General features: G+C 51.1%; 17 protein-coding genes across 42 annotated transcripts in view; 5 read left to right on the top strand and 12 right to left on the bottom strand.

Annotated features, from left to right (window-relative positions):
* Window positions 1–6826: 6826 nt before the first annotated feature.
* Window positions 6827–16427, bottom strand: EEF1G (eukaryotic translation elongation factor 1 gamma). Its single transcript, XM_081063308.1, has 10 exons — window positions 16254–16427; window positions 15037–15195; window positions 14293–14356; window positions 13996–14138; window positions 13322–13465; window positions 11970–12099; window positions 11382–11586; window positions 8036–8208; window positions 7826–7950; window positions 6827–7588 (listed from the first exon to the last, which is right to left on the bottom strand). Exons 1-10 carry the CDS (start codon window positions 16386–16388, stop codon window positions 7430–7432), a joined length of 1437 nt encoding a protein of 478 aa, XP_080919434.1. The 5' UTR covers window positions 16389–16427; the 3' UTR covers window positions 6827–7429.
* A 968-nt stretch (window positions 16428–17395) lies between these two features.
* Window positions 17396–28840, bottom strand: TUT1 (terminal uridylyl transferase 1, U6 snRNA-specific). The gene is made up of 9 exons (XM_081063710.1): window positions 28686–28840; window positions 27049–27239; window positions 21845–22160; window positions 21571–21671; window positions 20244–20707; window positions 19538–19647; window positions 19285–19395; window positions 19017–19109; window positions 17396–18610 (listed from the first exon to the last, which is right to left on the bottom strand). The coding sequence occupies exons 1-9, from the start codon at window positions 28765–28767 to the stop codon at window positions 17445–17447; spliced, it is 2634 nt and encodes an 877-aa protein (XP_080919836.1). The 5' UTR covers window positions 28768–28840; the 3' UTR covers window positions 17396–17444.
* A 1558-nt stretch (window positions 28841–30398) lies between these two features.
* Window positions 30399–39371, bottom strand: MTA2 (metastasis associated 1 family member 2). The gene is made up of 18 exons (XM_081064859.1): window positions 38436–39371; window positions 37677–37744; window positions 37203–37296; window positions 35502–35619; window positions 35306–35369; window positions 35000–35117; window positions 34609–34711; window positions 34320–34419; window positions 33962–34150; window positions 33783–33857; window positions 33611–33669; window positions 33338–33435; window positions 33075–33214; window positions 32542–32770; window positions 32260–32349; window positions 31672–31790; window positions 31423–31571; window positions 30399–31211 (listed from the first exon to the last, which is right to left on the bottom strand). Exons 1-18 carry the CDS (start codon window positions 38461–38463, stop codon window positions 31046–31048), a joined length of 2007 nt encoding a protein of 668 aa, XP_080920985.1. The 5' UTR covers window positions 38464–39371; the 3' UTR covers window positions 30399–31045.
* Window positions 39236–48631, bottom strand: EML3 (EMAP like 3). Of its 6 annotated transcripts, none has more exons than XM_081064856.1 (22): window positions 48257–48631; window positions 47276–47447; window positions 46928–47197; window positions 46721–46834; window positions 45621–45688; window positions 45330–45453; window positions 44939–45109; window positions 44679–44748; window positions 44483–44593; window positions 44141–44236; window positions 43629–43784; window positions 43338–43479; window positions 42750–42901; window positions 42541–42666; window positions 42328–42459; window positions 41815–41882; window positions 41203–41291; window positions 41034–41131; window positions 40816–40903; window positions 40158–40256; window positions 39753–39883; window positions 39236–39663 (listed from the first exon to the last, which is right to left on the bottom strand). In XM_081064856.1, exons 1-22 carry the CDS (start codon window positions 48276–48278, stop codon window positions 39460–39462), a joined length of 2703 nt encoding a protein of 900 aa, XP_080920982.1. In that variant the 5' UTR covers window positions 48279–48631; the 3' UTR covers window positions 39236–39459. The 6 variants fall into 6 exon arrangements, 5 of the variants coding, with proteins under 5 accessions (XP_080920982.1, XP_080920980.1, XP_080920981.1 ...); XM_081064854.1 differs by having other exon boundaries at window positions 46928–47194; window positions 48257–48592; XR_013994348.1 differs by having other exon boundaries at window positions 39523–39663; window positions 41034–41079; window positions 48257–48423.
* Window positions 48632–48678: 47 nt separating this feature from the next.
* ROM1 (retinal outer segment membrane protein 1) lies at window positions 48679–50878 on the top strand. Its single transcript, XM_081064860.1, has 3 exons — window positions 48679–49668; window positions 50003–50249; window positions 50355–50878. The coding sequence occupies exons 1-3, from the start codon at window positions 49079–49081 to the stop codon at window positions 50571–50573; spliced, it is 1056 nt and encodes a 351-aa protein (XP_080920986.1). The 5' UTR covers window positions 48679–49078; the 3' UTR covers window positions 50574–50878.
* A 145-nt stretch (window positions 50879–51023) lies between these two features.
* Window positions 51024–55502, bottom strand: B3GAT3 (beta-1,3-glucuronyltransferase 3). Its single transcript, XM_081063738.1, has 5 exons — window positions 55235–55502; window positions 53969–54143; window positions 52417–52777; window positions 51931–52221; window positions 51024–51521 (listed from the first exon to the last, which is right to left on the bottom strand). The coding sequence occupies exons 1-5, from the start codon at window positions 55314–55316 to the stop codon at window positions 51423–51425; spliced, it is 1008 nt and encodes a 335-aa protein (XP_080919864.1). The 5' UTR covers window positions 55317–55502; the 3' UTR covers window positions 51024–51422.
* A 2136-nt stretch (window positions 55503–57638) lies between these two features.
* Window positions 57639–72259, bottom strand: GANAB (glucosidase II alpha subunit). 7 transcript variants are annotated; one of them, XM_081065056.1, is made up of 25 exons: window positions 72141–72258; window positions 69409–69513; window positions 69152–69260; window positions 68780–68907; window positions 66175–66354; window positions 65680–65745; window positions 64801–64874; window positions 64543–64626; window positions 64359–64455; window positions 63920–64100; window positions 63199–63352; window positions 62767–63002; window positions 62561–62687; window positions 62371–62450; window positions 62006–62149; window positions 61807–61903; window positions 61398–61499; window positions 60978–61221; window positions 60052–60116; window positions 59790–59866; window positions 59607–59681; window positions 59326–59439; window positions 59090–59202; window positions 58837–58937; window positions 57639–58720 (listed from the first exon to the last, which is right to left on the bottom strand). In XM_081065056.1, exons 1-25 carry the CDS (start codon window positions 72176–72178, stop codon window positions 58608–58610), a joined length of 2904 nt encoding a protein of 967 aa, XP_080921182.1. In that variant the 5' UTR covers window positions 72179–72258; the 3' UTR covers window positions 57639–58607. The 7 variants fall into 7 exon arrangements, with proteins under 7 accessions (XP_080921182.1, XP_080921184.1, XP_080921181.1 ...); XM_081065058.1 differs by having other exon boundaries at window positions 57639–58717; XM_081065055.1 differs by having other exon boundaries at window positions 64543–64630; window positions 64805–64874.
* Window positions 72260–72437: 178 nt separating this feature from the next.
* On the bottom strand, window positions 72438–77035 carry INTS5 (integrator complex subunit 5). Of its 3 annotated transcripts, none has more exons than XM_081063107.1 (3): window positions 76909–77035; window positions 72872–75578; window positions 72438–72637 (listed from the first exon to the last, which is right to left on the bottom strand). In XM_081063107.1, exons 1-3 carry the CDS (start codon window positions 76986–76988, stop codon window positions 72599–72601), a joined length of 2826 nt encoding a protein of 941 aa, XP_080919233.1. In that variant the 5' UTR covers window positions 76989–77035; the 3' UTR covers window positions 72438–72598. The 3 variants fall into 3 exon arrangements, with proteins under 3 accessions (XP_080919233.1, XP_080919231.1, XP_080919232.1); XM_081063106.1 differs by having other exon boundaries at window positions 72480–72637; window positions 72886–75578; XM_081063105.1 differs by having other exon boundaries at window positions 72444–75578; window positions 76909–77003.
* Window positions 77036–80207: 3172 nt separating this feature from the next.
* On the bottom strand, window positions 80208–84738 carry LOC308504058 (uncharacterized protein C11orf98). The gene is made up of 4 exons (XM_081064064.1): window positions 83651–84738; window positions 83373–83497; window positions 81961–82058; window positions 80208–81864 (listed from the first exon to the last, which is right to left on the bottom strand). Exons 1-4 carry the CDS (start codon window positions 83687–83689, stop codon window positions 81755–81757), a joined length of 372 nt encoding a protein of 123 aa, XP_080920190.1. The 5' UTR covers window positions 83690–84738; the 3' UTR covers window positions 80208–81754.
* On the top strand, window positions 84360–86116 carry CSKMT (citrate synthase lysine methyltransferase). Its single transcript, XM_081064063.1, has 2 exons — window positions 84360–84485; window positions 84649–86116. Exons 1-2 carry the CDS (start codon window positions 84422–84424, stop codon window positions 85302–85304), a joined length of 720 nt encoding a protein of 239 aa, XP_080920189.1. The 5' UTR covers window positions 84360–84421; the 3' UTR covers window positions 85305–86116.
* Window positions 86117–88236: 2120 nt separating this feature from the next.
* UQCC3 (ubiquinol-cytochrome c reductase complex assembly factor 3) lies at window positions 88237–89635 on the top strand. 2 transcript variants are annotated; one of them, XR_013994116.1, is made up of 3 exons: window positions 88237–88406; window positions 88506–88762; window positions 89440–89635. XR_013994116.1 is itself a non-coding variant. In XM_081061586.1 (2 exons), the coding sequence occupies exons 1-2, from the start codon at window positions 88287–88289 to the stop codon at window positions 88653–88655; spliced, it is 270 nt and encodes an 89-aa protein (XP_080917712.1). In that variant the 5' UTR covers window positions 88237–88286; the 3' UTR covers window positions 88656–88796. The 2 variants fall into 2 exon arrangements, 1 of the variants encoding a protein (XP_080917712.1); XM_081061586.1 differs by lacking the exon at window positions 89440–89635 and having other exon boundaries at window positions 88506–88796.
* A 1057-nt stretch (window positions 89636–90692) lies between these two features.
* UBXN1 (UBX domain protein 1) lies at window positions 90693–94551 on the bottom strand. The gene is made up of 10 exons (XM_081061585.1): window positions 94490–94551; window positions 94302–94389; window positions 94109–94162; window positions 93917–94023; window positions 93765–93834; window positions 93322–93513; window positions 93181–93232; window positions 92923–93036; window positions 90999–91191; window positions 90693–90839 (listed from the first exon to the last, which is right to left on the bottom strand). The coding sequence occupies exons 2-10, from the start codon at window positions 94358–94360 to the stop codon at window positions 90790–90792; spliced, it is 891 nt and encodes a 296-aa protein (XP_080917711.1). The 5' UTR covers window positions 94361–94389; window positions 94490–94551; the 3' UTR covers window positions 90693–90789.
* A 2106-nt stretch (window positions 94552–96657) lies between these two features.
* Window positions 96658–99294, bottom strand: LRRN4CL (LRRN4 C-terminal like). Of its 2 annotated transcripts, none has more exons than XM_081064373.1 (2): window positions 98930–99294; window positions 96658–98471 (listed from the first exon to the last, which is right to left on the bottom strand). In XM_081064373.1, the coding sequence occupies exon 2, from the start codon at window positions 98464–98466 to the stop codon at window positions 97762–97764; it is 705 nt and encodes a 234-aa protein (XP_080920499.1). In that variant the 5' UTR covers window positions 98467–98471; window positions 98930–99294; the 3' UTR covers window positions 96658–97761. The 2 variants fall into 2 exon arrangements, with proteins under 2 accessions (XP_080920499.1, XP_080920500.1); XM_081064374.1 differs by having other exon boundaries at window positions 98992–99133.
* Window positions 99295–99791: 497 nt separating this feature from the next.
* BSCL2 (BSCL2 lipid droplet biogenesis associated, seipin) lies at window positions 99792–112185 on the bottom strand. Of its 9 annotated transcripts, none has more exons than XM_081064370.1 (13): window positions 111679–111961; window positions 111172–111250; window positions 109132–109331; window positions 107350–107666; window positions 106063–106144; window positions 102831–102974; window positions 101906–102040; window positions 101627–101724; window positions 100888–101029; window positions 100676–100742; window positions 100448–100519; window positions 100273–100353; window positions 99792–100134 (listed from the first exon to the last, which is right to left on the bottom strand). In XM_081064370.1, the coding sequence occupies exons 3-13, from the start codon at window positions 109213–109215 to the stop codon at window positions 99992–99994; spliced, it is 1365 nt and encodes a 454-aa protein (XP_080920496.1). In that variant the 5' UTR covers window positions 109216–109331; window positions 111172–111250; window positions 111679–111961; the 3' UTR covers window positions 99792–99991. The 9 variants fall into 9 exon arrangements, with proteins under 9 accessions (XP_080920496.1, XP_080920495.1, XP_080920498.1 ...); XM_081064369.1 differs by having other exon boundaries at window positions 100670–100742; window positions 111679–111715; XM_081064372.1 differs by having other exon boundaries at window positions 111568–111703.
* On the top strand, window positions 109797–110996 carry GNG3 (G protein subunit gamma 3). Its single transcript, XM_081064375.1, has 3 exons — window positions 109797–109935; window positions 110348–110447; window positions 110724–110996. The coding sequence occupies exons 2-3, from the start codon at window positions 110349–110351 to the stop codon at window positions 110850–110852; spliced, it is 228 nt and encodes a 75-aa protein (XP_080920501.1). The 5' UTR covers window positions 109797–109935; window position 110348; the 3' UTR covers window positions 110853–110996.
* Window positions 112186–116017: 3832 nt separating the features above from the next.
* On the bottom strand, window positions 116018–126067 carry HNRNPUL2 (heterogeneous nuclear ribonucleoprotein U like 2). The gene is made up of 14 exons (XM_081064363.1): window positions 125188–126067; window positions 123135–123270; window positions 122762–122838; window positions 122425–122564; window positions 122039–122129; window positions 121830–121942; window positions 121344–121607; window positions 120926–121048; window positions 120414–120542; window positions 119713–119881; window positions 118194–118394; window positions 117118–117191; window positions 116755–116862; window positions 116018–116635 (listed from the first exon to the last, which is right to left on the bottom strand). The coding sequence occupies exons 1-14, from the start codon at window positions 125723–125725 to the stop codon at window positions 116555–116557; spliced, it is 2244 nt and encodes a 747-aa protein (XP_080920489.1). The 5' UTR covers window positions 125726–126067; the 3' UTR covers window positions 116018–116554.
* Window positions 126068–126656: 589 nt separating this feature from the next.
* TTC9C (tetratricopeptide repeat domain 9C) overlaps window positions 126657–128303 on the top strand; it is a 7226-nt gene continuing 5579 nt past the window's right edge. Inside the window, exons 1-2 of one of the 3 annotated variants that reach the window (XM_081064362.1) lie at window positions 126657–126792; window positions 127401–127693. In XM_081064362.1, the coding sequence (XP_080920488.1) occupies window positions 126785–126792; window positions 127401–127693 (301 nt within the window). In that variant the 5' untranslated portion in view covers window positions 126657–126784. Of the gene's footprint in view, window positions 126793–127069; window positions 127694–128303 lie in introns of those variants that run through there. The other 2 variants (XM_081064361.1, XM_081064360.1) reach the window with 2 other exon arrangements.

Genomic DNA, 128303 nt, shown 5'->3' with positions numbered 1-128303 from the left:
AGAGCAGTAATTACTGTCCAGGTACTTCATTCAGGGGTACTGGGAGGGGAGTGGTCCTAGGGACTGGCTCCCGCCCCATTCTAGGATAGGATGTAGAGAAGGGGTAACCAAGACCCTTCCCCCTAAAAAACCAGATCGTGCCTGCTGGAACCAGAACTGGGGTTTCCTACCGTGTTTCCCCGAAAATAAGATCTAACCGGAAAATAAGCCCTAGCATGATTTTCCAGGAGGACATCCCCTGAACATAAGCCCTAATGCGTCTTTTGGAGCAAAATTTAATATAAGACCGGTCTTTTTTTCCAGGAACACAGCAGGTCAGCCTCCTCAGCCCAGGTGAAGGGAATATTTTCAACATTTTTTTTTAACTCAACAGTTTTCAATCATGTAATTGAAGACGCACACTTAGAAATTTCTGCCAACTCTTCTTCTGCCCACTGCTGCAACCCCCCTCCACCTCTCACCCCCCCAATGCTACCTGAATGGTGACTGCCTCTGACACTGCGGCAGGCATTTTCATGTGTTTCCTCATTTAACCCTCACACACTCTGGACGTGGTCTCAGAGAGGGTTAGTGATTTACCTAACGTCCTCAGAAGCAAGAGTCACAGCTCCCACTAGCATCTAAGCACCAGGGCAGGGATATCGTGTTTGCTGCTGTACGTCTCATGCCTAGAGCGGTGGCTGGCACATAGCAATCAAGAAGACTTCGTTGAATAAATGAACTACAGGTAAACTGGCCCCCAAACTGGACCTCTTCACAACAGCACCCTGCACCCCTCACTCTCAGCCCCCAGGGCGCAATTCTTGCCCTGTGGGCTCTCGTGCACCTGCACAAACATTGACAGTGTCCAACACCGGGCCAGGCGCCTCTGGTGCTGGTGGTGCTACTGGTGGTGCAGACAACAGAAAACTTGACAAGATGGAAGCCCTGCCCTCCGGGCGTTTATGTGTTCTCTGCCAGGTCATTTTCATGGCTACCTCCCCCGCCCCGACACACACACACACACACACACACACACACACACACTATTTTTTAGTTATAAGGAGTCCCTTTGGTCCCAACATTGCAAAGAAAACCTCTGTCAGGTTTCAGACTCTTCAGTCAAAATAAGGTCTACCCAGGGATCCGGGAGGACTTCAGCCTTCCGGCTGGCACTCACTCCCTCCCACTTGAGAGGCAAAGTCCCACCTCACAGGCCTCCAGACTCCCTGGCAAAGCCAGGTGAGTTCTAGGACTCGTCATCACTGGGATACCCCAGCTTCCTCAGAAGGGCTATTCCCTCGGGGGTTCCCTGATATGTATGTGTAGAGTGTGTGACAAACCTTAGACTTCTGTTGCCAGGCGACTGCCTCTGTTTTGTTCCTATTATGCCTGTTTCCATAACAACCACAAAGGGGCGCTCTGTGGGCAGGTCCCTTGCCAGGGGGATTCCCCGTCCCCTCCCTTCTCGCCACAGTCCCCTTCTCTGAAATCAGTGTATTACAGGGAAAGAAAGCCGCCAAGAGCTCCAAAAGTAATCACGGCTTTTAAACTTCGATCCCAGAACGGAAGTGAAGGGTGCTGTCTGCAGTCTCCTTGAAAGCAGACTTCCGCTCCACGAGGGCCCTTTGGCAGGGCAGCCTTCGGAGTGGAGAAATGACTGTTAGTTAGCCCTCCTTTGAGCCATGTGGGATCTGGGGTCGCCCAGACCCCACCTCCACCCCAGACACAAGCAGCCCAGGGATTAGCCTCCCTGCCAAACACATCAGGCCCCTCTCCATTCACTTCCATTGCTTCCTAATCTGTCATCTTTCCCAGCTCAACAGCAAACCAATCGGGTGGTTCTGGGATCAAAACATCATTTCCTAAGCAATTCTCAAACCCCAAACTCAAAATACGAAGCTGAGTAATATCTTCCTCCTCAAGCTCAATTCAAATCCCCGCCTGTATTTAGGTCTCGGGCTTCAAATAAGGAGTCCTGAATTACTCAGACCAGACAGCCGGGAGACTAGCAACCCCCCATTACACTCAGTCCTAATTGAAATCTTCAGGCCCAAGCAGAACCTAAGTTACAGCTGACTAGAGAACGAGAGACAAGACGCAGGGCTTTGAGTACAGACTCTGGGAGGAAAGAAGGCAAAGCAAGATGGTCAGGACGAGAGCAAGGGAACAGAAGTGGGCAGGGAGAGCACGGCTGGTGGCCACACCGGGCATGGTTGGATTCCCAGCGGCAGCGAGAGATGCCTTGCAGGCCTGTGAGTTGCCAGTGGGGACGCTGTGGGAGCAAGAAGATAATAAGAAAGGTGGACCCCAGGTTAAGGAAAAGAAGTGGCAAAAGCCTCTTGAAGAAGACTGTGAAGGAGGGAGGGAAGGAGCGACAAAAGAAGAGCTCAGAACTGAGTTGGGGATGGGGCGACGGAGTTGTAAACAGCAGCCGAGGGAGGGAGCTGGAATGAACGGAGCAGCCAACGCCCCGCCAGCTCCCTCCCCAGCAGGGCGTGGGGAGCAGCGAGGGAGGGGCCGAGAGAGGGGACGAGGGAGGGGAACACTAGCCTCCTCTCCCCATTTTTGGAATCCGCCTTTCTCTCATCCTTTCCAACTTCCTCTGCCTTTCCCCCAGGCCCCAGGGGGACAGGGAGACCAGCCCGGGTTTCCCTCCATCCTCTCTGCTTACACTTCCCAAGTCCAGTTTAAGGAGATGAGGCTGAGCTGGGAAGGAAGGGCCTAGGCTGCCCAGAGCCTGAGTCACCACATAGTTCAGGTTCCTGTCACTTGAAGCCCCGCCTCTTCTCCACCCTGTGCCCTCTGCTCGCCGCGGGACTTGGATCGTGCAGGCTGACCCTGCCCCAAGACTTGCTCCACTTCCACACCTCTTACCCCAGTCAGGCCTGCCGTCCTGGGCTGCTGGCAGCCTTCAGTGCCGCCCTCTCCCTGCCGCCGAAACCTACTGTACTTTGTCCATCATGCTCACACCCTCAGCTTTTCGAAGAAGCACCCTCCAGCTCTTCTTCAGAGCAGAGGTGACTCAGTGAATGGCTGCAAGAAATGTGCAGACTACCATGCGCCCTTGATAAGTCACTTCCCCTCTTTGGGCTCCAGTTTCCCTATGGGTAAAATAAAGGAGTTATTAATATTTGGGGTGTTCCCCTGTAATCCCTGTATGAGGGATATTCTGTGAGTCTGAGTCAAAGAGATGGAGAGTTACTATGGAGGAGAGTGGGATAAAAGGGGTGTGTTTGCTAACCCCTGTCCTACCAGCGGGAGAGGGTGGAGCAGGGCACAGACACTCCACCACAAGGCAGCCAACACCCTAGGCAACTCGGTGACTCAGGCCCCACATAGAGGCAGACTGGCAGGAAAGCACCCGTGGCCTCCCTGAGTCAGGCGAAATGCGGATCTCCCTGAAGAATGACTGGCCAGGGTCCCGCTATAACCAGCTCTCCCTCACACCTAGAAAGCGGCCAACCCCAGTGCAGCCCCCACTGCCTTTGATGGACGCCTTAAGCTCCTGGAACTGCCTCCCTGGTCTGCTCAGATGCCTGCAACCACTCCTACCTGCCGTTGGCAACCCCTCTGCCCTCAGCCCTCAACTCCATATCCCTCCCCACCCTCTACCGGCTCCCCCTGCCCTGCCATGTCCCCTTGCTTACCCCTTGGCTCTGCCCATTTCCACTATCCACCCCCTTCCTGGCAGAGCCAGCCAGAAGATTGCAAAAGGGCTGAGCCAGCGGGAGAGGCCCTCCCATGACAGCTGCTCCTGCTGCGGAGGGGAGGGGGCAGCTGGAAGTCGAAGGAGGCACATTCCTGGGGGATCTGATCAGAAATAGCCCCAAACCCTGACTGACCAGCTAGCCCCTGCTCTGTGCGCCCTGCCCAGAGTGTAAACAAGCTAAAGTCAGCAGGCTCCCTTTGAATCCGAAAAAATCAGGGAAACAAAGATGGGCAGGGCTACATGAGGGGAGGGGATGACAAGAATGAAAAAAACCCAGGAACATCTAAAGTCACCAACGATATCTTGGCCAACGAACCAGTCCCACCTGCTCAAGGAATTCTCCCTCCCTCTTCTGAGAGATTCAAGTCAATAGTGCTACTAGCCAGCAACCGCCATTATTCCGCCCTCCACCATCCCTGGGGTGCAGAGGCCCTGGGACACCCCAGTAATTCCACTGCAGTAAAACTACGGCCTCCTCCGGGAGCCGTGCCAGCCTGATTAGAGCAAACAGACAAGAGCAGGTGGCATAGTTTCTCTAACCTTTCGGGAGCGCCAATGTTTTAGCTCTGCAGCATTAGGAGAAGAATAGAGAAGAGGGTGGGTACCCTGGAATTACATTCAAACATACAGGACCAAAGCAAGTTGGGGAACTTACAGTGCCCTGTATGTATGGCCGGTGGGGCGAAGCCACAGCCACCCAATGAAACGCCTTTGATGTGTGGAAGGACAGACACTTCTGGGTTCTGAGGACAAAGAGTGCTGGTTGCCATGAAAACCACAGTATTAATTTCAGAAATGACTGGGTGGAGTCTCCGAAGCACTTCATTCCTCTCCCTTCAACATTCTAGACCCTTGCCCCACCTTTCAAAAGGGGAAGTGGCACATTGGGGGCATGTAGGCAGCTGGAGGAATGGGTCTGACCCAGTGAGAGCAGCAGCTGTCCAGCTCCAGCTCAAAACAGGGCATGAATAAAATAATTTTTTTTAAAAAAGGCAATCTAGTCTTTCTTGGAAGAATTTAAAAGGCTTTTGACTTTTTAATAAGTGACTTAAGCACAAGCGCCTACAAATAAATAGCTGCTTATAGCCAGTGTCTACTGGTTTATCTACAACCTAAAGCAGGTCTCAGCCCTTCCCATTCTCACTTCAGGCTCTGGAAAGCTTTTATCCGTACTCAAATGCACCTCTGAGCCCAAGTCCCTCTCCAGTCTCAACCTCCCTTTCTCGAGGCTTTGCCCAGTAAGTGGATAAAATAGCCTCCTCCTTCCTTCATCCTACCTAGTTCTCCACGCCCTCTTCTCCACACCCCCTTCCCTCCTCGCCCTGCGACCCCAGACCCTGCCGGCACGCGCTGCACCGTGGGCGCAGGGACGCCAGCTCTTGGTGGCTCGCGGGTAGCACGAGCCTCACTGGCACGTCTGGAAAATAGCCCAGCAACTAGAGACGTGTCCCCGCACGGGCTCTCACTGGCTGGGCAGGGCTGGAGCGCCCCCACCGTCACTGGGAGAAGCGAGGAAAGGCCCTGCTCCGGAGGTGCTGGGGGTGGGGGACCCACAGGGGACCGGGAGGGCTCAAGTCCGGAGCCAGCGGCGATGCGGTCTTAGGCTTCCCTGGGGCAGGGCGGGGACCGAACCAGTTCCAGATGTACTTCCCCTCTTTTTCGCCCACATGTGTTGCTAGAAAACTCCCACCGTTAACTTTTTTCTTGCCCATCTCGGCAGCAAGGAGGGCCCCATCTCACTCTCCCTTGGAAGCCAGCTGCGAGCCTTCCTGAGGCCACAACCCCTTCCCCTCGGGCCTCCCAGCCCACCTCCGGCTTGTGGGTACTGGCCCTCCCCCAAACGCGGCCTGGCCTCATCCAACGACCTGGCCAGGCCGCCCTCTTCTGCACCAAACCACTAGAGCTAGAGGCCCAGGAGGCAGGAGGTATGGATGAGTCACTCTTCCTGCAGACTCCGAGGGAGGCTAGGAGGCGGAGGTCCCAGCCCCCCAGGCCAGAGCTGGCCAGTCCACATGGGCTACGGGCCTGCTGCTGATCAAGCTTGCATTGGACCCGCAGAACCACCCCCATTTTCCTAAATGGGCCCCACTCCTGGGCCTCTCAGGCCTCAAATCTACTTGCACAACTTGGTCTCCCCCGCCTAAATCTTCAGCCACTGGGAAGATAAGGACCTCAGGAAGGTAGTGAAGATGAAGCAAGCAAAGGCACAGGGGGTGTGGCAGGAGCCGGAGGGGAGTCTGACAGGTTAGGTGAGGCCCCGGCAAGCAGCTCAGGGTGCAGGCAGCCAGCACCTCACACTTTCGGATCCTACCCACTAGGAGCCCAGGAGGCTCAGATGCGAGACAGGTAGCAAGTCTGGGTCCAACGCCAGAGGACTTGCCAGGAAGCAAACTCGGAGCAAGAAGCAACGCATCCTCACCCAGCTGGATTCCCAACAGCTTTCCTGTGCCCATTCGGTCACAGAACCCAACTGCAGTCAAGCTACCCAGCTAATTACAGCCAAGCTACCAACCCCTCCTACACCCTGAAAGATCACCTTCTTCCCCACCCAAGCCAGGAGCCGCCTCCCCCCCTGCCCCCTGCTTAGACTAAGGGGATGGGAGAAAAACACACATAAAACCCTAACCTGAACACCAAAGGCAAAGTCATGACTGTTGCTGCTAATGCCTCAAAAAGTCAATGGAACTAGGTTTCTAACTTCACCTGAGCTGTTTCATTTACAGGGAGATCTTCACTGTTCTTCAGAAAAGACAATCAGGGGCCAGCCTGGTGGCTCAGGTGGTTAGAGCGCCATGCTCCCAACTCTGAAGGCTGCCAGTTCGATTCCCACATGGGCAGTGGGCTCTCAACCACAAGGTTGCCAGCTAGATTCCTGGAGTCCCGCAAGGGATGATGGGCTGTGCCCCCTGCAACTAACAACGGCAACTGGACCTGGAGCTGAGCTGCACCCTCCACAACTAAGATTGAAAGGACAACTTGACGTGGAAAAAAGTACACACAGGAAGTACACACTGTTCCCCAATAAAGTTCTGTTCCCCTTCCCCAATAAAATCTTAAAAAAAAAAAAAAGGCAATCAGAGTAGGGGCAAAAATCTGTGAAAAGGGGAGAAAAATTAAGCTCAAAGGAGAAAAACTGGGTTTAACATCCTGTATTTACCACTGAAGAGTGTGTCATCACAGGAAAGGTACATACATCTCTGCCCCACTTCCTTGTTAGAAAGCAGGGATGCCCCAGAGATGATGTGCAGCCAGGCAGGGGCCAACGGTCGTGCCCAGAGAAGCCTGTGCCTTCCGATCCTTGGATGCAGCCACCTCCTCCCTCACAGGACATGAAGTCCCTCTGCAGACTGTGCATTACCATCATTGGCAAGTATTCTCTCCTTACTGGGGAAGGCCTGGCATCCAGTACCTAAGAATTAGGTAGTCACAAAGCCCCATGTCACCACACCCTAACTGCATCCAATCTTTCCCAGCTACAAGACAGCACAGTAGGAGACAGGGCAATCAAATCAAAACGAAGGCCAGGCCTCTCTCTGCTCTTCTGATTCCTCTCCTGCAAAGGGAGGTCCTGCAGACACAGCAAACACCCAGCTTCCACCATCGCCTATCTACACCCCTATGAAGGAGCTGTTACTCACAAAGGAGGAAGGACAAGAAAAGGTTCAATGTTCAGTTTCTTTAATGACCCCCATCTCCCTGAAGGGCGGGTGCAGGCAGCTAGGCGATGGCAAGAGATGTTCACTTGAAGATCTTGCCCTGATTGAAGGCTTTGCCCACATGCTGGAAGGCCCCCTCCCAGCAAAAGTACTCTCGAACCAACGTCTGGGTCTCCTCGCTGCTAGGATCCAGTTTCCGCCATGTATATGACTCATAGTCCACCTGCCAATCTGGACTCAGCTGAGGAGAAAAAGCCAGGTAAGAAGCACGTGGTCAGCTTATCAGACACTGTCCCACACCTGTTACTTCCAGCTCAGACACATGTCATCAGATCCCAGCACTCTGGGAACGCGACAGCTCCTTCCTGTACACATTCCTTAAACTCTCCTGAATGCTCTCAGCTCAGGAATCAAGGTGTGCTTCCTGTGTCCCTGCCCCACCCTAAAGAGATAGGCTCCTCCCCAACACCTTCCTCACCGGAAAGGCTAGGTCCTGGCCTCGGAAAACCCACACTCCAGAAATGGAGCTGCTATTGTTGGTTCCAAAGAGGATGACACTGGCGAAGGCATTCTTCCTCAGTTTGTCCAATCGCTGGAACATTCCTGAAGGGGCGAATGAGAAAATTCAGCCTTTGAGATCACATGACCTTGTGCTCCCTTCCTCTTCCCAGACCCACCCTGTTCTCACCAGTAATGAGGTTGCAACTCATGAAGGTCTGGGTGAGCTCTTCGGGGAAGCGGTACTCAGAGTACCACAGGGACCAGCCATCCTTATCAAAGTGCTCCCAAAAATACGGCAGCGCCACAGAGAGTGTGTCCTCGTTGGAGTACTTGCGCTTAAACTCATCCAACACAAAGGTACTGAATGGAGGAAAAGGCAAGGACATCAGTGTGAAGTTCCTACTGAGGCGTCAGACGGTTGCTAGGCTAAGAAAAGTGGGACTGGGGATTTGTTTCTTCGTGCCTTCCTGAACTATTTTTATTATTTGTGACCATAATTCCATCCCCCCCAGTGAACACGGGCTCTAAACAGCTCCTGAAAATGTACTGGTTTAAAGGAAGAGTCCCCGGACTGGCGGATGTGTACAAGCTTATGAGGGAGGGGAGCTGAAGGGTATGATCGAGGCCTAGGGCACTCCCGTCCTCCCCTCCCTACCCCCAGCCCATGAATGCACCGGGAGGGTGGGTCCCAAAGGGGACCTGAGGGAGACCTGCCCCAGGAAAGGCACGGCGAACTGCTGCCCCCTGGTGGAGACAGAGTGAGGACTCTTTTTTTTGGCTGGCTAGCCCCTCCCAGGGCTCTTTTCTGAGTCACACTCAGTTACTGACTCACCCCTCTTCCCCCATCACACAGGCCTCTTCCGGTGACACACACTATCATGACTGCAATGTAAGCAGGGAACGTTTTCAAAGGACCTCCACCCCAAAACTCACACCCATGTCCTTTAGTCACTCTGCCCAGAAACAAGTTCACTCACTGAAAAACCCTTGGGTTCTCGTTATCTTTAAAGTAATCTGACACACTGAGCCAAGAAAGCCAGCATCAATAGGAGGTCCCCCTCACCCCCAGCAGGGATTGTTTTTTTCTTTCTTTACATAAACACATGCTGCCTGAAGAAAATCACCCACAATGCTAGCAAACAAGACAACTAATTCATATTTTCATGAATTCCCCACTGGTGATTTTTCAAAGATGATACCGGTAGTCGTGTGCCTTACACAATTTGGTCATTTAATACTGTGACATGCTATGAGAATTCTTTTTGCAGATGCTTTAATGGCTATAAATCCAAAGTGCCATAAATCTGTTAAACCCCCTTACTGAATGTTTAAGTTGGTTCAATTATTCATTAGTACTACAAATGCCCAGAGTACCACTTACATACACTTCACTCATCCTTTACAACCCTAGAGTTAGGCTGTTACCCTCCCTCGCTTTACAGAAAAGGTTAAGTGGTGTGACCTGCCCAGTTATATTGTAGCAAAGCAGAGAATCTGTCCTTTAACCCTAGGCCCCAGGTTCCTTGCCAATCACCAGAGACCCCATCTAAGGAGCTTTAACACCCCAACCAACCATTGAGTGGGACTAGGGATTTGTTTCTTCAGACATTCCTGTACTACTTTTATTATTTGTGACCATAATTCCATTTTTTCCCAAGTGAACACGGGCTCTGAACAGCTCCTGAAACAAGTTAGCTGGAAGGATCAAAATTCACTCTGGACAAATGACTGTCCTGGTCTTTGAAGATCCTTTATGACATTAAAAACCCTGGGGAAATCATCTCAGTAGCCCAGGAGAGCTCCATGGTAATGCAACAAATAGGTATTAATAGACATCCTCAAAAGGCATTAATAAATGCCAAGTTTGTTCAAGATTTTAAGTTTTACTGCTTGATTTACTTTCCGCCCAGAGTATAGACCCAATATCCGAGTATGTGAAAATCTCTAGCTAATAATTAACATTGTCTATGTTACAACAGCATAGGTAAGTTGGGTTAGTTATCACAGCTTATTTACACACGCCAAAATCTTGCTCACTCTTGACCTGCCCGAGTTAGGTTCAAGGTAAATCACTTCAGTTCAGAAAGACATACATCTTTTAAGAGCAGCCTTCTTGATCTTGAGGAAAGCGCCTGGGAGAAACAGCTCTCAGCTATCCTCCAAGCTGTCCCCCAAAGGCGGAAAGAGCAGTAACATTCCATTAATGTGTTTGTAATTTACAACTTGAAGCACAAACTACTACAGCCATCACCAGTGCACATTCTGTAAACTGTGTCCCACACCAAAACCGTAACAAAACGCGAGGTCAAACACTAGCAGACTAGTGAAAGGATGGAAGAGTGGGTAAGAAACGTAGAGAAGAGGGAACAAAGTATAAAGTGACCACAGAAAAGACATTTCTCATATTGCTTAAAATTCTAATGAAATGACTTGGGGCAGTGACTGAAGAAAGGTTTGATGGCAAGAGTGTGGAGAGACTGTTTAATGCCATGACCACTGCTGGACCCTTGAGCTAAATCCAGTTAGATCCGGGCCAGTAAAGAAACTGCTTCTCCAAGTCCATCTGATGGAACTTTTATGCCCACAGCGCACTGGTTTGTGCTGGTTCTTGCCCCAGGCAGGAATGTACAGCATTTCCCTCTTATCTGGGGTGGGTCATGCCCTATAACCCTATCCATCTTGCACTGTCCTATATAAAATCCCTTAGCACCTGCCACGTGGCTTGGAGGACACCCATGTCATCTGCAGCAAGACTCGCCTGGTATGCAAGTTCCCTTAATAAACTTGGTGTAATCATGGAGATGTTGGCCTCCTTCTAAGGTGTCTTAGCCCTAGGAAATTTTACATGACATGGAGAACTGGGAAAGTACCAGGTGTCCCACTTTTTTCACACCAAAAATCTCCCTTTTACTGTACTTTGTTCCAAAAACTCCTACAATTACTGAAAGGAGGATACAGACAACCACCCCATCTATTTCCTTCTCCTTGAGGGGTTTAACTCCCCCAGTTGGGAAACACAAACCAGACAGGCACTTTCTAGCCATGGTCACCACCCTTTCTCTTAGTGAGCAATGGTGATAGTCTGATTCATCAGAACAGCAAAAAGATAATCAAATGACACTGACACTATGTCCTCTGATTCAGCAAAGCCAGCCCACACAGAGCAGACACAGGCTCTCTACACCGTCTCTCCACACCTTTTACAGTATTAGTTCTGAGGCATCGCAAATTTTAACGAGCAGGCTAGAGACCAATGTTCCTCCACACCCAATTCTGTGCCTATCTGATTTTTTTAGCTAGAAGGGGAGTTCCAATCTTCCCCATACTAGATGCATTTGGAACTTCCTTTCTACTTTCAAAACTTACCCAATTCTTGATAAATTCAGGAAGTTGCCTTATTTTCAACTAAAACATACCTTTAATTTTTTATGAACGACCCAAAATTCTGGGCCCTGGCTGTGAGGGGGATCACATAGGCAAGAACAGGCTTTTCTTGGGTCCCATGCCCCCTACCCTCCAGTATCCTTCCTTACCTCTTGGGCAGGTGAGCAAAGGGGTCTTTGGCCTTCGGCTCAGCAGCCAGCGCCTGCTCACATTCGTCCATCTCCTCCTCAGGAGCGGGAGCAGCTGCCTTTTTCTCCTCTTTCCGCTCAGCCTGGGGTTTCTGCTTCTCCTCCCGAGAGCCTTTCTCCTTCCGTGGGGTATCCTTTTTAGGCTGGCTCTCTGCAAATTTTTTAGCTGGTGCAGAGGAAGGGAGACAAGTCAAGGTTCCTGCCTCCTTCCACATCCCTCCAAAAGCAGGCAGCAAGCAGCGTACTAGAGGAAAACCGCTGGGTGCGGAGACAGCTACGGGATCTAGGCTCTCCGCTGTCACCAGCTCACTGAACATCCTAGAGCAAGAACACAACCCTCCCACCACGTAAGACTGCATCGTAACCTTATTAACACAAACATGTTGAGAGTACGTGCATACAACCGGGTTCACAAAATATTTGTTACTACGTGATAGCCTACATTCTGTGGGCTCACAGAACCCGAAAGCCAGACAGGAAACCCAGAGTTCAGATTGAGCAAACCAGCGCCAGACGCTGGCCGCATGGTCCTCTGCCTCCCTGACTTACCATCAAACTGGGCCATCTTCTCACAGAGTTTCACCTCCCCCAGGACAGCCCGGAACTGGCGCTGGTTAATGCAGGTGAGGAACCAGCGGTTGGTATTGGGGAAGGCCTGGCGGAAAGAAGGTTCCAGGACCTGCCAGGATGGAAACAAAGTGAGTAAAGGTAAAGATCCTGAGGAGTTTCAAGCCAGAGACCGACACACACTTGCTTCTTTCTACCCTGAGGCGCTCCTTCCTCTCCCCTACCCCCCAGCAGCTCTCTAGGGCACCATCTTACCCTGAACGGCTATTTCCCATTTACCTGCCTAATCCCTTTTTTGCCTTCCTAATCCCTAGTTCAGTCCAATTTAAAGAATACTTGGTCCCATTTTCCATTTACTACAAAGCTACTTAGTAGAATATTTATATGGTGCCTGACTCCTTTCACAAAGCCACTTCGAACCTACAGTTTCCAATCTTTTAAATTTCACGTGTTGATAAAATTTAAAAAGGGGGGGAGGGGTTGGGACCAACTGAGGGCTATCAATTACTCATTGTCAAATAACCAATTAAAACAATCTACATTAACAACTTCAGAAAGTAGAGAATATTCAACAGCAAATTTTTTTTTTCAGAATAACGGACAGTTCTTTAAATTAAACAGCTTCATGAAAAACTCATTTACCACTTTTTAGTTTGCCAAGATCAGAGGCAAAATAATCTTGTGGTGGAGAGGCCAGCAGCCAGTTTTGGAGTTCAACTTCTATTCCCTCACTGCATGCCCTTGGGTAGGTGACACTTCTCTTCACCCACTCAACAGGCTAAGATGACCCGTCAGGCCCTTGGCGTAGGGTCTGGGACAGCAGGGGCTTTTTCCTTGCTATCCTCACATCACTACTCCAGAGCAGCTTCAATTCATCAATCAGTGGTTTAGGAGGCAGCACATGTCATCTTTGACCCAATAACCTCAACAGGGATTACCAGTGTCCTGGTTTTACAGTTTACAGAGGGAAAAAATAGGGACTAAAGGAATTTACACACACCCCAACCCCTATCTACAAATAGTAAGTAACAAGGCCAAGAACAGAACGTACTTGTGCCTCCAAAAGCTCTCAATGCCAAATTTACCTGCCTTCATGATCGGGCTTCCCAAGAAATGTGGGGACAAACTGAATCTCTTAGCCCCCCCACAAACAACTAAGGGCAACAGAACATCACCACACTTCTCAGAAGACAAGCAGTCCCAGCCCTCAGTCCCGGGATTCCTAGACGGTCACCTCAGACTGCCTCATGTCCTGGTCCTCACAGCAGGACAGTCACCTGGAAGCCTTGGCACCTCGGTTCTCATCCCACCAACGTGATTCTTTATTAACTCACCTGTTTATAGAGCCACAGCAGGGTGCAGACAACTGTGATATCAGCCAGCGTCACACGTTCGCCCACCAGGAAAGTCCTCGTCTTCAAGTGAGCATCCAGCAGCCCCAGAATTCGTCTCACCTCCTCCTTCGCATTCTCTGTGGCCTATTGATTTATAATGATCAGCTGTATCAGCGAGGACCAAGCCCTTTCCCTCACCCCAAGAACAGAACTCAGGTAGCCATTTCATTTAACTGCGTCCCTGTTCATCCCCACCCTTTCAATGGAGTCAGATTCTAGGATTTTTCCAAACGAAGCTCCCAGTGTTCAATTTCTTCTTGGTGCAGTCTGCTCTCATTCTCCACTGTAATGATCGTAACCACGTGTCTTTGTATTTTAAAAGAAACCTCAGAGGTCATCTGGTCTAACCACTCCCTTACCATTTGGCATAACCTTCCTACAGCAGAGGCCTCTCCTCTGACCACCATTGACAGATACCACCTCCACTGGGTCTGACAAAGACTCAGACACCATCAACAGCCAGTTCTCCAAACTCATACCCCGAAGATTAGGTCCTTTGTTTCCCACATATTCTTGGCATCTCCTTTTCTCATCCTATTTTATTTCTTACTCCCTGACACTCTGCAGCTGATATCATCCCCACTCCTGGTTTCTCCCCAAGTTCCAAGGCTTACCTGCTTGTTGTGGTGCATGATGCCCAAGGTGGGGAACACCCAGGTACTGGCTGGGGGCACTATGTCGCTATCAGCAAAGCTCACCCACTGTACCACCTGTGCTGCTGCCTCTGGAGTACGTCCCCGAAGCTCTTCATTGCTCACTGCAGAGGCAGAACACAAAGGTCAGAACCTGGGGGTCGTGCCAACACCAATCCAATCCCTAAAAAGTCCTCCCCTTGTCCACTCCAGTTCACCCTCATCCTCTCGTTCACCCCTCACTTCCAGAACCTCCATGCCATATCTACTGCAAATTACCGTAGTAGGCAATGGCATTGCTCTCAAACACACAGAATCCATCATCGCCTTCAAATGCTGGAACCTGGGGACAAAGCAGTCAAAAGATCAATGAAATACACAGGAATTTCTCACTAGCCCATCCCAGGAACTGAACTGTTTTGGATAAAAACGTTTTTATATAAGGCTGATGATCCTTTCTAACGAAACTCCTGATACTATCTGAAACTCAGGAACCAAAAATATTTGAATTAACTTGGTATCCCTTACAATCTGAAGTCACGTAATAAACCCAAAACATTTAGCTGTTATTGGATATTTGGATAAAAGCCTTCAATCAAATAAGCAAAAGGTCAGCAACCAAGTCTTATATCTACATCTATAATACTCAAAATATCATGGTGCTCCCCACACTGCACTTGAGCTTCTACTCTCAGCCTGGTGATTTCCGTAAGACCCGCGGGGCAAGGATTCTGCTCATAGTTGATACTTGACATATTTGCACTGAAAACAGTCAACACTCATTCTCTCCCACAAATACAAAGTAAGCCTGTAATTTTTAAAAAATGTCATTGAATAGCTCTTTAGTATCTTCACTAATGGGAATCCGCAATTACCTCAAAATGTGTTTTATAAAAAGTCACTATAATGTGGGAAAAAATGGAAAGTTCCCTTTTAAAGATGGAGGCCATCTCAAAGTGATAGAATCTTAGGGCCACTTGGGTTCTCAGGACCAAAGACCCCTCCTCCCACTCCCCTACTCACCTTGCCGGCTGGAAATTTACGGAGAAATTCAGGGGTGCGGTTGGTTTGACCAAAGTGGAAGTGGGGTGGTGCGGAGAGCACGCGGACCTGAGCCCCGCTGTACTGAGCAGCAATAAGGGCTTTGAAGGCCCTCCAGTTTTCAGGGTATGTGTACAGCGTCTGTGCAAGAAAAGGGGGGGGACGTCAGTGTGAGTCGAAGGGTCCCAAGTCCTACATGTCACCTCTGGGATGACTTCCCTGAACAATCCCAATCTGTTCAACTGACTGGTTCACTCCCGCTGGTGAACCAAGTTCTCCAGAAGCTGTCGTGTGTAATGAGAGTCCTCCAAAACACCGAGAACAGAACTACACACCAACTGCTAAATAAAGCTTGTTGACAGATCTGACCTTCCCTAAGGACAGCTCTAGAAGCGTTCTCTTGCCCTCAAACGTATCTCCAAGAAATCCACCACTTCCAGCGCCGTCGGACTCCATCTGCGACGCGCAGCCCTGCCTTCGCAGAGCCCTTGTTTCATTCATTGCTGGTTCCCGGGTGCCCGTCTATTGCCGAGCGGCTCACCCCTCGCAGGCATCGGCCTTGTCTCCGAGACACGCACACCAAGGCACTTCCAAGTTCCCCTCGGAAGAGACGCGGGGACAGGGACACCGAATGGCATCTTCCCTCCCTAAAAAGCCTTTCTTCCCTTGTCACGCGTTTCATGCCTCCGGTCCTGTCCGGCAGTGAGGTCCCTGGTGTTGCCCACCTGGCCGGCGGGGTCCAGCTGGTCTGCCTGTCCAGTCCGGAGAGACCGCTCGCTCCCAAACCCCCCTGACCGGCGGCCCTTGGACCGTGGCCAGCCGTACCTGCCCACAAAGACCCTCCCCTTCACCGTCTCTGCTGTTGCCCCACAAAACGGTCGCAAAAGTTCTGTCAACCTGCCCGGACCCCATGTCTCCAGGTGGCAATGAACCCGAACCCCTTTCTCTGGCCCCAGACGGCCAGGATCCGGCATCTCTTTGCTCCTATAACCCAGACCCTTCCACCTCTTTGGCCTCCGACAGCCCCAGCCTCAGTTCCCCTCCGGGGCCTGGAAGCCCTGCTCTCCAACAGTGAGACACCTAGACCCCGAGTCAGCTCCCCACTCGGCTCCAGAACTCCTCTGACGCCGGCTGGTCCCACTCGGGGAGAGGATGGCGTCGGATATAGTGACCTGTGTGGCCTGAGCCGGCAAACTTACCCCAGCCGCCATGGTGATTCCGCAGAGAAAGGGGGTGGGGCTCTCAGTGCTGCCGCAAAGTAAGCCGTGAGGGAGAGAAGGGAGGGGGGCAGGAGAGAGCCGTGGAGAATAGCTGCCGGAAAGCGAGGACGGCATAGAAGGCACACGCACGACAGTTCGGGGTACCACGGCAGCTGAACTGGAAAGGGGGTGGGGCCTGCTGACTGGCGCGGAAAACGCTCGCGCCTGCGCACTGGGCCACTTGACGGGCCCGCCCCTCAGGTGTGGCCAATCCGAGTCCCACGTGTAAAGAGGCGCGGAGAAACTGAGAACTGGCTGGACCGCGCCCCCTGGGCAGCTACGTGGCACAGCTGCCATCCCTGCGCCGCGCTCGGTCCCGCGGGCAGCCGCCTCCGGCCTGCAGTATAAGTGAGGCCCGAGAGGCTTGATGGGAGGTCCTGCCAAGCCCCTAACATCATGACCGTGTGCCACGCCACGGTGTGGAGATGGCGGTGTGCCAAATTCCTTCTGACCGGCTCTGGTTTTCTAGAGAAGATGAATGTCTGATCGGAGCCCAAGTCTGAAACCCGCTGTTATAATAAATCCAGTTTTTCTCTCATTAAACCACCTTGCGTCTCCAGGATGCTGTTGTTTCCAGAAGGGCACTAGTCCGGGCCCGCAACAGGGGAGAGGCTAAGGGACAACAGCCATATCCCTTCCGCCTCCTGTCACTCTGGAGGGATTGACAATTTAAGACAAACTGATACGGGTTGCCATTTACCCATGTTCAGGTCTGAAAATCTTTTACCCAGTTTTAGAAGGGGATGAATTCTGTTAAGTGACAGACTGCGTGAAGGACCCTGAACTCAAATTTCAGGCTGTCACCATTCATAAATCTCGGCAGCAAGGTAGAGGAGGAGGCAGATTGGGTTCTTCTCACAGGCACTGTTCAATACCTGTACTCAGCATCACTCCCGAACTCTCCCAAGTGGGCTCCAGGCGCCAGACACACAGTCCTGGGCACTCCCCGCAAGTTGTGATAAACGGTAGGAAGGAAACAGGCTGAGCCCTATTTTGGGGTGGCTAGGGAAGACACCTCTGAGAAGGCTGCATGAAGGTCTGGGGACAGGAAGCACGAGGTGGAAGGAGCATTGTTACCAGGTGGAAATTAGAGGAAACTAGTGTTTATTAAACTAGCAGCTTTATTGCCCTTTAGGGCCCCTGTCTTGACTTGAGAAGATTTCGAAGTGCTTGAGGGAGGAAAACCTGTAAGAAATGATGGAGATCAGGAAACAGGCCTTGGGAATCCTGGAGTGGGGTCACAGTGAGAGTCTGGTCAGCCTGGGAAGCAGACGCCACAAAGGTCAGGAGCGGCTCAGTCTCTGGCCTCTGTTCAGCACTGCTCGGTCCTCTCAGTTCCTGGGTTACCCGAGCCTCAGTTGCCAGCCACTCTACTCCCGTGCCAGCACCACCTCTGCCTCCTTCCTTGGTTTGCTGCTGCAGGCGTCTCCGGGCACGCCGCCGCCCCTGCCACACTCGGTGCCACAAGGCACAGCGCCAGCTCACTGAGGAGAGTGATGCCCCCTTCCCTGTCTCATCCTGGGACCCTTCTCGGGCTGCCTCTGGTCCTTTGGGCCCCTGCTCGGCCAGCGCTGCATGGCCTGACTGCTCCTGTCCTCCAGTGGCGAGGTGCTGTCCAGCCATCAGGGAAGGCTCCGCTGGCTGCCCAGGGCTCTGCATGGCCCAGTCCTCCACTGACTCTCCAATCTCTATAACCATTTCTTCCACCCCATCTTCGCCATGCTCCCCCGTACATCCCTGCTGCTCCTCCTGCCTCTCCTCACAGCTTGTTTTCTGTCTGTCTAGTTTCAGTCTTTTGCTTGACCCTCCCTGTGGAGAATCTCCATTTCTACCTCCCTCTGACCGCAGTCTCTTGGTTCCCTGCTCTATACGGCACCCCAATGCTTCTCTGAACACCTGGACCAGGCCAGCAGTGAGCTGGGTAAAGGGAGCAGGGGGTAATGGGATGGGTGTTGCAGACAGCAGGGAACTAGGGGAGCTCGGCTGCAGAAGGGGGAGCAGCCCCCAGTCCCGACCCCGGGAGGAACGGTGCTGGTACTGGAGGCTTCTGCAGTAATTGGCTGCTACTCGGCAGCAGTTCTGTAACCGCCCGGCTACCCGGCTGGTTACATTGGCTGCCACATTGTGACTCAGGTCAAAGGGGTCCTGGAGATTCATGGGGCCGAGGCGCAGACCCTCCCAGAGATTAGAGGGCAGGCCCCCTGCCACAGGCAGTGCCCGACCCTCCCGCAGGGAGAGCAGTGAGCCACGAAGATCCCAACAAGAGACGCAGGAGAAGAACTGGGCTAGCAGGGAACCTGGAGAAGAAGACCAGGAAAAGGGGTTACTGAGACGCCAGAACTGAGACAGACCCTGAACCAGAGCCATTCCCTTAGCAGGACTTGCATTTTCCCTTCTAAGTGGCTCAGAACAGTGCCAGAAGCCAGGCTCCTCTGATCCCCATAAACATGAGGCCAAGCTCTCTCCCCGTGTCCCCAGCAACGTCATTTCCCAGATGCTACTCCTTCCCTTTGCTAGCAGTGTAACCTTGGGTAAGCCACTTAATTACTCTAAGGCATGGTTTCTTCACATATGAAATGGCAATAACAACACTAGCTGTCCCCCAAGGCTACTGTGAGAACCATGCCTGGCACACAATAACTGTGTTACCTCCTGTTGCGATCAACATTATTTATTAGTCCTCTGTGGGCTCCCCAAACTCACTCAGGGGCTCCTGATTGGTGCTGGGCTCCAGTCTCAAGGCATCCCTGGGGAAACTACAGTCCCAGCCATCAACCTCCACCTGTTCACCCTCACCTGTGAAAGTGAAAAAGGTGAGGGTCAGCCTGGAAGCAGGAAGACTGAGGGAAAGGAGGGTAAGGGATGGAAATGAGGGGGATAGCGGAGATCTCATTCCCAGGGTAACTCAGTATGAGTAAGATGAAGAAGAGATGAAGCTAATGAGATAGAGGGTGGACGCCGGCTACTGTACCTGCTTTCTGGGTGAGTTGGGACACAGTGGGCAACACAGGAGGGTCCCTGGTCTGAAGGAAATAGATCACGAGCAAGGTCAGGGCGTAGTTATTGAGAAGGGGGCCACTCCCTGCGTAAATAATCAATAATTCCAGTTAGATTAGAGGTGCTGCCGATCCCCTCCTTGGCAGTTTTTCTCAATCCTGGTTCCTGTATTTGCGTCCCTTCTTTGCCCGACACCAACTCAGCCCCAGCTCTGTCCTGACTCTCACCTGCTAGCCCTCGACCCTGAGCCCAGCAGCGAAGGGTGTACACGAGGGGCCGTACTCGCTCATCCAGCTCAGAGCAGAGACTCAGGAAGCGGGAGTTATGCAGGGCCAGCCTGGGACAAAGAGGAGACGAGGATGTTAGGGCTCAGGAACGCTCTGAACCCATCACCCACAGCTCCCAGTCCAGACTGTAACGGGGGCCAGAGAGGGTTTCCTAAGTGTTTGCTGACACAGTGGTCTTGTGAGAGGCTGTACAAAGAACACGACATCCTATATGCCCGTCTCGGACATTCAGAGCGTGTTATTATTAATATAAGCCTGCTCAGAGCCTTTACTATGCAAAGAAAAAAAGACAGGAAGGGAGGGAGAAGGAGAGGAAAGGAGAAAGAGAGGGAAAAAGGAAAAGAGAAAGAGGAAGTGGGGGAGAAGGAGGGAAGGGAGAAACCTATTTGTGTTTAACTTAGTATTTCCCAAACTTACTTAACCATGGAACTCTTTTCTAAATCCCTTAAAAATAGTATCCTAAAAAGGATACTTTCCATTGACATGGAAGACAGGCAGGAGATGAGTGGCAGAAAGAGGGATGGGTCCAAACAAGGATAATCTTGAGGCTTGGCAGGTGCAGGTGCTCCCCCACCAGGGCTCCCTCCTCAGCCACCCCCAGAACGCTCAGCTTGCCTTCCCCAACCACCCCCTTAAACAACGGTACCGGTTACTGAGGGAGATGTCACCGTGAAGACCGGAAGGCCGATGGCAGAACTTGACCACAGGGCATCGGGCAGAGGGCACAGTTTGAACTCGGTACACTCCAGGGACACAGCCACGAAGAATGGATCCCACCAACTCTAGCATGGCTCCCTGCTCTGTTTTCTCCCCCTTCAGAGCCTCTGCTAGCTCCAGAGCTTTCCCCAGGTCCCCCTCTCCCCGGTCCTCCTGCAGTGGTGAGGCTGGAGGCAGGGACTGGGGAGAAGCAAGGGTCTCAGAGGCCAGAGCTGAGTCGGGAGTGTGGGGTGCCTGGGACGAGGAAGGGATTTCAAAGTCCAGGGCTTCTGAGTCTTGAGGAGAATCTGGAGGGTGAGAGTCTGGAGGGGAGGCAGAGGTGCAGGCTTGAGGGTCCAGTGGGGACGCAAGGGCCGAGTCCAAGGATGGGGACTCTGGAGCCTTTGGGGCTGGCTGTGGATGGAAAAGAACTGAGTGAATGCCTCTCCTGCTGCCCCCTAACTGGAAACAGTCTCGTCCCCAAGATATACCTATGACCTACTACTTATTATGTGCCAGGCCCTATTCTAAGGGCTTTACACACATTAACTCATTTAATCCTCACAATATTTTTTTTAATTAAAAATACGTTTTTAAAGCCATAAAATAAACAGTGTGTATTCTATAAAAATGTCATTGTCATGAAAGACAAAAAAAGGCAGAGGAACTATTTTAGATGAAAGAAAACTAAAGAGACAACACAATAGTCTACTGTCAGGGCAGCTGACAAAATTGGAGTAGAGACTGGATTAAAGTCTTGTAATGTTTTACACTTCTACCAGTGTAACATTTCCTCAACTTGATAACGGTACTGTGGTAACCCACTAGAATATTACCTTGGTTCTTAGGTAATACACACTGGGATGTTAAGGGGCAAAGGCGTGACGTATGCAACCTACTCTCAAATGATTCAGGAAACATAAATTGTGTGTCTAATGTACAGGATCTGTACATTAGACGTTAGAAAACCCATAAGCAAAAACATAACCCCCAAATTACCTTATTGTATGTCTTGTTATATATTTTTTTTTATCCAAAATAAGATATTATCCATGCCATTCTGAAATCTGTTTTTTTTCCTGTTACAAATGCCATCTATCTCGTGCCAATTCATTTCCGTCCTACCTTATCCACATCCACATTCACATCTCTCCAATTACAATAACCCTTTCAGGCCGGTCCTATTATCCCCATTTAACAGGTGAGAGGGAAGGTGCTCACCCAGAGTCACATGACCATTCCTACTGACTGTTCCCAGCTGCTCCCTCTTCACTCACCTGGAGCTCTTCCAAGTCACCCAGATCCAGGAAGAGGTCAAGATCACAGCCATGGACGTCAAAGCTGTTTATGGAAGAGCCAAAAGGATGGATCACACAGCCTGGGTGCCGAGCAGAGAATAAAGGTCAGGAGACATTGGGGGGGCTAAGGGGTGGAAGAACATAACAGGGCACAAAGATGAAAGAGCAACCAAATAAACACCTCTAGCTGAGGGAGGACAGGAGGGCAAGGAAGAACAGGGTGGGCTCAGTCACAGTGAGGAAGGTGGCTCACCGGGAAAGAACTCTGTGAAGACCTCCTGCATCAGGGCCATGACGAGGCTCCGAAGCTGCCGCTCAGCCTCAGACAGCTCCCTCAGCCCCACCAGCTTCACCATCTGCGCTCCCACGTCTGGGGCCTCAGCGAGTGCTGTGGCCAGCTGCTGACTGTCAAGGGCCGCTCCTTTGGGGGATTTGGAGGCTGGGCTCTGGAACTCTTTCTGCTCCCGTGGTCGGACGCGCAGGCGATGTCCTCCCAGGCTGTGCTGCGGCTGTGACAGGACAGCTTCCCGGGCACCCACGTCTCCCATCTCCACGATGGCAAACACTCCCTGGCAAACCACAACGGGCAGAGATGATGGTTTTGCAACCACGACTCCAAACACATGGTCTGACAGTGGGCGAGAATTCTGACAGGGGGACTACCGTATGAACTGGGAACACTCGCTTGCTGTTTCTGTAACAACAGGGAACCTCACTTGCATCGCACATACACTACTGTCACCCCAGGCGGCCTCTGAAAATCACATTTTACCTACTTCGTTGTCCGCTACTCCTCCCAATGACATGACTTTACTGGTTATACCCATCCCCTAACTTTTCCTGCTTTAGACTCTTTTAAAATGTATTAAGAATCCATGTAATGAACACTGTGCTAGGTGTAAATATAAACACATAAACCCTACCTCAACAAACTTACCACCTAGGAACAACAGCAAAATGATAACCATGCTGCTATGATATGGCTGAGTTCAACGATATTCAATGGAATAAACATATATATATGTATGCGTGTATGCATATATATACATATATATGTATATATAAATGTATGTATATATCCTTTTTTTTTTTTTTTTTTAAAGCTAAACTGTTAGCAGGAGTAGGAAAACTATGACTGCGTTAGGGCCAAAACCTACATCTTCTGTATTCTCTTCAGTGGCAAAGCTAGAGCCTCCTCCTGCTTATAAAAAGGTACCCTTTACAGAAATCACAGTGTGATGGTAGCATAAAGACAGACATGCTGATGAAGGAAATGTAATTGAGACTCCAGAAATAAATCCGTGTGTCTATGGTCACCTGAGTGTCAACAAGGGTGTAGAGACCATTTAATGATAAGAATAGTCTTCTCAACACATGGTGCTGGGACAAGTGGATAGCCACATGCAAAACACTGATGGTGGACCCCTACCTCACACCATACACAAAAATTAACCAGGGGGACAGCCTCACCAGCACACAGGCCTGAATCATGGATGGGGAATGACTGATATGAATATGCAGTTTCTTTGTAGGGTGATGAAAACACTCTAGAATTAGACAGTAGAAACGGTTGCAGAGCCTTGTTAATACAATAATTGCCCCTTACCCGAGATTACACTTTCCAAGGCTTGTTACCTGCAGTCTGAACATACTAAATGAAAAATTCAAGAAATAAACAATTTATAAGTTTTCAATTTCATGCCATTCTGAGTAGCACGATGAAATCTCATTCTGTGCCACCTGCCCCACTCTGTCCCACCCACGATGTAAATCCTCCCTTTGTCCACACAGCCACACTATATATGCTACCGTCCTGTTAGTCACTTAGTAACCATCTCAAGTTATCAGACTCGTGGCTATCAGTGCTTGTGTTCAAGTAACCCTTATTCTACTTAAAAATGCCATATTGATATAACTTTTATTACAGTATACAGAGGGTACCAAAAAAATGTATACACATTTTTAAAAAGGAAAAAACTATATTAAAATTACACTGATGGGGCTGGCCCGGTGGCTCAGGCAGTTAGAGCTCCATGCTCCTAACTCCAAAGGCTGCCGGTTCGATTCCCACATGGGCCAGTGGGCTCTCAACCACAAGGTTGCCAAGGTCCTCGAGTCCCTCAAGGGATGGTGGGCTGCGCCCCCTGCAACTAAGATTGAACATGGCACCTTGAGCTGAGCTGCTGCTGAGCTTCCGGATGGCTCAGTTGGTTGGAGCGCGTCCTCTCAACCACAGGTGGCTGGTTCGACTCCTGCAAGTGATGGTGGGCTGCGCCCCTTGCAACTAGCAATGGCAACTGGACCTGGAGCTGAGCTGCGCCCTCCACAACTAAGACTGAAAGGACAACTTGAAGCTGTACGGCACCCTCCACAGCTAAGATTGAAGGGACAACAACTTGACTTGGAAAAAAGTCCTGGAAGTACACACTGTTCCCCAATAAAGTCCTGTTCCCCTTCCCCAATAAAATCTTTAAAAAAAGAAAAAAAATTACACTGATAGTAACCACTTTGAGCATCTCTTGTAATTGCAGAAGTCAAAAGTGACTTGAATTCATCTTTTGTTATCACTATATATTATTACAATTTTAATATAGTTTTTTCCTCTTAAAATGTTTTTCCTTTCTTAAAACATTTTTTAGCACCCTCTGTATTATAACTGTTCTATTTTATTATTAATCACTGTTGTTAATCTCTTACTGTGCCTAATTTGTAAATTAAACTTTACCCCAGGTATGTATGTACAGGAAAGACATAGTATAGTTGACCCTTGAGCAACGCGGGTTTTAAATAAGCAGGGGTTATTTTCCATTGACCTGCGCAGTACAAATGACCATCGCAGTTCAAACCCATGCTGTTCAAGGGTCAACTGTATATACAGGGTTTGGTACTATCTGCCGTTTCAAGCATGCACTGGGGGGTCTTGGAACGTTTCCCCCACAAATAAGGGGAGAATACTGTACATGAACAACCAATGAATTGTATACTTTAAAAGGGTGAATTTTATGCTGCCTAAGTCATATCTCAAGTGAAAATAAAAGCAGGGGGGAGTGCCCTCCCTACCCTCACTTCCACCCTTATGCAAAAGATAGCAAAGAACCAAAGTGAAACCAAGGCGAAAAGCAGCCACTTGGACCTGCCCAGACTAATTTTCTGACTCTGAGAAATCACACAGCTCACCACACTGTGGTTCAACACCAAGTCTGCAACCAAAGCCCCAGCTAGAAACTAGGTGTCTCTTAGCCTATCCTTGTCTTTGTGCACATATTTCCCTCTAGAACCCCATAGAAGGCGTCAGGGATGGCAGAATTAGCAGATTCAGAAGCCTGTGTCCTAGCTATTTTTCTCCTTTCAATACCAGCTACAGCTACCACTTCCCAAGGGCTTATTTTAAACCAAGTAGTTCACATAAACAATTGCTAAATTTCATAAGACTCCTATAAGACATGTATTATTGTTCCCATTTTACAAATTAAGAAACTAAAACTCAGAGAAGTAATTTGTGACTGCCTCCCAAGCAGGGGCTCAAACCCCAAATATCCAAGTTCCCAGTGATGATCTCCCTCAAGGAAATGCTGTGGAGATTAAATGAGATATTGTATATAAAATAGCATGGGGCTGGCCCGGTGGCTCAGGTGGTTGGAGCGCAGTGGTCCTAACAAGGTCGCTGGTTTGATTCCCACAGGGGCCAGTGAGCTGCACCCTCTATAGCTAACATTATGAACAATGGCTCTCCCTGGAGCTGGGCTGCCGTAAGCCGTGAGCAGGTGGAGGTCGATGTGGGCTGCAGTGGACTGCCGGGCTGCTGTGCTGCTCTGTGCTGCCAGGAGCGGCCGGTGGCCAGCTTGAGTGGCCGGCAGCCAGTGTGAGCAGCTGGCAGCCTGCTGTGATCACCGGACCAACGACCAGCAACCAACTGCCTCAGCCAGGGGGAGAGCAAGGCTCATAACACCAGCATGGGGCAGGGAGCTGTGTCTTACACAACTAGACTGAGAAACAACAGCTTGAACCAGAATGGGGGGGCGGGGAGGTAGAAGGAGGGAAGGAAAAAAGTTAGCACATGATGGTACATAATAACTGCTCAATAAAAATTTTAGTAATTATTGTTATAATAATTAGAAGCCTCGGAAACTTGAGATTTAAATTCAGGAAAAGATCATACTTTCTAATTGAAATAAATATGAACAAAAATGAGGACATTGAGCTTTCTAAAGAAGTAACCTAGGGCAGACACTGTCAGCTGCCCACTCCATATACATTGTCCCTTTCTTCCTCACTGACAGAATTCTGATTTTGTTCAGAAGGGCAAAGCGCCCAGCTAAAATAATTTCATTTCCCAGGCTTGACTGTAATTAGGTGCAATCATGTGATAGAGTTCTGGCCAATGAGAATTCTACTGAAGAGGTCTCTGGGAAAGGTTATTTTCCTGGGAAATAAAAGAAAACAGGGGTGGGATGGTGGTCAGACTCAGCTGGCACTAGCCTTTCACACTCTGCCCTTCAACCTGCCCCTTCTTCTTAGATGAAGAGATGGAAACAGCATTATCACACCTATGAAGTTGAGAGCCACATGCCAATAATAACAGAGCAGGAAAACAGCAAAACCCTGGACTGCCCAGGTCTGGATGTCTTGTTATAAGAGAACAATTGAACCGCTTTTGTTTAAGCCATCATGGGTTAATGAAATCCCTGAGAGAAACAGACCCCTCCCCATTCTAAAAGAAGGCTTGGAAGGCTAAGGAGATTTGGGATCACCTAATCCATGCCTACACAACCAGACTGCAGCCTCAGAACAACAGTATGGTCACAGAACACAATACTGCGGCAGTGAACTTTTTTCAAGGACTAAAGAGACAATGACAAAAGGTCTGCATGGAAACAAGACAAAAAGGACCACAAAGAACACGCTTGTTTGCCCAGCACTGTCCAGAGGATAGGGTGTTCTGACCAGGTAACCTCAGTACCTCTCAGTATAAGTTAATAAACTGCTAGCTGGTTTACCAACCAGTCTCTTGTAGGGTTAGGATGGGTCTCCGAATGGTGTGGTTGTAAAGCACCCACTTCACTGCAATTACTCATTTAACTGTTTCCTTTCTCCACTCATTTAATTGTCTAGACTGTAAGTTTTGTGCGAGCAGGGATCACATCTATCATATTCGCGACTCAGAATGCAGCTCTAGTGCAAAGTTAGCAGTTAATAAGTATTTGGCAAATAAAAGATTGAATGAATAAATGAATGACCAACAAGTTCCCCAATGAATAACACTGGTGAACTGAGAAAATTCAAGTTGGGGAGGGGGAGTTGCTCACAAAGCTGGACTAGTCCAAATAATGTAATGTTCACCACGGACAAGCAACATTAGGAACCAGCGAAAAGAGACTCCTGGTTTCTCCCTTTCTCGTATCTTTTGGTATGTGGCACACCTGACTCGTTCTTTATTCTCAGAGCCGTTCACTGTACCTTGTCCTTATCCATGACGACACTGGCCACAGGTCCAAATGCCTGGAAGTACTCAGAGAGCTGAGTAGAATCTACATTCCGGGGAAAGCCACTGACAAACACACTTCGAAGTCCCTGGGCCTTCCGGGCAGCTCGTAGTTGTACCAGGTGCCGGTGTTTCCGGCCTCCCAGGTGGGCATCTAGGCTGGGTCCTGCAAAGACAAAAGTGAAACAAAAACATCCAAACCACTCTTCATGTACCTGTCCCCTGACTTTGTTCTCTGCATACCTAAATCCTACTGATCCTTCCAAGACATAGAAAGTGTGACCTTTAAATAAACAAAGTCCTGGCTCCTTTCACCTTCCTCTCTTGCCCACTGTCTACAAGTACAGTGCATTCTAAGTGGTTCCCAGGAAGACTGACTACACTACAAGTATTTCTTAAATCATCTGTATCAAATATATGATGATAGAAGGGGAACTGACTCTGGGTGGTGAACACACAACGTGCTATGTACATGATGAATTGCGGAATTGTACACCTGAAACCTATGTAACTTTACTAACAATTGTCACCCCAATAAACTGTAATTAAAAAAAAAAACATAAGAAAATATTAGAAATAAAATTGGACACATATTTGGGGAAGAAAAGGGAAAAAAAATCTGTAAGTGCTAGGTAAAAGAATACCTGAAAATTGTAACAAAATTAACAGGTAACTTACCCAAGTCATACAGGAGTATAGAACTAAACATATCAGGACTCTAGACTATTTCCCCTGGATCATCCCTGAGTATGGTATAAAGATTACAAGTGCAAGGTCTGAAGCCACACTGCCCAAGTTCAAATGCCAGCTCTGTCAAACTGTGTAAGACCTTCCGCGACTCACTAACCTCTCTGTACATCAGTTTCTTCAGCTATAAAATCAAGATAATAATAGTACATAACAAATAGGTATTATTCATACACAGCACTTGGCAGAGTCCGGTACATGGTGAATGTGGGAGCAGTGGAGCTGTCATTATTATTTTTGTTACATTTTGAGTTAGCTGCTGGATGTCACCAATGCACATGTGGGGCCAGGGAGGACTATCCTGGGCTTCTGGCTGGTCCTATCGAACAAACAGCGGTAGTGCCATTCACACAGGAAAAGAAGAACGGAAGAGCCTGTTTAGAAAATGTGATTCAAAGGTGTAATGTGGGGTTTTACTGAACCCCTTGCGCTGTCATACAAGGACCGTATCAACTTTTCCAAACCCACCTTCCCAGTCATGCACGCCATGCTACTTCACCCATCCATCCCTGCCTTTGGGTAGGTCCTCTGTAGGACTTCCTGACTTAATTACTACCTTCTCTGTGACCCCACGGCTCCCCAAACATATTTAGGGCATTGAAATTGTCTCTCCATCTCCCCAGCCTCGAGCCTAGCAGAATACCGGGCACAAAGGGGATGTCCAATAGACGACGGTTGAAGAGGGAATAAAATAACGAAACTTTCGTCGTGGAGATTTCGGAAACTTGGAACTGGCGGAGTGAAAACGGAGGTGAGTGACTCTCGCAAGCCGTCTGACAAAAACGATGACCTGTTACCTTAACTTTCGCTAGGACCCAAAGACGCAAGTCCACAACCACCCACCCCCTCACTAGCCACCGCTTACGGTTGGCTGTAGTGATGTGGCAGAGGCAGCAGCGGAAAGCCCCACGCGGCAGCGATTCGACATCCGAATCCAACGCCGCCATCGCAGCTCCCCGGTTCCAACCAAATGCACCCACTTCTGCCACCACCGGAACTCTTCCAAGTCGCAACGCGCTCGGGAGCAACTTCCGCCAGCCCAACAGGAAATGACGTAGACCTGCTAAGTGAGGGCACACTCCTCCGGAAACCACGTTCCTTCGACTCAGTTCCGTTTCCAACTCGTGTTGAGGCTCTGTGGGCTTTAGGAAAAGCCGCCCATCTATGATGCTCATCTGCATGCGGTAAGCCAATTGGTGTGCTGAGCTGTGCAGACGCTCATTGGCTCAAAGAATCGTGAATATGCATAAGAGCAGCCACAATGGCCAGGGCCGGGTTGACAGCCGGCCGTTTCGTCCCTGGTGGTGTTGGGCAGGTTGTGCCCAACTTCAAGGGGCGGCAGACACCTGCGCGGCTGTATCCTCAACCCCATGTGTACCTGGCGTATAAATGTGGATGACCAGCCTCCACGAAGCCCAGAGTTGTTCCTGGACTTCCAACCTCCTCAGGGCTTAATTTCTCCCCCTGCCCTCCGTCCTCCCCACAAACAGCTGTTCTGCGACGGCTTCCCAACCCTGGTTGAGGAGCTCTGTCCCCACAGGTCACCTTCCAAGGGGGCACAGCCAGATCGCTACGGTCCAGGTGAGCCAGGCTTTCCTTCTGCGATAGTGGGTTGCATGGAGTGCACTCATGAGGCGCCAGGACCACTTCAAAAAATGCAACAGAAACTACTATGGTGGCAACGGAGTAAAGACACTGGAGGGGAAAAGTGCTGCTTTCCCCCAGACTGGTATAGTGGTCGGTTCATCGCGACAGTACAGGTGTAAGCTCATGATGGGGAGACTAAGGGCGCTGGGGAGGCCCTCGGAACAGGTACCATGAGACAGAGAGGACTGTCAGATGGGCTAAGCAGCTTTTGCTGTGGTTATCAGCTCACAGCCATGGGTTCTGGAAAGAGCCACGGATTTGAGGCAGACTTCTCAAGGTCTGTAACCTTGAGCAAGTCGCAACTGCTGAGGCTGTTCCCCATCTCTAAAGGAAGTGTCCAAGGAGAACATGATAGACTTGTCCTAAGATGCTTCTGTTGGGCCCAGCTCGGCTGTCTAATCTGTCTCCCAAACATAAACAGGCAGGAACAGTGCTAGAGAGGGCCTTGATATTCAAGCAGTTGCTGAGGCTGGCCTTGGGGATCCATGAAGCAGCACTCTGTGCAAATACACCAAAGTTAGGTGGTAAGATAAGCGGGGCTATGTCTTGTCCTGGCCTCCAACGACTCCCAGAATTCCTTGAGTAAAAGGGGGGCATAAGACTTGGGAAATAGAGGAAGCATCTACACACACACACACACACACAACTGCTATGGAGGCGTGCCCTCCAGAGCACCAGCTCATCCCAACTGCTTTGAATGAATCTGGGCCAAGATGGTACTCAGCACCACAAGAGCTGGGGAACAGTTTGGGCCCCACAAGAAAGCTTGCTGGAGCAGGCAGCCTGTCCAGGCTGCATATCTCATGAAGCTGTTCCCAGAGCAAGCCCCATCTGTACTTTCTTTATTGTCCTTTGTCCTTTTATTTTCCCAATCGAAGACACCCCTCCCCCACACACACCCACAGCAGAGAACAGCCAAACCAGGAGGAGCTGAAGAAAACAGCTTTTTATTTGTTACTATAAGAACCAATTACAGAATCCGAGGTTAAAAAAACGGACAAAAGATCTTTATTTCTGAGAATTGGCGTACAAAAGGCGGAGGGGATATGGGGAGGGAAGGAAAGAGCGAGCATAGGCTGGGGTTGATGCCAGCTTAGGGGCCTCAAACTCCTTAGTTTCCTAAGGACACCCAGGAAGAGAACCCCCAATTAGGAAAAAAAAAAAAGACATAGCAGTCATGGCAGTGCACACCCCCCTCCCCCAACCAGGTACCACCACCTGATGTTTACTCTTCCCCTCCCCCATCCCCTTTCACAAAGGGAGGCAAAATTTTTAAAAAATTAAAAAACCCTCCCCCTAAAACTGTCCAAGACAACTGTGGGTCCTACCCACCAAAAGAGGCTAGGTTCCCACAATGGGCTAAGTTCCTGCAGTCGGCCTTCCATCACCAGGCTTGGAAAAGCATGGGAAGGGGACAAGCCTTGAAGTGGTAACACCAGAGGGCGCCCAACCCCTCCAAAGACAAACACTTGCTCCCTCCCTCACTCTTCAGTCCCTTTGATACTAGAGGGAAGGGAACTTGGGTGCCCTGGGCATCCACTCTCTAGTTTTCAGCCCACCTCCCTTCCCCATAGATGCTCAATCCTCCAGGACAATGGGCTCATTGGTGCTGGCAGGATGTGAGGGTGCAGGTAGAGGGACTGGAGGCCGCACTGCAATCAGAGGTGGCTTCACCTTCAGGGGCAAGTTGGGCCTGCGGGCAGCCCGCCGCATTTCCAGGTGGGTCAGAGCTTTCCGCAGGGCCCTGGCCAGGAAGAGAAGAAGGAAATCAAGCAGGCTAAGCTCCTCAAGGTGAAACCCCACATTCCACACTGCAGTTCTTCTGGCCCAATCTTTTCTGGCATCCCCACCCTACACCCAGTCTTCCTGGATCTGGTCTTGCTCAACTACTCCTATTTCCCATACCCACCAATCTGCGCTGTCAACCTCAGCGCCTCCCATGATGGGCTCCCTACCTGGTATCTTTTGTGGCCACAAACACAACTGGATTGGGGGCATCAGCTGGGTTTAGTTTCTGTCGCTTGGCTGCTGGCTGTGAGCCTGAGCGAATCCCTGAGGCCAGAGGCCTTCCATTGGCAGAAAAGGGGACCCCTGCCCCTGCCATCTGGAAAAGGGTGGGACAACACGAGACGGCACTCTCAGACTCCTATCAGAAATGAAAGCCCACCCAACTCCACTTGGCCCACTCCAGTCTGTCAACTCACAGTCTCATAGGCCCGTTTCACCATAATGCCCCCCAGTCCCCGGTTCTGGGTCAGCTGATTTCTGTTGATTGGTGTCTTGGTACCCCGAGGTGTTTTTGGTTTCAGAGGTGCCTGGGCCACTGCCAGGAAACAAAAGAGAAGTTAGAGAACTTTCACACTTTCTTTTCTCTATGCAGTTTTTCTGGGCATCCCCAAACGTAGTGCTGAGGGAAGAGGAATGACAAGCAATTACCAATACAGTTTACCCTTGAACAATGCAGGGGGGGGGGGGTACTGACCCCCCACACAGCACACAGTTGAAAATCCAAGTATAGTTTTTGAATCCACAAAAACTTAAAACAGTATTTCAAAAACCACACAGGAATGTGATCTTGTCAAATTAGTATTGTCATACTGGATAGCTTCTGAGAAAACATTATTAACCTACAAAAGTACCATTTGTTAGGCTAAATCTCTTAGGGCTGAATGGAAAAGAAAAAAGCAGGGGAGAGATTTTGATCCTAAAAGGACTGAGAGATTGATAGCACCCTAACTGGTTCCCCATCCCATACCCACCCTGTACCCACCATCTGGTCCCCCATCCCATACCCAGATCTTTGACGATAGTTGCCAGTGGCAGCCGCACCAGAGGGTGAATCTTCAGTGGAGTCTTGGCAGCCTTAGGAAGTCGAATGGAGCCTGGAGAACAAAGATGAAAGCTCTTCAAGGGGCTTCACTGTTCAGGCCTCTTCTGGGGCCAGGAGCCATGTCTAATTTCTTAACAAACCCCTGTGGCCTACTATCCCTACTGTATTAACATCCAGAGGGAACACTGGTCTCCCGCCAGTCCAACCCCGACCCTGCCACTAGCCCCAGCACTCCTGCACTTACACTCTGCCTTGATGGCATTGGCATTGATAGGGGCATAGGGTCGTCGGGCAGCCCTCCTCGGCTGTAACAGGTCCCTACACATGCGTCTGGCTAGACGGGTCAGCTTCGTGGTCTGGAGCAGGAATGTTTGCCTGTTCTTAGCCAGCAGCTTGGCCCGGTTGGCGCTGGTTGTATAGGGGGAGAGACTTTGGGCTTCAGGTCTGGACAAATGACCCCTTGAGTGTGGCTCCTGGAAGGACACGGGAAAAGGGGGAAACATAGAGGGACACTGAGGCTCCCTTCTTTCTTCCATTCTCTGCAGAGGGCAATTTTCCCGACTGATCTCTTTACTGCCATCCCTACCTACCTGATTCCCAAACTACAATCCAACACTCCCAACACCCCCAACACACACACACACACACACACACACACACACACACACACACACACACCTTCACGATACATGCAGTTGGGTATTCAGGTCTTTACCTAAAGCTCACAGTCAATATGGTCAATACTGCTCTCCCCTTCCTGCCCCCATCAGTCCTTACTGTTGTGCCCCGAGCAGCCCCCTCAAGCTGGGTTGGGGTCTTCAATCCCCCGTACTTCTTCCAGTAGATCCAACAGGAAGCACAGAGGCGACACTGCATGTTGGGTGGGCCCCAGGCGTACCACTGGGCAGACTGTGTGGCTATAAGAGCACCGAGAGGAATGCGAGGTCAGGGGAAAACATACCATTTGAGCCCCTCGGGTTCACAAGCCAGAGCAGACTTCTCACCCACCCCCAACATCCCTATCCCTCCCTGGAACTCACTGTGGCAGCTCTCGCAAGTCAGGCCCTTCTGGAATCCAGCTCCATTCATGCCAGGTTTTGAGCCCACAGAGATGATCTGGTTAGGATTTGGTTTGGTGCTGAGAGGGGCAGGAAGGAGAAGAAAAGGACAGAATTCAGGAAAAAGAATCCATTTCCACTCTTTTCTATAATAATTTGACCCTGTCTCCTGCCCATCCCTAATCACTGAGGAAAAAGCGCACGTTGGAGAAAGAAAAGGAAAACATGCCAGGCTCCCCTACCCATCACACTTACTAGGTGGGGATGTAGACCTGTTTCAGTTTGCTATCTGCTTCAGCAGCTTTCAATCTCTTCTGCAGGCAAAAAAAGAGAAGGATCAGAGCATCTTAGCAGGAGGAGGTCATCCACTTCAAAGGCAGAGGTGAGGAGGTGGCCTCTGGTCCAGCCTCCCCGGCCCAACCCGTACCTGCTGAATATAGCGGTCTGTGGTTTTCCACATGTAATAAAACTGGACTATGCTCGCCAGTGACTTCCAGGGTAGCTAAGGGGGACAGAGGGTAGAAGGAAGAGCTAGCATCTGGCCCCAGGCCCTGGTTCCCCCACCGGTCATCTCTTCCATCTCTCCTCCTAGCCCCATCCACTTACAAAGTCCTGGCGAATATCATTGAAATCCTTCCCGTACTTTTCCAGGGCCTCCTCAAACAGCATGGCCTCCGAGGCAGACCATTCCTCCATCTCATCGCGACATAGCACTGGCCCCCCCTGGGGCACCAGCGTGGACATGGCCTTCGCCAGGTCATAGCCGTTTCTTTGCAATGTATCCATTGCGTGAAACTACAGGGAAAGTGGGGAACTGCTGATGACCCGAAACCCTCAGCACGCTTCCCTGCGTTTACTCTCTAAATGCACCCACTTGCTCAGACACACCCTCCTCTCCTGTCCCCAGGCTCTGCAGATCCCCACAAAGCCCAGCCTGCCCGACTACCCACCAACTTCTGCTCACCAGGGTGATATCTCGGGAGGCAGCGGCTGCACTCATGTGCAGGCTTGGCTGCCGAATGGAACTGCTACAATCTAGGGCTCTCGCAAAGGTCCCCACCGCTCTAGGAGAAAAGTTAAGAAGTCAGGACGGCAAGAGGAAAGTGCAAGTGGGCTGAGGGAATAAGCCAGATGAGAAAAAAGGAAAACACCCATGGCCAACAACAAAAAAATAATGCCCACCGCTAAGAACAGGACTCAGAAGTATGTCCACACCTCCCCCAGCCCATCTTCCCCAACCACCCACCCCTCACCGGGCCACCACGAGAAACTGATCAATCTGCCGGTCTGTGAGAGGGTTGTCTGGATCCCAGACTTTCATTTCCATCTTCTGCTGGTTCCGGTTATCAGATTCTCCTGGGGCGATGGCGTCATGGGGAGAGGGAAAGGAGAATAACAGGTGTCTTGACGTTCGCCACAGCACCTTGTTCCTCATCTCCTGAGTGGATTCTATCAGCCACCTCAACTCTCAGGCTTCTCTTCCCAACTGTGCCCACTTGCCCCTTCCAGGTTCCTGAGGTCTCATTTTGTCAGGGTCACAGCATAGAGCCACGCAGACTGCACTGCACGACGCCAGCGCACACGACTCACAGAGACTACGATGTCAGGTAACCCCGGAGCCACACGGCCTGTGCCACTGCTTACCATCTGCCAGGCGATCTGGGATCTCAGCTTGGTATTTGCAACCAACTCGGATCTCCCCCTGATCAGCTAGAAGTGTCTTCTGTACAGGGTCAAACACCAGTGAGTAAAAAAAGCAGTCCTGGAGACGGGAAGAGAGGAGGTAAGCAGGGCAGCAGTCCTCACAGGCAGGCACGGGGCAGTGGGGTACACCCCGCGTTCCCAAGACAGGCAGTCTGTCAACCTGCACCTCATCGCACTCCCCCTTTCCTCTCGCCTTTCGGGACAATGCCCACTCCCCTCCCTTTTCTCCCAACACCTCTGGCTCACCTCCTTTTCCAGGTACTGGCTCAAGATATCAGTCTCATTCAAGAGGGTCACACTGCATTTTCCCCTACAGGAGAGGGATCAGAAGACCCTGGGTGAGCTCCTCATGCCCTCTCCACAGCATCCGCAGTACACTACCTCTCGTCTCCATCTTCAAAATAAGGGCCTGCTGACCACAGTGGCCGCAATTGTCCCATACCGTATGTGGGTGGCGGGTAACGACTCAAACTGCCGAGAAAGGAAAAGCTCCCGGTGCTTCAGTTGATGTCGCTGCTGCTCCGACACCCCTGGCTGCTTTGATTCCTCTTCAAACTCCCCTGAGAGGTTCAGGAGGAAGAAACCAAGTGAGAAACTAATCCAGAAAGAAGCCACCTCAGATACTCTAGCCCAAAGAGAATACTTCCTGTCTCAGCTGTTTCTCCCAGGCACCTGCCTTCCATACCCTCATCCCCTCCGCTTTCACGCTTGGCCCTCGGCCCCATCAGAGATGCTCCCAATTCTCCAGCACTAATGTTCTTAGGAAGAGCTGCTGAGAATATGAAGAATGCCACAGAAATCCATCCCAAACCCAAGTGCCAATGCTCAGACACCATTCATAAAGCACAAATCTGTCCACACCAGCCCAGCAAGAATATCACACTTGTTTCTTTCTTGCTAAACCAGCCTGAGATCCAGAAACTCAGAAAGATGAAAAACACATCACACAAAGTTGTGTTTACCAGTTCCTCTTTTCAGAGTTCAGGAGACTCTGCTCTTAAACATCACAGGCAACCCTAACTATCCCTCACTTTCTGTTTGGCTAATAATAGTTTGTGGGGCTTTCAAGGACAGCACCTATCAAGCCAGTGCCAATACCTTCCTCCCCAAGTAAGTGCAACTTGTCCTGAAACCTTGGTGGAAAGAGTTAACCTGGCTGGGCACCAACCAAAGTGGGAAGGGGCAAAAGAGCCACAGGCCCAGGCTCATTGGTGCATTGTTCCCAACCTCAGGGGGGGCGGGGGGAGGCCAGCAGGCTCCACCCCTCGCCTGTGTGCTCCGGAAACCCTGTGCTAAGAGGAGGGGGACCACACCTCCCACACCCCCCCACACCCCTTCTGATTGGACAAGGCCAAGGTCAGCCCCTGCCAGATGGGCCTGGAAACCCCAAAGGGCCAGAGAACTCGGTAGGCCCGGCTCCTCCTTAACCCCTTCATGCCCAAAACAGCCAGGAAGAAGGAAAATAATTTAGGAAGGAGGAAGAAGGGGAAAGTCAAAGCAGGAAAGGAAAAGGACACTAAAGAAAACTGAAGGAGATATATTTTTTGAAAGAACATGAAAGCATAAAGAGAAGGAAGACAGGGCAACAGGAAAAAAGAAAGACATAAAATGGAGTAGAGGGGAAAACAGGAGAGGTGAAAAAGAGGAAGAAGTGCAAGGAAACTTTCCTCACTTCCTATTCTGTCCCTTCAATGTAGTCTCACCACCTGGTGATCACAAAATAAGCCTGCTTCCCTGTTATGCAGGCTTCTAAGTACAATCTCATCTTCTTCACCGTGACCTTTGGCCATGACCCATTGTCCCAACAGACCCAAAACTGTCCCTCAAGGGTCCTGCTTCTCTAAAGCTCCTCCTCATGCCCTATTTAAATACTATCATCTCTTTACCCACACCATTCACCTATACACACTTACACACAAGCCATATTCTGGCTCTCCTTATCGTGGTCTCTTCATGCTGCTTCCATCCAACCGTTAAAAACAGGCCTCCCTCCACAGCACAGGCATTTCCCACCCCCAAACTCACACCCCTACCTTGGGCATGCAACCAGGAGAAACACCTGCAGGGACATGCCCAGGCCTCAGATCGTGGGGAAGGGGAGGAAGGGGAACCGAGGGTAGGGTGGGGGTACAAAGACACTCACTGGCATTACTATCGGCCAGGCTGTTGAGGCTACCAGAAATATCCCTTCGCCGGAAAAGGCACACAACCTTTGCCTCCACATTTCCATTTGCAGTCTGGGGAGGGGAGGGGAAATGGCAGTGAAAACTGGTCATTTGAAAATAAAAACGCACAAAGAAGAGACTAACAACAGTAAGTTTCTAAGGGATGTAGAAAACACCCAGAAATTAGGAATGAGGCTTACATTGAAGGACAGACTTCCACATCTCTTTCTTTAGCCCACAAGAGATGGAACACGAAAGTTCCCACCCACTAAGCTCTAATAGCCAGCCTTTCCCGAATACGTTGAATGAATGAATGAATTAATGAATATGAATAGGACCTTAGGATAGGTTTCTCTCCCCCCCCCCTCCCCTTCCACCTGAAGTTAGAGACCTAAGAAGAAAGAGATCACTTTGGGGAAGGGGGGTTGGGGGGTGGATTCTGTCCCACTCACCTTGTTGAGCTCCTCAATCCGTCTAACCAGGTAAGGATTGCTGGAGGAGTTCTCAAAATAGACGTAATCTGTAGGAGGGGGTGAGGAAGAACCGAAAAAATCAGGAGAAGACGGGAGAGCCAAAGGGCTAGGGTAGGAGGATGCCAAGGCGGGCCTGGGGGGGCCACACGTAGGTAAGGGTCCAGGTGGAGAGGCCGCTGAAATGTGGAAGTGGAGAGACCAAGACAGCAAGGGAAGCCCCCTACCCCTGGCCACCCGGTTTTAAAATCAGATCCTTCATTGAAAAGTGAGCCTTAAAGAAACCAGAAGCAGGGGGTTCCCCCGCAGTACCAACTCAGCGATGGGGTTGCACCGAGGCTCAGCGAAGGGAGCAATTATTGTTCCCTCCAGCGCAAGGCCCCCCCCTTGTGAACCGAGGCGCACAATACCGCCTGGGGAGAGGACACCTCCCGGAGGCTCCCCAGCAAGGGGCAAAGCGGTCGCCCGGGGCCTCCGCGCCCCTGGCCGGCCTGTCAGCGCCTTTGGAAGCACTTGCCCAAGCCCCGCGCCGCGACCCGGGGGACCGCAGACACAACGCTGACAGCGCCGTCGGGGCTGCCCCCAGCCGCCCCGCGAGCCTGGGCGCCGGGTCGCGTCGCCGTCCCCGCTCCCCGGCTCCCCGTGCCCCCGGTTCCGGTTCCGGTCCACTCTCGGAACCACGCCGCCGGGGGCCGAGGCTCTGTAGCCCAGGGCCCCGCAGCCCCCGCGCCCAGGACTCACCTCCCACCCGGTACATGTTGGCCGCCATGGCCGTTCCCGCCGCCGCCTCCGGCCGCACAAAGGGGTCCGGGAGGCTCGGGGGGGGGGGGTAAGGCTCGGTTCGAGACGAAGCCCGGAGCGCGGGGCTGGCGCTTCGCGGAAGTCTCGGTCAAACCCGCGCAGCCGGCACCTCCGCCGCCTCAGCCGTCGCGGTTCATCCCGGTCAGCGCTGTCGCCGCCGCTGCTACTGCCTCACACCGGGGACGCCGAGGCCGGCGCCGGTCCGCTCGGCTCCTTCCGGAACGAGCTCGGCTCCCGCCGGCCCAGGGCCAGGCTCCGGAGTCTCCCGCCCTCGCAGAGCCCCACCGGACTTCGGGCTCTGCCGGGCGCGGGGAAGGCTGGCCCTGCCCGCTTCGGGGCTCGCCTCCTTCCGGAACCCCTTCGGTCGATCGGGAGAACAAGGCCCGGCGCTCGACTCGGGTCGGGGAGCGAGACCCCACAGCTCGGCCACTTCCGGAAGCAGTTCGGCTCCCTCCGGCCAACCGGGCCCCGCGCTCGGTTATTTCCGTTGCAGCTCCGCCCCTCCTCCGACGCCGAGAGGAGTTGGGCTTAACTCTCTCCTCGCGGGAGCCACGCCGCTCCTCCTGCGGCCCCGAAAGACTCGCCTGCCTGCGCTTCGCGGGTTATTTGCAAGTGGCTTTGCCTGTCATTTGCATGAATGGTCTACGCTCCCTAACCCTTTCCGCGCTTCTCTTTTCCTTAATCCCCACCCCCACAGCGCCCCGGAGGCGCCCAGCCGCGCCCCACAAAAGGACTGGGAGGCGACTTTGCTTTTGGTTTATTGCCCCTCAGCAGGCTGCGGGAATCAGGGTCCAGGCTGGGGCAGCCCGGCCCAGCCAGCGGGTCTATACAGTGTGTGCAGGGCTGCCGTTGTCCCCTCCAGGGAAATGCGCGATCGGGAATGTCTCCAAGTCGAAGAAAGGGTCGGCTCCTGGTCCAGGGTGTCGGGTGGGGCGGGGCCCCGCCGCGGGACTGGTGGGCCCGGTCAGACGTCCAGAGAGGAGGCGGGGGACAGGGAGGGGGTTCGAGAGGGCGTAACAAGCGCCGACCCCGCGCCCCCGGCGCCCAGCACTCGCCACTGAAAGATGCTGGCGTCTTTGCCACCCAGCGAGATGAGGTGCGAGTCGTCGTGAGTGAATCGAACGCTGGTCACGTGGCTCCCGTGGCCGCCGTACACAAGGCTTGGCGCCTGGGTTGGGGGAAAGGTCGAGCTGCGGGAGCTGCGCAGCCCCGGGCCCTGCTCGCCCGCCCAGCCCCGGAGGCCCCGGGAGGCCTCACCTTGGCGCGCGCGCACGGATACTGGAAGAGGTGCACTTTGCAGAAGTCGTCTGCCACAGCCACCACGCGCTCGTTGTGGGAGCGGCACAGGGAGTTGATGTCGGTGCCATCCGAGCCGTCCGGCCACACGCCTAGCACAGTGGCTGGCCTCAGCCCGGCCTCCTCCCCGCCTCCACCCACAGCCCAGAGCTGTACCGTTTCTGGCGCTCCGGCAGCAGCGGCCACCCACCGGCCGCGTTCCTGGCAATCCTTCCCGAGGGAGGGCCCGAGGGGCCTCCTGGACTGGATCTGCCAGTATCATGATGCCCACCCCTCCACACACGCCCAGCGTTCCGAGCCCGGGGAGGCTCCACCTGCCCCCCCCATCCCTCCTGCAGGGTTCCACAACCTTGCGTCCCTGCTCACCATAAACATGGAAGCCCAGCACGCAGGTGTACGTGGCCCACTCCCGATCTCGGCTCTCATAGCGATTCCTCAGCAGCTTGCAGCCTCCAGCCACATCCCCTGGTGAGACGGAGCCCACCGAGCTCAGCCCTCACCCTGCCCCCAGTGGGGAAGATGCCATGCCGTGAAGGCCAGATTGGAAAGACTGGCATGAGGCAGTGGCATGTGATCTAGTCCCCGTAGTAGTAGCCCTCAGCCCAGGCAAAACCCAGCCCCGTTTGCTTCCTGAGTTCTTGCTGAAGTTCTCCTAACAGCTTCTCATCAGTTATTCCTCCCTAGATAAGGCAATCCCTCCACACCTGCCCTGAGAAACTTTTTCAAAACAGTCTTTTCTCAGTGCATTTTTCAACTCCCTCAAATCCTTGTGGGAACAAGAAAAACATGGTGTAAAACAGTGTGTGTGGCTTTTTTTCAAATCACATTTTCCTATATGTAAAATTCTGACTCCAACCCCATCTCCACCTCCCCATCTAAAAGCTCCTCTGCCTGGAGCTCCCTACATAGGCTCCTTCATCCCCTCCCAACCAGGAGGAACACACACACACACACACACACACACGCACACAAATAGAACCCACCCCAATTACCTTCTCCCCATGCCCACTCTATTGCCACTCACAGTAAAGGATCTCATAGTCCCCAGAATTAGACATGATGAAGTTCCCATCCTTGGACCAGTCAAGGTGAGTGATAAAGCTGGAGTGACCCTGGAGCAAAGGTTAAGAGGCTAAAAATGGAGCTCCCATTTCCCATCCCCGGATCTCCCTTAATGCACTGGACCCTTTGAGGAGTTTACTTGCTATGGCAATGTCCCACCCTCCACCCCAGTTTCCTCACCACACAGCGGCCAAAGCGGCTGGACTTGGCACCATCACTGGAAACGCTATAGATGTAGATCATGTTGTCATGGGAACCGATGGCCAGGTACAACCCATCTACAAAGACAGTCACTCAGACAGGAAAGGGCCAGGGAACTATCTGGGTCCGGGGTGGTGATGGCTCCCACCTGGGCTGTACCGGACCACTGAGAGCTGCTCATTGCCATCGGTGAAGTCAGACACGATCTCTCTGGTCTCTGTGTCTAAAACCAACCACCTGGAAGGGAGGGGAGCGGGAAGCAGGTGTCCTGGGCAGCATGGGGCCTGGCAAGTTGGGAGAGCCTCAGACACAACCCCAGAAAGGCTATGAGGTAGACAAAGAGGTAGCCACTGCATTGAAATGCTGGGAAATGAGAAGAGGCTAAGGGCAGATAAAAGCTGAAGGGTTTCTGAGAAAGGAATACAGGGCTGGACTACGTGAGCCTTATGGAGTCCGTAAGCCTGTCACTTCCCTGTGTTAGTCTCCCCACGCCCCTCCCATCCCTGCTGCTTCTCTATCCTGAGCTGCCACTTCCTCCACTCCCCAGCTTGGAGGGGAAAGTGGTTAGGGAAGGTGTGATGACAGTGGACACAGGAGAGCAGGGGGGCCCAGGTTGCAGGAAGAAGCAGTGAGGAACAGGAAGGTGCATTTGGGGCTCCTGAGCAGGTAGTGATAACTCTCCTTCACACCCCCTCCCATTACCACAAACCCTTCCCATACCTCCTGCTTTCCCCTCCCAGGAGTCCTGACTCCCTCTCACCTCCCAGTGTTCAGTCCTACAGCCACAACTGCCCCACTGGGGTGGAAGTCAGCACAGAGACCAGTCTCCTGCGAGAGGAGAGAAGGTGAATTCAAGAAGATGCCTTTCTAGTGAGGGAACCAAGATAGACACCTTGATAGGTGTCTTGATAGGGTCAAAGCCTCCTCCTCCCAAGGAGGAGACGGGAGGAGAGGGACAGTAGACCTGGGGTGGAGGCAGGGTGTCACTGGAGCCCAAACGGCGGGTGATACTCAAACATTTAACAGCCAGAACTGAGGCCCCCAGCTAAGCCGGAGCTAAACCATCAGTTGCTGGATCAAGGGAAGGTCTGGGGCGTGGTGGGCATGGGAGGCATCGGCATGGAAGAATGAACATTTTAGTAGCGTACAGCCATATACCAGTATAACTGGCTGCCCCTGGGGAGCAGAATGAAAGGGGATATTGAGGAAAGAGTGGTGGCCACAGGAGTCATGGAGGATGTGGCACTGGGGGTCCAGGGACACAGGGCTCTACCTTGAGGTCAATACTCCAGGCCAGCGCGTGGCCCTCCCCATCCCACAGGCAGAGCTGCCGGTCATGGCCGCAAGTAAGGAAGCGGTTCTGGAAGGGATGTGTGCACAGTCCCCAGAGCTCGTCCGTGTGGCCCTGCAGCAGAGCATATGTTGTCACCTCTGCCCTGCCCCAACAGCTCTTCCCGCCTCCTCCCTAAGCCCATGGCCCCCCAACCTGGATCACAGGGGAGAATCCCTGGGCCAGATCTCCCCTCAGCAATGCATTCTTCGTGGTTCCCACCAGCAGCTCAGAGCCCAGCCCCTCAGCAATGGCCCGCACAGCCCCAAAGAGTTCAGGAATCTAGAGCGGTGGCAGAAAGTCAGGGGCCCACTGGCCCTTCGTTGTCCCCCTCCCTCCCTCCCTCAACCCAGTCCAGGCCTCACCTCAGTCTCCTGGAGAGCCACCAACCCAGGCCCCCACTGTACCAGCCGGCGGTCCCGCCCACCACCACTCAGCACGGTCCCATCCCGCCGGAGACACAGGGCGAAAATGGAACCTTCGTGAGCATGGGCCTGGGCCACAATCCCGTAGGTCTCTGTTGGCAAAGTCCTGAGTGGGTTAGGCTCTTGGGGTGCAGGGAAGTGGGGAACGGGAGCGGTCTAGTCTGTCATAATAAAGTAATAACTGCCAGCATCTCAGTGCCTACTGAATACCATCTCTGATCCCTGGCTATTATTCTCCCTAGTTTACAGACTGGACAACCGAGACTCAAAGAAGTGAGATAACTTCCTAAAGGACAGACAACTAGTGGCAACACTGGGCTTTGAACACAGAATCTGGCCGACACCAAAACCTCAGCCCTTTACCCCTTGCCATGCTACTCCCTACCCCTCTAGACTGGCCCCCCAGGGGGCCCTACTGGGGGGGCACAGAGAACTATCAACTCACAGCAAAAAAAAACCGGACAATCCTCTGTTCCCACAGACCCTCTGGGGTACTAGACTTCCCAGATGCCACCCACAGCCACATACCTTTGGCCCCACCCCTGCCTGGGGTCTTGCAATCTGAGAGGCTCCGCCCCCAGGTGAGAATGTTCCCCTCTGAGTCCCCAGTGAGAATGTCTCCATCAGGAAGGAACACAAAGCAAGGGATAAACTTGGGTTTCTTGTATTTCTAGGAGAGAGGCAAGCAGAGAGCAGAGGGACGAGCAAAGACCAAAAGTCACGCGACAGTTGGGAGTTGGGTAGCATTAGGGTCCTCAGACCAATACTTCCATCTCCACTCTGCCCTCCCTGACCACCCTGCACACATCCACACCTCACCCCAAAGACACCCTGTTTCCGGGTGAGGGCCCCGTTCCCAGGAACCCCTGCTCCACCACTCCAGTTCCAGAAGTGGACATGGGATTTCCCGCTGGTGACAATGCAGCTGCTGTCACGAGGGCTGAAGCCAACAGCCAGGACGGAGTCATTTGTGCTCTGAAGGGAAGATACTAGATTCAGCCACCCAAGCCCTGAGCACCTCACTCTACTTGACTTTCTTGGTTTGCATCCTGACAGCTGGTCTACAGAAGTCCAGAAACCCCTTCCTTCCAGACCCCGATCCCCTAAGAGCACTACTCGCAGTCCCTCCTGCTGAGTCACCCCAGTGCCTCATACATTGCCTCCTGTGAGGTGAGAACTTTGTGTAGTCCCCATTTCAGCCTCGAGAAGCTGGGAGGCTGGTCCCAGGTGACCCAGAAAGGAAGTAAATGTGTGGCTAAGGCTGCACTCTCTGCGTCCCAGTACTCCCACCTCTCCACCCTTGGTGCCCTGCGGCCTCCTGGGCTCCTCACCTTAATCTCAGCCAGCTTGGTGCCCCGGCTGCAGTCCCACACAGACAGCATGTGTTCATTTGAATCATCCACCACACAAAGAAAAGCACCCTGATCCTAAGGATGGGGGCACATATCGCGAGAGCTGAGTGTGGCCTAGAGGTCTAGGGATTCCAGGTCATGAGGCAAGGGGCGCCATCAGAGGTTGGGAGGGCAGGAGAAGTGGACACATGTCCCTTTCTCAGGAGAACTGGCTGGGCACGGATCAGGAAGGCCAGACCTTCTGAAGCTTCCTAACGATGTACAAGAAGGGGGTTCTCAGACAAGGAAGATGGGGGTCTAGAGGCTTTGGGGCCAGCTTACCGCAACGGAAAAGGCCAGGGCCCCCACACCCCGCTCGAAGGCCCCCAGTCCAATCTCCTGCAGCTTCAGCAGCGTCTCTGAGTCCCAGACATGAACCACAGGCTGCAGAGGCTGGAGTGGGAGAAGGGGTCAGGGGCACAAAGGGAAGCTGGGCTGGAATTTCACCCTGTCCGCCTGAGTTTGATTTTGGCCTTACCTTTCCATCCTTATCCACTCCAGCCGTCTGTCCTGAGGCTACACGAACACCATCAGGGTGAACGGCCAGGCTAAGTGGAGGAGAGCACACTCTAGGGAAGGGGGTCAGTCTCTCAAGACCACCCAGGACACCTTTTCTATGCCTGCAGAGCAGCAAGGCAGCTCCTCGATCTGCTCCTCCACACCCACCCAGGCCCTCTTCCTGCCAAGCCCCCAGCCCCTTGCCTAGAGCTGCCCACTCCCAGGCCCCAGGACCCTCACCATCGAACGCAGTCCGTGTGCCCCCGGTAATGTCTCTGGCCGCCACCTCCAGGACCCCCTGGGCCTCCCCCAGGCCGGTACAGCACCACCACACAGGCAATAAAGTAGACTACCTCCCCAGAACGCAGCACAAACAGATTAGAGCGGGAGTCCCGACCCCTGTACCCATAACTGGAATGGGGATCACGGTCAAGGAAAGGGTCATATCAAGGGCAGGATGAAGAAGAGGGGAGCAGAGCAGAGCTTTTGGCTGGCAGTGCCATTGGCAGAGGATGGTAGGGGAGGATTCAGGTCTCCTTGTCCCCACAGACCCAGGAGCAAACCATAAAGGGGGGGGGCAGTTCCCAAGATGGGAAAGATGGTTCCCATGGGCCTGGATGGGGCAGGATACACCCAGTCAAGGCTGAGGGTCTCCGGGGGTGGGCCGCTGGGCAGCTCCTCAAGGCTGCGGATGCCAGATGGGATGTACATTGTAATTGGGCGGCCGCGAAGGAACATCTTCACTGAGATGCCTTCTACAGAGAAAAGGGGGGGTGTCAACACCACCCTGAAGCCTCCCTCCAAGAAAGCCAGAGCAGAACTCTACCCACCACACCTCACAGGTACCCCAAAGTAGCTCCTGGGGCTGTAGCCCAAATCCTAACTCTGTCATCCAAATTCTTTCAGATGCTTCTGTACTTACCCAAATTGTAATTGCTCCTCCGAGATCCAGGACCCCCGGGGCTGGAGAGCGGGTCTTTCCCCCAACGGCTGTTGGGAAAAGAAAAAAAGCATAGGGATTAGGGTCAGGTCCCAAGATACAAATGAGCGGCACGGAAAGGAGGTTACTCCAGAGACCACAGTCCCTCTGCAGGCTTTAGTTTGCATTCTGGGCAGTTAGCTCCATTTAAGAAATGAGAAGCTTGAGACTCAAGGGCCTGGGGCACACGGCACATGGCCATAAAGCTTGTAAAAGGCAGTGCGGGACGACAGGGAGAAGCCCTTTCCTCCAGACCACCAGGGTCCTGGCTATGGACTTTTTCATTTCCCCATCTACAAAATGGGACCAAAGTGAATCTGGAATGTACACCAGCCCTGACTTTCAGGGATCTTGAAGGTAAGAAAGTCCTTATCTCTCAAGAGAAAAGTGACAGAACAATTCCAGAGATCACTGTCATTAGATAATAATGTGATAATATCTCTTTGGAGAACAAAAGAGAGACCAAGGATAGGGCTAGAATGAATGCTCAGGTGTCCTGGGACCTGGGCACACTCTGACACAACTATGCTCAACCGCTAGGATGTCCCCTTGCTCTCGAGAAATACAGCCTGGTAGACTGGTGGTGGTGGTGGAGAGGGGGGTTGTGCTGACATTCTGAGGACAGTCAGTCACCCAGGAAAATCATGAGAGCTTTTGGAAAAGTCTCTGGAATCTTGGGAGGTATGTTGTGATATGGTGGAAAGGGTAGGGAAACTGGAGTCAGGAAGAGTTGGGTTCAAATCCTGGCTCTAGCTGTGTGACCCCAGGCAAACAACTTACCCTCTCTGAGCCTGCTTCCTCACCTGGACAGTGAACAGCATGAGACCACCTACCCCCCAAGGATGTCGTGGGGACTGAATGAGATGGAGGAGGTCGAGAGTTTAGCACAGTGCCGGGTACACAGCAGGCGCCCCAGGAGTGCTTGTTCCTTTCTTCCTGTTGGGCGACGAGGTCCCCCCACCCCGCCCAGGGAAGCGAGTGAGGGATGAGGAAAGTCAAGAGCCTGAGCCTGGGGTGGGGCAAGTTGGGGGAGCCTCGCCCACCTCTCTGTGCTCCCTGACCGCAATAACAGGTTGGCCGAGGAAGCTGCCTTCCGGGAGAGTTTCTGTCGAGGCCTCTCTGAGGGGGATGAGGAGGAGGAAGAATTTCTCCGTGCCCTGATAGGAGCATAAGGAGCAGATGGAGGTCATTCCCTCTAATCATGCTCCCCAGTCCTCCACCCCTCCCAGCCCGTGCCACAGGACACTCACGTGTCAGCGCGCTGGGGGGCATGCACAAGCCTGAGGACCCCTGGGGAGCCAGTGCCCCCAGGGGAGCCAGTGCCACTGCTGCTGCTGCCCCCTCCTTCAGACTGGGTCCCACTAGGTTCTTCACTGCCCCCCTGCGGGTCTGGGGGCCCGTTGCTCAGGCCAGGGGGTCCAGGGGACGGCTCCATTTCCACCTCTGTCTCTGTTTGGGTGCCTCGGCTCACCAAGGAGAGGGTGCATGTGGGTGGAAGTCCTGGAGCGGCTGCAGGGCTGCTGGGGAGGCAGTGAATCAACCTGATGCCCCTAGAGGCCTCAGGAAGGATGAAGATGGGGGCATGACAACATGCATACCTGTCCCTTGTAGGAGCTGGCATGCCAGAGTCCTGCAGGGAGGTGGGGGGTGCCTGCAACCGCAGAAGGCGAAGGGCTTCTGCGAGGGCGGCCTTTACCAGCTCCATCTCCTTCTCCTGCACCTGAAGCCGCTGATTCAGGGACTGCAGGGCCTCGTGAGCAGGGCCCTTGCCTGGGAAAGGGACAAGAAACACTCAGAATGTACCACCACCTAGGGAAATGGTTGAGGGGATTCTGTCTCCCCGCAGCTTCGCATTTGCCAATAGGACTGCCCCCTGCGAGCAGCACCAGGCTTGGAGGCTGGCCCAGAGGGGAGGCGACGGGTGGTACAGGATCAAGGGCCTCCTTCTGGCAGGGCAAGCGAGGAAGCTGGCCAAGCTCCCTTCCTGCTGCCATCCCAGCCTCCGCAAAGACAGGGTGTACCATGGAGTACCAGGGGGAAAATATGGAGTACTGCCCAGGAACGTGGGAACCACAGTGGGAGGCGCAGTCCTGGTGAGGGACCACAGGGCCCCTACCCCCAGCTGCAGGGAAGGCAGAGAAACTGAGAAGGTGGCACCAGCAGAGCAGGGGGACACAAGAGTACAGTCATTATGAGGACTCAGAGAACCAGGTGAAGAAATCTAGAATGACAGGAAAGGGCATCAGTAGAGGCAGTCATAGTGAAGGTCTCCGGGTAACAGTGGGGGTCAAAAGTAAAAAGACCCGAAATACCAGCGGAAGGGGCGCAGAGTAACGTAGGGGGCAGGGAAACATCGAGGGGCCCGGAGTAACCTCGGGGGGAGGATGACATTGGGGAAGTCCAAAATGACAGTAGGAGGACAGTAGGAACGACCTGAGAACAGTGGAGGATGCTCAGAGCCCCTGGGGCCGAGGAGCACGCGGGGACGCCAACAGACGGCCGTCGGGCACTCGCAGCGCTTGACCTACGGGCCGAGCGCTGCGGGAAGGGGCACGCCGCCCGCCCCGCCCCGTACTCACCGGGCCCCCCGGCCCCGTCCATCCGGCGCCCCGGCTTGCTCCGAGCGGCGGCGACGGAGGAGGCGTCTAAGCCGTGGGAGCCATGGCCAGGGAGACGGGAAGGGGAAGCACCCCGGGGCGCGGGCGCAAGGGTGCCGTGCCGCCCCCCGGGGGCGCTGTCGGACTCGGGGAAGGGGCCTGGAGGGGGCGCTGTGGGGGCGGGGGACGCAGGCTCCGGGGCCCGCCGGGGTCTCTGGTTCTCCCGGGGCAGCTCTTGGCTCCCGGGGGTGGGGTGGTGGGGCGGTCCGGGGCCCCAGAGCCGCTGCACAAACAGGCGCCGGACGCGGAGCCGCCAGGAAGCGCGGGAGGGGGGGCGGGACGAGGGGGGGGCCGGGCAGCCTGGTAACCCCTCCCTGTCCGGGCCTCACCGCTCAATACGGGGCGGGGCCAACCCGATGACCCCTTGGCCCCCGCCGGGCCTCCGCCCTCCGGGCCCTTCCCGGCTCCCCGCCCCCGGACTCCCAGGGGACGCCAGAGGGAGCGGGGACCTGAGGTCTCCGCCCTCCAGCCCCTAGCCCCTCGGGGCAAAGCCGAACAGCTCCTTCCCTCTTCCGGGAGGGGCCCGGGGGCGGGGCTTTTCCTAAGGGGCAAGGCCAAGGCATCCAGAATTGGGGCGGGTAGGTGACAGGGTGGCCGGTTATTAAGGCTGAGGGTGGGAGGATTCCCAGGGTATTGGGGTCAGGGTGGCATTAGCCCAGCTCAAGCCTGGCGGGGCTGACTCGGCGTCCTGCCCCTGCCAACCCTCCCCTGATAGCTCTGCTCTCTCGTGAGCAGAGATGGGAGATGGCTCTTGTGCTGCCCCTGGCGCTGCCCCTTCAGCCCCGCATCCGTCTGGCTCAGGGGCTCTGGCTCCTCTCCTGGCTACTGGCGGTGGCCAGTAGCCTCACCCTCCTCTGTAGCGGGCACCTCCTGGTCCAGCTTTGGCACCTTGGCACTTTCTTGGCTCCCTCCTGCCAGTTCACTGCCCTGCCCCAGGTTGCCCTGGCAGTGGGGACGGTGGCTCTGGGCACAGGTCTGGTGGGTGCAGGAGCCAGCAGGGCAAGTTTAGATGCAGCTCAATACCCTCCCTGGCGAAGGGTCCTGGGCCCACTGCTGGTGGCCAGCACTGCTGGAGGTGGGGGGCTCCTGGTCCTCGCTCTGGGGCTAGCCCTGGTTTTACCTGGGAGTCTGGACACTGGGCTGGAGGAGGGCCTGGGGGCTGCCATGGCTCACTACAAGGACACAGAGGTGCCCGGACACTGTCATGCCAAACAGCTGTTGGATGAGCTGCAGCTGAGGCACCACTGCTGCGGACGCCATGGGTACAAGGATTGGTTTGGGATCCAGTGGGTCAGCAGCCGTTACCTGGATCCCGGTGACCAGGACGTGGTTGAGTGAGTGACTTGCTTCTCTCCTCCTTCTCCTCTTCCTACTCCCTTGAAACCCCACCTCACCCAGACAGGCAATAAATGGAGCATAGTGATTGAGAGAATGGGTTAACAGCTCTGCCATTAGTTACCTATGTGACCCAGGGCCTGTTACCAAACTGCTCTGGGCCCATTTCCTCATCTGTAGAATGGAGATAACAATAGCACTTATTTTACAGAGTTGCTGTGAAGACAAATGAATTATACACACCTGGCACATAGTAAACCAATCAATAAATGTCTTACTCTTATCAGGCCTCTATCTCCAGACACCCTGACACCCCTGCCCCTCCCTTTGCAGCCGGATCCAGAGCAATGTGGAAGGCCTATATCTGATTGATGGGGTCCCTTTCTCCTGCTGCAACCCCCACTCACCCAGGCCTTGCCTGCAAAGCCGGCTCTCAGACCCTCATGCCCACCTCCTCTTCGATCCCCGGCAGCCCAACCTAAACCTCTGGGCCCAAGGATGCCACGGGGTGCTGCTGGGGCACCTGCAGGAGTTGGCGAGCACACTGGGCAGCATGCTGGTTGTCACCATCCTGCTGCAGGTGAGTCAGCAAGGTGAAGTCTCCCTCCATCTGGGCCTCCTCACTGCCGCCAACCCTGGGGCCCCTGGAACCTCACTGACCTCTTTCCCCTGGATTTCCCCACAGACTCTGGTGCTTCTGGGCCTGCGGTACCTGCAAACTGCGCTGGAGGGGCTTGGAGGAGTCATCGATGGGGAAGGAGAGACCCAGGGATATCTCTTACCTGGTGGGCTCAGAGACATGCTGAAGACAGCATGGCTACAGGGAGGGGTTGACCACAGGCCAGCACCTGAGGAGGGCCCTCCAGAAGAGGCACCTCCTAAGGAGGGTCTACCTGAGGCCTAGTGGCCTGGAGCTTGGGGTGGGGAGGACGGAGGGGCGGGGGGGGGGGGCCGCGGACAAGACTGGAAACCTCACAACTTACCAACGCCTCACGTGGAAGGGAAAGGGGGTCCTTGGGATTAGAGGGGCTAAGGATAGTCAGTGAGCTGGACTGGGCACGAGAAAAAAACAGGGGGCCCAGGTCCTAGCCCTTGTGGCCAGAACCACCCAGGAACAGAAAAACACAGGGGAAAGTGATGGGAAAGTGACATAGGAAGGACTGGAGACTGCTTCTGGTGCAGACTCAATAAAGCTTTTGGACTGAAGCCACTGATTTGTCTCTTCAAGGGGGGTGGGGGCCCTGGGAGAAAACCGATTTCTGTCTAGGAGAGAAGCTAGGACTCCAAGGTTTTGGATCTGGCAAGGACCAAAATGCAACAACCAGACTTGGAAATGAAGGAAATCAGAGTCCTTCCAGGTTGAAATGTTTTATTCTGGAGGTAGGAGGGGGGCAGCATGCTCAGGTGGGGAGGGTCCAGCCCAGCTCCCCCAGGCCCCCAGTGCATGCCCAGCCCCAATAAGTTACCCAGTTACTCAGCCGCCCTCCCTCCTTAGTCAGTCTGTCCTGCTCCGCCCCAAACAAGGCCGACCTGGCTCAATACAAGGGCCGCTTGTCCCCCACAGCCTACGGGCAGTGCCACATGGCAGGCTGGGGGAGGGGAAAAGCAGCCGGGCCACACCCGGGGCTGAAGGGGCAGAGGGGCCGCCCATGGCTCTGAGGAGTCAGGACTTGGAAAAACGGCGTCCTGGGCAGGCCAGGGGCCCAGTCCCACAGGTCTGTGCCTGATGACTTGTGGTCGGGTGGGGCATCTGTCACACCTCTACGGCTGGATCTGAGCCTCGGCCCTGCCGCTGTAGCTGCTCCTCCTGCTTCATCTTGGGTTTCTCTGTCCGCGTGTGCCACACCAGAACCTGTCCCGGGAGTGCTACCATTAGAGTCGGGCCCAGGTGTAGCCAGACCTCCGGAACCCGCTGTGTAGACCAGATTCTCCAACTCCCTCTGTATACAGAGTGTTGGCTGCAAAGTGAAGGGCAGGGCCAGGGGAGGCCTCAGTGACTATAAAATGGGGCCTTATCCCTTATGCTCTCCATGCCACACGGGTGCCTAGGACTCTGGGAGACAGTGGCGCGGCAGACCACTCTTCTTCCCTGGCTCCCAGCTTCCCCTTCAGTAGAGTAAGCAAGGTTGCATCTGAGTTCTGCAGGGTCCCTCCTGGTTCAAACACCCATCCATCCTTTGATCCTCCTCCCCAGGGCCTCACTCCACTTCTCCTATCACCTGTCCACCCCAGAGCTATGTGACCCAGCTCCATCCCCTTACCCGAGTGCAGTTGGCAGCCCGTGGCTCCAGGTCCTTGGGATCCACGAGGTGGCTCAAGAGACTGCTCTCCAGGTGGCCCCGGGGAGCAGTTGCGTCAAACTGCGCATTGGGCTTAGCCAACAGCAAAGGCAGGGCAACCGCAAATCCCGCCATATCCATTGGGAAGGGCCTGTTGGGCTCCCACGCCGTGTGGAAGCCCACAACCCGGCCATCCTGTACCCGAGGGCCCTCGAATCGCAGGCCGCCCACCAGCCCCACGGGCCACACTGAGACACCGCGGGTCCAGCGCATCTAACAGAGGTCAGGAGACAAGAAACAGACAGGGGGTGGACCAGGGGAAAGGGAGAAGCAGGAAGGACCACTTGGGTCACTCTACCCCACTGCTCCTCCCTCTTCACCCAACAGCCTAGAGCAACACTGGTAACCAAGGCAACAGAAGAAGCTGGCCCCACTGGCTCTCTTTCCCAACCCCATTCCAGTGCTCACCTCCTCAAAGAGTTCCCGGCTGTAAGTGTTGTCATCATCAGCAAAGTACACGACTCCCCTGGTTCCTGGGGTGGGTGGGTCCTTCTGTCCTGCCACGGCACCCCCTCCATTCCGGAGCCAGTCCAGGGCCCTGTTCCGCTGCTCTACACCACGGGGTCGAACCCAGCCTGGCTCACCCTCCCGAAGCCGCTGGGCCTTGGGGGTGAGAACCGCCAGATGTGTGAAAAGGAGGCCAGAGGCAGCCAGCAGCCCCGAGACCAAGGGGGTGGGGCCCTCAGCATCCTCCACCAGCAGCCAATGCAGCCGGGGCACCAGGCTCAGGGTCTGGGACAGCCGCACCAGTTCCGCCTTCTGCACCAGCCTGTGGGGTAAGATGCAGCAGGAGCAAGAGGGGTAGGCACCATCTGTCCATTCTCCCGCCAGGAGACATAGCTTCTCCTTCTAGGGCCACTTCTAGCATCCCCCACGGCTTTTCCCCAACCAATACTCCAACTCCCCTTCTTGCCTGTCAACTTCACACTGACACCCACCTGCCCTGTTCTTGTAGTCCACGTCTGTTACCCACCTCAGCCCCAGGGCTGTGGGAGACTAAAAGTGAAGCGCAGACTTTGGAATCAGATCTGGGTTTGAATGCCACATTTGTAACTTATTAGCTACGACATCTGGGGGAAATGGTTCACTCTCCCCAAGCCTCAGTTTCGTTGGCAGTAAAATGGAAATAACAGCAATGTTGTTTTAAAGATTAAGTAAGATAATGACTTTCTAAAAAAACCCCGAGGACCAAGTTCTCTTCCTCCTGTGCTTGGGTTTCCAGGTAGAGGAATTTAGAGGAGCCCCTTGACTCATTCCTCTCAGGGGAGGAAGGTTTACCTGAGTTTAGACAAAGCACTACTAGGAAGGGGTGGCCCAGTCTCTTCTAGTCCTCTTTATCCTTCAGATTGGCCTGCCTGCACAGGCTTGGTGGTGTGTGTGTGTGGAGGGGTCGGGGTCTTGAGCTGCCTCCTCTTGGATGGCTCAGTCCTCTGATTTCAGGGAGCTGTTAGCAGGCCCTTTGGCTGCATTTCGAAAACCACCTTCCCCAGTTAGTTTGAATCAATAATAAGGCTACATTTTTTTTTTTTTAAGTAAAGTACAGCACCTGGTAAGAGTAAACACACTGTAAATTATAGCTAGTGTAACTATTTCTAGACCTGGGATGACTAGGGCCAAGCCCTTTTCTACTTCAATTTAGTCAGGAGTTCCTAAACTTTCTCACCAAAGGATCCCTAAGGACAGAGAGTGAACTCATTGGCAAGTTCCACATTTTTTTGAAACTTTATTGTTCTCTCTTAAAATGTCTCGGGGATATTCTACTTCATAGTACACCCCTGTCTATTTCACTAGAAAGTAACCATTTTCCCACAAATCCTTGAGTAAAGATGTGGTTCATTTATCCTGTCACTTGGCATGCTCTAGTTTGAGGGGCATCTGGTGACCCAGTGCCTCCCCAAAGTCCTCGTCAACCCCAACCTCTTGGTCCGTGCAGGCCTCTTGGGTGCACCAGAGCCCATACCTGGCATAAGTGGGGGTAACAACATAGATAGTAGGCAGGGCCTCAGGTTCAGGGGGCTGGGCAGGGGCAGGGGGTGGGCGACGGAGATCAGCTTGGAGCTGGGAAATCCTCAGATCCTTCTGCCGGAGCTGCTCTGCTGCTGCCCGCAGGGGAGGGAGGCAGTCACATGGCTGGCCTGGACACAGGAAGCAGGAATGGGGCAGAGAACCACAGCACACATGAGTGTCCCAAAGGGCCATAATCTTCTTACAACACCTCTCTAAAACACCTCCGGTGGTGGGGAACTCACCACCTCAATTAGCAGCCCCTCTCCAACTTTAATAAATTCCATCTGTTACAATTTTCATTTGGATATTGAGCTGATTATCTGCCTCCATCCTTTCTACCTACTGGTCCTAATTTTGCCTTTTGGAGCCATAAAGAACAAGTCGAGCTCCTAAAACAGGACAGTCCTTCAAACACCTGAGGATCATGCAGTGACCCTGTCTGGAAGTCCCTGCCTAAGAGGCGGAGTTCAATCTGTTTCCTTGGTTGTGTGACCAAAGACTCATTAAATTCATCGGTTCCATTACTGGATAAATATTTATTGAATGCTCCTCGTGGGAGGCACTGCCTTAGGTGCTGGGGATGTTTCAGGGAACAAAGCAGACATGGTCCCTGCCCTCATGGAGCTTTCACTTTATGGAGGAGGCAGACACTAAGCAAAGTAAGCAAAGAAACTACAAATTGTGATAAGGGCCATGAAGGAAGCAAATAGGATAGAGAATAAAAGAGAATCCAGAAAAAGAAGTTACTCTAGCTAAGGCAGTCAGGGAAGGCCTCTCTGAGACTGTGACATCTGAGCTGAGAGCTGAAGGATGAGAAAGAGGCAGCCGGGAAAGAGCTGGAAGGAAGGCACCGCAGACAGAGGAAACAGGTTAAAAGCTTGAGGGAGCAATGAACGTGCGGTTTTCGAGACGCTGTCTTGAAGCCAGTGTGGCCGGAGCAGAGCGAGCGAGAGGGTTAGGAAATGGGGGTGGAGAGGCAGCCGGCGGCAGGAGCATGCGGGGCCCTGCATGCTCTGGGAAGGAGTCTGGGCTTCATCCGAGGGGCGGCGGGCAGCCGCGGTGCGATCTAGCAAGGGGAGTGCGCCCGGCGGCCGCAGAGCGCTGTCAGAGGGCCGAGTCGGATGAATGGTGTCTGCGCGGGGGTTCATCCCCAGGGCGGGATGCACGGCGGCGGGCGCCCGAGGGCTGGCCCGCCGGACCCCCGCCCCGCTCCGCTCACCGAGCTGCACCAGCGCGTAGAGGAGGCCGGCGATCGACACCAGGAAGTAGGCGAGAAACACGTTCTTCAGCTTCAGCTTCATGGCCGTGCCGCCGCCGGCGTCGGGGCAGGCGGGGTCGGACCGGGGCTAAGGGTCCCCGCCCCCCGCCCGCCTGCAGGCCCCGCCCCCGAAGCGGCCCCGCCCCGTGCCCCGCCTTCCTCAAGCTCCTCTCGGCCCCAGCTCCCAGGAGCTGCGGCTGGCGGCACCCATCGGGGTCCACTTCCGGTCAGTCTGCAAACGTCCCCCCCCCCATTAGTTTCCGGTCCCATCTCCCAGTTCTGGGAACCACGGGAGTGGGTGACGTCATATCCGGCGTGTCAAACGCGCGTGGCCCGCAGTCGGAAGCCGAGTAGGAGCACGTGGAGCAATTTTGAGAACTTCCCTTTGAACTGTAGTCCTTGTGCCGATTTCCTCCTCACATTCATTCATTCATCCGTCAGTCACAGCACCCAGTAACAGTTGCTCAATAAATACTTAATGAATGAATGAAATCGAGGGCCTATCACGTGCCAGGCCTGTGCTTTAGGTCTGTCTCTTAAACTTCTAATCCTGAGACAGTCGGTATTGTCCCCATTTTATAGATAAGGTTGACAGTTATGTAATTGCCATTGTGCAATTTTCTATATCTATTCTAGATAACTGACTCCAGGATCTGTACTGTTTCCTCTGACCTGAATTTCTCAGATAACAATGGGGGTGTGTGCTGGGTGGGTTGCCAAGTCATTGGGCTATGTCCCATTGAAAATACTCCCTGAGCTGAGGAAGTCCCATGAACACATCCCCTAACTCCTGAGGGGAAGTAGTTTTGCCACCCCAAAATATGCCTTTTTGGCACATTATTTTAAGCTGATTAAAGAAATGACTCAAGAAGAGCCTTTTACCTCCCCTTTACCTGCCTAAAGGAATTCAGAGAGGAAAACCTGCTTAAAGGGAATGATTGCCTTAGCATCACAAGAACTAAGTGTGGCAGACGGAGAACTCTAACCAAGACTCTTGCTCTGTGTTCCATTGTTTCTGGGTGGCCAGGCAAGAATTTGTTTACCAAATGCTTGCTTTCTCATCTACCTGTGAATTGCCTACTTTCCCTTTGGAGTCTCAGATCCCGACTCCCTCTCCTTAGTCCAGAATAGCATATAAACAAACCCTAACTGCTTGATTTGTCTGTCCTCAGGTCCCATATTCTTAAGAAACTCCCTATGTACATGTAATAAATTTGGTTATTTTCTCCTAGTAATCTCATGTCAATTTGATTATTAGACCAGCCAGAGAACTTAGGCTTAAAAGGAAAATTATTTTTCCTCTCCCACATTTCTCATTAGGTACAAGTCATCCTGGGCAGTCATCTTCTCTGAAACCTTTCGAAAAATCTAGTTTCTGGTAAAATAACCTCTCAGATCTGTCGTCAGTCTACAAAAGGGAGAAAACTATTTCCTGTCACTAAAACAGTGGGAAATTTTTAAAAATACTGCGAGCTAAAGAGAAGTAGCCTTTAGTGTGAAAACATCTGACTACGTAGCTATTTGTGTTTCTATTCAAAAGGGACCCTATCAGCTCTGGTCAGCACTATTAACTAAGCCTACTAAAATCTTGTCATCGTAAGCAACGACCAAACCTGTAGAGAATTTCAGAGTGAGCCAAACTGAGGACATAGCGCATACTGTGGAGCAAGACCTCAAATGCTCCAGATAAGGGCAGTTTTGCATCCCACTAAAAGCAAAAGAGAAGACACCAAGGAAGGTGCACGAAATCCACTGGTGGTAGATTTGACGCAGGAGAAAGCATAGTGGGGAAATCTCTAGGATTGGATAAAAGGCAAAATGGAGACACACTGGTGGGAACAGAATAGTTAAATTAACGTTTACAGCACAGACAATGAGGGGTTCTGTGGTCTCGTGCTCTGGTAGTCTTGTGCTCTGGAGCCTGTGGTTGGGCCTTTAGGGGAAGGAAAATAAAATGATTGACATTTCAAAGGTATGTTATCTTAGATGCACAAGAACGATGGACAGAGCTCACTTAAAGATTGACCTCTGCTAAGGAAGCTATAGGCCTGGGATGTGACTACTCGCTATGACCTGCCCAGTCAGGAATTTATGATCAGACCATCCTGTGGATTACTTTTGGCCACTGAGCTTGTCAGGCCTGCCACGTGGTCCCCGAGCTCGCCAAGTTTATTGCATAGCCCCTTTGTTCACAATCTGACGATTTTGTGGGGCTCCTCTATAAAAATACTGGTATCTAGCAAACTGAGGAAGGCTTGCACTTGCTCATTTTGCTGAATGGACAAGGCTTATGCTGAGGCTAGATGAAAATGTCAGACCCTCAGTCTTCTAAGCGTCTGTGATTCAGGCCAGAACTAGAGACATGGACAGTTATTTATGGTTTCTCTCTTTATTGTTTCTCCTTTTATCAAAACCTGTCACAGCTGGGGGCCAAGAGGAAGTAAAAAAAAAATTCTCACAAATATGCTCCCGCATCCCCAGTGAGTCCTCCCCACCCCCACCCAGAGCTTCAGGCCAACCCTGGGCACACATGATCATCTCCCCCCACCCTCAGCCTTCCCCCAGTAATAAATACAGGTGACCGTGATTCAATGAAACCACAATTGATTTCTCCATTTTAAATGCCCCTCAAGGGGACAAAAAGGGGGCAAAAGAAATTTAATGCCCACCCCCTCTTAAAGAGTGGAAACTTCTTTCCCCTAAGGGACAGGGGAGGTAGAACTGCCCCTGTCAGAACTGCAGCAGCTCTAGAAGGAATCGGAGAGAGGAAAGGTTGGGAAGAGAGGGAAGGGGAAGTTCTCTGCAACCTCACTCCTTTGATCCATTCATCCCTTATCAGGTAAAGGGTGGTCCCAGCCTATCAGTGGGGCATAAACAGGGGAGGGCTGACAGAGCCAAGAGGAAGAAATAAGAGGGAAAGCAGTTTGGTGAGGTGGGAAGGGGAAGGAGAAAAGGAGCCCTAAAGCTCACCTCCCTTATCTTCTTCCAAGAAATGGCATCAACACTCGAGAGGCATGAATGGACAGGGTCTGGAGGATTCAGGACCCAAAGAAGAAAGGAAAGACAAGGGAAAGCAAGGGCGCTGTGGTCCCCAGGTCTTCACAGGTAATGTGCTCCAGACAGAGCAACAGTGTTGGGCGATGAAGGGAGATTTGGTGTCAATGGGTGGGAGAGGTCAGATCACAATAGGAATTCAGAGCCCAGGGACAGCCCTCTCATCCTGCCCAGATGTTGGCAGAATCTGGGTCTTAGGGGGGACGGTCAACTTCAAGGCAGAAGAAAAGAGTAACTCTTGTCACCACCGCACCCGTCCCACCCGGCAGCGTCCCTTGGGTTATCGCAGGTGAATACTCCAGTCGGATGCCACGTTGACGCCAGGCTTGCGCAGGACCAACACGGAAGTCTCAGGGTCATGCTGGAAGGACAGGCGGCTTTCAGGAGATCCTGCTGGAGGAAGAAAGAGTGCCACAGTCAGAGCAGTAACAGCTCCTTTCCTACAGGCAAGGGGTCCCAACCGTGCCCCTGCTTCCCCCCTTTCCTCACCCTGGAGGCAGGTCACTCACCGTCTGTCTGGAGTACTACGGCAGCTGGCTTTCCGGCCCCTATTATCACCACCCGCTCAATCCACACTGGTGTCTCAAAGTGGCCTTTGGGGTCTGCTGAGCTGCAGGGAGCAACAATGGATGCCCATCAGAGAGAAAGGTGTTGGAGCAGGAGGAGGAGACCCAGGGCAAGGTCATGAGGCAGTGAGCTGTGAGCATCGCCAAGGCCCAGCCGCCTCCTGAGGCTGCCAAGGCGGAACGGACACCTCATTACCTGGAGACAAGGGTGTTGCCAGAGAAGGAGAATCGACGCAGTAGGAACTCATGACGAGTCTGATAGTTGAATGTGTGCCCATCATCTAGAAAGAGCTCTCCTTGGGCTGTACCCTGGGGAGGAAGTGGAATCGGGGAGAGCCTGAGCCCAAGAGGAAGTGAGGGGCCCATCCCCAGGGGACTGAATCCTAGGAAGGGAGGCAGATGGCTGAGGAGGCTCTCTGCCTATGCTCTCACCTGGGGGCTGAGTGCAACGAAAAGAGTGATGGGGTCATCCTTCATACAGTCTGAAGAACGCCGCACTCGCATCCATCGAGGTACGATTGTCCCTCCACGCTGGAACACAGGGATCTAGGGCAAGAGCAGCGCTGGCATGAAGTCACCCTGTTGTCCGGCCTCGGTCCTGCAGCATCCTTTGCTCTTGCCCGTCTGCAGTACTGCACCTCAAAGCACACACTCTCTCCCCTTCTGGAAACCTACAGGCAGAAGGAGCTGGCAGCCGGGCCAGGCATACTCACACTGCTCAGAGTTACAGGCAGGTACAGGGTCTGGGGACCATGATGCTTCTGGTAACTCTGAACGTCATACCACACCTGTGGGCGGCAGGAGATACACTCGGTCACTCCCAGCACAGCGGCCCCTCCCCATTTATCCCTTTCGGCCTCCACCATCATTCCCCACCACGCCCTTCCTTAACTCACCTCCCCTTGGCCAGGCAGATAGACCTGCACACCATGAGCCCCTAAGTCTGAAACAGGGTGCACCAGCAACGCATCCCCTAAAACACACCAGAATCAACTCTCAACTGAGGCAATCAGTTCCCAGAGGGGGCACGGAAGCGCCTGCCTCCTTGCACCACCAGCCTCCCTCGCTCCTCCCTCCCTGGGCATCCACACAGTCTCCCATAGTGCTTACTTCTCAGCCCTAACCCCGCCCACCACCAGCTGTCCCCCCATTTCTCACCAAGCAGGAACTGATCATCTATACTGAAGGTGGTCACATCCTGAGGATAATGCACCCACAGGGGCCTAGGAAGGACGCAAGACAAGAAAGGAAGACACTCCCTCAGGAACTGGGGATGAGCACGGCGCAGGGGGAAGACCCAGGCGCTTACAGCCAGTGGGGCGGGCTTCAGGCCTCAGCTGGCCAGGCATCTCACTCCCTAACCCATCTCCCTGCCTCCCCCTGCCCTGTCCCCTCCGCAAACTGTTCTGCACAGCAGCTTTCCAGTGGCCACTTGGTTATCCTGGCCTGAAAGGCCCTCCAGGATCAGGTCGGATTTTCCTCTCCCACCTCATCTACCTCTCCCTCTGGATTCTTACTCCTGAAATGGAGTAGGAAAAACACACTGGTGTTTTCTACTCCTAGAACACACCAAACTCATTTCCACTTTAGAAGTTTTCCACTTGGAGTCTCCTCTGTTTGGAACATTCTTCCTCTAGATCACAAAAATCTCTTACTCATCAGTTAGGCCTCATCTCACATGGCCTTCTTCTCAAAAAGGCCGTTTGTGGAACCTAATTCCATTACCCTCTCCTATTTCTTCAAAGAGCTTATCATTACGGGCAATTTTCTTATTTATATATTTGTTTACATGTCTGTCTGTCTGTCTTCCTCTCAAGAATGTACATTCCACAAGGGTAAGACGCTTGTCTGCCTTGTTTCGGGATCTGGGAATAGTGATGAATGATGCCTGGCATGTCATAAGCACCCAATTATGTCCACTGCTATTCGTCCTTGTTAGTCTCTGCTTACTTTTGACCTTGAAATCAGATTTTCCTCCTTCCAAGGCCCTGGGGAGTGAAGACAGAGGCCCAGGAACAGAGCTCAGTCCCTACTGTCCCCAGGCACCTCAGCCCATACGACACAGACCCAGCTGATTAGCTCACCTCATGACGGGCATCCCTGCACGATGAGCCTGATAGAAGAGGGTGTACCAGAAAGGCAGCAGAGAATACCGCTGGCCCAAGGCATCTCGGATTAAGTCGTGGTACTGAGATGGTAACAGCCACGGCTCTCGCCGCCCCGTGTCCAAGTGGGCGTGTGCCCGGAAGAATGGCTGGTAGGCACCCATCTGGTACCAGCGCACAAGCAGTTCAGGATCTGGATTCTTGAAGAAGCCGCCCACATCCGCTGGGAGAGGACATGGAGGAAGCAGGTTGGAAAAGAGGGGGAAAGACAGCCGCTGCCTAGGAGCTCCCCAAACCCTCACGCTGGACTCTCAGCTCCCTGTTCACACCCAGGTCCTGTGCCCTCTGCCTTGCCCCTCTCCCACCAAACCGAGGACCCCAAATTCTTCCCCCTCTCACCCCCACAGAAGGAAAGTCCCACCAGCCCCAAGCTGAGACACATAGGGATAGAGATCTTCAGATGGTCCCATTCGGCAGTGTTGTCCCCTGTCCACACAGCTCCTGAGGAAGACAAGAGGGAGGGAGCTTGCAAACAGTGACGGCTCAGCATTTTACATAGCTGACCTCCCTGACCTGCCACATCTGCTCTGGGGCCCCCAGGGTCCTGCAGAAGACGGCAGAGTTCACTAGAGCACTTGAACGGACCTCCCACTCCCTGGACCCCCTTCAAGTGCAGAGCCCGGAGGATATAGCGTGCAGCTCCCACAGGATGGCTGTGTGGGCAGATTTCTCGGAGAACCAGGTCTAGGCCCACGGCTCCTCCCATCAGGCCCTCACACCTGCTCCGGCTCTATTCTCCAAATCTTACCAAAGCGCTGGGAACCAGCAAAGAAAGCCCTGCTCAGGACAAATGGGCGTTCCACACCCCCGGAGCGTAGCACCAGCCCATCAGCAGTCGCCATGTGCTGAGTGGAGACAGCAGAGAGGAAGGGCAGTGAGGAGCAAAAGCCAGCTGTCACCTATTGCAGGTTCCCCAGCCCTCAGTCCCTCCTCTCTCAGCCCCTTACCACGTAGAAGCCATAAATGTTATGCACGTCTCGATGCTCCCAGCCCCCGTAATGCTGGGCGTCCTTGAGCATGGTGACCTCAGGACCATTGAAAACAGATGGTTCATTCATGTCATTCCAGACATAGAGGTTGGGAGCTGAGCCCTGAGGACACAAGGCACAAATGGGGACAGAAGGACAAAGGGGAGAAAAAAGACAGTGTCAGAGCAAAGAGCTCCTAGGAATCCAGAAAGATGCATTTCTCAGGGATCATCAAGCCTCCCTGATATATTTACAGGCAACCAACCATAGCCAGGTTAACAAGCAGAGGATTCAAGGAGGCAGGGTGGGAAAGACAGACGCAAGCCGGGAGAGGCCTACTATACCTCGTAATTGTCAAAGTTGAACATGTTAGCCCACCAGGCCCTCGTTGCAGGATTGGTGAAGTCAGGGTAACCAGCTGCGCCTAGGAGAAGTTAAGGGTGGCTATCAACCCTCAAGGGGCAAAATGGCCACCATTCTACCTCCTTCATCTCCCAATAATCTCTGTCTCAATTCTGGGCCTGCACCACCTACCTGGCCAGCACCAGCCCTCGTAGTCAGAGCCATCCCGGGTTTTAACATACAGACCCTGGTTCTGCAACTCTTCATGGATGCGGTAGCTAGAGTCCACCTTGATGTGGGGATCCACAATGGTGACCAGCTGGGAGAGAGGAACACGGGTGGTCAGAGCTCCCCAGGGCTACTATGTCAGAGACCAACCGTGGCTGCAGTCCTCTTACCTTCCGCCTCTTGGAGGCCAAGTGCTCAAGCATGGTGAGGGGCTGGGGGAAACGGCTGGGGTCCCAGGTGAAGTACCGCTTGCCATCCGCATGCTCAATGTCCAGCCAGATGACATCACAGGGCAGGTTGTGATCATCGAAGCCCTGATTGACTTCCAGCACATCAGCCTCATCCCGGTAGTTCCAGCGGCTCTGGTGGTAGCCGAGGGAGAAGAGCGGGGGCAATGCCTGGGTCCCTGCAGGTTCAGTGAGGGACAGGGGTCACTGTGGGACCAGGCCAACCTGGGGCCAGTGGGGACACCCAGAAATTGAGGGAGGCTTGTCAACTAGAGAGGCTAAAGGACACAGGACTTCTGAAAATGCAGTTACCCTCTCAAGAAGTTAAAGGGCGGAAAAGGAGGCTGCTGGCTGACAGCACGGGGCTGCCAGTACCTGTGAGACTGGCATACTGCCGGAAGACATCCGAGACGGAGGGCCCAAGCAGCAGGAAGACATCGATGATGCCGCTCTCCGACATCCAGCGGACATCTGTCTGTGGGGTCTCCCCAGAGCCCTGCAGGTAGTCGAGCATCTTCCCAAACAGGGTCTGTAGAGGGGACCAGAGAGAAGTCCAACACACGCCCTCTCATGCCCCAACCCCAAGACACAGCAGCAAGGTTCTCCTCAAAATCTTCACAAGGCTGGCTCCTAACGAGTCACTTCGGGCTAAGATTAAGATACCTCCTCAGTGAGGCTTTCATGGACCCCACCATTTAGCAGTACTGCCCCCGTACACACCACGTGACTGCGGCATGTTTCTCAGCACTTACCACCACTGAACTCATCTTGCTGTCTTTGCTATCTGCTTAATGCCTTCCTGAGAGTGGGGCCCTCTCCTACCTCAATGACCACTACATCCCCAGCACCCAGAAAAGTATCTAGTACAGGATACAAACTCAGTAACAAATACACTGACAATAAATGCAAAAAGGGCACTACCTTCCCCAGTGTGTGTCTTCTGGAAGTGACTGGGGAACTCACGGCTGCTCCCAAGGCCCTGGCCCCTTCTCTCGGCCAAGCCCAAATAGGCCATCTTCAACGCTCATGGCCCAGCACACCCGCCTCCAGGCCTGAGGACTCCCTCCCTTCCTGCTCCCTGCGCCTGTGCTCTCACCTTCCCCGCCGTGTTGGAGGATATGTCAACCCAAGTCTCTGCAGCATTGAGCCAGAAGATGCCCAGGTCCCGATGAGGACTATGTGCCAGGAGCACAGGCACAGACCCGTACAGGGCCATCGGGTTGTACAGCTCGTACTGGAACACATCCAAATTGTAGAGGCGATACGGCTCTCCACCCCTGTGGACAGACAGACAGACTGGCCCAGGCCCTGACACACACAACCCCCTCCCATAGACACAGGTGAGGGGGAAGAATTGACCCTCCTGCCCTTTTTCAAGGAAAAATTAAAAAAAAAGAATTTTCCAATCGCCAAAGGTGATCTGGGCACAGGAAGTGACCCATGCTTGTCCGTGCACATCTGCATGCACATCTCCCCACAGCCCTGACTTCCGACCCCTCTCTCCCCCTATACCCTGAGGTCACCATGGAACTCACTCGGTGACCTTCAGCCTCAGGCTGTCTGCATGCTCAGGGATCCCATACACATGCTCCATGCCTGGCAGAGAGAAGTCCAAACCCACAGACGTGGGGCCTGGAAGGAAAGCAAAAGATGAGTTCCAGAGCTTCTACCTGGCGAGGACTCCCTGCGCCCCTGCCCACGGCTCTCCCAGTCCCTTACCATATGGCTTGCTGTCAGAGTGAGTTTTGAATGTCTCCTCCCAGGCTCCTGGCTCATCTTTCTCTGCCTTCCCCTGGGTCTCTTCTGGCTGTGAGGAGGAAAGCAGACGAATACCCAATCACACACCACTTTTCTCTCTTCCCCCACCCATTTTCTAAATCCCATCCCTGATTGCAAGACTAAGCTCAAGTTTCTCGTGGGCCTTTCCCCTCCAACCTCCCAGCCAGCCCTGTGCTCCAACCACCCACCTCCACCGACTTGCCTTGTCACCATCCCCAGGAGCTTCCTTGGGCTGGGCCCCATCGCCCTCAGCTGGGTCTTTTGATCCTTGCCTGGAAGGTAGGAGAGCTGTCTGCTCCAATCCAGAGGGGGCAGGGACGAGGGGCTAGTGGAAGGAGGGGTGAGGGAATAGAGAGCCAAGGGTCCAAAGGAACGAAGGCATTGGAGGAAGGGACTGAATGTTAAAGCTTGGAGAGGGACCCCCAGAAAACAGATAAGTGTGCAAAGGACGAGGAGAGAAATGAGAAAGGGAAATGAGGAGTCAATGCTACCAGGAGGTGCCTTCCACACACAGGCCCAAATCATCAGCCTCTGCCGGCATTCCAAAAGACAGGCAGGTTCAAGGGCCTGGGTTCGGAAGCCAGTCCTGGCTCTGCTGCCTCCACGGAGAGACTCTGGCCCCATCTGCCCTCACTGGGCCTCAGCCTCTTAGCCAGACACGAGGGTTTTGCAAAGGCAAGTGGGTCATACCATGAACAAGCCTCTACAGATATACGCAGAGACTCAAACAGAGGTTGTGCCAAAGAATGCTTTCAAGGGAGGCTGGCAAACAGCTCTGCCCAGAGCTTCAGTGCACCCCAGCTGAGAGCCAGGAACCCCAGCAACAAGCAGCATCTCTCCACCGCTCGGCAAAGCCAGCTCCCTACATTCCTTAAGTACTTCCAACACATCATCTTCCTTCTCCCAGGGGACTCCCAGTCAGGAGAATAGGGAACAGGGACCAGATACCACATAGCTGGAGAAAGAGGTGATGAAGGGCAGGGCATGAAAGGGTCTGGGGCACCTTCCCCTGGGGGCCAGAGTGAAGGGTGGGTAAGGGAAGAGGAACGCATACAGTACCAGTGGCCATGGATTTACCTAGAGAAAAGGTTCTTGATCTTATCCCAAATGCTACCGAGCGTGAGACTAACTTTATCCGAGAAACTAGGGCAGGAGGAGATGGGTAGGGAAGGGGAAAAGGAGGCACAAAACCAACACAAAAACAGAAACATAAAAGTGAGTTTCAGTCGACAAACTTCCAGAGATGGGGCGGGGGGGAGGAAGAAAATAAATCTGGGAAATGTGATGGCGTGAGAAGGGGAAGAGGGAAAGGCACACCCAGGCAGGCCTCTCAGAGGAGGTGCACAGTGTACAGCTCAGGGACAAAAGTGACTGCCTCCTGGTCTGTAGAGGAAACGAAGACAACTGCAATCCAGCCTGCTTCCTACCCTCCCTGACAGTTTCTCCCAGCCCTCAGCCCCTACCTCGCTGTCCTGCCACTCTGTCTTCTCCCAGGAACCCAGTGCCAGACCCCATAACACACCTAAGGCTCTTTCACACTAGGTGGCCTTCAGTCCCGACCCCTGTACTCACGAGACCCTGGGGGCCCTCTGGTGCTCAAAAGCTAAGAGTCCTCGGGCATTGACACTGAGCAGAAGGCTGCGGTCTTCCAGCAGGTCAAGGCGGAATGGCCGTGCTGTCAAGATGATTTTATAGGGTCCTTCAGCCACGGTTAGCTCCACGCTGTTGTCGTCATGGCCAGAGACAGAAAGTCTGGGAAAGAGATCAAAAGAGATGTAAGGAAGTGCAAAGGAACAAGAGTGTAGCTGCAACACTTCACAAGGCGGCGGACTGGCAAAGAGCTATAGGCAGTGTGGTAACAGTGCAGAGATAGACAAACCCACCAAAGGAACCAAATAAAGAGCCTGGAAAGAGACCCAAGAATACTTAGAACACTGGTAGCACGGCAGCTCAGTGAGGTCAGGAGGACTAAGGGGGATTACTCAATAATGGAGATGAAAACCAGATTTCCTGCGTGGGAAATAATGTTATCATATTCCTACCTCATAACAGATACAAGTATCAACTCCAGGCAGATTATGACTGGAGGTAGATTAGGATTACTTAAACGTAATTTAGAAAATGCTAACAGCAAAAGATAAAAGACTGATACATCTGACAACACTAACATTCAGAACTTCTATTTATAAAAAGACAAGAAAAGTCTGAGAAACTATCCCAGGTTAGAAGAGCCTAAGGAGATACGACAACTAAATATAATATGGTATCCAAGATGGGATCCTGGAACAGAAAAATGGGCATTAGGTAAAAGCTCAGGAAATCTGAATAAAATATGGACTTTAGTTAGTTAGTACCAACTCGTTAGACATGACAAATGTACCACACTAATGTTAACAATCAGGGAAAACAGGAATGGAGAGTACACAGGAACTCATAACATTCTTACAACTTTCCTATGAGTCTAGAACTATTCTAAAATTAAAAAAATTTTTTTTTCAAGGTACCTTTAAGAAAATAAAATGAGGGGGTAGTTGGATGGCTCAGTTGGTTAGAGCGTGAGCTCTTAACAAGGTTGCCAGTTCGATTCCCACATGGGCCAGTGAACTAACTGCGCCGTCCACAACTACACTGAAAACAACAGTTTGAGCTCGGAGCTGAGCCACCAGTGGGCAATAGGTTGGCTCAGGCGTTAGAGGGCGGTGCTCATGACACCAAGGTCACTGGTTTGAGTCCCATGTGGACCAGTGAGCTGTGCCCTCCACTACTAGATTGAAAAACGACTTGACATCTTAGAAAAACACACTGTTCCCCAATATTCCCCAATAAAAAATAAATAAAATAAAAATAAAATAAAATGATAAGCTACAACCTGGGAAAGATAGCTTAAGTAAATATAAATGATAAAAATTGAATTAATATCAACACTAACGAATTTCTACAAATCAATAAGGACAAAAAACATAAAAGAAAAATAATCACAGGTGGCAATTACCATTTCACAGACCAGTGAGCCAGAATGACTGATAAACATATGAAGAGACGCTCAATCTCAATAAACTGGGAAAGACAACCAAGCCAAGACCACCACATGGTATCATTCTATACCCATTCTACTGACAAAAATTAAGTCCAACAGCACCAAGGGATGGGGAGGGTATGGATCGATGGGGTCTGTCATATACCACAGGTGGAAGTGTAAACTGGTAAGCCACTTTGGCATTATCTTGGGAAGTGGATCATTTCCCTATTCTAGCTCCTCTCCTAGCTATATGCCAAACAGAAACTCCTGCACAGGGACACAGGACACATGGACAAGAACATTCATGCCAACACTATGTATAGTAAAACACTGGAAACAACCCAAATGTCCATCAACAGAAATGGAAAAATAAGTTGGGATATAGTCATACAACATTATACAGCAGCAAAAATGAACTGGAGCCACGTGCAACAGAGTTAAATGAAGTTAGGTGAAAAAAGGAAATCCCAGAGGACATTCATTAATATACTATCCCTAGAAAGTTCAAAAAGGAACAAAACCACATCATTTATTGCTTAGGCACATATATACAAGTATGTACACGTGTTCATGTACATACACACACAATGCAACTGCAAAAACAAAAAGCCAAGGGGATGATCAAGTTCAGAGTAATGATCATCGCTGGGGTACAGGACAGTGACAAGTAGAGGGAAGTAGAGGGTTTCAAAGGTGGAGGATTTATGTTATTTTCTAAATTCAACACTTACTAGCCATGCATGGAACAATGGTGACAGTGAGTCATGACCTAAGAATTTGAGTAATCTTATTCCGAATATCTGAGGAAAAAGAAAAGAACTGAGACAGGGAGAAGGAAATAGAAGGGAAGGGAGGAAGGAACAACAGAGACACTGTATTTCTCGAGGGCAAGATCTGTGCCTTGTTCATTTCCTCTTATATCGCTAGCACCTAGCTCGGGACCTGAAGAGGAAGCGGTATCTGCTGAATGAATGAAGATTAAAAGGTGAAAGAGAAAATAAGTGAAACAGAGAAGAGAGAGAGAAAGGTTGAGGACAGTGGCAAGGAGCTAGTCAGCTATTATCCCAATGTGGGAAAGAAAGTCAGCTGTCAAATAAAAAATCATCCGGAAGGAAAAAGGGTCTATGGAAACGGATCGGTTTCCCTGGAAACATTTACCGAGCTGTGGGGGGATCCGCCACCAACACGTCTGGCACGCGGTATCGCGGCCTCCGGGGCTCCAGTTCATCAATCCTGATCCGAGTCATGTTCTTTTGAAGCCCTTGGAGCTCCAGCACCAGCAACACCTGTAGGGCAGAGGTTTGGATCTGGAGAAAGGAGAGGACTCCACCATGGGTTGCCCGCTAAACCCACTCCCTCCTGCGGGGTCTCTTCCTGCTAGCCCTCTGCCTAAAGGACCTGAGATCTGAATTCCTCACAAAGTACAAGTCCCAAGATTAGCCTAGGACAAGATGTTGGCTATAGGTTCCCCTTCCCGAACTGCCCCTTAGCCATTCCCCACACACACACCGGACTCTTTTCTCCCCTGACCTTGGTGACCTCGTTGACCAGATGGATTGTGACAGCATCCGGACCAAGCTGCAGAGAGTCCAGCAAGGCTCGGTATGGAGAAAGGCCTGGCCGTATGCTTCGCTGCCGCCTGCCAAGTGAAACGGTTAAGAACGTGGGAGGGCACTCAATGTCCACAGGTCCCCCTATCACCTGAAGTATCCCCAGGCTACCCTGTCTGCCATAAACACTTCCCACGTTACCCTATTTTCCATCTCACGCTACTAGAAATATCATACTTGCAGAAGGAACTCTCTTCACAGGTCTTAAAGTTGCTTCTATCCACAGCAAGGGAAATTCCCAGGCAGATCCCTAAACAAGCCAGTACCAAACCTGTCCAAGACCTAAGGAGAAAAAGAACAAAGAGGGGACAATCAGCATGGGTTCAGAAAGGGCCCCACCTTCAGAGGTAAAGTCCACAACCCCAAACGAGCTCAGAAAAGAGGGAAGAAAGACGGAGTCCCATTAAACAGAAAAGAAGGCAGAGTGGGCATGGGGTTAAGTGTCAGGCCTGAGGAATTGGCTCACTTATACCTTTTCTTTAAAAAGGCAGGGGAAGCGGACAAAAGATCTTTGGCCTTCAGAGACCCTGGAATTGACTCTGGTTACATCAGCATCTCAGAGGAAAGGAGCAGTAACAGCCAGCCCCAGGGGAAGTGGTGGTACCACGTATATGGAACAGGGAGACAAAAAAGGCATTTCCATGGCCAAGGCACTGGGTGGCGTTCCAGTGGAAAAGATGTACCCTCAGCACGCCTGCTGGTCACAGTTCCTGCGGTCCTAACACCCCTAGCACCCCAAGCATCCTGATCCTCTGATCTCCACTCCTGTATCTTCAAAATAAGTCACCACTATCACTGCCTAAGTCTGAAAGAATAACAATAGCTAACTTGTACTGAATCCTACTGTTCTCTCAGGGGCCTAGCTAACTGCTTTCTATCCCTAGTTTTCAACTCTGCCTGCAGTTTTTAAGCGTCAACAACCAGACCGCGGTGATTCTGATCTAACTGGTCTGAAGAGAAGCCTGGGCATCAGAATTTTTAAAAAGCTCCCTAAACAACTCCCATGGGCAACCACTGTTCAGAATCACTTCTTTCTACACACTACCTCTTTTCCTTTGATTTTCTCGGTGAATGTAGGGTTGAGGTTTTTCCCAGATGGGAAAATAGAGGCATAAAAAGTTCAATAATTCATCCAAGATTGAACAGCTAGTTAAGGGGTGAAATTGGGATTGAATTCAGCTCTGACTTTGTGGTCCATGTACTTTACGATGCACAATACAGCGCACTACCCACCGGCAGGGCCTGCCCCAAGGTTAACACAAACTCTTACTTCCCCAAGGTAGTATCAAATGACAGACAAGGGACTTAATAGGCTTGTTTAGTTAGTTTGAAGAATATATTCATCCATTCTGCATATATCCTAAATAGGGGTTCTCAAACTTTAGTGTCTGTTAAGAATCACCTATAGTGCTTATTAAATGAAGGTTCCCGAAACCCGGGAATCTGCATTTTAAACATGTTCTCCCAGTGACTGATGCAGGTAGTCCAAGAGCTTCCGAACAGAGGAGAAAAATACAAACAGAAACACAGGCTTCTTCTAAGCATTAAAGCTTTGCCACCTGCTAATAGGGAAACTAAAGAGTAGGGCCTATTATTACATACTGTCTCCAGCATTAGTCTCAGTACCTGCTTGAAAGCTAAAGAGCAAGACAATGACCAGAAAGATCACAGAACACAGTAGGCGCTCTGGTTCCAGAAGAATGTGTGAAGCCAGCCGGACCAGGCAGAAAGCTGAGGAAAACACCGGGCCTCGCGGTTTAATAGGCCAAGAAGAAATAAGCAGTAGCAAAACAAGCAGAAGAAATACTACCAGAAAATTCAACAGCCAGGCCTGCGGCCCAGGCCCTGAGCAGTGACTGCAGCAGGCACCCTGCCCCATTGAACCCCGGTGCACCTGCCCAAAGCAGCAGTAACCAGAAGTACAGTGGGTTAAATACGCTCTGGAGTCCTATTTGCACAATCTGTAAAATGGGTTTGGAAAGATGTCAACGGGGATAGGATTTCCAGAAGATCTTTCAGATGTGACCTGTTGGAAGGCCCTAGGAACTCAGGACCTAGGAACTGAATGCCCCTGAGCAAGAGATGGTCCAAAAGTCAAAATCAGGAATGAGCCACGGGGCAAGCGGCACCCGTTTATTGTTTCGGATCACAGGCTTCCAGAGAGTTGGGTTTACGACCCACGCTTTTTTCATCGCTGCACGCCTCTCCCACCCTAGTACATCCGTTAGATCCTGGTAAACGCTTTGTGGCGCTGGTGATTGTTTCGAACCGTTTTTTCGGGACTATAACCTCGAGAGCGCAGACCAAACCGTTCTATTACATGTCGTGTTTGAGCAACATCATCCAGCCAGACTGTGAACTTACTGGATCCTGCCCCAGCGGTGCCCAGTGAGCGTGAACACCGAACAAGCCAGGGCTGGTATCCGCGTGAAGAAGACAAGGGCAGGGCAGGGTTCGGGGCTCTGGGGGGAGGGCAGGAAGGGACTGCCGCCGCGCTGCTTCCAGCCCGGCTGAGGGGCCGCAGGGCAGCAGGATGCATTCCCGGAGGCCGGGCCGCGTCTCGTCCCCCGCCCCGATGGCCCCGCGCACTGCAGGAAGGAGGCGGCAGCGTTAACGGCCGCGAGCTGCCAGGGGAGGGCGGCGGCTGAGAGCGGCCGAGGCCAACGAGAGCGCACAGCTGCGGCCTTCCTGACCGCCGGAGCGGGGAGCACCAGAAGCATGGGCCCCCAACGCCGTGCGGATCTACCGCGAGCAGGCTGGGGGCGCTTGAGGCCGCCTCCAGAGAGACAAAAGGTGCTCGCGAGGCCAGGGGATGGCAGAGTCTCAGGAGGACATACAAGAATAGGAAATATAGGGCTTGGGGGGCCTGGGGGCGTCCCGGGCGCGCCCCCGGGTTCCGGGCTCCTCACCGCCTCCTACGCGCCGCCACTGCCGCTACCGCCGCCATCTTGTGCCGGGTTTGCTCCTTGACCCGGAGCCTCCCTTCCCCCCGCGCGCGTTGAGCCACGTATATTAGCGCCCGCCCCTTCCGCCTTTCGGATTGGCCCGACCCGAGAACGGTCGGGCGGCTGTCCCATTGGCGGAGCGCGCACTCTAAAAGCTCGCAAGGGGCGTGGCTGAAGGGAGGGGGCGGGACCGTCCAGAGCCAGGAGCTGTCCTACTTTACCAGCTCTAAGCATCAGACAGAGGCACTGGACTCTGTTTTTCTCAAATCGGCAAATTTTATTTAGAAAAGAAAAGGTGGGGGAAGAAAAAAGTGACAGCGCTCCTTACGCCAAGGTCTTAGAAGAGAAACCTTCATCTTTCTGCAGCACCTTAGCGCCGTCTCACTGCTCAAACTCCCTCAGCTTCTGGAGCATGGAAAAGGCTATGTCCCCTGCCGAAGTAGAGTGGATGGCGAAGGTGCCTGGAAACGGCCAGAGAAAAGGCCCAGGCGGTCAATGTTGCGGTGGAGGACACTGTGCAGCACAGCTAGGTGGGGTCCACCCTCACCCCCACCCTCCCTGGAGAAGTCCCGGATGAAGCGGCCCCGCTCTGACTGGAAGATGAACTTCTGGGGCAAGGGCCCATGCTCCCGGAGAAAGCCCCAGACACTGAGCAGCAGCAGACGCACTTCAAAAGGTGCCAGTTGGCTAAATACCTCGTGCATATTACCCAGGGCTGGTGGCAGGAGGCTTCCCTCAGCCATGACAGCTACCAGGGTGCAGGATGCCTCCAGGTGCCAGGGGGAGTGGGCTGTATCGGGGTGGCGAGAGGCTTCCCAATGGCCCAAGAGGGCGGCCAGCAGCCCGCGCAGCAGCACGGAGCAGTAGCACAGGGCTGGGGGAGCAGCTGCTACCAGCTTTAAAAGCTCAAAGAGCAGGGGCTGTTCCCGGAAGCGCCGGCCAATGCGGAGATCCCGCTCCACGGTGGCCCTGGCGTGCTCCTCAGGGGGCCAGGCTAGCTCAGCACCAGCTGCATCAGGACACACACTTTCCACCAAGGTCACTGCCACTGCTTTGGCTGCCTCCGGGCTCAGGGTGGGAGCCCCCCAGCAGCCCCCACATTCAGTGTCCCCAGGGGCACTGCAGCAGTGCACCAGGAGGCTGAGCAGGCTCTGGGTGTTATAGATCACTTCCTGCTGATTCCGTGACTGGACAAACTTGGGTGGCTTTAGGCCACGGCCGATGACTCCAGCGTGGAAAACAGACCAAATCCCTCCAGGACCTGGTACAGCTGCAGTGTGCCGCCGGTTTGTGTCCAACAGGGAGGCAGAAGCCAAAGAAGCTGAGACAGCTGAAAGAGTCTCATTGTCCCCATCCACTTCCCCTCCGAACAGTTCTGTGTTGCCGCGATGTAAGGCCCCCTCCACTAGCAGCTGCAAGACAGCCTTAAGCCCAGCAGGGGAGGTGTGAGAGAGCCGGGTAAGAAGCTGGGAGGCTGAAGCCACACCTGGGGGGCCATGCAGCCTCAGAGAGGCAAAGAAGCGATGCACTCCAGCTCTGACAAGTCCCAGGAGTTGGGAGGGGGACAGCGCTTCTGGAGGAAAGGGACAAATGGCCAGGAGGGAGGCAGCAGCTTCAGCTACTTCCTCCTCAGGATGTAGCAGGAGAGGAGCCAGGTCAGACAGATGGGCTGAGGCAGACTCCCCAAAACGGGCCCCTAAGGCTGCAGGACCCTCCTCACCCTGCTGTTCCCACCCCACTAGCAGTGCCAAGTTGCGCAGGAACCGCGCCGTGAAGGGAGCCTGCAAAGTCCCTGCATGCACCCGAGCCAGGCAGCTTCGGAAGGCCAGGGGCAGGAGGCCAGAGAGACTGACGACCAGCCCTGCATATAACTGAGTGGCCAAACTCAACTCTTCAGGGCTTCGGGCTCGGCTCAGGAGGTGGCCCAAGGCCTCAGGTCCACAGCTAGGCCGGGTATAGACAGAGAGCAGGCCCAGGAGCTGGTGTTGCCAGAGAAAGCGCTTCCGTTCCAATCGTAATGTCTCTCCACACAGCTCTCCAACATGGTTTCTTAGCGCATCTAGAAAGGGCACAGGGCGGAGGGGTGGAGGTGGGCCCAGCACACCTTCCCCAGGAGACCCTCCCCGGTGATGAACTAGTTTTTGCAGGTGTAGCAGCAGCAGCTGGATCAGCCGGTCACAGGACTCACGCACAGTGTCTGGCACAGCCAGGCCCTGGGTGGTAATGACTGAGGCAGGCATGGCTGTGTCCACCAGGAACTGCAACAGGCGGTAGGCACCTGCCCCAGAGGCCTGGCTCACCAGGTGCACAGCCAGGTTCAGCATGTTGTCCAGCTCTTCTCGGGGAAATCCCTGCAGGTGTTGCTGCAGCTGGCTCAGCACAACTGGGGGCTTAAGGCAATCCACCAGCTCTCCAGAGACTGTGCCCAGCAAAGCTGGTGACATGACTGCCAGCTGCAGGAGAAAGGGAACTGTGGCCTGAAGGGAGGGGTCCCCACTCCGGCCCCCAGTGCCCCCTGCCAGGCTATCATGGAACATTCGCAGGAGCTCCCGTCGGATGCTGTCTCCGTGGCGGGAGGCCAAGTGCCCTAGGATGCCAACAACTGAGGCAATCTTGGGCACCCGCTTCTCCCCAGGGATAGCAGGAGATCCAGGAAAAGGGTCTGTAGAAGGGGTTTGAGAAGAGCTGCCACCACTGCCACCAGCTCCACCTCCAGCCCCACCGTGAACACAGAAGTCCTTAAGGCCACAGGAGAGAACTCGGGAGATGATGGTGCCAGGAAAAGAGGAGCCAATATGGGCCACAACCCAGTCAAAGTGTGGGGAATGCTGGACAGAGGTATCCAGCAAGGCATCCACGCAGGCATCTGGGCAACTACCAATGAGAGCCGAGAGGCACTGAACATAGATGTCCATTAATGTGCGCGTGGCTGGACAGCCCATCCACAGCTGCAGCAATTCGTTGAGAGAGCCAGTGACATGGGGCACACGCTGGTGCTGGCCTGAGTATGTGCTGCTGAGTTGCCCCATGAGGTCAATGGACCATGCACTAATCACAGGTGCCCAGGCCTTTGGGTTGGCCCGGGTGAACTCAGATAGCACCTGCTGCACTTCCTGCACCACATCCTCTAGACCAGGTCCCCCAGTAGGGACATGGGAGGGTGGGGGTGGACGGAGATGAGGTGGGCCAGCCACAGGGCTTTCATCCAGGGCAGCCAGGTGGGCCCGGACACTCTCATCAAAGACGCCTCGCAAGTGGTCAAGCACGGCAGCCCGAGCAGGTGGCAAAGAGCGGAGCAGGAGAAGACCACAGCGAGCATGTTCCCGGGCTGAGAGTTGGTGGCCCAGAATGGGGTCGACGCCACTTAGAAAAGCCTTGATTTCCTGGGACAGCTCCTGAGCACTATAAGGAAACAAGAGAAGCAGACTTAGCATGCTGGGAGATGTTGGGCAAGTTACATTCCCTTCCCTCCATGAAGTTGTTTCTTTTTTTATGTAAAATAAGGCTAACTATATCTCCCCTTATGAGATAATGTTCATAAAACACTTAAGCACTGTATCTATTTCACACTACTCAGTCAATTAAATGCTATCTATTTTTCTTTCAATAATAATATCAATAGTAGGTAACTCTTAGAATGTGTCAGGTGCTGTTCTAAATACTTGGTATGTATTATTTCAACCCAGCCCAATAAGGTAAGTACTATTATGATCCCATTTTACAGATATGGAAACCAAAGTTAAGCAATTAGACTATAAGCTCCAAGAGGGTAACCATTCTGTTAAAATTTTAACACTGAATTCCCTTCGATGGATGTGCATGGTATATGGGAAGTACTCAACAAATTTCTGTTGAATTGACTGAGTATATTGTGTTCATATAACATCTGCTTTAAAAATATCTTACTAACTTTACTGCACTCCCCACCAGAACACAAGCACCCTGAATTTTACCCTTAATGGAAAGAAAATCTTAAGGTCAAACTTGCCCCTTACTAAGGGCTCTCCCTCCTAATATCTGCAAGCATCCTAACCACCCACCGCTTGGATTCCCTATCAACGACAGCCACCTTTCCAGCACCATCAATGTGCCTAGGAATCAGGGTGTTCCAGGGCACAGACAAGGCAATGCCTTTCAACCCTTCTCCTCCCAAAACATATGGGTTCAGTGTTAGAGGTTTAGAAGCTCCTTCCTCTTGTTGATTGCCCTTTCTGCCAAAGAAAACAGTATCCTCTGGGGGCTGACAGGCTTCTGACTGTGCCCTTCCTCTCTGGTTCCTCAAAATAAATAAATAAACAAATAAATATCACCCTAACGTGAGCGGAGTGTCTCCGTTGGAAGGCCAGGAAAAGGCTAGAAGGAAGCACTCTGTAGGTTTCTAGGCCTGGGTGCTCCGAGCGTCTCCCTGAAGTCAGGAGACCCCGGGTTCCCTCGGGGCTAAAAGGGGCAGGGTTCCCAAGAATTCTGGTATCCCCAACTCCTGGAGAGCAAGGCCAGGATCCGGGTCACCTGGGCGTTGGGGTTTAAGGGGAGGCAGTACCGAGATCTTTGGAGTGAGGGCACTGGAGCCCAGAGTTTTGGTGAGGCAGTCCCCGAGTTCTGGGAAGACCCAACCAGGAATCTCCGAGAACCCTGACGCGAGTTCTCGAGGTAGGACCTGGGTTTCTGCCGAGACGGCTGGGGATCGGCGCGGGGCCGCGCGGTGGGGGAAGATGCCAGGGGCTCTGACTACCTGAGCGGCGCGGGACCGTGGGTGGCCGGGGCAGGCCCGGGAGGCCCTGGGGCCCCGGGAGGGTCGCACAACGCGGACATCCCGGAGCCCTTAGCCCGAGCCCGAGGCGGGAGCGGCGGAGCGCAGGCAGCGCATGCGCACTGACGGGAAACCTGAAAGGAACCAGCGACGAGGCCTCTCAAGAAAACCAATCCGGCGTGTTCCGCGACTCTCATACATTGGTTCCGCACAGTGCCTACGGTGCCAAGGTCCCAGAGCCAGTCTGCGAAGATCACAACGGGAAGTAAACCCGCCCTCAATGCAGCCTCTTTTTTTTTTTTCCCCCCCAAAGGGCCATCGATACACAGACTAAGGCTAGCTGCTGCCATTCACAGTTGGCTTTACTCATTTCTACTACAGCCCCAAATACAAAATGTTCAACTTCACAAGTTGTTTTTTAAAAAATGAAGCATTGGGAAACATCTTAGTCAGGAAACAGTGACAGTGTAGAACATTTTAATCAAGAAACAGTGACAGTTGAAGGAGAGAAGGGGAGGGAAGGGCGGAAAAGAGACGGAAAGAAAGAAGAGACAATTCGTAAGAGAAGGTGAAGAGGATAGAGAGGAGGGAGAGGAAGTCCAGGTATCTTCCCAGTCCTAGGTTGGCACTACAATCCTTTTCTCAGTCTCCGTTGTTTAGGCTTTGCTGTCTCCCTAGCCTCCTAGCGCAGGGACTTTTGTACCTCACATCCCCATGGCTGCAGAACGAAGCTTGAAAACTCTGCGAGGAGTTAGGACACGTCATCAAGAGTCCCCACTCCGGCCAGTCTACCTAAATTCCAGCTATTTCACTTGCTGACTGGGTACTTAACCTCTCCATGCCTGTTTCCTCTTCTGTAAATGAGGATGATAATAGTACAACTACCTCACAGTGTTGTGAAAATTGAAACCGGGTGGGTAGTACGTGTGTTCGTTGTATAGCACTTAGTGCCTGCGATTGTAAGCAAGCACTTAATAAGCATTTGGTATTTTTTATTATATTTGTTGAATAAACTCCAGAAAATAAGCTCTTTGGAAATAAGGATTTTTGCCTATTTTGTTAAAGGCTATCTTCATCATCTACAGCAGTGTCTGCTTGGCACTTAGTGGGTTCTTAATAAGTAGCCAGTTGAATAAATGAAAAGGAAAGTAGGTTCTGGGGCCTGTATTAACCAGAGGGCTTACTGCTCTCAGTGGAAGTGTGAGTTAAAATCACACCAGATGGTAGGTCCTAAAGATACTTTTTTTTCTTTTTCTTTTTCCTATTTCATAAAAACAGGTCTTTGTTGATGAAGAATTTTATTTTTGTTGTAACTGGACCTAAACATACTTTTGAAGTGATTGTATTTTGAAAGCCAAATGACTAATTATTCTTCATTTGTTCTTCAATTTCAGAAGTTCAAACACTCACAAAGTGTATGTGCTACCTACCAGCAAGAACTGTTTTAAGATAGTAAATATAAGGCAATTTCTGCCTCAAACTTGAACCCAACACTTCTCTTCTCTGGGCCTCAACTTTTGATCTGTAAAAGGAGGCTTTTGAACCACATAAGTTTTTCCAGCTATAAGACTACTGTGTGGTCCTTGCTCTTGAGGATTTCATAATCTGAAGGTGCTCATTTTGGGGCTGGACAGATGTGGATTCACACCTGCTGTTTATTAGCAATGAAACCCTGAGCAAGTGACCCAGCTGTTTGGAGCCCCCCCCCCCCCCCCCGCTTTATTAACCTATTATATAAAATGAGCATGATGTCTCATATCTTACAGACTTTGTGCAAAAACCACTTGAGGTCATTTATGTAAAAGACTAACTATAATGCCAGATTGAGAAACTCTTCATAGCAAGTTCCTTCCCGCCTTGGGCACAGGGAGAAAATTGGCCATACTAAGATGTTGAAAATGTCTTTCCTTCTCTCTCCTTTTCCCTCCCCTCCTCTCCTTACTGTATTTGAATAGTTTGATTTCAAAGTATTTTTCCTGTGTTCAAAACGGCATAATCCTGTTTCCCTGGGAAAATGGCCGATTCCAAATTTGAGGCCAGAGAAAGTAGTAGGTGAGCCTGGAACATCTCATTGTGCCAGAAAGCAAGAAAGTGCTCAAATACTGACAGTGTTGTGTGAAAAGGACAGAGACCATCTTGAAGAGGCTCCTACAGGCCAAATTAGGCATGATTTTGAGCATGAAAAAATGATAGAAATGGATTATAACATGTTGAAAAACAATCTAAATCCCGTGATATTTTTTTTAAAAGGAAGGGGTTTTCTTGACAGAAAGTCAAATGAATAATATGAATGAACAATAGAATTAGAAAAATCATCGTTTTGCAGCAGCAACTAATTCAGGATGCTAAAACCATTGAATGAAAGATCATTGGGGAATAGGGTATTCATACAATCTTGACTATCACTCCATAGATTACTTATTAACTACAAAGGGAAAGCCTTAATAGTGGAGAAATATGACAGACACCCACTTAACCAAGTTTCTACCCATTAGAATCATCAATGAAACAAACTGATATTACATATGGTTGACGCATGAAAGTGGGGATTAGGTATGTTGACCGTCCCCCCACAGTCAGAAATCCTCATATAACTTTGGACTCCCCCAAAACTTAACTACTACTAGCCTACTGTTGACCAGAAGTCTCACCAACATAAACAGTCAATTAATACATATTTTGCATGTTACATGCATTATATACTGTATTCTTACAATGAAGTAAGCTTGAGAGAAGAAAATGTTAAGGAAACCATAAGGAGGGGCGGCCAGATGGCTCGGTTGGTTAGAGCAGGAGCTGTGAACAACAGGGTTGCCGGTTCAATTCCCACATAGGATGGTGGGCTGCACCCCCTGCATCTCAAGATTAAAAACAGCAACTGGGCTTGGAGTTGAGCTGCGCCCTCCACCACTAGATTGAAGGACAACGATGTGGAGCTGATGGGCCCTGGAGAAACACACTGTTCCCCAATATTCCCCAATAAAATTTATTTTAAAAAATAAGAAAAAGGGCCGGCCGGGTGGCGCAGGTGGTTAGAGCTCTATGCTCCTAACTCCGAAGGCTGCCGGTTCGATTCCCACATGGGTCAGTGGGCTCTCAAAAACAAAAACAACAACAACTCTTTGGGCCGGCCCGGTGGCTCAGGCAGTTAGAGCTCCATGCTCCTAACTCCGAAGGCTGCCGGTTCGATTCCCACATGGGCCAGTGGGCTCTCAAAAAAATAAAAATAAAAAAAAAAATAAGGAAAATACATTTACAGTATTTACTGAAAAGAATCTGCGTTTAAGTCGACTTGTATAGTTCGACCCTGTGTTGTTCAAGGGTCCACTGTACTTCCTGATGTAATAAAATGGGATATCAACAAAATCATGTGTGTAGAATTTAACCCCCCAAAATGCTTAACCTAAACCCAATTATGAAGAAACATATGGGAACACTCAAACCGAAGTTGTGGGATATTCTTAAATAAACAAAATTGGGCTGGACTCTTCAAAATATTGTTATCTGAGACAAAGTAGGCTACTGTTCTCAATTGAAGGAGACTAAAGAAACATGACAATGAAATGTAATATACAATCCTTGGTTGGCCTCTGGATTAAGGGGGTAAATAGCTATAAAGAACAGTACTGGAACTGAGGAAATTTGAATATAAAAGACTGAATATTAGCTATTTCACCAATGTTAAAAGTCTTAGGTGCGATAATAGTATTTTTGCTATATAGAAGAATGTCCTGGGCCAGCCTGATGGCTCAGGTGGTTGGAGTGTGGTGCTAATGCCTAGGTCGCAGATTCCATTCCTACATGGGCCAGTGAGCTGCGCCCTCTACAGCTAAGATTGTGAACAACAGCTCTCCCTGGAGCTGGGCTGCTGTGAGCAGCTATAGGTTGGCTTGAGCTGCTGCCAGCTGCTGTGTACTGCCATGGGCTAACCTTGAGTGTCATGAGGGACCTACTGCCTCAGCCAGAGGGAGCGCAAGGCTCATAATACCAACATGTGCCAGGGAGCTGTATCATACACAACGAGACTGAGCAACAATGGCTTGAACTGCGGGGGGGAGGTGGAAGAAGGGGGGTAAATAATGTCCTTTGGGATGAAATTTCTGCATTTCATTTTTTTTAAAACTTTTTTTTTTTTTTTAAGATTTTAATGGGGAAGGGGAACAGGACTTTATTGGGGAACAGTGTGTACTCCCAGGACTGTTTTCCAAGTCAAGTTGCTGTCCTTTCAGTCTTAGTTGTGGAGGGTGCAGCTCAGCTCCAGGTCCAGCTGCTGTTGCTAGTTGCAGGGGGCGCAGCCCACCATCCCTTGCGGGACTCGAGGAGTTGAACTGGCAACCTTGTGGTTGAGAGCCCACTGGCCCATGTGGGAATCGAACCGGCAGCCTTCGGAGTTAGGAGCATGGAGCTCTAACCGCCTGAGCCACCAAGTTGGCCCCTGCATTTCATTTTTAAATGAGTTAGCAAAAACAACAAAGATACACACTCCCACATACATAGTTACATGTAGAGACTGATAAAACATGTATAGCAAAATGTTAAACATTGGTAAATCATGGCCCAAGCTATTCCCTACATTTAATCACACACATCTCAGTGAGAACTCGAAGGCTTTATTACAAATGGACTTGACTGCTGAGGAGCCCCTTCTCCGAACTTTCTTCTGCACTCTTCCTCTCAACACATCCCTCCATGGCAGGTCACTAGGCCATTATGGAAGAGGAATCTGGGGAGAGTGAAAAAGTGCAATGTTTTCTCCAAAGTCTTCTGAAACAACCACTGAGTCCTCCTGGCTCCAGTTGAGAATCTTCTGGTAAAAAGGATGAGAGATTTAACTCCCATCTTCAAGGTTCTCCATGTCTACATCCTGGGGGGCTTTTGTCTTCTTTTGCGATTTGGGCTGTGGTTCGGTAGTTCTGGCTGGCTTTGCCGGGGCTTCCACTGAGCAAAGAGAAAGAAAAAGCAGTAAAGAGCCCAAGGAGATCCCCTTGGGGTCCCAAGGCTGCCCCCTCACCCCACCTCTGTGCCCTGCCTCACCTTCCATGGCTGCTTTCTCTTTCTGGGCAAGCCGGATCTGCTGGAGGAGTTTTCTGCGCTTCTTCCCAGACAGAGTAATGTTGGCACGTGCACTAGACCTGAAAGGTTGGTAGAAGGAAAGATGCACGGTAACATGAACCACACAAGTTGTTCTGGCTGTTGAAAAGGTCTTTTGATCCATGTCAAAGAACTGTTTGAAAATCTGGGCTCTAAGGTAATGAGTTTACTCTCAACACATAAAGTATTTACCATTTAAATGTTAAATTTCAGTATATTGTAGAAACTTGTAAGGTAAAACTATTTTTCTGTACTCTCAATACTTCTGACACCACATGTGGACTTTTTTTCTTCCACATTAAGCAATTCTCCAAGTCTCAGAGGACAGTGACTGAGTGTCCTACAAATTTAACTCAATTCTGACACTATCTACCTACAGATAGTATGTTATTACCTGTGCTTCTGACCCATCAGCTATAAATCAGGATTCTCATAACCCCCTTCTCAGATACCATACTTGGCTCACAGAACTCAGGGAAACATTTACGTGCTTTTACCAATTTATGATAAAAAGAAACAACTCAGAAACAGGCAGATGGAAGAGATGCATAGGGCAAGAGATGGGGAAGGGGCCAAGAGTTTCCATGCCCTCTCCAGGTGAGCCACCTTCCCAGCTCCTCCATCAGTTCACCAACCAGAAAGCTCATCAAATCTGTTTTTCAAGAGTTTTTAATAGAGCTTCCCAGCCAGCAACCACACCTGTCCCCAATCCACTTCCCAGCGTTCAGTGGGTGGGGCTTACATTTCCAATCCTCTAACCACTGGGTTTTGCTGGTGAACAGCCCCACTCTGTCACTCATCGACATAAACCTAGGTGTGCCTAAAAGGGGTTCCCAATGAAACAAAGGCACTATCACTCCAAGGCTTTTAGGAGCTCTGTAACCAGAAACCAGGGACAAAGGCCTTTATTATGTATTACATTGATAATGAAGAAGCCAATGAAAGGATGGGATGGGAAGTCTTCCCCCAAGATTCAGGGGCCCTTGAAATTTTAGATGCAAAACCCCACATGCACCTATGTGAAAATTCATCCATTGTACGCACACTTCTGTGTCAGCTTTAAAATTTACTTACAACAATCCAAGTGAATGTACAACTTTTCTTGGGGAGATGAGAGAGTCGACAGCTCTCATGATTCTCAGTCGGGCCCAAGACCCAAAGAAAGCCTGTGACCTACTGGCACAGTGGAGAGGCTAGCAGAGTTTGGGCACAAACGCAGCAGGCACGTTCCTCGCATAAACAAACGCCAGTGCGCTACGAAAGCGGAGAGGTGTCAGCTGCTCCGGAGCTGGGCAGGGAGGGGGAAGGAGACTCGGTAGGGAGGACCGCGGAGAAGAAGAAGGTATGGCACTCACGCCCGCTTCTTGAGGTGGTGCCGCGTGATCAGCCCTTGGTCTATCACAGCCCCGACCACCCGGTGCTTCAGTCGCCGCTCCCGGTTCAACACACGCCGTCGCTTAAACAGTTTCTTCTTCAGCTCCTGCGAAGAAGGATGATGCTAGTCAGACTGAGGCCGCGCGCCGCGCCCTGATACCCCCCGCACCGTCGACTCAGGCCTATCGATTCTATCTGGGGCGAGATTAGAGGGCTCCGGGACCCTTGGGAAATAAAGTTGTCACTCCCACACGGTCACCGTTCGGGGCCGGTTGATCTTCCCTCCCGGAGCACCCATCGCTGAGCCGCGTATCCGACTTGGGATCCGTACTTCCGCTCTGCGCGAGGTCCATATAGTCCCCGCCCCTCAGCCCTCCACGAGCCAATTGTAGCTTGGGGGCGGGTCCTGGTACTATATAAAGGAAATGGGCCGGCTTTCGAGCCTTTTGAGGTCTACGACGAAGTAAGTGCAGGTGCTGTCTCCTTGCCAGCGCGGCCGTGGGGCGGGGGAGGTTTCTGGGCTGTGCTTGCGGACCCTCCTCTTCTTGGCGGGGATCGGGTGTGCGGTCTCGATCCCCGTAATGTATGGAGGCAGACGGAAAGGGCTCCGGCCCACTCGGCGTCATGTCTTCGGTGCCGGCGGCTTCCATACCGCCGGGTCTATCCTCAAGCGCCGGGACACGAGGCTCCAAGAAGCAGGGCACAACCGAGCAAGGTTCAGCGGGCTCCTCTCTGGGGTGCTCATGACTTCTCCTTTGATTTCAGGTCTGTGAAGCCGCCCCAGGTGCCGGAGCTGTCGTATCCCCTTCCTCTTCCATTTCAGGTTGCTATCAATAAAGGCCGTTCGTACCGTAGTAGGTGTGTGTCCGCGTTCTTTTTTTTTCCCGAGGCCGCAGAGTTAGGGAGGCTGTACGAACACGTTATTTCGCAAAGCGGATTTTGCAAATTTTCCCTTGGACTTCAGGCTTCTGCCGGAGTGCTGGTGACGTTGCGCAGAACGTTCTCTGGCCGACCTTGCAGGCACCTGTGGATGGCTGCGCTGCGCCGAACCCTCCACGTGGCGACCTTGGCTGCGGGGACGCGCCGCGCCTTGGGTAGGAATGGACACAGTGGGAGGGCAAGCTGGGTTCTAAATGACCCCCAGTCTAGTCCTTGAAATGGTGGCTCTTAAAACCTCTGGTTACATTGCTCCTTTTTTGCAGCCCTTTGATAGAACTCGGGCGCCGGGTGACACATGCCTTCCACTCGTGTCCACAGGCTCCCTGGCTGGTAGCTGCCTGGCAGACCGCCGCCTCTGGGATAAACTCCACGCCCAGCCCCTTCTGGGCAGCGTCCCCACCTTCGACTGGTTCTTTGGGTACGAGGAAGCCCAAGAGCTCCTCCTGCCGCTGCTGCAGGGTGCCCGAGCTGCCTGTCCGCTGCGTGTGTTGGACGTGGGCTGTGGGACTTCGAGCCTGTGTACAGGCCTCTACACCAAGTGCCCGCACCCTGTGGACGTGCTGGGGCTGGACTTCTCTCCTGTGGCTGTGGCCCACATGAATAGACTCCTGGAAGGTGGCCAAGGCCAAACACCCCTGAACCCTGGGCACCCTGCCTCCCGCTTGCACTTCATGCAAGCTGATGTCAAGAACCTGGAGCCTGTGGCTTCTTCAGGCTCCTTCCAACTAGTGCTGGACAAAGGCACCTGGGATGCTGTTGCCCGGGGTGGTCTGCCTGGAGCTTACCAGCTACTGTCAGAATGCCTGAGGGTCCTTAGCCCCCAGGGGACCTTAATTCAGTTCTCAGATGAGGACCCTGATGTACGGTTGCCCTGCCTGGAGCAGGGATCCCAAGGCTGGACTGTGACTGTGCAGGAGCTTGGCCCTTTCAGGGGCATCACCTACTTTGCTTACTTGGTTCAAGGTTCTCAATAAAGACGTTTAGTCCTGACCCTAGTGTTTCTGTTGGGTGAGAAGTTGTAGAGTTTTGCTTTTGCAAAATGGCTGGTAAGGGAGGATTTTAGTCCTGGCTTCCACATTCACTAGCTGGGTGCACAGAGTATTGACTATTTTTGTGCCCCAGTTTACTTAACAAGGTAGGAATAGTACGTGGAGTTACGGGATTACATACAGTGATAGGTGAACATTAGCAGGGCCAGGCACAAGATGAGTGCTGAATTGAGAAGGTACAAGTGGCTCATTCTTCACCCCTAACTAAAATCCTAAAAGCAGCAGATAGGAATTCTTAATCCAATTCCCAGCGTTAACTGACTTGTGTTGCCCAGTGGCCTAAACTCTAAGCCTCATTTTTCTCTGTGACAGGATCGGTAAGAGGGCTCCATAAATAAACCTAGGTGAAATGTTCAAGGGAGAGACCAGAACAAACTACTTAGCCTCAAAGCTCCTGGGAGGCAGGAGATGGGAGTAGTCCATAAAGCACCTCCTGCAGACATGGAAGCCTGTTGCTGGGAGCCAGAGAAGACGGGTTGGGGGCTTCCTGACACTCACTGCCCTCAAGAATCCAGGAGGCATCTTGTTCTACCTGTTCCTGCCTCCAGCTGAGTTCTGGGTTAAAGGTTCTTAAGGGAGGTCTGGCATCCAGTGGGCTCCAAATCCAGCCTGGTGGGGTGGGGGGTTAAAGAGCCCATTGATAGTGAAAAATATTCCTGATAATATTGAATTTTTAAAAGATAAAATGAATTTGTGATGCTTCTGTTTCACTTCAGATCAAATAAATCACATTTTACTAAAAAACCCAGAAGACCACAAATTTTTAATTTTTGCTTATAAAAAATAACATAGCAATTAAAATGAAGAGCCTAACTTCACAGCCTCAGTGTCCTCATGAGGGGAAAAATATCTCCCTCAGTGGGTTCTGAAAATCATGAAGTAAAAGTGTTTAGCAGTGTGTGGCACGTAGTAAATCCTCCTGCCCCAAAAGTTTCTATAACATTGTAGACATGGGAAAATCTAGAATAGAAGACTCCCCAAATGTTAACTCTGTGGGTAATCGGATTTGGGATAATTTTATTATCTTTTTTCCCCTCACAATAATATTTAAAAATATATATTAAAAGCCATGGTCCATCTGATTTCAGGATTACCCCCTCTAAAGTTCATCAACTATTCCAACCACCTTGACCTTTCTCTTGCCCTTCAACGTTTTTCTTAACTATGTTTACTGAACATCTACTGTGTGCCTGGCGCTGCTTAGTGGAGGGGCCACAACTGAGTTCTCCATCTTGGTCCTGCCCAGAACATCCAGGTCACAAGGGCCCTATTGAACCAGCCACTTCCCTCACCTGGCTCTTCACTTTGGTCCTGGAAGAAGACCTCAGCCTCCTTCCTCATCATCAGTGAGTAACAGCAGCTCCTCACGTGGCCACCGGAGTTCTCCACTCTTCTTCACTTACCTCAGAGGCTTCTACCACAATGGAGGGTAGATGGGTATTTTGAGAGACAACCTGCATGGAGATAGCAAAGGGCTTGGGCCAAATTGGAGGATGAGCCAGCAGCGGGACACAGGGTGGGGAAGTACTAACCTGACCATCTTGGTGACTTCCAACACTGTCAATTTCTCCTCTGTCCTTCCAGAGAGGGTTGGTCAGCCTAGGACTTTCTGGATGCTGGAAGGAGCCTGGGCTATCTCTAGGCCAAGGCCCATCCTCACTGCTCCCTGGCACAAGGTCCAGGGGTGATGATTCTTAGAGTGCAGGGTGGTTGAAATCAGAGTTCTGAATCCCTGCCCATTGCACCCTATAGACTGCCTCTTTAATCTGATGTGGAGCCTGGCCCCTTAATCACTTCTGAAGAGAGGACGATGACATGCTAAGGAGATTATGGGCCTTCCAGGGGAAGAGAAAATCTGAAGAAGTGGGATAAGAACTTTATTTTTACTCATTCCTTGGTACGCTGGGCAAGGCAATAAGGATATCAACAAGGGCATCTGGACTAAAACCCTGTGAGTAAAGAGCCTTTTTAATAAACTTGGAACTTCCTGATTTCTTTGCCGACTACGTCCCCCTAGTTGACATGCTTCTTATATCTTATTTAATGAATATTTATGTGGTATGTACTATTTGCCGGGAACTGTTTTAAAGGCTCTCTATATAAACTCATTTAATTATCCTAAAACGATGAGATACTGTTATTAGCCCCATTTTCTGATGCAGAAACCAGGGCACAAAGAACTTAAATCAGACTTGTCCAGTCACACAACTAAGAGGTATTTTTTTCTCTGAACTATAATTCGGTATGTTACAGAGTTTCATGATTTCAGGGGGGGGGGAAATGCCAAGAGTATACCATGATGAGAAATGTAAGAAGTTTACTCACAAGGACAATAAAGAAAAAAATATGTAAATGTACCCTGTCCCCCACCCAGTACTTGGCTTTTGAGTTTTTGTTCAGGAGTTGAAGGGATTCAAGGGGGTTAATAGATTGATGTGTCTAAGTATCTGGTTGTCCACTGTGTATTGAAAAAGCACAAGTTATTGTAGGAAACCACAGAGCACAGCCCTAGCCTTCTATTGATTAAGAAATTTCATAACTGGGCTGTTAATTGTAAAACCCACAGCAACCATGAAGACAGGCACTCTTCCCCTAGCAATCCCACTCCAGATTTCTCGACAATGAGCCCAGCGCTTCGCCCTCGGCGCCAACACTTTTCTCTCTCTCTCTCTTTTTTTTTTTTTGCGCCAATACTTGACACGCTCAACCGTCTCAGCCTATTCTAGTCTTCACACCCAGGCGCTCTCGATTCTAAACGTTTCGCTGATCAGGCTTTCTCTAGTCCGTTCCTTGCCTAGGGTGTCCTCTGTGGGTCGCTCTAGGCTGCGCAGGAGGCGGTGAGACAGTGGCTGCCTTTCTAGGCTGCGGGAGGCGGCAGAGGGCGCCTCGTTGGTCGCGCGGTCGGCCATGGAGGCCTTTCGCAAAGCGCTGGTTGTGGGCGCATTGCTGGGCGTGGGGGCTGGCGTGGGCTCCGCGCTCTTTGTCCTCGTGACGCCGGGAGAGGAGCGGATTCAGGCGATGCTTAAGGTGGGAGCAGCTTGGAGTCTGAGTTGGGGTGGACGGACAGGCGGAGAGCTGCGGGCCTGGGACCCGACCCGCACTACGAACCTCTCTTCCTGCCCGCAGGAGATGCCGGGGCAGGACCCGCGGGGCAGGGAAGAGACGGCCAGGAACAAGCAGTTAGTGCTGGCCACTCTGCAGGAGGCAGCGGCCACGCAGGAGAACGTGGCCTGGAGGAAGAACTGGATGGGCGCCGGCGGCGGGAGGTCAGCGTAAGCCGGAACCAGTGGGCCCTGGGGCCTCTGCTCCGGCGCTGGAGTCCGAGGCAGCCTTTCTCTTCCACGGGCCTGTCGGGGAGTCCCGGCCCGGTGACCTGCCGCGGGGTGAGCACGTTCCCCACAAACCCTGCACTGACGCTTTCACGTTCCCATCGCGGGCCGGGACCGTCGGATGTGGTGAACTGAAGGAACCAATAAAACGCGTTCCTCCGTCCAGAGTGATGCCGTGTGGTCCGACGCCTACAAACGCCTAGAATGTTCTGGGGGTCGGTGCTGCAGGCGGGGATGACCGTGGCTCTCGCCTGCCCCGTTCCCCATTTGAGGTTGAAGCCCAGTAGGCACAAACGACCATGTTTTCAAAACACAAGTCAGGTCATGTGGTCTGAGTATACTTTTAGGGATAACCACTGGTATTCTTGAAATCAGCCACCCTGGAAAACCTTGTAGCAGTATAGATGCCCATAGAAGACACTTTGGATTCCTGTCCATGGTGTGACGTGGGAAAGGGGCTTCTAGCACTTAACATGTGCCAGATATCTTCTGTGGCCATTATTTAACCTTTGGAGTCCCGCTTACTAGTAGTGAAAAGAGCGTGCTTCATACAACTCCAGCATGTTACAAAACCTCTGAGCCTCTGTCCTGTTCTATAAAAGGTGATAATTGTCTTAAGGGCTATCTTAAGATTTAGAGATGTCAAATGTAGTGCCTGGCACAGCAGCCTCTTAGTAAATGTAGTGGGGTTTGTCGCCCTCAAGGTTTTCACTGTAGTTTTCAATCTCTAGGTCGTCACAGGATCTGCTGGAGATGCCACTGAAGGGGTGAGATAAAGCCATCAGTGGGGTCGCAGCCCCAGCCAAGTCTACTGCTCCCTCCCCCCTCCCCTGCTTTGTCTTTTATATCCTGTGGTTCCCAGCAACATTGTAATGGGGGGGGGGGGAGGACTGCTTTTATTAAAAATAAATTTAGCCAGAACACTAAATACAGCTTGGTGACACTGAGGTGTAAACCCACATATAAGCATTGGTGTTTTCAGCTGCTGGATGAAGTCAGAAGGTGAATACATTTGTCATGTGTGACCTTTAAACTATGGCCCTTTCCTAGCCCGGGAATGAGAGGAAAGTCAACAGTTGTTGGAGGGAGCACTAGGGTGAGGTGATCAGCAGTGAGAGGGATGCTGATGAAAGCACTTGGCCGTTCAGAGACGAGCCCTACTCGGGCTCCCCAAGTATGGTCCATGATCTGCCTGAGACCTGTGTCAGTTTGGGTAAGTCATGTGCTTTAGTGTCCCAGTCTCTAAAATGGGATACTTGTACCTACACCTAGGTAACAGTGCCTTCATATCTAATACACATAAAGCACTTAAAACTGGTACACATTAAGTAGTCAATATTTCTTAGTGCAGAAGAGATGCAATTGTGAAGGTCACTAATGTTCCTCAACATTTGGGAATGACCATATAAAAAATTACCCTTTTAGTAGCTAGTAATTACTGGGGACTTCTTTGGTGCCAAGCACTGTGCTAAAAGCACCTTATATCGGCATTATGTAACCCCCACAACAATCCCAATTAACAGGTACTATTGTCCCTATTTTACTAAAGGAGGAAATGAAACTAAGCTTAACGAAGTCAAGGCACATACCGTGTTTCCTCGAAAATAAGACCTAGCTGGACCATCAGCTCTAATGCGTCTTATACTAAAATAAGATCGGGTCTTATATTAATTTTTGCTCCAAAAGACACATTAGAGCTGATGGTCCTGCTAGGTGTTATTTTCCGGGAAACAGTAGCTAGTGAGGATTTCAGACTTATGCATCGCCTTACCCACAGGAGCAAACGGTGCTATCTACTGTACTCCTGACCCCAGCACCTCTCCCCTCTCAACTGCCTCAGCAACTCATCATACCCAGAGATTAGAAACAAGTCTGTTGGAAACATGAGATGCAGAGTAGGGTCTACCTGAAAAGCCTTCCCTTTTAGATTGTTCCTCTGCCTCAGTTTTGTCCCTCTCAGCCATTCAGGAAGGACTCAGGCACATAGAGAACTCAGAGGGTCTGTTTATTAGGAAGGTGATGTCAGTCAGTGCTTTATCAAAGACGAAGAGGTCAGAGAAGGATGGCGGGATAAAGGCCTCTCAGCTGGGACATTTCTTGGCCACAATGAGGACAGCAGAAGGCACAAGTCCTGGAAATGGAAGAAAACAGGCTTGAACCACAGATACTTGCTTTTTGCCTCCAAATTCCTCGCTTCACACCAGCACCAGAGTCCCTTCTCTGCATCCGTTCCTTTCTCAGGCATGCCCACTAACCACCCCAGTCGTGCTTCAGATCCCGCATGTCATACCCAGCTCCTGCAGGGGCCGCTCCATGTCAGCCTCTGAGAAGGCCCGCCGGGGGAAGCCACTGAGCAACTGCACAGGGTCCTGGTCCCCTCCAGGCTCCTCCCCACGGTGGAGCTCCACATAGAGCCTCACAGCAGCCAGCTGTTCACGCGCCCGGAACGTCTGGGTCAGTGACGTCCCATCTGGCAGTCTGACCTAGAGAGAAAGTAAGATACAGTATGGTGAGTGTCAAAACTGAGTGAGGTACCCGAGTAAGGAAAAGGAGAACAAAGCTGGATCCTCCTTCCTCTCAGAATGAACCAGCATAATTACTATTTGAAGCACCGACTGAACAACCACTTACACTGCTGTACTAAGCACTGAAGAGACTTCCTGCTCCCTCACAATTCAAGAAAGACAAGAGTACATACAAGTATCTAAATACATACATCATAAATGAATAAATGGTAGCTTTGCAAATAGCTGTGTAAGAAACCAAATGAACACATGAACAAGTGAAGTGGCACCATATTGTGCTGTGTATAATGAGCGCCCATGTATAATGCGCACCCACCGTTTTGGCCCAAACTTTCAGGGGGAAAAAAACAATCATTTTAATTTTTTAATTCAAGTTTTTATTTACATTTTGTCGCATCCAGCACAACTCGGGCAGTGAGGGTGCGAGAAGGGGCGGCTTTGGGTTAAGTTTTTAAGAAAGAAAGAAAGAAACAGAGAATGCAGTTTAAATCTCAGGCCAGGGGTCTCTCAGTCTCAGAGGACCGGAGCCCAGAATAAAGCCGACTGGTGGTATTTATTGGGAGGTCTACAAGGGAGTGTTATTGTTTCTGACACGGTCTGTGAGACTCATCCATCATGTTATAGAAACAACCCAAACCAATTATGTTGGTCCCCAAACAGCCGAAGCAAAAGTCCTATGCTGACTGAGGTATGTGACTCCCTAAAGGACACGTATCACATGTCGAGACTGTTTTATAGAATAGAGCTGAGCAGACAGAGCTTGAGCTTATCGCTGTAATGACTTTTCTCACAATTAGGTGAGAGGGGAAAAACCAGAGCCAGCAGTGGTTTTTCCCAGGCAGGGGGAAAGGGAGACAAGGCCCCTTCCCAAATCTTTCATTGGGGGTCTCCATGGGGTTCCGCCTGGCTTGAGTTGTCCCCCTCCCCCCACCCCGTGGGGAATCTTACTCGTCATTGGCTGCAAACCCTCTTTTGGAGACTAAATAGAGAGAAATATACAGTCCCAGGGATACACAGTCTCACAGATTCTTCTTTCCACAAGGAAAGACATGGGGGGACAGTCTGCCAGGCTGTTGTGTGACAACAATATTTAGGTACTTTTTTTTTTGCACTATAAAGGAATTTTTAGCAGTTATTTTTTAACACTATGGTACACAAAATTTTATGTAACCAACAATTACAAAACACAAGAACAGATACAAGGTACAAATTTACGGTATTTATGCATCATAGGCCAAGAATTCTTCCTCGTTGCAAGTTCGTTGTAAGTTCAACAAAACCCATTATCATATTCCAGGGTATTATTTTGCATACGGATATCATTGATTTCTAGAGCTACACTTTTTACTCATAAGCATAAATAAAATAATTAAAAAACATAGATATGGAATTAGTAGGATCCATGTATAATGCACATCCTTAATTTTGTCTCACAAATATGGGCAAAAAAGTGCACTATACATGGCAAAGTACGGTAATTGCTGAGTAAGAGGGAGGTACGGATTTAAATAAGACTGGGAAGTGAAATGTGAACTCTCTCCTAAGAGTAGAGGAGGGAGGACTTCAAAAGTTATTTACAAAGAAGGGAGAGGTTTGGAAAAGGAAACGTAACTGAAAAAAGCTCTGGGCTGGGTACCTTATAGGCCAACAGAAAGGTCCCAGGAGCAAGACAGAAATCAGAATCAGTACCTGTATGCGGCACTGGTCATACTCCCGCTTGGTGGGAGGCTCCTGGCTGGGAGAGGAGGGAACAGGACCCGGCTCTGTTGTTGGGGATGGCTGAGAACCCACACTACCACCATACTGGAGGACAAAGGAAAACATTCCATCAGGCACTCGCTCATCCTCAGAAGAAACACTGTGTAAGCCCATCTTTTCCCTCTGAAACAGGGAAGGGGATTTACCAGCCCACCTACTTAATTACCCTCTGTCTTCCCAATCACCTACCTTCTTGGCTCTCTCTGCTTTGTCCCTTTCGATCTTTTCTCGGACTCTTTGTCTGGAACGCAGAGAGGAAGAAAATAGGTCAGGCGTTGACAAATACTGATTCCTTTCTTATCTCTTATCCAACGTCCCCAGCACCCACACCTGGCTGCTAACTCTTCGGCCTTTTCCCTCCTCCGCTCCTCCGCAGCCCGGCGCATCTCATCCTCCTGTAGCCGCTGTCGGGCAGCGGACAACTCTTGCCCTTGTCGCCTGCGCTGCCGTTCCCGTTCCAATGCCTCCCGCTCCTCTCTTTCTTCACGCTCCCGCTGCTTCTGGGCCACCAGCTCCAACATCCTGTGTGGCAGAAAGGAAAGGGCTCAAGAGCAATGGACAAAGGATTGGGAAGGTGAGTGTATAACACGGGACTCCAAAAACAAAATCAGGGAACGTGTGTCCCGAGCAGGTGATAAAGGAAAACAAAAACTGTCAAGAAAGGACAGAGGGAATGCGAAAAGCCCAAGGTTCTTTTCGATCAGACTGTGTACTGGGGAGAAGTGGAAGGGGACCCTCACAAAGGCGAGACTGCTCCTTACTACGTGACATACCTCTTCGTCTGCTCCTGTCTTTCCTCTTCACTCAAGACGGGTTTGCCTTCTCCCGCAGAAGACTCGGGTCCTACGAACGAGCAATCGGTGTTACTACCCGCCCGCCCTGCTCGGGCCCTCGGGAATAATCACACCGCGCCCCGGGTGCGGACCTGCAGGGCCACCCTGCTCCGAGGCGGTGGGCTCCCGTCCCAGGGGATGGCCGACGGGGGCTGCCAGCGGCTCGTCTGCGTCGGGGTCGTCCTCGTGCTCCATCAACCTGGCAGAAAGCCGGGAGGGAGGTGAACACGGAGGCTGCCCGCGCCAGCAGGCCTCGGTCCCTGCCACCCGCTGCGAACGCTCACCAGTCCATCGCGGCCTCGATGCCCTGGTTCCCTGTGAGGGCCAGAGCCTTCTCCCTGGGGGCAGAAACACCGTGAGTAGCGCCCAAGAGCCATGGTGACGGTCAGGCTGGGGCGTCGAGCCTGAGGCCAGGCTGGGGGAAAGGCCCGGACACGTCCGCGAGCCCGCCGGCCGGGGTTAGGGGAGCTCCCTTACGCGCGTCCCCTGGGGAAGCCCATCTCGATGAGACTCTCCAGAGCCGTCAGCTCCGCCATGACGCCGCCAACGCCGCCTCCGCGGGGACCTGGGGGGACCAGGAGGGCGGAGGGGATCAGCGCGGGGCGCCCCCGACCCGCGCGCAACCCCGCCCCCGACGGGCCCCGACCCGACGCTCGCTCACTCACCCGGCTCTGGAGCCGCCGCGGACTCCGACGAGAAGAAAGCGGAGGGGAAGCGGAAGTGGCTGTATCTGTTTGGGTCACGTGTAGGCGGACGTGGACGGGTGCCGCCGTGAGCCAGAAAACACAGGCCTGGACGTAACGCCTTTGCTGCGCGGCCGGAGCCTGGCGGCTTGTGGGAGGCGCCGATGTGGGGACGGCCCCCAAAGCCCGGCACCTGGTGACGGTGGGGAAGGACCGTGCGGCCCTGAAACCCTTTTGGGCGGAAGAAGCCAGCTCCGGATATGGTCCCTATTTGGCAGTGTTTATCAGGAGCCATAGAAATGTGCCTATCCTTTTTTTTTTTTTTTTTTTTTTTAACTTTTATAAGAGTTTATTTGAGTTAAACTGAGCACATATGCCGGGGAACAAGATCTCAAATACTTTGGAAATGTGCATATTCTTTGACTGCTGAAACGCTCCAGGGAATTGAGCGGTCTTCCGTCGGACCGCAGATGGGATTTTTGCAAAACACAAGATCTCATCCTGTCATCACCTCCATGCTTAAAACTGCTCCATGACACCCCAATCACTTAGGAGAAAATTTAAAGGCTGGTAGTCTGGCTTCCTCCTGCCCCTTTTTTTTGTTAGAGCTCCATCTGTAAAGTGAGGATAACAATAGCACCTACCTCAGGTGCCTGGCAAGACTATTGTGTAATTATTTTGTTAGTAGTTAGTGCACAGTTTCGTTTCCCACCACTTAAGTGTAACTTGTACTTATTGCAAAACAGGCCCTCTCCCTGCTCTGAGCGTTTGCACCTACCAGTGCTTCTGCCTGGGAGGTCCTGCCTCTTTGGTGTGCTTGCTTAATTCTCAGTTTTTTAAATGGATTCCGAATTTGCTTACTAAGGGAAGCCTGTTTGACCACCCCCTCTCCAGCTCCCAGCTGTAGTATTTACCCCAATAAGCATTTATCTATCCCCCTGCTGTATAGTCCGTTTTGATTACTTAGCTCTCCACAGATACCTGGTCTGTTAGATCCCCAAAGATGAAGCTCACTTTTAACCTTTAATAGGCAGAGTGACAATAAATGACTGATATTGATAATGTATGCACCAGAAATTTTTAGATTAATGCTTATTTAATCATCACAACAATCATATGAGAACTACTATTAGTCACAGGAAACAGACCCAGGAAGATGAAATAATTTACCTAAGGTCACAAAGCTGGTAAGTAGCAGAGCTAGGATTCAAACCCTAGTGAATTTAGTGAATGCAGTGTGCATTGAATAAACCAGCATGCTATTTTGTTTCTCCATGGTGGAGAGAAGAGCATCAGCTTTGGAGTTGGGACATTTGGGCCCAAATCCTAACGCCTTACATGTAGCTTCAAACCATTTAGAACCTCAAATTTCTTATCTGTCAAAAGGTGATACCATCTCTTGGAACAATTGTGGTGAAGATTAAGTGAGAATGCTTGTAAAACCTGTCTTTAATGAGATAGTAGGTCCTTATTACTTGTAAATGAATAAATGCTGAGGATACAGGAAGCAAATAAAAAAGGCACAAATTATTCACTGCAGTGTGATAAGTGTAGCCTAGATAACAAACATGTTCTAAATTTATTCTAGAAGTCTAAGAATTATTAAATTGCATAGTACTGCCTCTGTGACCTACTTCCAGGTAAATACCCTATAGAAATACAGAAATGTGAGGATCCACAAAGAAGGATATCCATAGTAAACACTGGAGACAACTTAAATGTTCCAACAGAGCCATGACCACTGTCCATTAAGGAGTATCCTCCAATGGAGAGTTATGCAGTGTTTAACATAACTAAGGAGGCTATGATTTACCAATAAGGAACATTGTCCATAAGATACTAAGTGAAAGAAGAAAATATTTGCATTGTATAGAGAAAGATCTACTCTGCTGCGCAGTTACCTCTTGAGGAGAAGGAACTTCCACTTTATACTTTTCGATATTATATGAAATTTGAATATGTGTTACTTTTGTAATAAAAAAATGTTGTAAGACCTAAAAGTGAGGATTATACTCTGTAGCTACTTAGACTTTTCTACATCCAGTTCATTTAAAAATAAATTCAAAATTATGTCGACAACTCTGAAAAATATGTGTGTGGACAGGGAGTTGAAAAGGATCATGAAAAATGAAATTTTTCCTTTTATATTTCCTTTAATGTTGTTACAGTGGATACATCATAAACACATGGGGGAATCCCTTGGTATTATTGTATTATTATTATTATTTTAAATTTTGGGGGGAATATTGGGGAACGGTGTATTTCTCCAGGGCCCAGCAGCTCCAAGTCGTTGTCGTTCAATCTAGTTGTGGAGGGTACAGCTCAGCAACAAGTCCAGTCGCCATTTTCAATCTTTAGTTGCAGAGAGCGCAGCCCACAGCCCACAGCCCACCATCCCATGCAGGAATTGAACCAGCAACCTTCTTGTTGAGAGCTCATACTCTAACCAACTGAGCCATATAGCTGCCCCTCCGGAAGCTCAGTGGCAGCTCGTTGCCGTCAATCTAGTTGTGAAGGGTGCAGCTCACTGGCCCACGTGGGAATCGAACTGGCAACCCTGTTGTCCAGCGCTTGTGCTGTAACCAACTGAGTCATCCAGCAGCCCATTTTATTATTTTTTAAACTGGCAAAAATGCAAACTTGTCCCAGACAGCAGCTTGGGCTATCCCTCTCTTCTCCACTCCATATCAGTCATTTATTTCCACCCACCTCAGACACGGGTGGATTCTGAGTCAGGTGTGCCCACCCTGGATATCTAAACAAAAAGCAGAAGAAGGAGTAGTCTTTGGCCTCAAACTCCTATCCTGCAGCAGCTTATTCTTAAAATCCCACAGAAGCCACCCATAGTGACAGAGCCCGTCTGTGGGTGTGTGGCCAGGTTGCTAACTACAGCCAATGGACCAAATCTGGCCTGGGCCTGATTGATAAGGCCCATGAACTAAGAATAAGAATGGCTTTTACATTTTTATAAATGGTTACATTGTTATACAAGTACCTATATAATATCTTTGATTTTATCCTCTGGAACCACAAAAGCGGAGGTCATTTACTATGTGGTCCTCTAAGAAAAACTTTGCAGACCCTCTATACTCCTTCCCCAGCCTGAGCCAGGACCTGCACGAGCTCTTGGCAGAGCACAGAGGCTCAGAGGGACCCGGGCTGCACGGGCAGCAGCGGCCTGCACCTCCTTGGGGAGCCCCATCTGAACTTGCAGGGTGGCAGGTCCCACGTGGCTGAGATGCCCATGGGCTGCTTCAGAGCCTTGCGTTGGGCCGAGCGCGGCGGGGACAGCCACAGCGCTGGCGCAGGCAGAAGTGCCAGACCAGGGCGCCACAGCTCAGCAGAGCCAGCGCCGTGCCCACACCCACGACTGCATGGATCAGGCTGAGAGGTCGTGGGGGCACGGCCAGCCGGCCACAGGGCCCAAAGGCAGGGCCTCCAGTGCCCTCGGGGCCCTGGCCACCTGCCCAGGGCAGGCTGCTCTCTCCTGCCGAGTTAGCAGCCACCACACAAACAACATAAGTGCCCCCGGGCTTCAGTCCCTTCAGTTCTGCTCGGCGGATGGTAGAGTTGAGGGGGGGCCCCTTTTGGGGAGCTCCGCTGCCTTCCCAAAGCAGCAGCCAGTACTGCTGGACCGGGGAGGAGGGGGCACACCAGTGCACTACCGCACTGCTGTCCTCGGCCACCACGTGCACTTCTCCCAAGCGCGGCGGGGAGGGCCGCTGCAAAGGGCTAGAGAGCCCCGGGCACAGGCAGGCCGTCGGGCTGGCCTTCTGCAGCTCCCTGCAGGGCACCTGCAGGTGGCGGCAGCGGTCGTAGTCACACAGGACAGCTGGCAAAGGTGACCTCGGTGTCTCATCTTCCTCCCCATCTTCAAAGTCTTCAGGGGCCAAGGGATGCACTCTGGGAACCAAGAAGGAGACAGCCAGGAGCCACAGAAGGCAGGGAGAGCCCAGCATGGAGTCTGGAAGGGAAGGGGCGTGGGTCAGTAAAGGCTGCTCAGCCCCCAGGCCTTCCTTCCAGGCTCTCTGCCTCAACAACCTCCCAGCCCAGCCCCGAACAAGGAAACACCACTGCGGACCAAGAAGAGAACATAAAAAAGGAAGAAACAAGACAGACAGATACACTCATTTGTCAACCAACTTCTGAACAGCCTATGTGCTTGGTTTCGGGCAAAAAAAGAGTAAAATATGGTCTGTTACGAGATAGATGGGTAACCAGCAATGTACCCAGTACTAGAAACAGTTAATAAATAAAGTACTGGTGAGGAGAAGGGGAGGAAATGATTTACTCAGCCTAAGGAAGAAAGGTGGAATAATTCCCAGCTGCCACTCAGAAAAGATTTAAGTAAAATAAGTATCAGTCAAGGACACATGTGAAAATCCAGAAATGAGACAAAAAGGAGAAGGACCTGGCACTCACCTATTGCAGGAGTGCTGCCTGTTCCCCACCTCCCCGACTCCTGGCCCACCGCAATCCCTCACCAGTGCTAGGTCTTGATGCAGTGGGAGTCTGCGGCCAAACGTCTGTGGGTGTCAGGGCGAGGGGTCCCCAGGAGCACAGGCTGCAGTCAGGTTTTGTGTCTTCAATTTCAATTCTGCTTGGCTCGAAGCTTTTATACCCTTCAACTGTGATGTCACCACCTAGCCCCCCTCCCCCTGCCCCCTTTCCTGGTGAGTGCCAAGAGGGCTGGTCCCTTCAGAAGGCCTGAGTCATGGGGCCAGGGATGGGGGAAGCCACATGCAGTGGTTTCAGCTGGAGGCCAGGATGCCTGGGTTCTGAAAGGGGACTGGAATGTGGAAAGCAGCCAGGAGCTGAGAATCCAAAGGCTAAAGTCATGTCAGGGGATGAGGAAGGGAACACAAGGGAGGGGGCCACCTGGCTGGTAACGGAGAGGAAAACAGCTGTGGATAGCATGGGGCTTGGGCTACAAAATGCTGTTTTGGTAAAAATCATACCACATCCATGACAGTCATTTCCTGTCTTCTGCCTCCCAATGGACAGAGAAAGGGAGGGGTGCAGAGTGACGTAGCCCAGCTTTCCAGACCCACCCTACACTATCCCCCTCCCCAGAGATGAGTCACGTGGATGGAGCAGACAAGATAGGTTTTCTCTCCTTGCACTTCCGAGGCTTATGAATGGAAACAGCTGTGGCTAAGACAGTGCAGGGTCTGGAGGCCTTCCCCAACGCCCGTGACAAGACAACCTCCTCCAATCAGCGGTGGGGGATGTCTGGGCGACCCAAGGTTTCAAATGGCCCTGAATCACTTCAAAGAGTCAGAAGCACCTGGCAAGAATATAGTTTATTGGGGGAGCCACAGGAAAAAGAAGGGGTCAGGTGGAAAAGGGCAGAAGTCACAGACACATCAGGAGAGGGAAGAAGAGTCAGTTCACCAAATCAGACACACAAGCCCAGTTATCTGGTGGCTGTTTCAGCTTGGGGGTAAAGTCTGAAGAGTGCAACAGGACTCTGCCTTGTTCTCTTTAGGAACTAGAGCAGGTGGGGTGCTGCCGGAGAGAGCCCCCGGAGGGCTCAGAGCTGCCCAGAGTCTCGGGGGCCAGGGCAGGGGCAGAAGCAGGCAGGTTGGCCTCTGTCAGCAGGGCCGCGTCTTCCCAGGAGCCTGAACCTGGGCCAGGGAGGGAAAAACAAAATCCCAAATGGGAAATTCGATACCCAGGGGCCCCTCCCCCCTCAATGTGGCATCCTCCCCATCGCATGCCATCCCCACCCTAACCATGTCCCCATGCAGGGTGGTGCCGCTCACCATCACTGGCCTCCGGCTCTAGCTCTTCCTCTCCACTCAGGGGCTGCTGATCTGGTTTCTCTTCCTCAGACAGCTGGCCTTCTGCAGCCACAGGGGGAACGCAGAGGTCAGACTGGAAGAGGCTGAGGAAAGGGCTAGGAGGAGTTGGCAGGGAGGGATGGCTGAGGCACCGTACCTGGCCCGGAGGGATCTTCAGGGCTCTCACCATCCTCTGTAATGTCTGACAGCTGGGTAGACTCCTCCTGGCCTTGGGGTAGAAGGCAGGGCAGGGTAGAGCTAGGGAGGCCGTGCCTGGATGGCAGTGCTTTTCCTTTGACCCTCCGCTCGGTGTGGGAGAGGCGGAAGCCTCATAGTGGATGCTGCAGGAGCCCCTTCTCACCCAGTCCCCAACCCTCACCTTTACCTGGCTGACGGGCAGAGATCCTTCCCTGGACTTCCTTTCGGGACCCGTCTCTCTTTCGGATGTTTACCTATGGAGGAGAACCCACTCAGCAGTGAGGACTGCCTTCCTTCCCCAGTGATCAGGGCCCTGCAGCCCGAGCCCCCAGTGTGCCCTGGCTCATTCCCCAGTCAGAGAAGGATAAGGAAGGGAAGAGGAAGGGGGTCCTTTGCGACCTGCAAAGCGAAGCGGTGTCGGGGCCAGATGCCTCCCCACACCCACTGCATGTAGCTGAAGAGCACGATGACGCTGAGGAAGGTGAAGTTGCTGGCAACACCTACGAAGGCGCAGGTCATTGGGAAGTTGTACAGCAGGTACCTGAAGCAGGAAGAAGGGACAAGAAGGTAGCAGTCACCGGAGAGCACCAGCCTTCTCAGAAGACTGGTTGTCAACTCTGGCTGCACACCAGCACTCCCTAGGGCGCCTCCACAAAGTCTGATGGCTAGATGTGGCCCTCACAGATTCCAGTTCAGTTGGTCTGGGGGCAGGGCCCAGGCATCGGTAGTTTTAAAAAGCTCCCCAGGAATCAAATGAACAAGCAAAACAAAACAAACGCAGACTCATAGAGGCAGACTGCAGACTGGTGGTTCCCAGAGAGACAGGGGGGTGGAGGGAGAGCGAAATGGGTAAAGGGGGTCAACTATATGGTGACGGATGGAAAAACAGATTTTTGGTGGCGAGCATGCTGTGGTATATACAGATGTCGCATTATATTGTACGCTGGAAACTTACACAATGTTGTACCAATGTGACCTCAAAAAAGGAAAGAAACAGGTTCCCCAGGGAATTGATAGGCTGACGTGCAGCCAGCGTTGAGAGCCCGTGGCCCAGGTAAAACCTGTTACCTCTGCTTAGGACCCTCTTCACTTGGCGGCCTCATGAGCGCCGCCGAGGCGCACTTCAGTGGCTCCTTACCTGAGCCCAGAGAAGTGGGCATGGATGCGGAGGTAAGCTCCGTACAGCTGGATGCGCTTGCTGTGGACCTCGATAAATGCTCCGGTGGTCGGCACATACTGCAGGGGCCGGGGGGGGGGGGCAGAGACGGTAGCCGTGTCAGGCCGGCATCCTGCTCCTGACAATCTGCGGCCCACTTCCAGCCTCTGCGGCTGCCCCTCCTGACCGAGCCCAGAGGCTCCTCAGGCAGAAGTCTGGGCTTATGGGGAGGGCTGTCTCCTAGTCCTTCACCTCCCTTACCGAGTTCTCTCTGTATTCCGGGTACAGCTCCACCTCCAGGAGCTGCTTCTGCTCTGCAAAGCCAAACAGCAGGAGGCTAGAGAAGACCAGTGTGTCAATCATCTGGAGAAGGTCTGAGCGGTAATGCAGCATCACCTGCCAGGGCCAGGAGGGAGAGGTTGGGGCCTGATACCCCCAGGTTCCCACGGCCCCTCAGTCACCCCTGAGAGTCTATGAAGGCTGCTTCTTCCTCAGGTCCCCTGCTCCCTCACTTTCACTTCCTATCACGTTCCCCCAAGTCTTGACCCAACTGTTCCAAATGCTTGAGTGCTGTCCCTGAGAGGCGCCTCTTCTAAGAAACCTTCCTAGGGCAAGCCTAACACTGTCTCTGATCTAACTTTCTCCCAAATGGTTCTATAATCCAGAACAGATTAAGCCCTAGTACACCATCTGAGGCTTTTTCCCCTGTGGAGACATGTAGGGATTTGCTTTCATGATGTGGTTTTATTGACAATTAAGAATGGAGTCTAACATTCACTGAATACCCACTACGTGCTAATAAGCACTCTGCATTTCCTGACTGAATCCAAACTAGTCTTACTATAGGGAGTTACCACCACACCATTTATAATACTTTATAACCAAAGCGGTCAGTAAGATGCCCCTCAGCTAGTATGTTTGTGAGTGAGGATTTGAGCCCACGTCTGGCTGGTTCCAAAGAAGCCCATTTTTAGAGAGGCTCCACTCTTCAGACTGTACCCCAAAGCTGGACGTGCCCACTACATATCTGGGGCTGTCTGTCTGATTTGGTAAACTGAGTCCTCTTGCCTATCTGGATGTGTCTTGTGACCTCAGAGCTAGGATGTTTTCTCCTGAAGGCCAACCCAGATATTCTAACATCTGTCGTCATTCTCCACACCCTCCCATACAGGCCACGAACACTTACGGAGCGCGAAGAAGTGGAGATGATTCGTCCGCCTCTGGTGTAGCACGAAATGGTGACCAAGAACATGCCCAAACCTTGATTCACAGGGGACTCTGGCAGCTCAAGCTCTAAGGTAACGCGGTACGGCTGTCCATACATCAGCACCTGCCCGAGGTAGCCCCATCTCTCCTCAAAAACGTGTACTTGTAAATTGTAAGGTCCCTGTTCCCACCCCCCAGAACCCCTCCAAACACTCTGCCACAAACCCCTTGGTTAGCATTAACAGTCCTCTCCATCTCCCTCATCCCAAGAATGTGCTGCCCCCTACTGGTGGCTGGATCCCTCCCACTTCTGAGATCTTAGTCCCACTGCTGTTCCCAGAAAGAGGCTTTGTCACATTTCTTTTCCAAAAGGGAACCATCGTGTTGCCAAGTGGGCCATCTGTGACTCAGGCCTGTCCCCAGGAGGCCATCCCCCTGCGCATAACCTGCCTTCACTGACATTATTAATTAACCAAGTGCCAGAAAAGCTCATCGTCTCCCTAGCCAGGTCTTGCAGTCATTGTCGCTCCAGATCATCTTTTTGTCATTCTGGGTTCCTTATGTTGGTTCTGTTGGCAGAACCGAGACTCATAGTGGGAAGGCTTTTTCTCTGGGATTAACCTCAAAAGGTTAAAGACTTGCCACCAAACATACCTTAGTTCTTCCTGACCATTCCTATATTCCTCTTATCCTATATTCAACTATTTTCCTGTAACATGACCCCCTCAGGGTGGTATATAAGATTCACAGGACTGATGGGAAAGCTTTTAACAAAAGAGGGAATGGATTTAAGGAGGAAAAAAAAATGAAGAACAGTGCCCTAGCCCGTAGCGAACCAGCTCCAAAATCTGGACATGACTGATGGTCCTCTGAATATTTTATCACTAGGGTAAAAGGTGGAAAGCCAGTGATCCAAGTCTTTATACAGATTCTTATTTTCTGTCTGAATTATTTGTTGAAAAAAAAGAATGGATTTCAAACAGAAAAATCCAAAGAAACAAAGGATTTTCTGTAGTGTTTTGAAAAGTTTGCAACTTATGTAGTAGATCGAATTTCCAGTTGTAAAATCTAATTTGCAAAATGTTCTGAATAAAGTCATAGGAAAAAAATGGATTCCATGAGATTCCTACCCTTCTATAGAGGCCACATAAGCCAATTACTTCTCTGAATTCTTTGAAACATTAAAACACTTCTCTGGGTGGGCTGAAGGGAAATGGGGAGTGACTACTAGCTAATGGGTACGGGTTTCTTTTTGGGGTAATAAAAATGTTCTAAAACTGATTGCAGTGATGCTTGCTCAACTCTGTGAATACACTAAAAATGACTGAGCTGTAAATTTTAAATGAGTTGTATGGAATGTGACATATCTCAGTAAAGCTGTTTTTTTTGTGTGTGTATGTATGTATAAATACATAGATGTATTTTTTTTAACTAGTAATTGTATCTAAATGTCATTTCCTCCAAGGGGATCCACAGAATCTGATACCAGAACCTTCTAAATGACTCCATGACTTTGTCCACATGTGTCTATCTGATAGGCAGATTCTGTCCCTAATTCCCCATTCCCACACAATATTCACCCTTCCTTAAAAGGTCCACTTTGAGCCTCACCATCTCTATAGTCTCACACTGACCTCTCAAATTCTTCACAGATTCTTCTAAAAGGCAGAATCTGCATCTTACACTTTGCAATTCTTATAATATATAGAATTCTGTCAGTCCTGTGGGCTCCTTGAGAGCAAGACCACATCTACTTCTAGCAAGGTGTTACACACAGGGTAGACATATTATTTCATCCATCCATCCATCCATTCAAAAATGTTCACTGCAAATGAACAAAACAGGGCCTTGGGCTAGATCTCTTCTTATGCTTCAACTTTCCCTTTGTTCCTCATCCAGCAACCTTGCACCTGATTGTTTTAGGCTCCCTGTATCACCACTGTGATCTCTACAATGGGCAGCTACACAACTGTATGCGCCATTCCAGGTGCAGAGGTACTGAGGCTATGTTCCTAATCCTCTCAAAATATTCCTATTATTATTAGTTACCATCATCATCATTGCCACAGAAGCCCACAGAATCAATATCTTCACAGAAAATTCTATAATCTTCCAAGTTCCTTTCCTGAGTAGCAGCACTATGATGAAAAATCTCTGTCTTGCAACGTGCAACATTCTACCTCACTACTTTGATGTTTTCCATTTGGGGCCCACTCATCTAACCTGGTAAATTTTTTTAATAGCGTATGGCTACTTGGTGGTAAAACGGAAAGTGTCATAGGAGACACAGTCTCCCAGGTTATTTACATCATCAAGTAATGCCAGTCTGCACCCCAATCCCAGGAAACCCGACTCTACACTCCTTTCCTTATACTCCTTCCTTCAGAGTGACCATTTATTTCTATCCTGTGTTTTCTATCTTAAAGTCAGTGTCTTCCCAAGTGCCATTTTTTTTTTTTTTTTTTTTTTGCCTTTTTTTTGTTGAGAGCCCGCTGGCCCATGTGGGAATCGAACCGGCAGCCTTCGGAGTTAGGAGCATGGAGCTCCAACCGCCTGAGCCACCGGGCCGGCCCCAAGTGCCATTTTTGAAAAATAATTTTCAAATGATTTTTAAATTCTGAAAGTACGGTTGACCACTGATTACTTCGAATATGTTGCTGGCTGACAACTCCAACAACTCTGGTGATTAGAAAGGATGTTGCTCCTCTAAGGTCCTTTTGAAGCATTCAGGGATCCTACCCTTCTCCAGAGCCTCCCCCAGCTTGCCTAATAAAAAAGGATGCATTCCCAGGCTGCATTTCTTAGGGTTGCCAGGTTTGCTGATGTTATACTGGCACCTGGCCAGTCCTCCGGCACAGTACCCTTTGTAATGTCAGGCCACACATATTTGTCAATAGTTTCATAATTTTACATACAAGCTTTCAAAACTCTTGGGTAGATTCCACCCTAGTCCAATTAACTAGTTGATTTGTTAAGTTAGGTTCATTTAGGTCTAAAATATACCTCATCTAGTAGATGTGGCCTGGCTGAAACAATTTGAGAAGAACACTGCAAGAAACAATCCATACAATTCACTTAGACTTGCGTTCTCCTTGACAGCCTTCCTTCCTTCGTCTCTATTACTCAATCCCTGTTCTCTAGCTCTTTCTCAAGCCTTCTTATTTCAAGTCACCAAAGTGCTAATGCAACCCCTCTTCAGTTTCAATACTCACGCGGTCACGTCCACTCTTAGCTAGGGACACATTGGCAACAGGAAAGGAGCAGAGTAAGGAGGTGGAGGGGTCACAGTCGGTCCTAAATAAGAACGGGGATGATACTCTGCTAAGTTATGGAGTCTGCCTTACCCGTCCACACCCCTGATTGGTCCCTTAACACTCCCTATCCCCCCACCACCCCTTCTCCCAGAGCAGGCACTCTTCTCTGTTACAGAGAGAGATAGAGAAATGCAGCCAGGGGATCCAAGTGATTCTCGTTGTCTTCCTGCTATTTCAGCTTATTTCCTCTAATGAGAGAAGACATTCTTAGATGGGACTCTATGGACACTCAGTTGAATAGTTTCAGACTTAAGTGATTCTAAAAACTCAACTTGGGGAGCTTGATAAAAATGTAATGTCTGAGCCCACCTCCAGATTCTGATTCAATAGTCTGGTCTGGGGCCTAGTTTGAGATAACTCCTCCAAAGGGATCCACAGATGGTCTTTAAGAGGCTCATGAACCCCCTCAAGTTGTAGGCAAAACTGCACATGGGCGTATGTGTGCAGCATAAACATGGGCATAAAGATACATTTTTGTGGCAGGAAGAGCCATAGCTTTCAGGAGATCCATGACTCTTAAAAATTTAAGCAGCTCTGCCTTAGAAATTACAGCTCATAACCAGGAACTCAGGACAGGGGAAAAAAAACAACTTTAGACCATTGATAATAATGCCCTTATCAGTAGCTCTTGATTGGTCCTATAACCATTGTTAAGAGAAGGGGAGAGAATGTGGCAGGGTCTGTAAAATGGGAAGGAGCAGGACTCTGGGGGGGGGTTACATAATCAGTTATCTTGTATTTCCATAATGTCTATTGTGCAGTAGACTATCGGGAATGTAAGGAAGTAATGTAAAAGGCAGATTACTGCTTTCCTAATACCTCCTCTAATACAGGCCAGGTGAGTCCTGAGATGACCCAAGGGCTAGGCTAGGCTAAGACGTCTTCTGTGGCCCCGAGAGAAGTCTGATCCAACCTAAATGGAACTGACCCTCATAATGACAGTCTAGAAGGAGAATTTCCTCTTCTTTTTTTTTCTTCTTCTTTTTAACCAGAGGTAGAGCTAGAACCCTAGACCCCATCAGTCCAAACCCACTCCAGCCTTGGGCTGTGAAAGGTAACAAGTCATATAAGCACACTGGGCCCAAGTTTCCTCCTCTGTAAGTGAGGGGGTTGAACTGAAAAGCTCTAAGGGCCCTTGCAGCAATTCTTCCACAGGATTCCTCCATGATAGAAGATCCCTCTCACCTGTAGTAGAAATGCACGGGGCTGAGGTGGCTGACTGTCGGCATGTAGGAATAGTAGAAGGAACCATAGAGAAAGACAGACACCCAGAGCAGGAGGAGGATGGTACAGAAGAACACCCCAAATTGCAGCAGCAGCTTTCGGGCACGGCCTGCCAACACGTGGCCCACCTCCTGGGCCCACAGCATGGCAGGTACTGGTGGGTCGTTGACCATGGTGGAGACTGCAGAGGGTCTGGCCCCAGGTTCAGGCCTTGAGTTCCTAGCTGTTTTGCCACCTGGATGCCACCCCTGGCCATGGGATGAAGCAGCTGGAGGTTCCTGGAAAAAGACAGATGGGGAAGAATGGCTTCTTTCCAGGGAAAGGTGGGGACAAAAGGGACAAGGTTACTGGGCTGGCTTGGAGGAATCAGAGATTGCAGGACATTGAAGAGGCTTTGTTTCCTATGACCTTTCTCCAAATGTGTTTTTCAGCCAATTAGCCCCTTTCCTTCCCTCGGCGTTGTTCATCCCCAGTGCCAGAGCTCCTCATTTGAACTCGTTCTCGGGCCACATGATTCTGGGGCAGGCCACCTCGATATTCATAGCCATATGTAACATAGAGGATGGGCACCTTAAAATTCTCACAAGGCGCTTTTACACACACGATGACACACTCCACACAGGTGGTGCACGGAAAGAATGCGCGACTTGCCTAAGGTTGCACAGCCAGACTCAAAGCAAGCAGGCGAAGCGCACTCACAATTGCCTCCCGAGTTTCTCCTCTCCTCCTGGAGCTGCGCTCGCTCGCTTACCGGCCCGCGACCCACGCCGGGCAGGGCGTCCTGGAGCCTAGGCCCGCTCCCTGCCAGCCCCCTTCGGCTCGCGGGTGGGCGCAGCGCCGGAAGCCCCGACTTAACCGCGCCACGGTGGAAAAAACCAGACCGACCGGTGCCAGAGCTCCGCAGACTCACCAGCCTCGCGCGCTGCCTAGGCAACGGCGAGAGGGACTTCCGCCTCCCGCGTAAGCCCCGCCTCCTTCCGCCGCTGCCTCTGTAGCCCCGGGGGGAGGGCCTCGTCCAGGGGAGGGGCACGGCACAGGGGCGGGGCCCTCCCGTCTGCTGGGCTCCCCGCCTCCGCGCGCTCCCCACTATTTCTCGCGGTGGTCCGTCACTCTCCGGTTGCCATGACCAAGGGGGAAAGGCGCCTCCCACCAGGCCCCCAAGATATATCCAGGGGATGCTATGAGTCATAGCATCCCCCTCGGCCCGGCTTTCGAGGCCGCAATCACGGCCCTCGGTCCACACCTTAACCATCCTCCATTTAAACCCCGAAAAGGGGGAGAGTGTTAGGCAGCCAGCTGGCGCTCTGGACCCGGGTCTTTGGACCCGTAGGCATCCAAGGCATCGCTCGGAGAACCTTGCAGCCCCTTGCGCCATGCGCCGGCGCTCTGACTGTCCAGCATTCACAAGAGTGGTAGCATTTCAGACCCATTTTACCTCCAGCTTTTACGATGCGTGATCTATCTCCTCTGACCCTAACTAAACTCTCTCTCAGAGTCCCCACAGCGTATTATCTAGACTAGGTCTCGGAAGGCGGCACCTTCTGTTTTGTTATGTCTATTCACCCCAATTAAGAGCCTTCTGAGGGTAAAGTCAGTGTTGTTGACATTTTTGCATCACCCACAGCACCAAGCACAGCGATGCAGGCGTGGGAGGTAATCTTTCAGACCAACACCCCCACCCGCACTCAGGAAGCTCATCTATTCCCAGAAACCCCCACTGACTCTCCTCACAATGCCCCCTACCTCTTCTTTGTCCGATTCTTTCATCTGGTCTCTGTACGCATCTTTTCCTCCAGCTTCTTTTTGGTCTGCCATTTCTTTAGACATCTTCCTGACGTACCTCGCTGGATCTTGCCAGTCACTTGTGGCTAGGCGAAGTGGTGATCTAGGAGCTGATACCTGTAGCTCATCACATTTTCCTGGATATGGGGAGTGGAGGGTCCCTGGGAGAGAAACGAAGATTCACTTGATAAATGCAGTGTCAGAGTAGAGAAAGGAGGGGATGAGGGGGGCGACTGCCCAGCTGATGTCTGATTTTCAAATGCGCAGGGTCCCCTGCAGACTCTACTGCAGGGGCTGTCACAGGTCCAGACCACCCCATTTGTGGGGGGAGTCTGCCTAGGCCTCAGCTTCCTCCAGCTCCTTTGGGGAGGGCTCTAGCCCAGACATAGAATGCCTGCAATGGGGGAGGGGCAGGTAGTGAGACAGTAGCAGTGGGGGAGTGCACAGGGGCTACAAGGCTGCAGCCAGGCTCCCCCATTGGCCAGGCAGTTGGTATGCTCCAGGATCTGAACAGCTCCTTCTAGCATCCTTCATCCTTCAGGTACCAGCTGTCTGGGCAGCGTTTGAGCTGCAGAAACTGGGACTAGCCCTCAACAGTCCACCGATCTGATCCTCCCCAGTGGCCTTCTCTGTATAAGCTACTTCTGCTGCTGTATCAGATACTTTCAGCTGCAACTCCCTGCAAGGTGGGGCATCCATCTAAGGCAGGTTTTGGTGTACCCCACTGACCCTACTCCCCAGGGCTGCTGCCGCCTCTGGCCTCAGGTGAGTCAGGAGCATCTTGCTTTCTTCCCTGGGGGCTCAAGAGGGCAAGTGGGGATTTTATGCCATCCCATCAGGGAGGGGCTCTTTCTGGTTGAGGCTTTCAGAGCTGGGAACACACATAGCTTGAGAGGCTGAAAAGCCTTAAATCATTTGTACGTATAATGATTTGTACGTATAACTCCCAGGCCATATGGGAGTCTGGGGAGCATCTCATCCCACCCTCTCCATTTCCTCAGCCGAGAAGACAGGGATGGGAAAGGCCACACTGGAAGATGGGGATAAAGAGGGGAAAACATCGGGGCACATGATCCAGCCTTGTAAAGGTTTTTGAGGAGTGAGCATGGAGGGGGGCCTTCAGTTGAGATGGTGCAGGGCCCTCTATCATGCTGAGCTGTCCCTCTCTTTTCTCCAGGATGAAAGGGGAGACCCCTGTGAACAGCACTATGAGTATTGGGCAAGCCCGCAAGATGGTGGAACAGCTTAAGATTGAGGCCAGCTTGTGCCGGATAAAGGTGGGTGGGACCCTGGATCCCATTAGTTGACCCAGCTGTGCTGTAGGTTCCCAAACCTCAGGATAAGAGATGCTTTTTTTTCTTGACTCCCTAAGATGAGGGGAGGACTCCCGGGCTCTGTAAGGAGAGATGTCCCCAGGCCTCTGTGGGGGATGAGGGAAGAGAAGACTGTCTTAAGGAATGTTATAGGTGGTATAAGATAAGCCATTTGGGAAGGGAGGCTGCAGTCCCTTTCAGGGCTTCTGGCTAACAATTCCCCTCCTGGCTTTGCCCCAGGTTTCCAAGGCAGCAGCAGACCTGATGACTTACTGTGATGCCCACGCCTGTGAGGATCCCCTCATCACCCCTGTGCCCACTTCAGAGAATCCCTTCCGGGAGAAGAAGTTCTTCTGTGCCCTCCTCTGAGCTACCCTGTCCTTCCTCACACCTCCTCACCTTTTCTTTCCCTCTCCTAGACCCTTCCTTCGGTAACTGGCGCCAGCCCCTGAGGGTCCCTGCATCCCTTTCCTAGCCCTTGCTCAACCTGTGAGGTTATCTGAAGCACAAGGCCCTCCCTCATCTATCTGTCAAGTCCATTTCCTCGCCCACTGTGGCTAACGCCAAGCACCCTTTGCTCCACCCAAAGAAGGGCCATCAGATTCTGCCAACGTCCTGCCCGCTTCCCTCTGTGACCCGCTCAGACAATGGAGAGAGGGATGGGCCGGGTGCTTGCTCTCAGTCTCACCTGGAGCTATTGGAAGGGTAAAGCCATTTGAAGAATAAAGTCATCCAGAATCTCAGAGGACAGCTCCTGTGTTAGCGTTCTTGGGGGAGAGGATCATCAGTCAATAGATGGGGGGGTGGCTGCGGCAGTTGAAAGGCGTGCCATACCCAGGGAACAGGGCCAGCCAGACAAAGCAGGTTAGACATTGTCTAGGATCGGAGATCGGTGGGGTTGGGAGACGGGGAGAGGTGGTGGGAGCGAGAGAGCGTCTCAAGTGGAAGAATTAAGTCACAACAGACACCTAGAGTCTACGGAGAGCGAACGCGCGGGCGCGCGCGCGCGCACACACACACACACACAAACACACACACACACACGGGCAATGAACAATGAAGGCAAGTGAAACTGAAAACAGACCGAACGGGATGGATTTAGGGAGGGGGTTCAGGAGGGCAGTTGCAGACAGGATGAACCCAGTAACGGAGGGGAGGAGCTTGGTTCCAGTTCCCGCGAAGGGGCCGGTTTTACCTCTAAGATGGCCGCGCCCACAGCCGGTCCCTTTCCAAGATGGCCGCCGCCTGGGACCTGCGCCAACATGGCGGCCCTACGTCATGCGTTTCACCGTACAGGGTTTCTACGCCAGTCCCATTCTCAAAATGGCGGCCCGAGGCATCCACCAGAGTTCTCAATATGGTCCCCTCGGTGCTCGTCTGGCCTTAAAATGGCTGCTCCTGCCTTCGCCACCTCAATACCCACTCTCACCAACCCAGCCTGGAAACTGACGTCCCGTCCTCCACCCCGCCCCGATTCCAGGTGAAGGCACACGGGAGGCTATAGCCAAGGATCACGGGATAGGCGTACTCCAGCAAACACTGCTTAGCAGGCTCTGGTCGCTTGAATGTTGCGAGACAATTTAGGTTTCTGTAGCTTGCCGAATAGAGGCTCCCTTTGGAGCGTAAACAGAGTGGGATCAATGTCCCATGTCCCGAGCCGTGCGTCTCGGGCGCTGTTCCTTGGTCACCTCCTGGTCTCTCTAGGAGTTAGATAAGCCTGAAATTTGGGTTCCCTGAGGGAACTGGGGCTTGCTCTGCTATTTTCCCCTCGGCCCATTCTGTCACATCCGCCAGAAGCCATGTCCTCGCCCCTGGTGTGCTCACCACCCCTTCTGGTCCAACATGCTGCCTGGCCAGACGCCAAACCTAACTTAATGTCTCAAGCGCCTCCCAGACTCAAACTTGGTAGATTTAGAAACCACAGACTGCCTCCCTAGAAGCCTTTTCCTTCCAAGGGTAAACATACTGAAGTGGGACCAGGGCCAAGGCAGCGAAGGTAACAGAGGATGTCCTGCTCCTCATGGATTGTCAAGATCCCCGAAATGCAGGGATACATCTTCCCAGGGGAAGCCTAAGCCAGCTCATGTTTTGTGCCTGGATCCACTTGGGGTTGGGGCGCTGCCTCTAGTAATAGCAGGATGACCCCCAGTTAGGGATATAGCCCATCACCCCCAGCTTCCCCACACCTTCACACAGGAAGAGAGCAAGGGGAGAGGAAGAGAGAGGAAACTGGGGAAGTACTCAGGTTGCCCTCCTGAAGTAGGCACCTCCCCCTATTCTGTTCAGCAGCCTACTTAATTCCTTGGTGCTTCCTGAAAACCCTGCATCCTGACAGTGTCTGGCACATAGCTGGCACTCAAATACCTAATGAATGGATTGTGCTATATACAAGCTTAATGGCAAGCAGAACACAAGGACACTCAGAACCTTTCTCTTTTCCTATAGCATCAGTGTTTGGCAAGTTCCAGAGAAGTGAAAATCTTATCAGCTCAGACTTGGTAAATAAAAAGCCAGAAGTGCTCAATAAATGTAATCTTGATTATTTTTTTTCAAAAGCCTTTGCACAATTTTTGTGCACACTCAATTTTCATACAAGACTAGGGGTGAATGGCTACAGCCCTAGTTGGGGAGAAAAGGGAGCTTAAGAGGTTACTAGAGACAAGGTGTGAGCTATAAATAACCATTACAAATTATTAATTAGCTCTAATACTAGCAACTTTAAATAAACTAGAGAATGGGCAGACACTGAAATCAAGGGTAGCCTTTAGGGTACCGTAAGCCCGAGGTCTGAATCTTGTCACCTACATAGAGAGAAGTCAGCGGCATCTAGAGCTTTATCGGTCACTACTCCTTCAGAACACTGGATTGCCATGAGCCTGTGGCACCCCATCCTCAGTAAGTCCAACGATTTATTAGAAATTACAATTAGGATCAGTGCAGGAGTAGCAATGCAATAGTCCTTTTGTTAAAGTTATCTTCTCATTCTTCAAATTCACTAAGAAATAACCCCCCTCAAACCTCCTCTGTTGAATGAGTAGGCGTTTCCTCATAAGTGGTAATTATTCATGCATAAATTTGGCTCCTAAAAAGAACCTTACATTTAACTTCAAGCATCCCACTGCTTTTAGTATAGGCCAAATACACAGAGGTCATGACTTATAATTTATTTTCTTCTATTCTAATGACTCAAGCTTTTAGCATAAGCACACACTAAGTAGGCCAACAACCCCTGAGTGAAGGCATGGCTGGCTCCCAAGTGAAGTTGTGGTAGAATTGGAAGGGAGTAACAGCCATGGGAAAGGAAAGCCACCCTTGATTGGACTCAGTGCAACGTGAGGAAGCAACATCAAAAGTAAATAAATCAGTCCCCCAGATGACACACTCCACCCCAGTCAGTGCAGCCACAGGAGATAGAGTGAATTCAATCCAAATGGTTATTTATTCTAAAACCGGAAGCTACTGTGCCTACATTTTTGCCAGAATGTTGTAATGAGAACAGGGGAGGAAAAGGTTACAGATGTAAACAATGACACAGTTACATTTTTTTTAAATGGTAAAACCCTTTTTTACTGGCCACTTCCAAGAATGCTTTACAGGTTGTGCAAAAACATTTACAGGCTCCATGTGGTGTTTGTTTTTCTCACAAACTTTTCCATCTACAACTACAACAGAGGTCAGATAAAACACTAAACAAGTCTTCTAAGGAAAACAAGGCTAGGGATCCCTCCTGTTAATCCACATTTGCCCTCTTAACATTGTTTTCTCTTAATAAAAAGACAAACAGAAACAAAACCCAGACATCTACTGTTGTTGCGAGTGATCTCTTGGACTAAACGTGGCAGTCTCACTCTCTACCCACCCAGAGAAACAGCTTTTTTTTTTTTTAAAGATGACTTTCTAGTGTCAAAAATTAACAGCAAGTACCTCCCCAACCCTCCCTCCCCTCCAAAAAACCCCAAAGCGGCATAGAGTGTGTCCCCCTGGCCCTGAGGGCCTAGCATCCCCAAACCATCAGAGACCTTAAAGATGCTATTCACTGGAGGACTAAACATTTGAAAAAGGGCGGTGGCTCCTGCCTCAAATTCAATTTTCTATTATAACATAATCTTCCCCTAAGGGAATTTTTTGGGGCTCCAGTTTTTACCTCCTTGCCCTGACGCTATGAGCAAAGCTTTCTCAAAAAACTCCCTTAATAATAAAAAGTAGTGTGTTACAGAAAAGTTCATGCAATCATTTCACCCACTGCCACACACAAATCCATTTGACGGCACCACAAGAAAGCAGGCGCCCAGAGAAAAGACATCATTATGAGCAAGCAGACTTATTTCCTACTAGCCCCCCCCATCCCAGCCTCAGGGTCAGAGGTGTTGGTGGGGCAGAAGAAGGGTGTCACAGACAGGGAGACTAGAGGGCCAGAATGAGAGCCTGCATACCTAGAAGGCCTGCATGGTGGTAACAGTGGGAGAGGGACAGATCAAATCTCAGCACAAAATTTTAAACAGAGAACTGCCCAGGTGAGGAAATGGAAGTAAAGCATTATTCTAGAAGCACAACCCAGGGTATTCCCTCACTAGGCAGTGCTGCAATAGGTGGGGTTTGCTGAGTAAGCTCTTGGCTGACCCAGTGCTGAGCGGGAAGATGAATTAAAACTGAAGCTAATTATTGAAAGAGCATTCCCATATCCCACCCAAATTCTTGAACCCAGACACCTGAATATGTTGGTCAAGAACTGAGAGGATGTTGGTAAAGTAACAAACAAAGATCATCCCAACTGAAGTCTCTTGGCTAGAGGCCTCTCTGGGGACAAGCCCGGAAAGCACCCCGGGAGGAATCCTGTTTCAAGAAATCGGGAAGGGGCACTCCCGTTCACGTCACGCATTTGTTACACTCGCTTACATTCACGCTCTTCCCAAGTTGCAGCAGCCCCACTGAGCTGCCTCCCACCCCCCTCCCCCTTTCTATTTACTCTCTACCTGTGTATCAAAAAAACCAGCAGGGCTCTTGCCCTCCATACTGTATAAAATAGTTGCTATTCTCAGCACCCGGGCCTGGTAGCCCACACCACAGGATTCACCTATATACATATCCTGCTGCAGTGAAAAGAATCCTGCTTCGTTTCTGTGTGAGCTGAAACCCTGAGAAACGTTCCTTCTCTTGCACTATAAGAGGACAGATACCCTAACAGAGATGATTTCAGAGACTTCACGCCCATCTCAACCTTGGAAGACAGAAAGGAAGAGACTGGTGCTCACAGTCTCCAGTCTGAGGGCTGCCACCCCATTCTCCCAAGGTTTTATGGGACTTCATTAGTGGGCACACAGAGGGTGCAAGCCATTCTGCTCTGCAAACAAGCACAGTGCCCATGTCTCCTTGGCTTGGGAATCCTAGATAACAGACCCATCCAACTGGTAGTCTCCACGCCTCAGCCAATAGCACAAAGGCACAGCAAAGTGGAGACAGGGACACTTGGCCTCCCAGCCCACCAGACCAGATATCCCAAGAGGGAAAGGTCGGTAAAGAAAGTACAAACGGTTAGTTGGTGCAAGTGATTGATAAGAGCCAATCATTTATTTTCACTGCCCCAGTCACAAGCTCTCCCTCTGTCCCCACTCCTGCCTGCTATGGAGAGTGCCCTCACACGCTGCCCCACCCTCTGCGCACCACGTCATCACTCTCCCTTGTTTGGCTGCCAGTCCAGCTGCCTTAGAATGTCAGAAGGGTGACATTTTCTAGCTCTTTTCCTGTCCAACCACAGGGTACAGGACAGGCAGCCCTAAGTGCTGCTTTCTGCGCAAATGTTTTTTGATTACAAATATCTAACTAGGTTTGAAATGTTTTATAGAATAAGACAATATTTTTTTCAACAAACTTTAAAAAAAATGTACAGTTTTGTTGTTTGTTTCCACCTCCCCCCACCCCCACCCCTGCTTACGCACCCTCCCCCCCACCGCCCCTCCCCGGCAGCTCAGCCCCACCCCGACAGCCCCTGTTTTCCTTGGTTGTGTTTTGGGGGGTGCCTGGCACCCCCAGAGATTCAGCTTCATGGCTGACAGGCGACAAGGGCAGGGGCTTCACCGATACCCTTGGTAACCGTAGTAGTTCCTGTAGTATCGGTCTCTGTCCTGGGGGTGGTGGTAGTAGTAATTCTGCCACTAGAAGAGAGGGGAAACCCCATCACTGGCAGCCACAGCCAGCTGAGGACTGAGAGGCATGACACTCATTCCTCTGGTCCTGCCCCCCTTCACCCTCTCTATTCCCAAAAGATACTTACATCCCGATTGTACTGTCTGTAATAGTCTCTGTATCTGTTGTACTCATAATCTCGGCCGTAGAATCGATCATAGTCTCCCCTGTACCGATCGTAGAAATTACGATAACCCTGAGGAAGGAGAAAGAGTGAAGATTTATGGGTTTGTTGCATCACAAGCCACAGCTAGCCCCGTCTTAAATGAGACAGATCTCAGCTTGATATTTTAACAGGATAACCTTCCCAGGATAAATTTTTCCAGAGGAACACATTAAATGGGCAAAACCCTAAGCCCTGAGAAAACAGCCCAAACCACTCTGCTCCCCCAAGCCAATAGGAATGGCTAGCACGGCCCAGAGGGAGGAGCAGAAGGAGAGCTGCACTCACCCCTCTGTTTCCAGAATGCCCCCAGTACTGCTGCCCGTAGGCCCGGTTGTCGTAGCCTCGGCGCTGCCCGCCCACTGGAAGAGAAATGGAGAGGGCGCTCAGACAGCTGGCGTGGGGTCCTGGCTCCACGTCTGAGTGGAAATCAAAAAGTCGGAGCCAAAGGCCATTCTGGGGGAATAGGAGGCCTGCTTCTGTCAGGCGCACACAATGTTAATTAAAGCACCAGCCAGGATCTTTTAAAAAGTCTGAGGGGGGAGGGCAAAGGAATAAACACAAGAAAACCAAGCCACCTTGCTTTTGAAGCACCCCAATTCCTGCAAAACATTTAAGATGGCAAAAGAATACATGGCAGAGTTAGAAACATGAGTAAAAACTGCCATTCATAGAATCACAGACTTTCAGCCCTGGAAGGGATCTCAGATGTCATATAACCCAGACCCATCATTTTCTACAAATGAAACAAAGTCTAAGTAATAAGCTCCTCCAGGGCAGGAATTGTTGGTATTCCCAGTGCCTAGCATACAGCAGACACTCAATAATTTTGTTGACTTAACACTAACACACACTTACACACACATATACACACATTTTTAAAGGGCAGTGAATGCACACTGGAGAGTTAAATGACAAACTAGACATTCAGCATAAATTACTTTGTAACCCCCAAAATTACTGAATAATGCGTTCACTTTATGGTCTGTACAGCAGGGTTGATCTACTGGACGAAGCAGTAAGAAAACTTAAGATGAGGATCCAATTTCACTGCACAAATCCTTCAGATATACTGCAATAGTGAATGGGGAACCCACTTGTAAAAATGAAAACTAGACAAATGAGAAGGCTCAAGCATTGCTTTCCACGGAAACAAATATTTTTGTTGAAAAATAATTACCTTTTGTTGAAGGATTACGGAAAAAGCACAGAAACGGGGGGTAAAGGACATAGGAAGAAATAAACTCCATAAAGAAGTTACTTCCTTATTCCTTATTCTGAGTGACTTGACTTGGTTTCCTTGTGGATCCTGCTCAGCACAAGCACAGACTGCAGCTGGGGGCTGGCAGGCCCCCAGGACTCACCATAGCCTTGGCCTCGGCTTCGGTTCTGCCGGTTGCGCTTGTTTCGATTGTTTCGGCGGTTTGTCCGCTTCTCGGAGGGGGGTAGCAGCTTCCTTGCCTCCTCCTTGTACTTAGTGACAAGGGGCTGAGCTTCCTCCTTCTCCAGCTCCCCATATGTCACCTCATCCATATAGTCGCATTTTTCAGGCAGAGAGAAGTTGGCTATAAGAGTAAGAGAGAAGCTTGTGGGCCTGAAAAGTGCATAGATGGGTAAGATCTCATTATAAAATCTCTATTACAGAAAGAATAAGATTTTCTAAGCCTCCTCTACTTGATACACAAAAAAATGCTGGTACTTTCTCTACCATAAGTTTTCCCAAAATTGTAACAGCCCCAGGCAAAGGGCTATCTGCAAACTGTAGATTTACAAGTTCTCAGGTGATCCATAATAAATTAAGAGTGAACTGGGTTAAGGTTTCTTATCAGGACAGAAGCAGGTAGCCAGAGGCTAAAAGTAACTGAGAAAGTTTTGGTGTTGGTTAGATAAGATGCTAAGAAATACATGTTTAAAAGAGGCTGATAAGAAACTGACCCAAGCCGAAAGGCACTTACTCATCTACACTAGGAGAACAGAAATCAAGAGTACATGGGGTCTTATTCATCACCTGCCAGTCTCTAAACATCAAGTTCAGAGGCTGAGTTCCAGTATAATTCAGTTCAGTGAGGGCTTTCTTAATTCTTAGATGAATCCAGTTAATCCTCATTTTTATAAAACTGAACTAAAGTCCTCCGAGAGCTTGAATAACAGTTATGGACTGGCACAGCTCATTCGTAGTAAATTCGAACGAACAACCTGGCTCTTAGCCTGTAACCAGCTCCCATCCCTGGGTGTTATCAGAATTCAAAGAGCCATCAGTCAATAGGGCAGGTGGGAAACCAGGAGCTGCAGGCAGCAAAGGGAAAAATCACACTCTGAAGGGAACAGCAGGAAGCAAGATCAATCAAGATAGGTAATTCTGCCTTCTGGGGACCTTGCTATTAGGCTTTGTATTACATTCAAGATTGCAGGCACAAATCAAAAACCAAAACAAACAAAAAACAAGCCTAATGTGAATATCAGAAATCAAGATATGAGATCATTCAACCCAACCACTATTACTTTAATTTGAATCATAACACCACGCCCCTAGAATACAAATTCAATAAAGCAGCGCTTCACTTCATTCACGATTTCCCCATGTCTGGAATAGTACTGGACGAACAGTAGACACTCTTTTAAGTATTTACTAAATGAATAACTGAGTCAATGAAGCCTCTGATTTAACTATCTTGTGGTCTATCACTATTTCCCTTATTGAATCTTATCCAGAATGAGCTAAAGGATTACTGCTTCTTCATTCACTCTGCTTATTTATTTACCATTAATTTACTCTTCAGGTTTACACTTTAAACATGGAGAATCACTCCAGGTGCTAAGAAGCCCTAGTAAGGTGTGCACTGGCCAAGAAGAGGATCCCGAACTTGTATAAGTTTAGCCCACCTTTCATCTCCAACATTATAGACTCAGGCACATCATCTCCCTCCACTTCCTTCCTCAACTCCAGCCTCTTCTTCCAATCTTCCTCGTTAGGGACAACCACCACCACTTTCCGAGAGAAAGTCTTGAACAGCAATAGTTTCCGTCGTTGGCCAGAGTTGTACACGTTACACTAAGGATAGGAGGAATCACAGATGTTTTAGGAATAAGAATTATCACTCAAATTCAACCAAAACACTTACTGAGCATCTTTTACAAATGAGGCACCAGATAAGGGAAGGTCTTATATACACAATCTTCTTTAATTCTTTGAACTCTACATGACAGATACTGGATTTTGCAAATCAGGAAAATTGAGACTCATAGAGGCCAAGATTTGTCCAAGGTCACAAACCTAGTAAGTGGTGGAGCCAGGAATCCAAAAGAGATCCAACACTTTCCATTACCTCTACTATATGTATTACAGTCTGGTTCTATATATTAGTGAAAACACTAAGAAGAAGCATCTCTGAGTTCAAAAAGAACTACAACACACAACCACTTAGTCATAATAAGGTATACTGATTCTGTTCCTTAATTAAGTCTCTCTCTACAAATGCATACCACTTTGACTCTAAGTAATTTTATCAGATTTAATGGACACCAAAACGTTAATCTTTGGACCTTCCATAAAACTTGGTTTCTTTTGGAAGTCTGAAAAATACCTGATCAAGAATGAAGTTCCTCTTTGTCCGGGAAGCAATCTGGACCAGTTTACTAAGGCACTGGGAGGCTTGCTGAACTAAAAGGTCTCGGCTTTTGGGGTCCATTTCTGGCTCCTCAAGCCCCTTCATCTGATGAGTTTGAGAGGAAATGAAGAGAAACACAAGAAGTTATGTAGCAAATTAAAGTCCAAAAGTCACTGGTGTCATCTCTTGAAATGCCAAAGCTACCACATTAGTTCATTCCTATTCCTCAGTGCCATGAATATAGTCCATTTCCTGCTGGAATCATTTCTAGTCTTAATCTGGATGTATTCCGGATTTTATCAGCTCTCAGAAATGACAACACAGCAAAGGAAAAAAAAAAATCTCCCTTTAACACATACTGAAAACAACTCATTTCTCTATTTGTGGGACCCTTGTTCTCGGACATTTAAAAGACTAACCCCACTAGGAGTTTCTGGGTACCTCCAGAGCAAATACCACAGATGACTAGTCTCCCCACAGCAACTCACCCTCATTTGATTGAGGACAGTCTCAGCTCCCAGGACATTGTATCTTTTCTCAGGGTTTTCTTTTGCGTATTTCAGTGCCCACTGGGTCTTTCCAGATCCAGGCAGTCCCACCATCAGAATTACCTGCAAGTAAACAGCACCAGGAATGCTATGAAAAATAAGCGAGGGCCATGTATCTAAAGCCCAATTTAATAATAGCCTCCCCTGGAGGATTTACTTTTCATTGCTCACTCTTGGATTCCACTGATTTTTAAAAATAAATGTTTTATTATAAAACTTTTGTCATTACATAATAAAAGGAAAAATGAGGGGGGAAAAAAATCCTCCTCTGCCCCAGTTCAGTAAAGCTTTGAGAAGGGAAGCTACCCACCCATTGCTGCGAAGCCTGAGCACTAAGGCTCTGTGCTGGGTGGCGTACCTCGCACTCCTCTATGGTCTTGGGAGGGACTGCAGTGCGCACACGCTCCTCAACAGGCACAGCATGGATGAACACAAACTCTTCTGGTGGTGGGAAGAAGGGCTCCTCCTTCTGACCAAAATTTAATTCTACAACACAATTTTTGCAGAGGACATGGGGTAGGAGGGCCCGGTCTGCCAGGGATTCCTTATTGATCCGGAATGCCACACCTAGGTCTTCTCCATTCTTGGAAAAGGAAAGTTCTACTTCTTCAGCCTCAAAATTCTATAGTGACAAAAGATAAGAGCATTTATGAGCTTATACGGCTTGGGGTTGAATAAATCTTACAATTTAATCTTTTATTAAAAAAACAAAAAACAAAACTTCACAACTAAGCAAACAATGTATCAAATGCACAAAAGACAGCAGCTGATGGGAAGCAAATTGAATTTCCAGTGCCCTCTACCCACTTCTTGCTACAAATCCACAACGTATAGGAGTACTTACAGCAAAGCAGCCAATGACATCATTCTCCCCAAAAGTCTGGCCAAATTCTGCAAACTGCCCATTCTCTGCCTTGAGTCCTCGTCCATCAAAACCGTAAGAGAATTCATCTTCACCTACAATAGACAACAAGTTAGCTACTTACACCCAAACTTCTCATGGGTTAAGGAATATGGTAGCCAACACCAAAGACTAAGTTAAAATCACTTTACCTAGCTGTGGATGGGAGAAATCGACAGACCATCCAACTCGAAGGAGAGAAACCTCTGTACAGCCTTCTTTCATTGGGAGATTCTGGGTTACCTGTTCAAGATGGAAAAGGAACTCTCAGATACTCTGAGCAACTCAGAAGCAACGTTTAAGTCAAAAAGACAAGATTTTTATACAAATTGAAAACAACTATCAAAACTCAACAACTGTCAATGAACTTGAACCAAAGCCATGGGGGTCAATTTCTTGGTAAATGGAGCTAAGGTTATTTATTGTTAAAGTATGGTGCCTTTTTCTACACTAATAGAATACTGGTGGGCAAGAGTCCAGTACACAGTTAAATGAATAATTTAATAAATGAATGGTCTTAATGAGCTGTGCTTACTACCTTGGCCTCAAAGCAGACTTTCCCCTTTGCCACTCCATAAGTACTCCTTGCCCCAGACCACAGCGTGGGGAACTTCTCTGAGAAAAGTGGCTGCCCTCCATAGCGGTCTTTGCTCACTTGGAAATGGAGATCCGAGGTATCTATTAAGAAAGAAGCAATCTGTTTACTCTAATAGCCAACACTTGATAACCACCATCAGAACACAAATATACCTAGTTGTCAAGAAGGGATACAAAGTTTCCCATGAGCTAAATCTCTTAAAAGTTGCAGGCCATGAAGTTTTATCTCCCAAATCACCTGATTGGTTAAAATCCCAACCTGTCTGCCTCATACATACACGTGTCCAGGTTCACAAGAGTTTGATCCTCCTCCTCATCTTTTGCCTCTTCTTCGGTGGGTGGTGGAGACTTTGAGCTATATGTGAGAGAAAAGCAAAAACAATGTAACCAAAGCCCTGTTCTTTGAGGAGTGTCTGCATGACATCACGTCCATTTTTAACTATCAGTGAACATAAAATTCCAGCAGACAGCTTCTTTCAGCAAATGAGAACAGGGCAACAGGAGCTTCCAGGGTAGATTCAATCTAAAACTTATGCCTATAAAACCCTATTCCATTTTTTAATCCACCCCTCTTTGTAGACTCCAATCAACACCAGGTATACCAATATCAGAGCAGACACTCCCTTCAATGAAAGGGACTGTTTCCCTCACCGGCTGTGGTAAGCCTCCTCTCGGAATTCATAGTAAGCTCGGCCATGTTCATCCTTCTCATCCCGCTGTCTCTTTACCCCCCGCCGCTCACCATCTGAGCCTGCTGGTTTTGACTTTTCACTATCTTGGTCATCTCCTACAAAAAGGAGGGAAAGAAAATCAGCAGTTTTTCATACTAGAGTGAAGAATAAGCTCAGAACCAACAGAAACTTAAGGGGATCTGAGTATCTGTCTAATCAGAGTAGCCAAGTTACTCCCACTGCATCCATAGAGCGGTTTATTTTCAAAGATCACTTTCCTGTCATTACCTGGGACTTTTATTTAAAAAAGAAAAAGAAAAACCACTATGGGCTAGTTACAGGCAAGCAGTAGATAAAAATTGGACAATTTTTGCATTCTAAATTTATCTGCTTAAATCAGGTCAAACGTGCAGATTTCCCCACCAATATGACATGAAAAATATATCCCCTAAGTCTTTTTTTTAAACTTCACAGGTTAATTTAAATTCTTGATTGTCAATGAGAATTTAAGCTAGACAGAAAACGTATTTTCCAACACTTCCACAGCTTCATGATACAGAAGCCTCACTTTGTAAATTTCTTTGAAAGAGTTTGCCTTTCCAGCTTTAAAATGCACAGCCATCACGGCTTTACTTATCTATTATCTAGCAAATGGATTCAGGTGCATGATACAGAGCTGTATTTTTACTGAAAGTTACAAGAGCAAACCACTAAGTCACAAGAAACCCATAAATAATACTGCACCTTTACTGCACGTAATTTTGGGCAGAAAAGTGTTGTCATGTATTTAATAACATTCTTTACAAGAGAAAAACAAAGGAAGTTTTCCTTAGGCTTTTGTAGTTTCCAATACTAAGAAAGTTTTTAATAATAATTTAAAGCAGTCCTTTATCCCTCAACCTTTATTATCTGTTATTTGGGATACACGTTAAGTCAAAGGTTATGTAATGGGATTTTTGTTCCAGGACATAGGACAAACAATCTTCAAGTTGCATGTGACTATTGTAGAATGGGTTCCAGTTATACTATACTAAGTAGCAGCCTAAAAAAATGTATTATAAAAAGAACTAAGGCAACCCACTTCATACTAAGACTTGGAAGACACTCTAGTTTTTTCCAACCCACTCTGACAGTATGGATCACCTCTCCCCATCCAATCACTTCAAAAGAAGAGAGAAAGGTCACTAACTCCCCGCGGTGACGCCACACATTCTCTTCCACAAGGTTACTCAATGGGCCCACCAAACACCTCAATCATTTCAATTTAGTTAGGGACCAGAAATGTAAACAGCTACTTAAGTGTACAGTAAATTTACAAACATGCCCATCCATCAACTCAGTGGGAAGATTATATTTTAATCCTAAGAATACAAAGTAAAACCCCTAGCCAAGTTAAATGACTTGTTTTAAATGTGCTAGATTAAGGCTTTCTCTTCACTAGTTAACTATTAAACTCGACACCCTCACTCCACAGGCTGTGTCCCCTGCTGCTAAAGCAGGAACAAGGTTAGATTGCCAGGTTCTCTGTGTGGCTCAAACTCTTAGCAATGTGCTTCTGATGGGAGCGAACTTGGACGAACTGTTTATTGCTTAATATTTTTACGGCGAAAAAGTCAACAGTCAGGTAGCCTCCAACAGTCCGGTCTGGCTGTCCGTGGAATCGCCAATTCGTTAACGCATTCTCATTCTCGATTTGGGAAAAAATAACCAGCACCGCGGGAGGCTGCTCCACAGGTAGCTCGCAGGCAGTTCGCATGCAGAACTGCTCACTTCCAACCACTACCACCAACGAACCGAGTTAAGCAAGAACCTCCCTCCTGCAGAGAGTGAGGCCACCAGAGGCGGCCAAACCTCCGAGAAAGGGGATAGAGAATGGAAGTCACGTCCCCTGGGGTGTCCCATCAAATGCCGATGGGAATCAGGCACTTTCAGGCAAGTGATCAGAAGGGATCGGACCCTGGGGTGCAGGGCTGGGTGCTGGGACAGGGGCGCACCCGGCATGCTGGAGTCGGGCTCCGCTGCCGGCTCCTCACCCTGTTCCTCTGCGGCCTTGTCACCCGGCGCCTCGGATCCCGGCGTCTCGTCCCCGCTCCGCTCCTCCGGCTCGTCTTCCTCCCCCTTGCCGGTGCCCTGCTCTTCGCCACCATTTACCCCACCTGACTCGGCCGTGGCCTCCTCCGCCGGCTTCTCGGAAGCATCCGGCTCAGCCGCGGCCTCTATGGCTGCCGCCTCCGGGGGCTCTGGCGGCGGCTGCGCGGCCTGGCCCGAGGCCTGGGCAGGGGGTGGCTCCTCGTCCTCGTCCTCAAGCAGCGCCTCCTCGTCCTCCTCCTCCTCTTCGTCGTCCTCCTCGTCCGCACCCGGGCCGCCGCCCGACGCGGCCACAGGCCGAGGCTCCGCCTTGCAGGCCCCGCCGGGCCCGGCCCCGCCACCGCCGGCCTCGTCCTCGAGCATCTCGGCGTCCAGCGCCTCCTGCAGCCGCTGCGCCAGATCCACCTTGAGGCCGCGTGAGTCCAGGCCCCGCCGCTGCAGCTCCGACCGCAGCTCGGTCACTTTCAGCCGCTTCACCTCCATCGCAGCCGCCGCCTCCTCCGCCTCCCGCCGCCTCCTCCCCTGCGAACCGTCGACCGAGCCCAACCGCGCAGGCGCCGCCGCCGCCCGCCTCCGCTTCACGCGCCAGCACTGAGCCCGCGCGAGCGAGCGCACGCACGGACGCACGCAAGCAGCAAGGACTGCGCGCAGCCTCCGCTACGTCGTGTTTGGGTCTCCCTCCAGCTCCCTTTCCCTTTTAGGCCCACGGACCCCAAAACCACGCACTAGGGTAATATTTCCCTTCTTGCTCCCTCGGTTCCCTTGCCGCTGGCGGGCGCGCGCCGAGGACGACGGACTTCCCTCCCTGTAACCTCCCACCCCTTCTTACCCCCTGGGCCAATCGCCGCCGGTAGTTTCACCGCGCAGCCGCGCCGGAGCCGGAGACGGGGAAGGCTGGCTGCGGCTCAAGTGCCTCGTAGCACGGAGGCGTGTGCGCACCCGTTTTTTCGTACTTCCAGCCGGGGACTGCGCAGCCGCCCGGAGCTCCCTTCCCACACGCCCCTTCAGTCCAGTTACCACCCTCACTCCCGTCTGACCGGATCGCGCTATCGTCTTGGGGTTTGCTCACTAGTCCCTCTTCTCTACTGTCTATATACGTACAGCAGCTTGTTGAGAGTCAGAAAAAAAAAGAGCCAGGAAGGAAGCTGTTGCGACGTGAAAGCCTGCTAGTAATTGTGTTTCTGCTTGGTAAACCAAAGGGCTCTCCAAAACCAAGGAATACCGTAACCACTGGGCCCCCATCCCTTAACTTCTACCCAGCAACAGACGCCCTGACCTCGCCTTTTAGCTCTCTTATTGGCCAACTTGAATCGTCATCTGCAACTCTGATTGGTCATCCATGATTGTCCGGATTTTTCCAATTGGCGAAGCTGCCAGGGGATTTTTTAAATATTTTTCTGTGTTGGGCCGCAGGGGAGGCTGCAGAGGCGAGGTCGTTTTGCGGGATTACTTTTCTGGGGTCGTTTCTGATTGGATGCTGTGGCGCAATGCGCGCGACCCTTGAAACAACAAACTGTCGGGAGACCGGATCCTGTCATTTGGATGCTCCGGTCGGTAAACCGAAGCCCAGGGGAAGATTTCCGGGCTTGGGCATTTGCAAGAGGGGCTGGCCGCGGGGCTTGGAGGACTTGCAGCTGAGCTGCTCTGCGGTTGAGACAGTCTGGGCCTGTGGGTTGTGGTGCTCGGATCACATTCACCTCGGCTCCCCAGCTCCTGGTACAGACGTCAACAATTGCTTGTTGAATATGTGCGAATAAAGAACTCGGATGGAGTCAAGCCCTTTAGACGTTTGTTAGCAGTTGTTCCCGCCTACTTCCTTTCACTTCCAGGTCAGGGGGGTGTGTCTAAAAGTAAGGAGGAACTAAATTCGCCGGCGTTCACATGCCTGCCCCAATGCCTTAGGGCGGCCTTTGCTTTTTCGGGGTCTCTTCACCCCGAATCATCTCTTTGGAAAATCACTTAATCTCTGGCTTTACTATTGCCACATCCTCTCCCTGATTATCTTCCTGCACTTCTAGAGATTGAAAAATACTGCAGAGGAGCGGGAGGAGCTGTAGTGAAAAGCAAAACTCCTTCCCTGGAGGGCCTCCTGGAGAAGGGTAATTTCCTGCCTACTTCAGTCGGCTACCAAAATCAGTAATTTTGCTTCCATCTCCAGAGCTTCAGTTGTTTTTTCACTTCCCAATTCCTCAAGAGAACTGAGCGACAGAGTTATGGAGAAACGCCTGCACGAGGCTCAGCTGTACAAGGAGAAAGGGAACCAGTGTTACCGGGAAGGGAAGTACCGAGATGCCGTGAGTAGGTACCATCGAGCTCTGCTTCAGCTGCGGGGTCTGGATCCCAGTCTGCCCTCCCCGATACCTAATCTTGGACCTCAGGGCCCAGCTCTCACACCTGAACAAGAACACATACTGCACACCATCCAGACAGACTGCTACAACAATCTAGCTGGTAAGAACAGGGCTGAAGGGTGGGTAGAGAATACAGGCAGGCACATGAAAATCTGACCGTTGGAAGAAAACACTGACGTGCTTTTCTGCTGTCATCTAATTCTGCTATGAAGTGAAATATATTTCCAGTCTATATGGCTCTAATTGAGTTTCTGTAGGGCGGTAGTCTCACATTTCACCTGGAGAGTTTGTTAAACACAACTCCTGAGCCCCACCCCCAGAGATTCTGCTTTAATGGACCTGAGGTGGTACCTACGATCTGAGGGACTCCCAGGTGGTGCTGATGGGTTTAGGGCATTTTCACGCTATAGAGAAAGTACTGAACTTACCTTCAGGGTGTTGTTTCTTTAGCATTTAAAAAACAGGAAAGAAGGCACATGCTTCAGCTGATGTAAGTCATCCATATTAGATGTTTTTGACAGCTTTTCCTCATTTTCCTCCTTATAAATCAACTAGATGGTAACTTGGATAAATAGTATCTTCCATCTCCAGATGGCCTTAATGGATGTTAAGACTATCTCTAGGATTAATCTGCTAAAAGAAAGATTAATTCTTAGGTCTGTTCTATGGCAGCAAAAATAACCATAGAGCTAATTATTTTGAAGTATGTT

Source organism: Rhinolophus hipposideros, assembly GCF_964194185.1.
Source record: "Rhinolophus hipposideros genome assembly, chromosome: 10".
NCBI classification, from domain to species: Eukaryota; Metazoa; Chordata; class Mammalia; order Chiroptera; family Rhinolophidae; genus Rhinolophus; species Rhinolophus hipposideros.
The sequence above is the reverse complement of the archived record's forward strand: the minus strand, read 5'-3'. Positions and strand labels throughout refer to the sequence as shown.

Coding starts and splice junctions, on each gene's coding strand:
- TUT1 (XM_081063710.1), bottom strand. CDS start 28,767: ATGGCGGCGTTGGATTCGGATGTCGAATCGCTGCCGCGTGGGGCTTTC. Junction 22,161..27,048: donor TCGTCATGGATAAGGACAAG/GTACAGTGAACG, acceptor GTGGTTTGCCAG/GGAGTGTTTGCCATCGTGGA. Junction 21,672..21,844: donor CTTCACAGAGTTCTTTCCCG/GTGAGCCACCTT, acceptor CTCGGCACCCAG/GCTGTGTGATCCATCCTTTT.
- EML3 (XM_081064856.1), bottom strand. CDS start 48,278: ATGGACGGGGCCGGGGGGCCCG. Junction 42,902..43,337: donor AGGCAGGGGTGGGGCCAAAG/GTATGTGGCTGT, acceptor CTTTGCCAACAG/AGACCTACGGGATTGTGGCC. Junction 39,884..40,157: donor GCTGGGCTTCCATGTTTATG/GTGAGCAGGGAC, acceptor CCACTGTGCTAG/GCGTGTGGCCGGACGGCTCG.
- LRRN4CL (XM_081064373.1), bottom strand. CDS start 98,466: ATGCTGGGCTCTCCCTGCCTTCTGTGGCTCCTGGCTGTCTCCTTCTTG.
- ROM1 (XM_081064860.1), top strand. CDS start 49,079: ATGGCTCTTGTGCTGCCCCTGGCGCTGCCCCTTCAGCCCCGCATCCGT. Junction 49,669..50,002: donor GGTGACCAGGACGTGGTTGA/GTGAGTGACTTG, acceptor CTCCCTTTGCAG/CCGGATCCAGAGCAATGTGG. Junction 50,250..50,354: donor TTGTCACCATCCTGCTGCAG/GTGAGTCAGCAA, acceptor ATTTCCCCACAG/ACTCTGGTGCTTCTGGGCCT.
- INTS5 (XM_081063105.1), bottom strand. CDS start 76,988: ATGTCCGCGTTGTGCGACCCTCCCGGGGCCCCAGGGCCTCCCGGGCCT. Junction 75,579..76,908: donor CACGGTCCCGCGCCGCTCAG/GTAGTCAGAGCC, acceptor GTTTCCTTATAG/TGCTCAGGAGCTGTCCCAGG.
- EEF1G (XM_081063308.1), bottom strand. CDS start 16,388: ATGCCGTCCTCGCTTTCCGGCAGCTATTCTCCACGGCTCTCTCCTGCC. Junction 15,196..16,253: donor GAATCACCATGGCGGCTGGG/GTAAGTTTGCCG, acceptor TTTCTTGCACAG/ACGCTGTACACATACCCTGA. Junction 8,209..11,381: donor TTTGCTCACCTGCCCAAGAG/GTAAGGAAGGAT, acceptor TCCTCCATTCAG/TACCTTTGTGTTGGATGAGT.
- BSCL2 (XM_081064368.1), bottom strand. CDS start 109,215: ATGTCTAAAGAAATGGCAGACCAAAAAGAAGCTGGAGGAAAAGATGCG. Junction 106,145..107,349: donor CCCGTGCATTTCTACTACAG/GTGAGAGGGATC, acceptor GTTCTTATTTAG/GACCGACTGTGACCCCTCCA. Junction 101,725..101,905: donor CGGAATACAGAGAGAACTCG/GTAAGGGAGGTG, acceptor CGGCCCCTGCAG/TATGTGCCGACCACCGGAGC.
- CSKMT (XM_081064063.1), top strand. CDS start 84,422: ATGGCTGCGCTGCGCCGAACCCTCCACGTGGCGACCTTGGCTGCGGGG. Junction 84,486..84,648: donor GGGGACGCGCCGCGCCTTGG/GTAGGAATGGAC, acceptor TCGTGTCCACAG/GCTCCCTGGCTGGTAGCTGC.
- UQCC3 (XM_081061586.1), top strand. CDS start 88,287: ATGGAGGCCTTTCGCAAAGCGCTGGTTGTGGGCGCATTGCTGGGCGTG. Junction 88,407..88,505: donor GGATTCAGGCGATGCTTAAG/GTGGGAGCAGCT, acceptor TCCTGCCCGCAG/GAGATGCCGGGGCAGGACCC.
- HNRNPUL2 (XM_081064363.1), bottom strand. CDS start 125,725: ATGGAGGTGAAGCGGCTGAAAGTGACCGAGCTGCGGTCGGAGCTGCAG. Junction 123,271..125,187: donor CAAGGCCGCAGAGGAACAGG/GTGAGGAGCCGG, acceptor TCCTTTTTGTAG/GAGATGACCAAGATAGTGAA. Junction 118,395..119,712: donor TATAATGTTGGAGATGAAAG/GTGGGCTAAACT, acceptor TTACTCTTATAG/CCAACTTCTCTCTGCCTGAA.
- MTA2 (XM_081064859.1), bottom strand. CDS start 38,463: ATGGCGGCCAACATGTACCGGGTGGGAG. Junction 32,350..32,541: donor CAATGCCATCAAGGCAGAGT/GTAAGTGCAGGA, acceptor TTTGTTCTCCAG/GCTCCATTCGACTTCCTAAG. Junction 31,791..32,259: donor AACTATCGTCAAAGATCTGG/GTATGGGATGGG, acceptor GTTTCCTGGCAG/TGGCCCAGGCACCTCTGAAA.
- B3GAT3 (XM_081063738.1), bottom strand. CDS start 55,316: ATGAAGCTGAAGCTGAAGAACGTGTTTCTCGCCTACTTCCTGGTGTCG. Junction 52,778..53,968: donor GTTACCCCCACTTATGCCAG/GTATGGGCTCTG, acceptor CTTACCCCACAG/GCTGGTGCAGAAGGCGGAAC. Junction 52,222..52,416: donor GCCGGGAACTCTTTGAGGAG/GTGAGCACTGGA, acceptor GACCTCTGTTAG/ATGCGCTGGACCCGCGGTGT.
- LOC308504058 (XM_081064064.1), bottom strand. CDS start 83,689: ATGGGTGCTCCGGGAGGGAAGATCAACCGGCCCCGAACG. Junction 83,498..83,650: donor AGATCAACCGGCCCCGAACG/GTGACCGTGTGG, acceptor CCTTCTTCGCAG/GAGCTGAAGAAGAAACTGTT. Junction 82,059..83,372: donor CACCACCTCAAGAAGCGGGC/GTGAGTGCCATA, acceptor CCAACCTTTCAG/GTCTAGTGCACGTGCCAACA.
- GNG3 (XM_081064375.1), top strand. CDS start 110,349: ATGAAAGGGGAGACCCCTGTGAACAGCACTATGAGTATTGGGCAAGCC. Junction 110,448..110,723: donor CCAGCTTGTGCCGGATAAAG/GTGGGTGGGACC, acceptor GCTTTGCCCCAG/GTTTCCAAGGCAGCAGCAGA.
- UBXN1 (XM_081061585.1), bottom strand. CDS start 94,360: ATGGCGGAGCTGACGGCTCTGGAGAGTCTCATCGAGATGGGCTTCCCC. Junction 94,163..94,301: donor GGCTTCCCCAGGGGACGCGC/GTAAGGGAGCTC, acceptor TTCTGCCCCCAG/GGAGAAGGCTCTGGCCCTCA. Junction 93,514..93,764: donor AGACAGGAGCAGACGAAGAG/GTATGTCACGTA, acceptor TCTGCCACACAG/GATGTTGGAGCTGGTGGCCC.
- GANAB (XM_081065056.1), bottom strand. CDS start 72,178: ATGGCGGCGGTAGCGGCAGTGGCGGCGCGTAGGAGGCG. Junction 64,875..65,679: donor ATCAAGAACCTTTTCTCTAG/GTAAATCCATGG, acceptor CCTACCTTCCAG/GCAAGGATCAAAAGACCCAG. Junction 62,451..62,560: donor CGAGGGCTGGTGCTGGCCAG/GTAGGTGGTGCA, acceptor AACTTCTCCTAG/GCGCAGCTGGTTACCCTGAC.